Source organism: Schistocerca cancellata, unplaced genomic scaffold, assembly GCF_023864275.1.
Source record: "Schistocerca cancellata isolate TAMUIC-IGC-003103 unplaced genomic scaffold, iqSchCanc2.1 HiC_scaffold_708, whole genome shotgun sequence".
NCBI lineage: Eukaryota > Metazoa > Arthropoda > Insecta > Orthoptera > Acrididae > Schistocerca > Schistocerca cancellata.
This window is the reverse complement of record NW_026046719.1, coordinates 1-144,179: the sequence shown is the minus strand read 5'-3', so window position 1 is coordinate 144,179 and position 144,179 is coordinate 1. Positions and strand designations below refer to the sequence as shown.

Below are 144,179 nucleotides of genomic sequence, written 5' to 3'. Positions count from 1 at the left end.
TTTGACGATCAGTACTTCAGGTCAACAGCAATTTGAAGAAGGTTATCATGGTTCTTTCAAGACGACTTTGACCTTGAACCAATCACAATGCAGCATGTGCCCGAATTATTTATCATTGACCTTCTTCCCTGTGTTCGTCTTTTATTACTGGGACACCTCAGAGAGCGCCATAGGGAGAGGTTGCAGGCTTTATCAATTTTTTAATGACAGGGTACGTCACTCAAGGCCTATCTGTCAATAACAATTTAATATTCTGTCATTCGTATCACCAGCAAATATCCCACCCAGGCAGATACGTAAGAACTCTCATTTTCCATACTTTTTCACAATTTTATGCATTTTACCCAATTATGCAAGTTTTGTCTCGATGTCACATCAACATCATGTTGCATCACGTCACGACATCGCGCCGTGATGTGTTGATGTAGTGTTACAGCATGACGTTATATTGTGTCGACATCAAGATGCTCTCAGCCAAGCACATTGCGTCACAGTCCTGATTTATGTATCATTATTAAGCAAGCACTACATGTCTAGCTTGTGTGACGTTCCCGTAAAATTCTGAAGCTTTTAAACAAAGATACTATATGTGTAGCAGGGCACTACAAAAGACACCTGCAGAGAGGTGAGCAATATCTACAACTACCCCACCGAAAAGCATGTTGCCAGCAGGATAGCCCACCCCTCGGACTCCGTCGTGTAGGATACAGGCGCGAACACAGCCACCTAAACCATCAATGGTAGAGAAAGTTACGTTGTAATCCTCTCTGGCCTGACGGCTGACGCAAAAGGCACAGATGCCATATCATTTCTTGCCAAGTTCTCACGCCTGCAGTAATAATGACTAACGAATCCCAGCAGGTCGGTGGAAATAACAAGAGACTCCTACAAATACGAACCTAGATTACTAGGAACTGTCCAGTATTCAGAGATCAAATGAGCGAAGTGAAAAATTTCATAGTTATGAGTGTAATTATCTCCAGCCTGGTGGCTAGCGCAAAAGACACACAAAGATTAAGAGAGCAGGCATACCACCCAGGCGAACCAGTCGTAACTCGCAGACACGTACGCACTCACCAGAGGAAATCCGTGGACGCCTTTGCAGATAAACATTGCTACAAGTTTAAGCACAAAGCGCCCGGCCCCCGACCCCCTTTCTCTCTAGACCAATAAGAAACAAGATCCCCCTCTTCCCCCAACCATTATGTTTTAAAGCTTGCGTCAGTGACCCCATTTTCAACTGGGCAGCACTTCCAAGTAGAACGAAAACATGTAATTACAGCTACAATCTCTAAGCAAAATACACCCTGCAAAGTTATTAGTATTTGTGACTTTACTACAAGTCTCATATATTAACTAGAGGAAAATCCGAATATGGCCATCACTATTAACGTAATTTCATCCGATCCATGGACAAAAAGCACACTTCAGTATTTAAATAAATAGTGATATTTAAACTTATCTGTACATTAATAATGACAGATATCACATATACAGGGTGTATCATAATTAATGGCGTAAACGCATATAGTTGAAAGTACACGATACTAGTCCAGTAAACATGTGCTCTAAAATGCATTCCTTAAGAGCTATGAGCACTTGTTCATCTTCGTTACTTTGAAACACAACTCTTCTAATGATCAAGTACTCGTAACTTTTAAGGTATGCGTTTTAGACCACATGTTTGTAGGACATTTTTTTCTTATTTTGGTCCATACTACCACTCCCCAAAATATGGAAAGCAAAGAACTTTCAGTAGAAGAGATTTGTTTCTCAGTATCGAAGATGAAAAATTGCTTGTAGCTCTTAAGGTATGCATTTTAGACCCTATGTTAACTGAGACTTTTTTTGCTTCTCGTATCATGTACTTTCAACTGTACGCGTTTACGCCATTAATTGTGATACACCCTGTATTTATGTATGGTTTTAATAGTGGAAAACCAAGGCATTACTAATGGCATAGCACAACATGATATTTTTACAAATAAACCCTGAAATATAATTACTTCGTGGTGATGCTAAAAGACTCGTAAATACGATCCTGCAAGAAAGCTGATCGTGGATGACATTCGCCAGGGCCCCCAGACAGAACATAAAGACCTGTAATTCTCGTAATATTAGTGTACGGTGTCATTATAAGACTCCTAAATAAATATGGAAATAATTCGAAGTATATACTTCCTCAGCACATACAAATGAGACTGAGCAATGGCCATAGTGCAGCAAAAATCAACTCTTCCCACACACAAAGTCCGTGATTAACAGAGGTCACAGCATCTCACCCACTATATGAGTAAAAAAAAAAAAATGCGACCTTAGAGAAATATTGTGTTCACGCGTCATTGCTGGTAAACTAGTTCTCCAAAGACTCAGTTACAATTAACCTACAGCCATGTGGCCTCAAATTGCTACCAGAATACACACATAATGACTGCTGTATAAAAACAAGAGGCACATATCTGGTAACAGTTCAAACACCACCATATTTATGACGACATGCAGCACGTCACAGCTGGCACTACTGAGGCGGAAACTGCAGGGCCAGTGTCGACACTGAGCCTGCAACCACATCACATTGCTGCCTTCCACAACCTATATATACAAGGCTATTACAAATGATTGAAGCGATTTCATAAATTCACTGTAGCTCCATTCATTGACATATGGTCATGACACACTACAGATACATAGAAAAACTCATAAAGTTTTGTTCGGCTGAAGCCGCACTTCAGGTTTCTGCCGCCAGAGCGCTCGAGAGCGCAGTGAGACAAAATGGCGACAGGAGCCGAGAAAGCGTATGTCGTGCTTGAAATGCACTCACATCAGTCAGTCATAACAGTGCAACGACACTTCAGGACGAAGTTCAACAAAGATCCACCAACTGCTAACTCCATTCGACGATGGTATGCGCAGTTTAAAGCTTCTGGATGCCTCTGTAAGGGGAAATCAACGAGTCGGCCTGCAGTGAGCGAAGAAACGGTTGAACGCGTGCGGGCAACTTTCACGCGTAGCCTGCGGAAGCCGACGAATAAAGCAAGCAGGGAGCTAAACGTACCACAGCCGACGGTTTTGAAAATCTTACGGAAAAGGCTAAAGCAGAAGCCTTACCGTTTTGAACTCATTGATGGGGACATGCTGCGCCGACTATGGGAGGAACTTGATTATCGGCTTGATGTCTGCCGAATCACTAAAGGGGCACATATCGAACATTTGTGAATGCCTAAAAAAACTTTTTGAGTTTTTGTATGTGTGTGCAAAGCATTGTGAAAATATCTCAAATAATAAAGTTATTGTAGAGCTATGAAATCGCTTCAATCATTTGTAATAACCCTGTATATGCAGTCACCAGTCCCAGGGAAAAGCCATCTTATTGGCTTCAAGTTCAAATGTTCAAATGTGTGTGAATTCCTAAGGGACCAAACTGCGGAGGTCATCGGTCCCTAGACTTACACACTATTTAAACTAACTTATGCTAAGAACAACACACACACCCATGCACGAGGGAGGACTCGAACCTCCGACGGGATTGGCCGCGCAGTCCGTGACATGGCGCCTCAAACCACGCAGCCACTCTGCACGGCGTGGCTTCAAGTAACCGCAGGGAAAATGGTCTATGCAAACTGACAAATGGAGGGACTTCCCAAACTGTGTGTGTCACTAGCACTAGCAACCGAGGTTTCTCTCCTCTTGCCCATGATCGGACCGTCCAGAAGACAGGATCACCCCTGCAACCACTGAAACGAAACAGAAGCCACCACATGGCGAGCCACATATCTCTCAACGGAAGTAGCCTATTTTTGTTCAGTTTTGTCGTGTTTCACGTGTCGGAAGCACTCTTCAGCCAGTGGGAGCTGTATGAATAAGAATATAATAAAGCTATTTTTATTATGCGGCTGTGAGCTGCTGGATTTACCCATCTCATGCCGCATTGTGATTTTGTGAGAGCATCACGACGTCTGCGACATTGGGAACCATAGAATAGACCTTGCATAGTTGGATAAAATACGAGAAATGTAGAAAAACAGGTGTAATTGTGGAAATCCCGATAAAAATACGAAAATGGGTAAAAATGCGTAATATTTAGGAAAATATGAAAAATTTGTAAAATATTGATAGATATGTAAAATAGTGGAAGGATAAGAGTGCTTACATAGCTGCCAAGGTGTGGTCTCTACTGGTGTCCTGCATAGTATAATATTAAATTGTTGTTAACCAATAGGACTCCAGTTACATGACTTAACACAATTTATTATTAACAAATAGACATAGCCTTATCCTCTCCCTATGCTGTACAACTTCTCTGTCATCAACACTCGCTAAAGTGTCCCTGTTATAAAAGATGAAGAGGAGGAGGGGATGTGCTTAATCCTCGTTGGCTCAGGGGGAGCAGAGTGGTTTCCCACCATTTTATTGTGCTCGCATTCGCTGATACAGTTTCCCCACCAATTTTAATTTTATACCACGTGATCAGTATCGAGTGCACTAACATAAGGTGTGTGAGAAGGACCATGTGACCAGTATGGATCTACGTCATGATCTTGAATATAAGTTGCACAATTCTCTGGGGGTTCCTCTGGGTGCTACATGCCACAAAAAGTTCATCTTTGCTGTTATTTGTTGTGACACTTTCCTTCCACCATTGCTCCCTGGTGGCAGTATTTTAAAACATGAGTATTCAGTCGCAGTTATCATGGAGTAATTGCGGCTCAAATACATTCGATTTCAGTGTTTTTTAATTTTATTTCTGAAAACTTAACATATGTAACCAAAATAGAGCATGGTATAAACTTCGTGATTTGTGAGACCAAGCATTGTGTAAATTGTGGATTATGTGCAAGAAATAGCTCCCTAGAGTGATGCGGCATCTGTTAAACTAAAAATTACTTATTCGAAAAGCCTATACCAAGGAACACAACGACATTCTAAAATTATGGAAGAGTGACTGCAGGTGATGTTGACATGTCAGCTCTTGGTTATTGCCACTTTAGACATCATTTTCGTCTCCGAATATGATTTCCTTTATAAATATGTTTGGGGCCGCTAATTTATTCCTTTGTGAAATCTATTTTCAGATCCAACATTTGGGTTTCAACTTCCTTGTATATAACTCTCGTCAAGCTCTGATGCTGAAGCCTGCAGTGCAACACTAATACCCACCCACATGATTTCAACTGACGCCATACTGAAAGCTGCGGATCTACGTAGAATTTGTGGCGTCCTGTGTGAGCTGGAGTTCATGATGCCACTACAGAAAGCCACCAGCTGTGGTGCCACATTAGTTGCGTATGTGACCCCGGCTTAACAGTCTGTTTCTCACATCCTTTTGCTTTCCATGTACTTTTTTGTTATACTGCGACAACATACTACGAACAAAAGAGATAAACTTAGGAATTAACGTTACTACCGTGTCTGATTTATCGCCTCTTCTTCGCTCTCTCACTGATTGTCTCGTTTCGATGTGTCTCGTCGACTCACGCTTGTTTTTAGATGGAGCGATTATTGTAAAGTCGCTAAATCTGTAAACAGACGTGGGCTTCTTTGTATCGTGCCTTGATGCTGGAAGGAGGGACAAAAGATTCCCCGCCAGCGCCCAAACTCCCCTCCCCCCCCCCCCCCTGCCACTACCACTGAAACAGCCCGGGCAACCTGTAGAAAATTATTCTGATTAACAAAATGCATCTTTCTCACCTTGTATTTGGGCTGAAGAGTTCTTCATACTTTGGAGAACAAATGTGTGTGAGAGTTTTCATTATCGATTTAAATCTTGGTTTGAAGAGACTCGCCATGATATCGTTATAAGCGGCTGCCAGTTACACTCGAACATACAACCTTTTATTTGATCAAACATTACAAGAGACAAGAAATTAAAAAAAAACACACAGCTTTAGTTTCGGAACTTAATTAGTGGCTGAATGCTCCATACAGTCTCATGCCTTAAGGGCAAGACCACTTTAATTTATAAACGGCTGAAAGCCAATAACTTAAAGTTCAACCAAAACCAGAAATTTAAAAGGCAAAGCCTTATCTTGAAACAGTTCCTTAATTAGGCTGAAGGCCCAAAGAATCTGACACTTTAAGAGCTGAAGGCCCAACACTTAAGACTCAATAACATTAATTTTAAAGATGCCAAAAGCTTTAGGTAAACAGTTCTTAAAGTAGGCTGAAGGCCCAAACCATCTGACAGCTTAAGAGCAGAACAACTTTAATTCAAAATCGGCCAAAAGCCCAAAGAATCTGACACTTTAAGAGCAAAACAATTTAAATTCAAAATCGGCTGAAGGCCCAACACTTAAGACTTAAAAACATTAATTTTAAAAATGCCAAAATTTTTACATATAACAGTTCTTAAATTAGGCTGAAGGCCCAAATGCCACACGGGATTAGCCGAGCGGCCTCAGGCGCTGCAGTCATGGACTGTGAGGCTGGTCCCGGTGGAGGTTTGAGTCCTCCCTTGGGCATGGGTGTGTGTGTTTGTCCTTAGGATAATTTAGGTTAAGTAGTGTGCACGCTTAGGGACTGATGACCTTAGCAGTTAAGTCCCATGAGATTTCACACACATTTGAACTTTTTTTTTTTTTTTGAAGGCCCAAACCATCTGATGCCTTAATAGCAAAACAACCTTAATCTAAAAATCAGCTAGAAGCCATACCAGTACAAACAACAAGAACAAACAAGAAAAGGCAGTACACCTAAGGCACTCAGAAGTTCTGAGGGTCAGCCTGGAATTCAAACACTAACGCTCTCTTAAGTGAGACAGGCAGTCAGCCCAACCATTGTCGATCCAACGATAACCCAACTGACAGACAGTCAACGGACCCACCGACAAGATAACCTCCGCTTAACCCAACCAACACAAAACAGGGAGTTCAATGGAACAACGTAGAAGGTATTGGCGCCCACAACCAATTATACATTGAGCTGTCAAACTACACGCCATGCTGGACAGTGATAACACGATGAGGAAAATACACTACCTGAATTTGCGTCAATGGCCAGGGCAGGTAACCGGAACATTAACGGCAACAAGGCCGAAGATTCCGCTGATGCACTTCAGTTCAAATAACCAAGTACAGTTAAGCTCCACCGGAGTGAGGCTAAAATTTGCCAACTTGAAAACACATGTCGTTGTTCATGGGAATATCCCAACAGCCGACAACGAACTCCAAACGACACAGTGTGAACAGTCATGACTTACTGGTAGATTAAGCCAAAACTCAGCTTTCATGTCCAGGATCGGTGAGCCACAAACCTCGTAGCAATGGGAACAGCACCACACGCTCTGACACAGCATGGAGGCCGCCAGCGGGCCCGCCCAAACCATGCGCCCTGGAGATTTCCTCGCTGCTCCACGCCAACCAATCAACTGTCCGCAGACAGCCCAACCGGAAACTATAAGCGCCAGGCCAAAGATAGTCCAAGGTGTGGATATCGAATCACACCACTGCTGCCACACACAGAATGAGAAGATAACAGCATAATTGTGATAACTGCAGGAGACTAAACACAGAATAGCAACCAAGGTTCAATCTAACGCATAGCATGTGCCAGCCATGGCATAATGCAATTCAGACATTAAAATACAGGATATTTTATTTTTTAACTAGTTTTGACAATTCATGGTAGACATTATTCTATGTCGTACTGAGCTACAATGTAATATAAGATTAACAAAGGCTTGATTTGATCTAAAATAAGTTTAGAATCAGAGTATACTAAAACGGGTAAACAAGACGAAAATGGTACACAACAAGATACACAGAGGCAGTATCCTATAAAAATCTTACTGCTAACACAAAATGAAATGATAAACGCCGTTGGTACACATGTGTGATTCCCAAATCAGTTCACGTTAATGTACATCTAAATTAACAATAAAATCTTCTTTTTGTGCCCTATGAGAATTGTTTCAAAGGTTGCAGAAAAAGAATTGAATATTGTCTAGGTATACAAGTACCATCTGGGCACAACAGGAGAAAGGTTTACAAGAACCAGAGTGCATGACACCCACACATCTAGATACACCAGCATGCAGATACGTACACATAGAAGACACATGGTGACTTATATTTACAGTTTGAGCGGTCCATATTGTCACCCTCACAATAAATTTTTGAAAGTAACAAATTATTGGGTTGGTGCATAAGTTCGAAGCGTTTTGGTTTGCATGTTCTGTTTAGGTTGTTATCGGTTATCGATTCTCATTTTTTATTTTTAGTTCGCTGTTGCTATTTGAGTTTACATATTGTCATTTGGAGATAGTGGGTGCAGCTGTGGACGCTAGAAAATGGAGTGCCAAGTGGTGAAATCGGAACGTTTCCGACGTATTCGAGTTCAATAAAGGGGCTACAGAAGCAGGGTCACGCAGAAGCATTTGCGCAATGTATGCCGACAATCCCACTGAGGATAGCACGGCAAGAAAATGGTTTTCTCGTTTTAAGAAGGATCGTTTTGGCATTAGCTACTCTCCACGGTTCAGGAAGACCTTCGAGGTTTGATGACGATCGTTTACAAGCGTTAAGACACAGTGATCCACATCACTGTACTCGAGAACAGGCAAATCTTATGAACTGTGATCATTCTATTATCGTGCGATATTTGCCTGAAATGGGGAAGGTGGAAAAATCGGTTGTATGGGTATCTAATGCTCTAAGCCAAAATCACAAAAATTAGCGTATGACCATATGTGCATCTCTGCTTCCTCGCCATCAGTTGGTTTGTGAACGGCACCGACCATCCCTATTTGTATTGTTACTGGTGACGAGATATAGTGTCTTTATGCCAGTATAAAGAAAAGAAGGGAATTCTTGAGCCCAAACAAAGCAAACTGAGCGAGTCCCCAAAGAGAGACCTACACACGTCCACAGAAGACTATGTTATACATCTGGTGGAACAGTTACGTTATAGCGTACTACGAATTGCTTCCCCTAGATGTAACCATCACTGCTGACATTTATTGTCAACAACTGAGACGCCTAGCTCACGCTGTTCAAGAACAACGACCAGGAAGACTGCGTGAAGTAATGCTACTCCACGGTAACCCCCTACCGCTTTCTGCTAGACTGACAAAAAATACTATACAGGGGTTGTATTGGGAAGTCATTCCGCACCCACGTTATTCAGCTGATATAACGCCCTCGGATTGTCACCTTTTCCGCTCTCTATCAAAAACCTTCAATGAACTTCGTTTCCGGATAAAAATACGCTCCGAACGTAGCTCGACGAGTTCTTCGCCTTAGAACCATGTCTTATCTGCAGTTGCGGAATCGAAAAGTTACCCCAGCGTTCACAGACTGTTATAAACAGTGAAGGAGAATATATCATTGACGCTTAAAGTCTCTTTTATGTGTATCTGTCGTATTTATTAAACTTGTGGAAAATCGCTACGATCTTACACACCAGCTCAATAGGTCAATCGGCTAAATAGCGTCGGCTCTTGTTCCTTTCCAAAAACAGACAAGAAAGCTAAATGGTAACAAGTGTTCATTCAGAATAAAATTTTGCAATGGCAGAATGCTGAGGGACTGTACTTTTTTAAATGGGTTGCATGTTGTTGTTGTGGTCTTCAGTCCACAGACTGCTTTGATGCAGCTCTCCATGCTACTCTATCCTGTGCAAGCTTCTTCATCTCCCAGTACCTACTGCAACCTGCATCCTTTTGAATCTCCTTAGTGTATTCATCTCTTGGTCACCCTCTACGGTTTTCACCTTCCACTAAATTGGTGACCTCTTGACGCCTCAGAACATGTCCTACCAACCCATCCCTTCTCCTAGCCAAGTTGTGCCACAAATTTCTCTTCCCCCCTATTCTTTTCAATGCCTCCTCATTAGTTACGTGATCTACCCTTCTAATCTTCAACATTATTCTGTAGCACCACATTTCGAAAGCTTCTATTCTCTTATTGTCTAGACTATTTATCGTCCACGTTTCACTTCCTTACATGGCTACACTCATACAAATACTTTCAGAAACGACTTCCTGACACTTAAATCTATACTCGATGATAACAAATTTCTCTTCTTCAAAACTGCTTTCCTTGCTATTGCCAGTCTACCTTTTATATCCTCTCTACTTTGACCATCATCAGTTATTTTACTCCCCAAATAGCAAAACTCATTTACTACTTTAAGTGTCTCATTTCCTAATCTAATTCCCTCAGCATCACCCGATTTAATTCGACTACATTCCGTTATACTCGTTTTGCTTTTGTTGATGTTCATCTTATATCCTCCTTTCAAGATACAAATAGTAAATGTTATCGTTACCTTAAAAACATCTTCTGAATGAAAATACTTGCAATTGAGTGGGGTTATTACACACTTCCTTAGTTTAAAAAAGCTTATCTTCGACCTTATGCCGATTAGGGCATTTTAGAAAATAATTTACCTTTCTGTATTAAGAAATGTGGACTAAAATTGCTACATTCCTACAATATGGCTTGGTCTGCTGCGAGAGAGACCAAGGAAAAGTCACTGGTCTGCTGCTAGTTGTGGAGAGCCGGTCACGAATTTATTGTTATTGATTAAGGCAATGAAGAGTTAACTTCAAACACTATAAAGAACAAATTCCTGCCGGTTCACAACTCGCCCGTGGGGTTCCTTCGCAGATGTATTTTTCTCGCCGTTAGTTTGTCTCGCTAAGGATAAGAGTCTTGAAGATTTGATGTTTCAATTGTTCTGTCAAACTGCTTGTACTAATAATTTCAAGTGAAACACACGTAATCGAACGATTTCGGTACAGTATAGTGATAAGTTCGTAAGGATTCTTGCAAACAGGCAAGAATGTTACGTGAAATTACACTGAAGAGCCACAGAAACTGTTACACCAGCCTAATATCGTCTAGGGCTAAAGTCTGAGCTAGTGCTGGAGGGAACTGACACCATGAATCCTGCATGAATGTCCATAAATCCGTAAGAGTACGACAGGGTGGAGATCTCCTCTGAACAGCACTTTGTAAGGCACCCCAGATGTGCTCAATAATGTTCCTGTCTTGGGGGTTTGATGGCCAGCGGAAATGTTTAAACTCAGAAGAGTGTTCCTGGAGCCACACTGTAGAAATTCTGGACGTGTGGGGTGCCGCATTGTCCTGCTGGAATTGTCCAAGTCCATAGGAATGCACAATGGACGTGAATGGATGCAGGTGATCCGACAGGACGCTTAAGTGCTTGTCACCTGGAAGTGACGTGTCTAGAGGTATCAGGGGTCCCGTGTTACTCCAACTGCACACGCCCCACATCGTTACAGAGCCTCCACCAGCTCGAATAGTCCCCTGCTGACATGCAGCTTCCATGGATTCATGAAGTTGTCTCCATACCCGTACACGTCCATCCTCTCGATACAATCTGAAACGAGACTAGTCCGACCAGGCAATCATGTTTCCGGCCAATGTCGATGTTGACAGCCCCAGGGGAGGCATAAGGCTTTGTGTCGTGCAGTCATCAAAGGCACACGAGTGGGCCTTCGGCTCCAAAAGCCCATGTCGATTATGTTCCGTTGAATGGTTCACACGCTGACATTTGTTGATGGCCCGGCATTGAAATCTGCAGCATTTTCCCCAAGGCTTGCACTTCTGTCACCTTGAACGATTCTCCTCAGTCTTCGTTGGTTCCGTTCTTGCAGGATCTTTTTCCGGGCGGAGCTATGTCGGAGATTTGATATTTTACCGGATTCCTGATATTCACGGTGCGCTCGTGAAACGGTCGTACGGAAAAATCCCCACTTCATCGCTACCTCGGAGATGCTGTGTTCCCATCGCCTGTGCGCCGAGTTTAACATCACGTTCAAACTCACTTAAATCCTGACAACCTGCCATTGTAGCAGCAGTAACCACTCTAACAACGTGCGAGACACTTGTCTTATACAGGCTTTTCCCACCGCAGCGCCGTATTCTGCCTGTTTACATATCTCTGTACCTGAATACGCATGCCTATACCATTTTCTTTGGCGCTTCAGTGTAAATGAATGTGTGGCGTCTGTTCTTTGGGACATGTCCGAAAGAACAGGCACCACGCAGAATCCGCGGCTGTTATACATTATATACTACTGGCCATTAAAATTGCTACACCAAGAAGAAGTGCAGATGATAAACGGGTATTCATCGGACAAATATATAATAGTAGAACTGACATGCGATTACATTTTCACGCAGTTTGGGTGCATAGATCCTGAGAAATCAGTACCCAGAACAACCACCTCTGGCCGTGATAACGGCCTTGATACGTCTGGGCATTGAGTCGAAAAAAGATTGGATGGCGTGTACAGGTACGGCTGCCCATGCAGCTTCAACACGATACCACAATTCATCAAGAGTAGTGACTGGCGTATTGTGACGAGCCAGTTGCTCGGCCACCATTGACCAGACGTTTTCAATTGGTGAGAGATCTCGAGAATGTGCTGGCCAGGGCAGCAGTTGAACATTTTCTGTATCCAGAAAGGCTTGTACAGGGCCTGCAACATGCGGTAGTACATTATCCTGCTGAACTGTAGGGTTTCGCAGGGATCGAATGAAGGTAGAGCCACGGGTCGTAACACATCTGAAATGTAACGTCAACTGTTCAAAGTGCCGTCAATGCGAAAAGGAGGTGACCGAGACGTGTGACCAATGGCACCCCATACCATCATGCCGGGTGATATGCCAGTATGGCGATGACGAATACACGCTTCCAATGTGCGTTAACCGCTATGTCGCCAAACACGGATGCGACCATCATGATGCTGTAAACAGAACCTGGATTCATCCGAAAAAATGACGTTTTGCCATTCGTGCACCCAGGTTCGTCGTTGAGTACACCATCGCAGGCGCTCCTGTCTGTGATGCAACGTCAAGGGTAACCGCAGCCATGGTCTCCGAGTTGATAGTCCATGCTGCTACAAACGTCGTCGAACTGTTCGTGCAGATGGTTGTTGTCCTGCAAACGTCCCCATCTGTTGACTCAGGGATCGAGACGTGGCTGCACGATCCGTTACAGCCATGCGGATAAGATGCCTGTCATCTCGACTGCTAGTGATGCGAAGCCGTTGGGATCCAGCACGCTGTTCCGTATCACCCTCCTGAACCCACCGATTCCATATTCTGCTAACAGTCATTTGATCTCGACGAACGCGAGCAGCAATGTCGCGATACGATAATCCGCAATCGCGATAGGCTACAATCCGATCTTTATCGAAGTCGGAAACGTGATGGTACGCATTTCTCCTCCTTACACGAGGCATCACAACAACGTTTCACCAGGCAACGCCGGTCAACTGCTGTTTGTGTATGAGAAATCGGTTGGAAACTTTCCTCATATCATCACGTTGTAGGTGTCGCCACCGGCGCCAACCATGTGTGAATGCTCCGAAAATGCTAATCATTTCGGAGCATCTTCTTCCTGTCAGTTAAATTTCGGGTCTGTAGGACGTCACCTTCGTGGTGTAGCAATTTTAATGGCCAGTAGTGTTGTAAATTGAAGGTGGAGAGAGGAAGAAAGGAAAGGAAAGGAAGAGGATAACTGCTGCCAGCTGCTTTGGGACATCGCGCAGACTCAGTGGCGATGAGTGAAAATGTGTACTGGACCGGGATTCGAACCCATGATCTCCTGCTTACTGTACAGGTGCGGTAACCACTGCGCCATCCGGGACACTGTGTTATCGCAACTGCACGAACTATGCTGGCACGCGTCACGGCCGACCCCCACTCACACAGAGTGCCACCTATCCGCAGTCCCTGTCCATTTCCTCTATGTTGGCTGTTCTGAAATCCCCACAGGAGGCCGAACGTGTTTGTACATCTGGACGGAAGAAGGTGGATTCATTACCCAGCTAGGCCTATGAAATTATATATTCCGAAATAACAGACACCACACAGAATTTGCAGTTGCTATACATTGCAAGTAAATTGAAGAAGGAGAGGAGAAAGAAGGAAAGAAAAAGGGAGGGATCACTGCTGTAAGCTGGATGTGCTTACAACTTTTTCAAAATTTTGGAATTCGTTAAAACAGAGCACATCAGTCATGAACAAGGAAGGAGAGAGGGGCAACTGTTCCCCCAACCCCGCCCTCCAGCCCTCTAGATTCAAGCCTGATCACAGCCCATGCACTGAACGCTACTGGACTTAACGGTACAGAAAAAAACAGGTCATTACATTCCACTTTGTTAAGTTCGTCAATTTTACTCTCATTAAAGTGAAAGCTACGTTGAAAGCACCTAACAACAATGTTCTACAGTTACGTTATGTAGTAGCCGCGAATGATCGTTTCGGATGATGTGACCCCATTTTGGAGAACGCGTGTCCAGCTGCTTCAAACGAGGTACAGAAGATGCAAGTGCTGCAGAACATATCTTTGCGGCGGTCGTTACACGTCACGTACTTCATTAGAGTCGCTAATTTGCCATCGAAGCTGGCATCCCATCTTTCCTCCACAGACTATGTGTATCAATGGAGTGAAAATAGTCTACTGCGAATGTTCTCAACATCAAACCGGGCTACTCACGTGATTTTGGGACGAAGCTGCTATTTGCGGTAATAGGGAAACTTGAAATTACGTGTATTCGCCTTGATTTGTATACGTTTCTGCACGTTTGGCTTTAGTAACAGCAGTGATGTAATATTGTCGTTGCTACGAATGTAAAGAGAAGTATGTGAAAGGAGGACCAGTTACTTTTCATATGTATGTATAACAAATGTATAATTGTAAATGTCATATTGATATCATGTACTTTATATGTTGAAAAAAAACGAGACAGTTTTATAAAGTCTTCTATTGCGATAATTTCTGCGATTTTATGTCCATGTGTTTACGAGAAAAATGCTAGATAAGTTTGAAAATCTGTACGAATAAACTGCCAGTCAGTCTATACAGATTGGTGCTATGTTCATATGCAGATAAAAGTTATACATGACAATCTGATTAAATTCACCCAGTTTATGTAGGTTCTCAAACCCTAGTGAGTATCTAACTATTTCGGGATGAGACAGTTTCCTATACACTGTCATTGTAACATAATTAATTAGAATAGATTCGACTATGTGAATCAGTGCAATAGAAAACAAAAACAAATATTGTTGGCTTACACTTCTTTTATACTCGATAATTCGAGCATTGATCTTGTATTTTTTTAATTTTTATGAGTAATGTATGGGTTTACTTTTCCGATGAGATGGCGAAAAATTTTTGTAGATATTTAATTTGTCTATAAAAAACAAGAGAGTAAATAAAGAAAAACTGAAAATAATAATGGACAAGCAGGTACTGCAAATCGTTTACCATATGTGCTGTAACAACTTCATAGTTCGAAATGCTGTGTTTTTCGTGGCACTTCTGCGCCGTCTACAGTGTCACTGCAACGTAATCAATCAGAACACAGATTCGACAGTATGAATAAGTGCAATAGAAAACTCAAAAAAAATGTTGGTGGCTGTCACTTCTCATCCCGTTACCGAAAAGGCGAAATAAAGTGTCATCTGAGTTGTAATATTGAGGAGGAAAACCGCAATGCCATTGTTCTCGATGTCTTTAAGGCAACTAGCGTTCCTGGTATCAGATTGTTAAGATCTCTGTAAAACACGTATACATTGTTTCGCAGTACTTCTGAAGGTAATCTCTCAATAACAGCAAAGTAATAACACTCAAAATACGCCGCAGTGGGTAGCACATTGGTCTCGCATTCGGGAGGACGACGGTTCAAACCCGCGAATGGCCATTCAGACTTCGGTTTTCCGTGATGTCCCTAAATCGCTCCAGGCAAATGCCGAGGTGGTTCCTTTGAAAGGGCACGGACGATTTCATTCCTTATCTTTGACATAATCCGAGCTTGTGCTCCATCTCTAATGACCTCGATGACGACGGGACGTTAAACCCAATCTTCCTCCTTCCATTTCTCCTTTCAAAATATTCTAAGCACCATATGAGCTAAAACGCGCCTGTCTCAAAATCACGTGACTTAAGCCGCAGGAGACGTTACGGACAGAAATCTCGTTCTGCACATCCGAATGCTCTATGCTTTCCTCGAACGATACAAGATGCTGGCAACCAACTTGTGTCTTTCCTGTCTTGTCCTGAAACCAGTGCATCAGAAACATCGGGACCTGTTACAAGAACGAAGGCTGTAAACACGGGCAGCCACTGTGGCTGCTAGACGATTTCCAAGCCACTGCCATTTCACTCTATTACATCCAGCCCATCATTATCTCGATAACTATCAGTCACTAATCAGTTACCATATTTCCATATCGATTAGTGCCTGGACTGTTACGCCATTTGCATACATAAGGATGTGCGGACCTACTGATTTGGGAACTGGCTAGATAACTTTTTCGTTCCCTAGGAAGGCAACATTTCAGAGACAGAACTCTCGCCATGGCTATTCTACTTAACGGGACCACATACATAACCCAGTAGTTTCGTAAGTTAGTCGATATGCTGCTTCATTTCATTCTATTATAGCTCATAAGTAGTGCCCTGTGTCGGTTAACGTGTAATCTTTGTTTCCTTATGTAATAAAACGTGGTGAAAATGTTTATGTGAAGTTTGGGATATGCGTCGTAATTTAACACAAAAAAACAATGTTCAGTCACTATCTAATTATTTCATACCACGTTGTACAACACATTATCAGCATTCAGATAACCCTTCAACTGTTTGTTGATTGGATGTTTATCGATTTAACTGCAAAATATCAAAAATTAAACAAAGTTCAATTAGGCTGGTATAAGTTTTGCAAGTAATTATACGTATCTCTGTAATCTGGGGTGCTGCTTCTTGATGCTACCGTAGGTTCATTTTGATGTTACTGCATCGCCACATGGATATTATGAAATGGTCGAAATACGTTTTAGTAGACTATTTTCTTGTTTACAGAAGTTTTCATTTCGCATGCAAGATATTCAGCAATGAAAGTATTTTACATCATAGAATTAACATCCATCTTCTAGTTATGAAAAAGTTTACACTGTGCCAAAACAAAGTATGACTACATGCTATTGACACAAAATTTGGCCTACAAATCGCCTTTATTTATATGGTTTTAAATAATTACTATCATTGTTACATATTGATTTTTACATAAAAACAATTAAAGTCTTTACAAACGTTTTTCCAAATTACATGGAAATTTACATATAATAAAAGTAGATAATTTAACACAAAGATAGGAAAGAATCCATTTCTATTAAGTCTATAAATTACATTGTTTTATCATTGCAACAATATATTCTTTTAATTTGCATATAGTAATTAAATGACTCCAAGAAAAATCATACTATTATTTTCAAGTGTACAGAGTGATTAATTTTATCGAACAAAAGGCCTAGATGCAACTAATTAATCTTTTTTTACTAGTAAAATTTACATTTCTAAGTGGTCATAATTACAGTTCTAACACCAATTAAAACATGAGTATGATTGATTCTGACTGAAAAATCATTGTGTCATATTTTTATTTTTGGAATCAAACAATTTCTGGCTTCAAAACATAAAAGTGACTTGAAAATATCGAAACTTTAATCGTTAATTACACCATAATTACAATAGGGAAATCATTCTTACCATGTTCCTGAAGATTGTATTGTGTGTTAATTACAATGGTACATTAGTGTTTAATCCAACAGGTTTCCTTCATTCCATTTACTGATGAGACACTATGCACATAATATCAAAACAACAGTTTAAATTAGTGTAAGTTACTAATATTATATACATATATATATATATATATATATATATATATATATATATATATATATATATGAAATGGAAATGAAGTCCTATGCTTCTTTACAGTGCGTAGGGGAACGATGCAGGAGACCCGCACCGCCTTACTAGGCAACGTCCTAATGGAGATGGTTTGCCATTGCCTTCCTCTGACCGTAATGGGGATGAATGACGATGATGAAGACGACACAACAACAACACCCAGTTATCTCGAGGCAGGAAAAATCCTTGATCCCACCGGAAATCGAACCCGGCACCATGTGCTCAGGAAGCGAGAAAGCTACCGTGAGACCACGAGGGGCGGACATATATATATATATATATATATGCCCTCCTCGGGAGAGAGGAGATGAGAATGGAAGAGGATGTAGGGTCCCAAGGGGTTGTGGTATTACACTTATGAAATATGCATTGTTCACAAGTACTAAAATTCCGAATTTTCTGGGTATAGAAACGTAAATTTAATTTTTCAAAGATGATTTCATTTTCAAGATTTTACTTCCTTTTTTACATGTGTGTGTTTAGTTTTTCTTTACGGCACACTTATTCATTCTTTTAGCAAGAACGAACAATGCAGTACCTCCAGGAAAAACGCAACAGTGTTCATCTAGAATGTATTCATGCATGTTGAAAATAAATTGATGGTTCATTTGCATGTTATCATTGTCACATCACGTACTGATGTTAATTTGTACTGGTTTACCAAACACTTGTGTCACTGTGCTGGTATGTGTGTCGATAGGAGGTACTTGTTGAGTGGGGAGTCTTGTAGCTAACCTTTCTACCAGATATGGATATTGAAACGAAATATCGACATTTTGTCTCATTCGGGAACCTCAGCATGCTGCATGTCACACACTGCAGTAGGTCTATGGTGGTTATACGGTTTTTATACTTCACAAAGAACGAGATTTCTTAAGAAAAACATAGCAATTTTAAATTAATCATCAATCTTCTAATTTCAGTTCCAGCCTCCTATAAACTTTTTCTTTATTCTATTTCATTTTATAGCTCACTTTACATATGTTTTATATTATCTTTTTGTCATTTTATCGATATTTTCAGGTCATTCTAATGATACATTTCCATGTTTTTAATGTCATAAAAATCTGTGTCGTAAGATTACAGGTCCATTTCATATTCGTAAGCTAAATGAATTCTCTCTAGGTGAGGTGTTGCTGGAGAATTCCTGTCGGTAATCTCTCCTACGAGGTATGGATACTGAAACAACAGAAATTCCCTCACTTTCGAGGACCTTGGCATGTTGCATGTCATAGTCTGCATTAGCTCTACAATGATTATACAAGTTTTGGACTTCTTCAAAGAATGAGATTTCTTAAAGAAAAACATAGCAATTTTAAATTAATTATCGTTTTTGTAATTTCAGATCCAATCTCAAATAAAATTTTTCATTACTCAGTTTTATTCTGTAACTCAGTTCGTATATGATTTGTATTATTTTTTAGTCATTTTAATGGATGTTTTCAGGTCATTCGAGTGATAATTTTCCAGGTATTTCATGTCATAAAAATCTGAGTCATGCAGTTAGAGGTCCTTTTTCATACTCGTAAACTAAATGAATTCTCACTAGGGGCAAACGCCTCCACTCCCCCTCTACCACCACCACCACCACCACTGTTAAATCCAGCCTAGTCATCAATTACAGGGTGTCTAGGAAACATGCTTTCTCGGATCGCTAGACAACGTTCAAACAAATCCTATTAATGAGCTTTATTACAAAATGAAAAGAGACAATACTTAACCTGGCGATTACACAGATGTGACGCAAGGAAAGGGCGATTTATAAAACTAACACTCACAAGTCTATGTTACATAGACAGTATAAGCAAGTGATTATATTTGACACTTCTATCCGAGTGGCTAGTCTTGAAACTACTCTTCAACTGTGTCGTGACCAGTCTGGCGCCACTGGTCGTGGCGCTTATGCCATCACATAGCGCCCACTGTTGTCATCATGGAGAGGGGTCGATCAGCATGCAATTGGCTGACGTCTTCTCATAGCCCTCTCTGCTCTCCCGTTCCTGACTGGCGTGCCGGTGCTTGACTTGACGCCATAACAACGACAGCGGGTGCCCTCCTATAGCATAGAAATATCGTAGTAGTCTCTAGTTTTGTATCAACATCAGCAGATGTTTATCAACAGTTAGTTCAAATGCACAGAGAAGGACAATAGCAACGTGAGTGTTGTACAATAGTAATGTGTTGGAGGCGTGATTGCAGAGCAGAGTGGCACAAAGTTGAAGTCTGGTGTTATAGCGTGAGTCGACTGCGGAACTGAATGGTATCGTCCAAATAGAGTCCACAGGCAGAAGTCCACGAAACACTGACTCATATTAATGCCTGGCTGTTGAGTAGCAGTCAACAACTCCAGACATGAACTTTATCACATGCATGGTTTTCTCCACTTATTTGGAGCCAGGTCTCAATGTGCAACCCATTGACTAAAATACATTGCTCATGCTTCGGCGCACATAGTCAGTGCATACAAAAAATCATGGATGAATAACTGTACTCTTGCCAAAAAATCAAATTGTTCTCAACTTATTACCATATGGTACTGTAACATTTGTCCGCCAACATCATTGAAACTGATATTTTGTAAAATACATATTTATTGACACCAATTGACTTACATCAGAACCATGGAACACTTTATGGATACGTTAAGCTACCTTAGTAGAAGGGCTGTCTTTTGCCCACAAGTGTTTTGCCTTTGGAGACACGATTTTTGTGTGTAAACATATACTGTAGCCCGTTTAGCTTATGCAGCAGTAACGATTACGCTAGACTGACTACTTGTGCTGTTGTTGTTTGTTGGTGATGGTGATATTGGGAGAGTCTGAAATCGAATGCTGGTAAATGTGTTACCCTTTTCAAAATTGAATCAGAAGGGACCACTTACTGATATTAATTCAGCAGCCTGACAAAAATATCAGACGACATCTCTCTGTGACATACTACAGTGCTGGTTCAAATCAAACCAGTATATTGGTGCACAGCCATACAATTAGGAACTGTTGGCCACTGTGTCACCTCTATTTGCATGAAAAATATCGGCGACGAAGATTCTTATACAACTTCAAACAGACCATCCCTACTAGGATAGCGTGCACAACGGCCACAGGTCTGAAATTGAATTTATGGGGCATCAATAAATTACGTCAAATGAATTCCACGATTTTTGGAGCCCTCGCTTCTTCTCACAGGTGGTCACACCTGTGTGAATCCCCTACCCCTCCTCTGGTGTGACATAACATATTTTACAGTATTAAATTTGAAAATTATTGAATTAAAACGGCACTTCCAAAATTATTTGTATATTTCTATACAATTTTCTCCATAAAATCAAGAATAAATAAAACATAACGAAATTTATAAGACATAACAAATAAAATGAACAATACAAAATTTAATCATCTTGTGGCCAAGGACTTTGACCCTATTCTTTTATGATTGGCATAGCAATAGCTTCATTCTCGATTTGGATAATGTTAGGATCATTCGATGTGTCCACATCAGTTTCATCCAACCGTCATAATCGTTTGTCAAACAAAGAATGTAAGTGGCACGTCTAGAGCTGCAATACTCTGAGAATGAATCTTTGTGATGGGAAAAACATCTCGTTGGGTCTTACACGATTCCTTGTGTAGGTTAGTGGCTTTGTATAATGAAAAATATGCGCTATAGATGCCACACAATCGTTTAAATAATAGTGCCTCTACACTGGGGTAATCCATTGAGCGACATTTGCTTAAAATGTGCTGATGCTTGGAGATCCAACTATAGTTGAATTAACAGAGGAGTAAATTTACTTTCAGAGGCATCATTTCGAATAGTCTTTGTTACAGTTATTTTTTCACTTTCATTGTTGCAGATATTTCTTATACTTCGTTGTAGTTTCTTGTCAGTTTTTTGTGGTTGTCCATTGCAGGTTTCTGTATTGTGAGTGTTCAATGCTAATTTGTTTACTGAAGAGGCTTATAAGAAATCTGAGACCATCCAGTGAGTACTGTATTTTCGTGAGGAATTTGCCATTTGACACAGTTGCAGTGTGTTTTGTGAAAACGACTGTTTGGAACATCTTCTGACTGGGGCCACACGAGAGTGAAGTGTGCTGATTATTTGCATAACCATAGAAAGGGTGATACAAAAATAGACTTTGTTCAGATACTATCACTGTTGTTATTATGTCAAAACGTTTAGAACATAAAAAGTCATCACTGGAAACATGTTCACTCTGAGACAGAGTCTTCAAACGAGAACACTTATTACATTACATTTTTAGTGATCAAAATGACCAATAAAAACGTAATGTAATAAGTGTTCTCATTTGAAGACTCTGTTTCAGAGTGAAGATGTTTCCAGTGATGACTTTTTATATTCTAAATGTTCTGACATAATAAGAACAATGATAGTATCTGAGCAAGGTGATGCCTCCCATGGTGCGAATGATGCAGATTTTGCATCAATACCGGAAGAAGTAAATACCCTGAATCAGCCAACTACAGAGGTAGGTGTTAGTCCTGTTAAGAAACTGGTCAGTGAAGTTGAGTCATAAGCTCTGCGGATCAACAAAGCGCAGAGAAATTACTAAAGCTATGGATGAATACACAACAGCAAAACTGACCACACTCTTCTAAGTAGAAATTCCATCTTCAGAAGAAAATGAACCAAAGCACTCTTGCACCTCTTGCCAGGTATTTTTCACAAATATCAATTCAGTTGTTGAATATTGTGCATCCTACAGTGAAAAGGTGCAAGTTTTAACTATTATTGCAGAGACATTTTCAAAGAAAACAATTTTGAACCAGATTCCATCAGTATCGAAATACATGGTAGGCAAATAAAGAAATGTGAGGTTTGCAAAAGGAGTCTTTGGAAAACCAGATCCCTATTATGGTTAACCTGTAGAAGCTCAAGTTTAAATAGTGCAGTCATTTTATCTGAAAGATAAATGGGACTGTTCTCACCAGAGTCCCAACAAAAAAGACATTACAACCGTAACAGTTGAAGGTCAAAAAGTTGTGAAAGTGAAGAGGTACATGACTCGCAGTATTAAAGAAATTTTTGTAGTTTGTAGGAGCAACTATACAACTTCACATGTTGGAAGATCAAAATTTTATGCACTATGATTTGAGTGGGTGCTGCCACACCCACCTAGAGATGATTGTTTATGTGTGTACTGCGCGAATTTTCAACTTTGTGTGGTAACTTTGAAGAACGTGCTGGAGCATGTGACATGACACCTTGGTTGGGAGTGTGAAGTCATTAGTAGTCTGTGACGCAAAGCGAGAGACTTGTTTGTTTCAAGAATGTGGTGACCGCCCTGGAAAAGGGACCACTGTTTTACAGACACTTGGCCGGGAAGACGTAGCAGATAACTCTGCAGAAATTACATATGCAACATGGGAGGAAAATAAACTAATTAAGAAAACTGTTGCCTTTGACAATTTCATTGATGAACTCGGTAAATGGTCAGTGAAAACAGGAACACACCAGCATCTGAAGAAATAACAGCAACACATTGCAGCAGTGGAAGGGTGTGTACAGGCTGAAGAACTATGTTTGGTGCTTCACTGTGATTTTGCTCAGAACTGGTGCGTAGTTCTCCCACAAGAAGTACAAGGGTATCATTGGAGTAATGACCAGGTTTCAATTTTTATTGGAGTGACTCATTTTCAAAACAAGACCACAAGTGTTGCAGTTATAAGTGATGACACAGGACATGACTCATCACATACTTTGCTAGCAATGTGCAAAATTCTCCAACTACAAACAGGGGCAAAGAAAATCATCATTATTTCTGATGGTGCTCCTAGTCATTTTAAAAATCGTTACCAGCTCTTTAAATTGAGTAAGTCACTTGTGCCAGCTGACTGGGTATACAGTGCTACTAGTCACTGGAAGGGGACTTGTGATGGTGTAGGAGGCCTGCTGAAGCACCATGCTACGAAACATAATATTTACAGACCAAATACAGCTGCGATTCAGAATGCTGAGTATTTTACGAAAGTTGTGAAATCTTACACATCCACAGCCCTCATTCTTTTGCCCAAAGAGGAAATCGAAGGATTCCAGGAGCAGAAAAAAGAACAATGGTCCAAGCAAACTACTCGTGTGAAAGGAATTCAGGACACACACTTTTGGACTGAAAGTGATGGGTGAACATATATTGCACGCACTTTAAAGAGCAAGAAAGAAGAAATTTTGTTTGTTTGGCCAACAACTCAGAAATAATATTCAGATTCACAACCTGAGATGGGGGATGTTTGTGGCATGTGTGTATAACTGTGACTGGTGGATTGCAGAGATTATAGGCACCAGTTATGAGTTAAACGAAATTGTAGTAAACTTTATGATATCACATGGACCAGCTGTTGGATATAGGTTCCCAGCTGAAGGACAGCAACAACGCCATCAGTTCCTGTTCACAATGTTTTGAAGATTATATGTCCTCCAGTTCCTATTTGTTCAACAGTAAGGCATCACTCTATATCAAAGGAAGATACTGAAGGAGTGGAGCACATTTTTAGTTCAATGACTGGCTGATTTCAGTACAAAACAGAGTGCATGGAAGTTGTATAAATTGAAACCTTTAAGTCTTTGCACCTTTTACGTACATTTTGAAACCATTTAAAATGCTTGAAAAATGATTCTCTTCTCACCTTTCAAAATTAAAATTGTATTAAATTAGGCTAGGTTTTGATTTTTATGAGCGTGTTATGTGATAATGTGGTAATAAAACAGGTTTTATGTATGGCAAAAATTTCAGTTGTTTATAAAACCTGTTCAAATATAAATGTAGATAGATAAGTGTGCAGTACATCCATTCATAGTTAATTGTCAGACATGTACATATAGACAGAATCCTATACTGAGGCAGTTAGGTTACCTACATATTTCTAGTAATTCGACCAGAGTGCAGAATTTATGACTACAATTGGCCTTCTTTCCCTATGTGGAAGGATGTCACAGAGTACTGTCACATTCACAGAAAAAAAAATTGTAAATTGACAGATCTCCACGCAATGTCCTTGACCAACCCTCACTGTAATACTGTCACCATTATCGTTTGCAGCTGACCAGAAATAGGAGGGTACTATACTTGCTACACTCCATGTCTCATGAAGGAACTGAGCGAGTTGCTCTTCAGCGAAAACTGCTCTACACCAGTCTTAGTCACGGCACCCATCTTTCCAGATGTGTGCATGTGAGGAGACTGGCTCCACTTATCGATTTAGATATGAGAGCTTTGTGATGATACAACAGACAGTTAAAAAGAAACATGTGGTTTATGCATGTGGAGCTCCAAAAATGGTTCAAATAGCTCTGAGCACTATGGGACTTAACATCTGAGGTTATCAGTCCCCTAGAACTTAGAACTACTTAAACCTAACCAACCTAGGACATCATACACATCCATGCCCGGGACAGGATTCGAACCTGCGACCGTAGCGGTCGCGTCGTTCCAGACTGAAGCGCCTAGAACCGCTCGGCCACACCGGTCGGCGTGGAGCTCGAGATGGGCGGAGTTTGAAGCATTTTACGTAAATCAGCTGTGATATCAATTATGAAGTATTATTCTAGTGTCTGGGGTCAGTACAAAAAGGGTGCTGGCAAGAGAGAAATGATCGTAGAACATAAACAAACGCGCTCCTAAAGCTATACAGTCCTGCACTTAAACACACTATAATGTTAAAGCCATGTTGTTTCCGAAATATTAGTTACGCAGACTGCAACACTCATAATACTCTAATGTAGGACCTATATTTCCAACATCTGACGTACATCCAAACTACAAATTTTCTCTCCCACTCACTATAGTGACAAACTTTAAGAGGATAAAACTACTTCCTTCTGCACCAAAGGAGAACGTAGATGTGATACAGGTGCTACATACTTTCCAGAGGTCTACAGCACTCAGAGCTCACATCTGGTCACGGTTTAGAAATTATGCTATGCTCATATGTTCTATGAAAAGGAAGCCAGCAATGGAAAACGCATCTTATGAGGAAACAGACAAATGCATAGCAACAGTATCCGACATGCAAAATTACACACCGTGTGGCAGTAACTGTACACACAGGACAACTGTCAATCAAATGTATACACATAAGGTTTGCAGGGCTCACAACCAATGAGTTTCAAACATTTTCGATGAATCACTTGTGCCAACAGTTCTGAAGTATGTGGTGTCATAGCCAGACACCACACTTGCTGGGTGGTAGCCTTTAAATCGGCCGCGGTCCGTTAGTATACGTCGGACCCGCGTGTCGCCACTATCAGTGATTGCAGACCGAACGCCGCCACACGGCAGGACTAGAGAGACTTCCTAGCACTCGCCCCAGTTGTTCAACCGACTTTGCTAGCGATGGTTTACTGACAAAATACGCTCTCATTTGCCGAGACGATAGTTAGCATAGCCTTCAGCTACGTCATTTGCTACGACCTAGCAAGGCGCCATTACCAGTTACTACTGATGCTGTAAAACATGTACCGTCAAGACCGATGTTCACCATTTGTGGACCAAAGTTAAGTATTCCACAGCTACATCCTTTTTTGCTAGTCTAATTTCCTTGTCCTGTTCCAGACCTCACGACAGCCTGTGTGAGCTAAAACGCGTGCCTTTCGGCTTCCTCTCAAACCCGGGGCGGCTCTCTTGCCAGTCCACAACAAAGTATTGTTCCAGTATTTGGTGTCCATACCAAGAAGGTATTGGAAAGAGAGAAATGATAGTGGAACATAAACACATTGCAATCACTACTTACTTCTTCACTTAAACTCGATATAATGTTAGAGCTGTGTGACTTGTGATATACACTCCTGGAAATTGAAATAAGAACACCGTGAATTCATTGTCCCAGGAAGGGGAAACTTTATTGACACATTCCTGGGGTCAGATACATCACATGATCACACTGACAGAACCACAGGCACATAGACACAGGCAACAGAGCATGCACAATGTCGGCACTAGTACAGTGTATATCCACCTTTCGCAGCAATGCAGGCTGCTATTCTCCCATGGAGACGATCGTAGAGATGCTGGATGTAGTCCTGTGGAACGGCTTGCCATGCCATTTCCACCTGGCGCCTCAGTTGGACCAGCGTTCGTGCTGGACGTGCAGACCGCGTGAGATGACGCTTCATCCAGTCCCAAACATGCTCAATGGGGGACAGATCCGGAGATCTTGCTGGCCAGGGTAGTTGACTTACACCTTCTAGAGCACGTTGGGTGGCACGGGATACATGCGGACGTGCATTGTCCTGTTGGAACAGCAAGTTCCCTTGCCGGTCTAGGAATGGTAGAACGATGGGTTCGATGACGGTTTGGATGTACCGTGCACTATTCAGTGTCCCCTCGACGATCACCAGTGGTGTACGGCCAGTGTAGGAGATCGCTCCCCACACCATGATGCCGGGTGTTGGCCCTGTGTGCCTCGGTCGTATGCAGTCCTGATTGTGGCGCTCACCTGCACGGCGCCAAACACGCATACGACCATCATTGGCACCAAGGCAGAAGCGACTCTCATCGCTGAAGACGACACGTCTCCATTCGTCCCTCCATTCACGCCTGTCGCGACACCACTGGAGGCGGGCTGCACGATGTTGGGGCGTGAGCGGAAGACGGCCTAACGGTGTACGGGACCGTAGCCCAGCTTCATGGAGACGGTTGCGAATGGTCCTCGCCGATACCCCAGGAGCAACAAGGTCCCTAATTTGCTGGGAAGTGGCGGTGCGGTCCCCTACGGTACTGCGTAGGATCCTACGGTCTTGGCGTGCATCCGTACGTCGCTGCGGTCCGGTCCCAGGTCGACGGGCACGTGCACCTTCCGCCGACCACTGGCGACAACATCGATGTACTGTGGAGACCTCACACCCCACGTGTTGAGCAATTCGGCGGTACGTCCACCCGGCCTCCCGCATGCCCACTATATGCCCTCGCTCAACGTCCGTCAACTGCACATACGGTTCACGTCCACGGTGTCGCGGCATGCTACCAGTGTTAAAGACTGCGATGGAGCTCCGTATGCCACGGCAAACTGGCTGACACTGACGGCGGCGGTGCACAAATGCTGCGCAGCTAGCGCCATTCGACGGCCAACACCGCGGTTCCTGGTGTGTCCGCTGTGCCGTGCGTGTGATCATTGCTTGTACAGCCCTCTCGCAGTGTCCGGAGCAAGTATGGTGGGTCTGACACACCGGTGTCAATGTGTTCTTTTTTCCATTTCCAGGAGTGTATTAGTCATGTGGGATGCAATGCTGTTAATATTCCAATGTAGGAAATATATTTCCAGTGCATATGTTCTCCCTGTAAGTTTCTCTATAATGATTTATGCCGATAAACTGTTAGGTGATGGAACAACTATCTTGCACATTAATTAACATCGATTCTTTGTAACATGAACACTGTACAGGTTTCTGGATGTGTATGATGCCTGCTGTTTATGACTTTCATTCCCAGAATGCCTCTTTGTTCTACTATTGAGATGTGTATATGTAGCATCAGTCCACTCTCTTCCAGAACGCGCAATTATATTGTATTCGGTCACTTCTCATTAATGGTATTATTTCCTTAATTTTTCTAGTTTTTCGTGATTTTAAATATTTCACCATATTGCCCTTAATTTCACGTATTTCACATCAGTTTTTCGTGATTATAGCAGGCTTTCCTCGAATTTTACCGATTTAATGTCATTTTTCATATTTTTTGATTGTTTTCCATATGTATATGGTCATATTTCTGACATACCCATGTGTTGTTTGATTTTCCATGAGAGCATTTGTGCATCTTATATACAACCTACTAAAAAGCCCTAGGACTTTCCTTCTTCCCCATGAACCATATGCATGCATTATGCATAGGATGATCATGAAAAGTAATGCAACAGTCGCTCCAAACCTATGTGAGACTCAACGAGTGGTGCAGATGATGGATGTATTGGAAACTCGAAATATATATACAATTCCATGTAATGTTCCGACCCATCAAAGAGCATGTTTGTAGACTCATGTAATGCTGTACCTGATGACATCTCAAAGTCGGGAAACAGCTGTACATGTTCATTTGACCTCCACTCCATTGCGTAGGGATCTGCAACAGCGAGTTGACATGTTTACCGAGTTGATTTCTGTTGCTGCTCTGATTTTTTTCTATATGTATGTGCTCTAATTGGTTACCAGATGTTCTTGGTTATTTCTGTTTATACCTTCCAACTGATGCATACCCATGACCCTGTCAGGATGTCTACAAACCATAGTTTTTGAGAATTTATTTTCATTACCCCAGTGATAAGTTATTCATTAGTTGACAGTGTGTCAACTGCAGGTAGCATCTTGCACCATGATAGTTCCCCTTCTCTCTCTCCCTCTCTCTGTCTACAGAATGCGTCTCCCCAGCAGCGTCATTTATAGATAAACAGCTAGCAAGTTATGCATCTGAACCACAAGCATCCACCACTGACAGCTCTACACACACACATATAGATACTCTGTACACATATTACCAATCACGAAATCTTAATTTCAACTACTTGTACGTTACCAGTGGTTGAAAATACCGCTACAGTTGCAAAGTTCTTTTATTTTGAACACGACTGGTTTTGGGCTCTTGTACACCCATCTTCAGATGTCGTCACTTTGTGGTATGACTCCGAGTGCTGCGATGAATGAGTACAAGATGTAGTGTGCTACCAGCGAGCACAGAGCATGGAGTCAACTCGCTGGTAGCACATGTGCGGCACTCGGAATCAGAGCACGAAGTTACAACACCTGAAGATGGCTGTATAAGAGCACAAAACTGGTCTTGTTCAAAAAATAAAAGAACCTTACAACTGTATCGATATTTCCAACCTCTGGTATAACGCTCAGTTGTGGATGTTCCTCCGACAGGATCGTTCACTTGTACGTATTTTCAGCAGTGCTACAGCTCTGTAAATAGCGAAATATTCTTTGCAAAAGTGTTCTGCAGTAGATGTAAACACATTTAAATTCATCCTGCTGAAGAGTGTAACATCATCGATATAATTTATATTACTGATATTTGTAATAAGGTTGTCTAGATGCTCCGGTAATAACAACCAATCAAGGCATCCTGCTGCATCTACCACACCTCTTTTCATATTCTAAAGATCCATGATGATGGCACATGATCACTCCAGTCACACTGTTTTGTGTGCTAGATGTCCATTGGATGGAGGGAGACAGTCCTTCATGAGTATCATTCCCCTGTACAAGATAGAACAGCACCAGTTATTTTCAAGCACATATTCAACAGTTGCAGTGCACTTGCTCTATTTTCAGTATGTCTGCATTTGTGCGTGTGTTGCAGATGGCTCCCACTACCCAGTTCTTCTGCTGGTAGATCCACCTTTGGACACAGAACATGTCTCCAAATGTAAGACGTGATTGAACCATCTTTGAACCCTATCCAGGACATAACGTATTGTGTGTCCATCTCTAGACACTATTCTGGATATAAGGCATGGTGAATCCACCTTTGAACCCTGTCCTGGACGTAGAATATTGTTTATCTGCCTCCCAACGTCGCTCTGGATATAGTGTGTGGCGGATCCACCTTCAAACCCTACCATGAATGTAGCATATTGTGGATCCACCTCTGGCTATCACTACGGAAATAATGCATTGCGCATCCACATTTGAACACTAACTCGGGTCTACTATGGATCATGGGAATCATCCATGACACATGCACAGAACAGAGAGAAAACGTAGTGTAACTGTAGAATATGTGGTTGGATGTGACTGGATGCATTCGAGTGCAGTGTTATACTATAACGTATGACTAAAGTGCTGTTCTGTCTTGTACATAAGAAAGATACTCACAAAGGACTGTCTCCCTCCATCCAATGGACATCTAGCACACAAAATAGTTTGACTGGTGTGATCATGTATCGTCATCACAGTTCATTAGAGTATAAAAAGAGGTGTGATAGGTGCATCGGGCTGTCTTTGATGGTCGTTGTTACTGGAGAATCTAGACGTCTTGTTATAAATATCGGTTATATAAATTATATCGATGATGTTATGCTCTTTAGCAGGATGAATTTAAATGTGTTTACAGCCACTGCAGAACCGTTTTACAAGAGTATTCCGTTATTTATAGAGCTGTAGCACTGTTGAAAATAACGTGCAAGTGGCTGAAATCGAGACTTCACGATTCACAATATGTGTACTGAGTCTCTACACGTATTTGTCTAGAGCTGTCCGTGGTGGATGGTTGTGGTTCAGATGCATAACTTGCTAGCTGTTTATCTATAAATGACGCTGCTGGGGAGACGCATTCTGTAGGTAGAAGGGAAATTATCATGGTCCAAGATGCGACCTGCAGTCGACACACTGTCAACTAATGAATAACTTATTACTGGGGTAATAAAAATAAATACTCGAAAGCTATAGTTTGTAGATGTCCTTACAGGACTTTAGTGCATATCAGAGTTGGAAGATATAAACAGAAATAACGAAGCAATCTGGTAAGCAATAAGAACATATACTAATGGAAAAAACGTTTGAGCAAACAACAGAAATCAAATAGATAAACATGTCAACTCGCTGTTGCAGATCGCTACATAATGGAGTGGAGGTCAAACTGTTTCCAGACTTTGAGTAGCCATCAAGTGCAGCATTACATGAGTCTGCAAACATGCTCTCTGATGGGTCAGAACAATACATGGAATTGTATATATATTTCGAGTTTCTAATACATCCATCATCTGCACCACTCGTTGACTGTAATATAGATATGGAGCGACTGTTGCTATACTTTTCATTATCGTCCTATGCGTAATGCTTGCACGTGGGTCATGGGGAAGAAGGAAAGTCCTAGGGCTTTTTAGTAGGTTAGCGTATAAGACGCACAAATATTCTCATAGAAAATCAAACAGCACATGGGTGTGTCAGCAATACCACCATATACATATGGAAAATTGTCGAAAAATATAAAAAATGACAGTAAATCGGTAAAATTCGAGAAATGCCTGCTATAGTTACGAAAAACTGATGTGAAATACGTAAAAGTGAGGGAAATATGGTGAAATATTTAAAATTGCGAAAACCTAGGAAAATTAGGAAACTGGTTTATAATACATAAGATTAGAGAAAAATACTATAAATGAGTACTGAACGAATACAATAAAATTGAGTGTTCTGGAGGAGAGTGGACTGATGCTACATACATACATCTTAATTTGCATTCTGCAGACGTACCAATGTGAAACGGCCATATTATCCTGCACATGGGTAGTACAACCTAACATCGGACCATGACCTCTGAGGGTAACAGAAAGGTTAACATCGGCTGTGGTAAACTGTTATAAGACTGTTACATCCCCTCTAGCTACTGATTGTGGTGTTCATTTCCTCATAAGATGTTGCTATTTCTTGTTATGCATTTTCAGCTGCCAACAGTCATTTTATAGGACTGTTCTGAACATGTCGTAATTTCTGAACCGTAATTGGGCTTGAACGTCATAAACAACAGGCGTCATACACATCCAGAAACCTATATAGTGTTCATATTACAAAGAATCGATGTTTTCTTTGGTGTGCAAGGTTAATTGTTTTATCAGATTACAGTTTGTTGGCATAGTCTATCAGAGATAAACTTGCAGGGAGAACGTACGTCATGCACTGGAAATACATTTCCCACATTGGAATATTAACAGAATTGCATTCCCCATGACTAATATATTTGAAGCATCACAGCTCTAGGATTATAGCGTGTTTAAGTATATAACTGTGTAGACATTGGGATGTGCTTATGTTTCGCTATTATTTCTCTCTTTCCAATACCTTCTTGGTATGGTCACCAAATTCTGGAACAACAATTCAGAATTGTTGACACAAGTGATTCATGGAAAATGTTTGAAACTCCTATTCTAAGTCACTGGCAGATGTTTGTGAGTCCTGCAAACATTATGTGTGTACATTTGATTGACAGTTGTCCTGTGTGTGCAGTTAGTGCCACACAGTGCGTAATTTCGCATGTCGGACACTGCTACTATGCGTTTGTCTGTTTACTCATAAGGTGCATTTTCCATTGCTGGCTACCATTTCATTGGACTGATATGAGCATAGCATAATTACTAAACCATAAGCGTATGTAAGCACTGGGCGCTATACACCTCTGGAAAGTATATCACAAAGAATCTATGTTCTCCTTTGGTGCAGAAGAAAGCAGTTTCATCATCTCAAAGTTTTCACCGTAGTGAGTGGGAGAGAAAACTTGTAGGGTGGATGTACATCAGATGTTGAATGTATATGTCCTGCATCAGAGTATTATGAATGTTGCAGTCTGCATTACTAATACTTTGGAAACCACATGGCTTTAACATTATAACATGTTTAAGTGCAGAACTGTTTAGCCTTAGGAGTGCATATGTTTATGTTCTATGATCGTTTCTCTCTTGCCAGTACCTTCTTGATACTGACCCCAGACACTAGAATAATACTTCAGAATTGATATCACAGCTGATTTACGTAAAATGCTTCATATTCCGCCCATCTGGAGATCCATCAAGCATTAACCAAATGTTTCTTCCTAACTTTCTGGTATATCACCACAAAACTCTCATATCTACATCGATAAGTGGAGCCTGCCTTCACAACATGCATGCATGTAAAGAGATCTTGTGCACTTGGATGGGTGCCAGGACTAAGACCGGTGTAGAGGAGTCTTCGCTGAAGAGCAGCTCGCTCAATTCCTTCACGAAGATGTGGAATGTAGCAGGTATAGTAGCCTCCTATTTCTGGTCAGTTGCATCAGTTGCAAATGATAATGGTGACAGTGTTGCAGGAAGCGTTGGTCAAAGACATTGTGGGGAGATCTGTCAACCTCTAACTTTTTTCTGTGAATGCAACAATACTCTGTGGCATCCTTCCAAATAGGAAAAGATGGCCAATCGTAATCTTAAATTCTCTACTCTGGTCGAATTACTAGAAATATGTAGATAACCTATCTGCCTCGATATAGGATGCTGTCTTGTGTACCTTGGTACATGTATCTGAGAATTAACCATGAATGGACGTACTGTACAGTTAAGTATCTACATTTGCAGTCTTGTCTATAGTACTTGAAAAATAGTGGACGAGGCTGGGGGGAGGGGGGAGGCTGGTTTGGTGATGATGCAGAAATTGGGAAACATGTTGTCGTGTCACTGGCTGGCCTTGAAATTACGGAAAAATTGGTAAAATTGATAAAATTGATTTACTGTGGTGCTTATTACAGTACCTTGTCCCATGTCAACAGTGTCTTTTCCATCTCATCTGTCCGCTGGTACAATATTGATTACCATTGAGAGTGTCTTGGTGGAAGCAACACCTTCTGGGGATGGCCATCACCAAAACAGTGTCCGTGTACATGGCTGCAATATGAGGAATCAATGCTCTTAGTCTCTTCAAAATGAAATGCTGAGACATCTACCACCCTGTCAATGTGGAAGATGAGATTTAATGTAGAGATCAGCTGTTTGGAAATGCTCCGCAATGCCACAGACTCTTTCAGGTTCCATTTGTTGCGATTCACCCCACATTTTTGTCAATAATGAACCCTGCCCCTTCCCTTTTTTTTCAACCATCCTCAGTGTTGTGGGATCAACATGGTTTACACCATGTGATGTTCACCTGTTTGTCAGGGTCAATGGTTGGAAATGTGTTAACATTGGTTTAGCTTCTGCTACAGATCTCGAAGTCACGGTAGAAAAAAGGAGGAGGAGAGGAGGAGGAGGAGATTGGTGTTTAACGTCCCGTCGACAACGAGGTCATTAGAGACGGAGCGCAAGCTCGGGTGAGGGAAGGATGGGGAAGGAAATCGGCCGTGCCCTTTGAAAGGAACCATCCCGGCATTTGCCTGAAGCGATTTAGGGAAATCACGGAAAACCTAAATCAGGATGGCCGGAGACGGGATTGAACCGTCGTCCTCCCGAATGCGAGTCCAGTGTGCTAACCACTGCGCCACCTCGCTCGGTACGGTAGAAAAATGTATGGCTGTGTACACATCTGTAGTCATACACTGCTTTAATGTGTTGCAGCAAAAAGCAATGTATGGAACTGCTTATAAACAACAATACAGCAACCCTCTCCTGATAGTCGATATGGTCTTCTTCCAGTAAAGGCAAAAAAACTTTATACACTTTGCTGTCAGTGAAGTCTTGAACACTATTACACTGTTGCACTTCTCACATGGTAACTATAGGAACACGAAAATGAGATATGAACATTTACAGAGTGATATTTATAGACTGTCATTCGATACCGACGAACTGTACATGTTATGCTTCTGTATTTCTTTGTGCAGCCTGCATATACTCTGCATGGTTGTGTATTTCCTTCTATATGGTAGAATGACATTTTTCTCATTGTGATATGTCTCTACCTGTCAGCCTTCTAACTAATGTAATAGTGCTTCCAGAATGTCACAGGATTTCAAGAGGAGTAGCAGGGACCTGTAACTTGGCAGGGGACATCTCTTACTCGTCGAAATCAGGTGGATTCAAATGCTATATATTGAGGACTGGAAGATTCTTGAGAATACGGCAGGTAAGCGATACTCTGACGAAATAAGAGTTGAGACGTGAGCTCTATACCGTTTCTTTTAGTATTGGGAGCAATCATATTACAACCTTGCAAGTATGTCTTGTGAAGTGACTGCAATGAGTAAAGTATGGGCTAATACGAAGATTTCTATAGAAAGACAATCAGCATCAGAAGTTCCTCCTGTTGTTTTCTCGATAAATAATAGACAACATTCTTCTGTGAGTTTTGTGTGCCTATAAATGGAAGGACTGACTTCTTAATAGGCAGACTAAATTTACATTTACATCTACATACTTACTTCACAAGCCATCATACAGAGGGTGGCGGAGGATAGTTTTTCCCATTACTAGTTATTCCCTTTCCTGTTCTATTCACAAACTGAGTGAGAAAGAAAGTTACCTATATGTCTCCTTATGAGCGCAAATTTTTTCGTATATTATCATCGTGGTCCTTATGTGAAATGAATGTTGACAGCAGTAGAATCCTTCTGCAGTCAGATGCAGACGTCGGTTCTCAATAGTGTGCCTCGAAAAGAAATCGTCTTCCCTCCAGGGATTACTATTTGAGTTCTCGAAGCATCCACCCACTAATTTGGTGGGAGCCAATAGGAACGCTTCTTTAGGGCTGTGTTCTAAGGGAAACCTAGATCTGCAGACTCGTAGACGTTTGGGATGTGGCAGTCAGTAGATAGGTATTTTGTTATTGCTCACCGAATCAGCCTTTCTGGGATATTTCGAAAACACATCACAGGTAGTTTCAGTTTACAGGAGGGATGAGGGGAAAGCTATTGTTCAACATCCCGGTATTTACCACAGTGACATTAGAGTACCTAGTTCTACTGTGAAGGATAAGAAAAGTTTTGCGAGTCTGGTATTAAGAGTGTCCAGCCCAGCAAGCAGGGGTTTGTTGGGCAAGAGTGGTACAGTCCTGATGTGTCTGTGGAGGTTTGCAACCTGCTGGCGGTGGTGGCAGCTGTTCACATGAAGTCAAGTGGTGGAGGCGTCGTGGGAGTGGATAAGGGGGTGAAACATCCTGATTCCCCCATAGACTGACATGTCTCAGACCGATTAGTTTGGGAGGAGTATACCAGAATTTTAAGTGGCTTACTTCCACCAGCATGACAAGACAACTGAGAGACAGTACGCAATTAGCGTTGAATGTCTTCAGCCATTTGATGATGGTTACCACCCATTTTGGTGTCAGAGGAAGCGACTACTCAACCTGTGAGAAGACACGGAAGAGTCTGTAATGGTTACCTGGCGAGTGTAATCCGACTGCAGGAAAAAATTACTCGCCATGCAAAGGGATTCTTATGATTAATGTAATTAATTAGTTTATCAATTTCATATCAGTGACGTCCCGCCGGACGGGTGGAAGCGGGATTGAGAGTACCACAGATATGATTTGAGAGTGGGAGCGGTAATCAGAGCTTTTCCGTTGCAGTGAGATCTTTTAACGGATTTCAATCTCCCACCTACTCAGAGATAGAGATGGTCATCGTAGTGAAATTTTCTATATTACCGAATTTATAAAGTGATACAGAGTATAAACCTAATATTTACAACTTTTATGTGCAGTAACCTTGAGAGTTAAGGGGAGGGAGTTCGAATGTGAGGAGGCATTTTGTGACAAAGGTAGAGCATGCTCGTAGCACTCCACCACGAGACAAAAATGAGTTTCATATTCTGGTCCTGTGATGCAGGGTGCAGCAGATATTAAGCAGATAATAGAAGATAGTTTTCTATCTGATGAGATAATACTCAGAGGAAATATAACCTATGTCGTAGTGTTGTACATGAGTTTCACAACAAGTAACGATACTTTAGCGATGTGTGTATGGTCATGTCTTCTATGTTCGGAAATAGCTGCTAGCTGGAGTGGCCTTGCGGTTCTAAGTGCTTCAGTCTGGAATCGCGTGACCGCTATGGTCGCAGGTTCGAATCCTGCCTCGTGCATGGATGTGTGTGATGTCCTTAGGTTAGTTAGGTTTAAGTAGTTCTAAGTTCTAGGGGAATGATGACCACAGATGTTAAGTGCTCAGAGCCATTTGAACCATTTTTTGAAATAACTCATATAAAATGAGGGAATATACATTTCACATGAGAAATTCGAGTTGTATTGACAAAAAACGACATCCGCATTTCCGATTTTTTAAACTGATGAGTCCATGTCTGGGGTGGAGCTCCAGTTGGTCCAAGTTGTGCCACAATGTTTCACAGGGGGTCAGGCAAGCAGAGGTTGACACTTACAGCCATCACGGCACATGGCTCTCCCAGGTACACAATACACTTAGTAGATGGCCCTGGACTAGACTGGAGGTAACTGGTCCATTTTCTTTTTCGTCTTGAGACACGGTGTTCAGGTAATATAATGAGTACCACATTCGTAAAAAATATTGTAAGATATATTTCCCATGTTTGTGTTGGTTAGGATGCAAACTGTGACTCCTAATTACGTATAAGTATCTTTCATTTGCAAATGATGTTGCTGCAGGAGTCCTGTATATGGAAGCAGGGTCTTACAGGCGCAGTGGGAGAGTCAGTTGTTGTTCTAATATTATTATTACATATCCTTATGTTCCTCCCTGCACCTATTCACTTGTAGATCGGCAGGAGGCTACTCCCCTGTACTTCAGTGATAACTTTCTGCCCTATCAGTGTTACCCATCCTCACCATATAGGGCGATTGAATAGACTGACTGGACCAACTCTCTAGCGCTAGACTAATAGCGAAAATATGCACTCCACGTCCAGCAATTGTTCACGAAACTGGAGGGAGCTACTGTCTAGTGCTCAATCATTTCAAATTATCTAAATAAACAATATTCTGCACTGCATACAAAAAAAGACTTACCTCTGTCCTATCCAGCAGCCTAGCACAGACTAAGTCCTTTTCCGTCCAATTTCCAGATGTGGGAGGGCAGGGAGTTGGGAAGAGGGTTTGGGCAGTGGGGGAGGGCCAACAGCATCCTCTGGTGATGGTGTTCTGAACTAGATAAATTGGTCCGAATCTCAAGGTGAACATAAAAAAATTGATATTCCCGCCAATAAATTTGAATTTCCTACCATTTTTTGAATTTCCCGCCAAAATTTCGATTTCCTGCCATTTCCAGAGGTAGGGGGAGGGAGGGGAGTTCGATCCATGTACTGGCTGGGGTAAACCCATCACATCATTGAGGGTGGATAGTTGATTGCTTAATTAACTAACTTGTATAATTAATTTGATATAAATTTGATATCAAAAGTGCACGCATTCCCGTTTTTTCCCACTATTCGGGTGGAGAGCAAGGCTCTTTCCACTGAGTGTTAGTGGCTGACTGCTCGCTGAAGACCTGTGTTGGCTTGATCCTGCCTATTGTAAGAGTAACGTGTTTGCTGTTGATCTGAATATCCAGGATTCGATCTTCCCTCTTGACAGCACACTGCAGCCAAATGTATGGTACTTGTAGGGCTGGTTTGTCGCCATCAGTACCTAACATTATGTGTGTGTACATGCTGAGGTCTTTGTAGACAAACATGGCAACAGTTCTGTGTCTGGACGGCTGTGGAGGTCAGCGCTTCTTGATGTGATCTCTATGGCGACCAACAAAGGTGCATCGGTCTGTATCAGGCTGCAGAGACACATCTACAAATTCGCTAGGCAATCGTAGAGGCTCTCTGTACATCTGTACTGCAGAAGAACTGTCCAGATCGAGTTTGTATGCCTTCTGTAGACCAAGCAGAACCATTGACAGAGCTTATGTCCATCTGGCAGTATGGCACATTAGGGCTGCTTTTAACGTTTGGTGCCAACATTCTATCACTCCGATGCTTGCCAGGTGGTAGCTGCCTGTTTTCTGATGATTCATGTCACAGAATGCTCCCAGCTTGGCGAGCAATTCTGTTTCGAACTGCTTCCAACAGTCTGTTTTAACGTGCAGGACAGCTGAAATGTGATATTCAGTTTAGCATGAAGGCATGCGGTAAAGCTTCCACAGAGATGTTGTCCACAGGTGCTTCTTCTAACAGGTGAATGATCAGCCATTGTCAGCAGGTACTGCTGCATGGTTGAAGGTGGTAGTGATGCCACGACATCCTTGTGCATATAATGGTAGTGTTGGGAAAGCTGCCGATCAGCGCTTGTACATGCCAGCTGATCTTGCAATGCTGACATTGTACACAAGATCATGTCCACCCACTTGCAGCAGTCTTTCTTCATCCCTAGGCAAACAATACGATCTGTAATGAGGCGTATCACAGATGGTACACTGGGGTGACATAGATTGTGTAAAATTTCTAAAGCATTCTTCCAAAATCTTAGCTGGTAAAAATGGCCATGATTTTGATGTTGATACTTCATAGTATAACTTGATGTCAGTGCCAGGAATGTTGATTAATTGCAAGTCTAACGATGAAGTTGTTTCCTGCATCAGCTCTTGCAGTTCCCATTCAGTACACGTGCTTCCATGAGTTCTGAGTAGTCAAGAGTGGAGATGCTACTGACTCAGGAGAGATAGACTGCTACCACATTCTCGGTCCTGGATATTCTTGGTTGTCTATGCTGAACTGTGTGACAAACATAAGTTGGTTATGTTGCCGCAGTGAACAGTTGATGTTGTTCTGTCGAAATGCATATGTGAGTGGCTTGTAGTCAGTAAAGACTGTAAACTCACGGGCTTCTAGCTGAGGTTGGAAGTATATTGCTAACAGTTTATGGGCATAAGCGCTTCATTTCTGTTGAGATGTTTATAGTTTCCGTGAGAAAAAGGCTAGAAGCTGTCATGCATCATTTTCGTGTTGCTGCAACACAGCACGCACTGCCGCCTGACTCGCTTCTACCACCAATACTAACGACGCGCTTGGATCAGGGTGCGCCAACAGTGTAGCATCCGCTATCGCTTGTTTTACGTGTTTGAACACAGCAGCCATGCGACCTGTCCAAGTTATTGCTGTGTTCCTTTTGCATTTTGGACCTGCAAGCATAGCGATTAATGGTTCTTGAATTTCTCCTGCCCGTAGCAGATGCGGGCGAGAAAAATTTAACACCTCTAGAAATCGTCGCAGCTACTTAACTGTGTAAGGCCAGGATATCTTCAGAGTGACTTTCACTTTTTCAGGTAGTGGCGGCGACCAAGAAAATTCATTTGTGACTGACCAAAAATACACTTTACTGTGTTCAGTACAACGCCATATTCAAACTATGAGATCCTGGTGATGTTCTTCTGATGAGGCTGGGAATACAAATATGTCGTGAAGGTAAGCGAAACAGAATGGCAGGCCTCATAACACTGAATCGATAAATCTCTACCATGTGTGTGCGGCATTCTTGAAGCCAAATGTTATGAATCTGCTTTCAAACAGAGTGACCAGGGTAATTGTGGCCGTCTGTGATATATCTTCCTCAGCAGCAGGTATTTGAATGAATCCCTTGGTGCAGTCCAGCACTCTACACATAGTTGTAATTGTGGAGTAAAGGCACTGGATAACGACTTGACACCATATGGGTGTTAAATGCTCTATAGTCGCCACAAGGGCACCATAGAAATTTTTTCGGAAATTTGTGGTAAGTTCCTATGGGACCAAACTACTGAGGTCATCGGTCCCTAGGCTTACACACTACTTCGCAATCGTGAAGTACCGCTTGAACACACAGTGTAGGCCAAGATCCAACTCGAAACGTTGCTTGTCATACGTCGCTGTTGAAGAACTGTCTGTGACAGCTAGACAGAATAACGTACACAGTCTACACCAGTGTAGCACTGTTTATCGAAAGATGCACAGATTAGAGCTGGTGTCAATCACGTATTTCTGTCCTGTCTCAGGCCAATAATCGGATGCAACATCTACATCCGGCTGCAGCCAGGCCACAGTTGTTGCTTGGGTCACGGCGAGGTAATAACTGCCTGCTCTGCTGCGTCAGTACGTCCACCTTTGCCGCCAGAGCGCCGTAGTCGGCGGACGATACCGTGGCAAATGTGTTTGATGGGCGCCGATGATATGGCGTCTTACTCCTTGTCTGCTAGGTCTACCACTGCGTCTAAAGACATGTCAGATTACTACGCGATGATTGCTTTAAATGTCAAGTGGCAACCAACTACTCCATATGGATCTCAGCAGGCTCACCAGTTCCGTGACAGCGTCGATCCTGCATCGCAAATGCCACAAGTACTGGGATGGTTTGCGATCTCCGATGTCTTCCTGCGTCAGGAGTTGGCAGAGGCGTTCTTCTTGCGAAGCGGCTACGCAGTGGATTCTCTCTGCTTTGAGACAGTCTTACGAACCAGTCTCAGTCGGTGAAGTTATCACATCTTGTACTGCAGCTGCATATTGATGGTAAAGTTGTCTCACAACCAGTGCGAACTTGGTGGCGTCGGTAGTTATTCCAAGATAAAAAAACTGGCTTCAACTGAGCAAAACAAAGCGCCAGGTTATGAGGCCAGAAGGGCGGTAATCGTATGACGATCCTGGACACAGTAGGGTTGGCCGTTGCCGGATTTTTCGTCATCCTGCACTAGTACTTCCTTTAATTTGTGCATCACACAGGCGTAAACCACATTGGGGTCACCAGTTTACCCGTAGGGGTGAGTAATGGCCTCTCCGACCGGTTAGGTTGCTTAGTTTACGATAAATAACGGTATATTCTTTGCTGGTATGACAACGGCTTTATTAATTCGTAGGTCAAATAATATAGAACGTCTTTTAGATGCTGTGTACACAAAGACAAACTCGCGAGAGAACGAATAAGACTCTTGTTGACCCCTTACTAAGAGCTATGTACAATCACAGAACTAAACAGAGAGTAAACATGAACAAATTGTTGTTCACTAAGAGTAAACGACACGGGATTTATAGACAAAACACAGTGCTCCTTGCAGCCGGCACGGGACTATCTAGACAGCACGAAATCGAACACTTGCGGCACGAGACACACTTGAAACACTGGTGCATTACACTGTATTGAACTGCTGGGCTCGATCGCTACAAACCCACAATATATTCTACAATACAAGAACTAAAGCATTCAAAGTGGGCTGTGAAAACCTGTCTAGAGTTTGGGAGGGAATTTTATATTCCAGTGCAAAAGACATGAACAGGTTGCTGGTAGACTTGAGGCAGGGACTTGAAAATCCGGACTCAGAAAAAACTAAACTATAATTTATTGGCCACAAGTACAGGAATATACCGCGTTTCCAACACGTCGAAACCTGAAAAAAACGGCATCTTTAACTTGTCGCAATTGAGTTAGGCTACGATACTCTTACTCACCTTCCTGAAATCAACTTTCAGGACAGCGTAATTAGTTTCACATGTTCTGGGTATGCTGTCCTTAAATGCTTGTTTCGAAACTACAATAGAAAATTGTAGTTCCTTTTAGCTCTTTCCTGTTGCCACGAATCTTAATGTCCCTATTAGCGGCTCATGTGGAGAAAATTTCCCTCCCCATAACAAGCATTTTCCTTATTATACAAAGAGTTAAGAGCGTCGATAGGTAATTATACATTTCCAGATCAATCCGCAAATAATTACACTAGTCGTTGCGTTCATCCTGCAAATCGTGAAGTAAATTTATGTGTGAAAGCTGCCTTCGATTAAGTGGTCTTTCTGTGTTTTTTTTTTTTCTAATTCTGAGTAAATGATAAGCTTTAGGGTCACGAGAGCATAATCGCTTGCTACCCACTGAAATTTCCTTTCCACACCGCTAGATGGCCGGCGAGCAATATATTGGAAGTTGATTTGTGTGAGCATACCCCATTTGCAACCATCTGTTGCATGCACAGACATTTTTGCAAATACCGTGCAGACAGATCGTTGGACGGATCCAAAGGCTCAACTGCTCTTATGTTCTCTATTAAAGAATTATAGACAGCTGCCTTGATCGCCGTAATCCATGATGGAAAAAAGCGTTTCACGCGTCAGCTTTGCGTCGATCTCCTGTCTACCCGCTACTATTCGTCTCTGCGCCAATATGATTTGAATCCACAGATATGAACAGTTTTGCTGTAATCGTCAACTTCCTGTCTTATTTAATATATGCGCAAATCTGCTGTTCACATGCTACGATCTGTCTGCGCAGAAGTTATGTGAGTAGACAAATCATTGCGTGTGGACGGGTTTCAAAGCACATTGAGCCGCTAAACGCAAAATACTGAACTACAGAACCTGCTACTGAAACTCGCACCCTAAATCAGCATAAGTGTATAGAAAGCTCACTTTCTGATGAAAATGTAGAATGCTACAATTTCCATCGCGAAATAAGTATATGTATAAAAGCGGAGAGACGTGCTGAAGAACGAACAACTCATCGAATAACAGTTTTATTTTAGAAGAAGGCCGAGCTAAATTTATTTACCCTTGCTTCCTTGCAGTGAATCGTTTCGAGAGATGGGGCTATTACACACATCTGTCAGTAGAGTCTATTCACGTGAACCGGCAATGGCGTTTTAACATTCGACAGCGATTGCTACTTTGCCGCACAAGAGACAAAAACGGTTGTGTTAACAATCTGTGCACTGGCATCTTTGAAATCAAAGATGGCACCAAAAAAGTATTTTGATAAGTGAACCGAAATGGGAATGTGATTTATGTAAATAATCAGACAATATTATAAACTATGTGATGGTGGGAAAAACACATGGCGTGCAAGGAAGGAAATGTCCAACCTCAGCACTTTGTCGAAGAAATTGATTACAATGAAATAAAAAAGATACAGGTTTGTTTCTGTCTATTTTTGTTGTTGTGTCTCCAGGGTTTACTCGCTGTCATCAGTGATGTTTATACACATATGCGTTAAGCGGAAAAGTTATTGTTCGTCAGTTTTCTTAAGCTGTCATTGACACAAGTACCGCACAAACAATGGCATTTCCAGTGCTTCTCTTGTTTCAATCACGTCTGTTTTTTACATAAGCATTTTCATTTAAGTTAATCATTAGTGGCCAGAAACTGTTTAATGTTATGTTATTACTTCATTTCATAAAATTTTATGTGTCAGCAGCGATGTCGTGACAAATATGGATTTCAGTTGAAGGAAAGTACATAACCTTAAGCACATAACAGATGGCTTACTTGACCACTTGTTTGGAAATGCTATTGAAAGTTACATATTATGGAAATTTGTTATATATTTATGTCCTAAAAATGTCAATATTGACGTCATTTAAGTACATGATTTGTATACAAATATTCAGATCAAAGCTAGAGTCTAGAATGTTGTTAGAGGTTGAAACACAACTAATTAAAAGTTGACACATATTATTCTAAAATGGAGGAAGTATTACAAATAGATACGTTGTTGAAGTTCTGTCTTGTGGGCTAGTTTTTCAAGCAGAAGTGTAAGAGAGGCTGAATAGGGAATAGTGATATTGTGCATCTGGTGCTAGTAATACATTCACATGCACATTATTTCTCTCATCAGTCCACCTCCCTTTAAGAAGAGTGTTTTCATGATTGTTATATATGTTTGGCGAATTTAACTGTTTTGGGTTTGTCATGTTTAGTCTGCTCTGACCAAAGTCTGGAAAATAAAATGAATAATATTCTCCTCTGATCAAGTCTGACTTGTACAATTTTCACATATTTAATTTTTGTTAGTTTTTAATCAGTTTTTGAGAGTTCAAATTATGTGACATGAATTTGAAGAAGAAAAAACACATTACACAAAGACAGTGCTGTGGTTTACTTGACAGGAGGATTGCCCATTGCTAACTGTCGTATTAATTGGGGAACAGGATGACTATGAACTGTAGTAGCATAAGAAACTTGCAGATAGGTTCAAACAGTATGTAATCCTAGGTAGATATATTTTCATCCAGCCCAGAAAAGTTATTCTAATACTTTCTGACTACTGCTGTACTACATCATTTATTTAGTTACACTTCACAGTTACTACAGTCTGTCAGTTAGCACTTAGGTTTCAGTTCATTAATCATTATGCAGAAAATTGTGCGCTATTCAGCTGGTGGCATTTGCTGTAGGTTTCCAACAGAACTGCTAAAATTGAATGATTAACCCTAAGGTTTCAAATGTAAGTTGAAAGGCCCTTGTTGCACACATTTCCTATTCTGTTCAGGAGTTCCTCATACTAGTTGAGAACTTTTTTGTGAAATGTGTTATTTATCCATATTCTAGGACATTTTTCCTCTCTTAATAATTCTTTGATGGCATTTTGCATTGAACACTTCCCATACAGCTTCTATAGCTTTTGAAAACCAATGCTATTGAGTCAGTGAATTGCCAAGCACCTTGGTTTGTGCTTGAGAGTGTTGAGACCTCACAACTTTTATTTGTAAATAGTGATAGCTATCTTCTGTGTGGTTTAGGTAGTAATAGTCATCTGAAGTGACATGACCTATTCTTCTGTCCAGCCTGAAAAGCATACAACTTACAGTTTAATATGAAGTCAACACCAAGGTGTAGCAAAGCTTTTAGAAACACACAAAGAACTGAACATAAAATTAATTGCCAGAAAGGAGAAGCAAATTTTAAAACCAAGTGGAGATTACAAGCGAATAATTAGTTTTTGTAATATGATACTTAGCCTTCATTGATCCACCATTGTTGGTACTTAATATTGTTCTTAATGTCTTCCAAACTTCACTCTTATTTGGAATTTTGTAAATATTGTGGAAAATAATAGTGTGTGGTAGCTTAGTGGTGTTAAAGATGTTAGGTTTTTATTGGTGGTGAAAGGTAGTCATGGTCTAATTTGTGCTCATTCAAAGTTGTTTATTTCCTTGTAATTCAGTTAGTTGCATGTGTTTTGCTATTTTGAAATGTACAAAACAGAGAAATCTCAACAAGGAAAAAAAGCTATCTCTCTGTCTCTCCTGGTATATTCACACTTTGATTATTATAGCCACGTATTTCGATAATATGTTTCTGTACTGATCGACTTCTAAATATCGTTCTCATTGTAAACAGAATGAGCCCAAGTAAAAGTTTTAATTTGCTTCTGGGAATGGGGGTCTTTTATGTAGTTCACACTGTGGGTCTTTTATGTAGTTTGTACTGTGGGGTGTTGCATGTAACACTCATCCAAGCTGTTTTCGAGAACACAGAAGCATCCGATTCCATCCATCTGCTTTGACCCATGACGTCACCAATTTTCAATGTCTCCAATATGGCGCCTATGACGTCATTACGTAAACATGACAACAAACAAGAAAATACATATAAAACCAACAAACACATCTCCCTCCAAAATTATAGTCAAACTAATGGGACCATTGTGGAAAATTGGGGGTTTTCGGGTGGGGACAAACTAATTATAAACACGTACAGGCACACACCACGGTTCCAAACTACACAAAACGACGACATAAAAACACCACAAATTCCGCTACACTAACAATATCAACAGGAATCAGTCACTTCCCTTCAACTACATAGCTCAACCGCAATTGTCAATACCACAAAATAGAAACAAACTATTCCAAAAATTATAATCACACCGAAACTGACGATACCACAAAACCAACACCTAAAATAACAAAAATTGGAATCGGGCACTTCCCTTGATCTATATAGGTCAACAGCAGCTCACGATACCAAAGCACACATAGCTGCAACGACACATTGGAATCGATCACTTTCCCAGGACCTATATAGCTCAAATACAACTGACGATACCAAAACAATTTAAATTGAGCACTTCCTATATGATACATAAATCAACCACAAGTGCCGATACCAAAATATCAACCACTAACACATGCACTAAGTAACACTGACCCGATAACACATAAAAACCCCACCGAACATCATAACACGCGAACAATAGACCCAAAAAAACGACTACTTACCCCAAAAACTTCCGGCGCTACACACTAGCGCAGGCACCCCAATCACACACACGCACACTCACATGCACAAACAAAAAAAACAAACCCCCAAACTCGCATATTCTGCTTGCATATGCCGCATTTCACTATCTCTGCCACAAGCCCAAAAAGTTGCAGAAACTTAACAGACAACTTGTAATGACAGACAACATGTCATCCCCCATTTCAGCCCTCAGACATGCACTATTAAACTTAGAAGTCATATCCATACCTGACAAAAGAAGCCACAAATTGAATTAAACAACTTACCGCGCAACAAACAGCAAACCAATACCATCAAACGACACAGCAATAACATAAACACAACGGAAACTTAATTCTTAAGTCACATATACCGGAAAAACATTTGAACCAGTATTTTAACTTCACTGACATTATTTCTCCAGGATTATCATTACATCAGTAGAGTTCTTGTTTAGCTTAAGTAATATCTGTGTATGCACATTAATGCATTTCTCCATAATAAGATGCAGAATGTCTTGTTCGGGATGATTCAGTCGCAGTGAATTGTTAGCTGCATGGATCTTTTTTGTCATATGACCCTAACTACTGAAATGCACAAGAATTTATGGTTGTAAATTACCCTTAGAATTGAGTTTTCTGTTTCAACACTGATACCACTTGAGTCCATGATTTGACATGTATGTCTTGTTTTCATTTACATTCTGCTGTCTGGACAACTGGTGCATCATAACCCACATCAGGATCTTGATTAGATCAGTGCTTTCTTATTTTAAATGGGCCATTAAAGCTGTTAACATTTAGGATTCCTTGAACAATATTTACCGGTTTCCACCATAGTGGGAGGGACTTTCAAGACAATGTCTGCTGTTAGTCTTCAATGAGAATCTACAGTCTTGTGCCCACTTCATTGTATACTATCTCTTTCATTGTTCTGCTGATAGCCGTCAGTATATATTGGCAAATAAACGAGTAAGTTCCTGCAGGTTTGAGATTTGAGTGTAACATGTAACACTACTGTACACTAGAAAGCCTACATCTGATGTCCTTGCTTCTATTTTCATGTATAAAACCAAATGGCCTGATTATTTCTTACTACCACTTTGCACCGCAAAGACAAAGCAAGAGATGAGTGATTAAGGCACTAGACTCACATTTTAGACAAGTAGGATACAAACCCACATCATTGAAATGGTGGATTTTGGGATGGCTTCTTTGAAACTAGAAAATTGTTTTTCCACAGCATCCTGATCCAATATGAGATTATGTCGAATCTCTAATGCCATTACATTTGATGGTACATGAAACCCTGTTCTTACTTCTTACATTACACAAAAGCACCATTCTCGGCATATGTAGTTTCAATGGAATCAGAGTTGAATTTCCCTTCCATTGGTAGTGATAGTTATGGAAAATTTACTGTGGATCTAAGAATCAGGGAATGCCTCCCAAATACTGATATTGGGAGGACAATAAAGAAACTCCCGAGACCAATAGGCATTGCAGCACCTAATCCAGAGGTGGCACTTGCAAAAGGCATCTGTATCTCATGTTAATAGCAGCCTTCATAATCTTGGAAGACAACAAAATGCCACTGCAACTTATTTTACTTGCTTAACTCTGTCTCCATTTTATATACAAAATGTGGCTCCTTCACATCCGTAGGTAAAATAGTCCCGTGTTTAGATCTATGGGGGAGTAGGGCTTAGAATAGTCACAATAAGGGAAAGGGGATCAGTACCTGGAATGTGGAATATAACTCAAAGCAGGAAAACTATAAAACTTTAGAAGAAATGTGGCACAGAATAATATGAACTTGATTAGAGTTGCTAAGATAAGGTGGAGTGGACATGGAGAGTCGCTGACAGACAGATACGTAATGTACTACTGAGGAGGATAACTTTAAGGAAGGTATGGAGTAGCAGTATTTTGACGAAGGAAATGATTAAATGGAAAATGTAGATTATGTAAATGACAGGGTTATCAACACAAGGCAGGAAAGATTATAGAAATATATATTGATTATGAGTGTGATAGTGCAAGATGCAGTCAGGGTCTTCCAAGGAAGAGTGACAAAAAGGGAAAGACAGCTAGCATTGCAAAACACGTGGTTCAGAAATCACTGGTGAATGATCTACACTTTGAAGTCATTAGGCTATGATTATAGAAACTAAATTTGTTATATACTGATCAGGTGGAAGAAAGATAGGATAAGGTGTCCTAAAACTGATACAACAAAAATTTTCCAAAAAATGGTACACCCAGTCTATTCATAAGAAAACCGTACTTATCACAAATGTTCCTACTATTATTTGTGCTGCTGTTCTTTGGGAATGGCCAGTCATATTTTGTTTTTTCCATTATTAACTTAGCAGTGACATAAAAAATAATTTAGTCACCATTTTTCACATCAAAAATAAATGTGCACACAGTTCTACAACATTTGCCACTATCTTGGAAATATTGATTCTGTACCCACCAAATTTGGATTACATAGACAGAAAGATGTGCTCTGTCTGCTGGATTATTCATTACCTTCACATTTATTATATGGAGTTAATTAATAAACAGTCAGTATTATCCCTAAATATGATATGCTCCAGTCCCAAAAGATGTTTCCTAAAAGTGGTACACTCGTTTTTTTTTTTTTTTTTTTTTTTTTTTTTTTTTTTTTTTTTTTTTTTTTAAATCATGCTGGTCAGTTCACTGAAATGTGTGTTACTTGCTGCAATTGGCAATAATGCAACAGTTGTTGTGCTCTGTTTCTTACCATTGTTGTTAAGGCAATTATGCAGCAGAGGGTATAGACTGTGTTACAGTTTTGAGTTAGTGGTGTATTGCTATTCCTCTCAGGTCTCTTTTACAGGTAGGCCTAAGTATAGGTTTCATCTAAAATAGGTCCCAACTGTTCTTAAATATGTTTTATGCCAATATTGTATAATATTAAATTGGAATATTTTGGGTCATGACAGGAACAGTATGGCAACTTCATATAAGAAAAAAGGAAGGCCATATAGTAAAGAAGATATTTCTTCAACCATAAAAGTGGTGAAAGATGGAGCTTCACTCTGGCAGGTAGCATTGAAATATAAAATAGATAAAAATGTTCCTGCACAGAAGGGTACATGGTGCTCACTCAGGTGTGCAAGGTAGGAAAACAGACTTGACAGCAGATCAAGAAACAACTTTATCTCATCACTTGAATACACTTGCTAAATGGGGATTTCCAATGACAAGAGCTGAAGTGTTGCTGGTTGTTCAACACTTTGTGGAACAAAATGGTTTGACCAGTCGTTTTAAAGATGGAAAACCTGAAGAAGTTTTTTTAGTTGACACCAATGTTCATTTCATCTCATAAATATCCTTAAAAAATCTGTGAAAGAAAACTCCCAGTTATACATAAGTATCATTTTTCTATCGTCATTGTTGCTACTTAGGAATATATCATGTGTATCATATTTTGAACCAGTCATATCATATTTAAGATTTTCAGTCCAAAAAAATGATACAGTGTTTTATTTATTTTTGGTTTAGATTTGCAGCTCTAAAGAATTAAACACAGTGCCATTTTAAAGCAGCTAACATTGTCTTTCATATACATTTTTTCCTTTCAGGTACTCCTTTTTTTAAAAAAATGAAAACACATTTTGTGATTTTGTATCATATTTAGGACACCTTACCCTATAGAAATAAAATGAAGTGAAGAAGGTGCATACATTATCAATTAACAGTTAACAAATTACTTATGGCAGAAATGGAAATTTAAAAAAAAGGCATCTGAAGAAGGCTGTTGTGATGAAGTTGAGTGACCTAGAGAAGAAAGATGAGCATGAGTAATTAAAATATGTCAGAAATGTTCCCACTTCAGCTTATTAGCAATGGACCATCTGACAAATGCTTAAAGGAGGAATCAGGAAAGCAGGACAGAAATGTAAATAAACTGCAAAAGGGAAAAATGGTGAAAAAAGCTATGGATTGCCCAGAAAAAGGTTTCCAAGATGAATGAGAGAAGAGAACTCAAAAATAAGGACAGTGAAAAACGCAAGAAAGACATAGAAGACTGGGTAACAAACTGCTTAGCGAATTGATTTCCAAGATGAATGAGAGAAGAGAACTCAAAAATAAGGACAGTGAAAAATGCTAGAAAAACATATAGAAGACTGGGTAACAAACTGCTTAGAGAATTGAAGCAAATTAGGTAAAACGGCTAAAAGAAGGTTGTTATGCAATTGAGGAACTGGATACAAAGGGAAGGTGTGATATAGTGCAAAACAAAGGCCTTGAGGAGCTACTGTGGAAATTTTCTGCAAAGATGGAAATATTGTGCACAAAGATCGTGAGAGAGTCGCTCAGAGATGGGAGGACTATTTAAAAGAGCTATATGTGATATGAACAGACCACCAATCACTATAGAGGAAGTAAAGAGTTCAGTTGCTGCAATGAAAAATTAGAAAGCAATAAGTACAGCTAAGATACTAGGAAAAATAACTAAACATTTGAATGAAGAAAGAATAAGGAAAATATTGAGGTTGTGTAACAGAAAGTATAGAACAGTAGTCAATGGCCAGATAACTTTTTGACGGTGGTAATAATTCCAATACCAAAGGAACAGGGGATCAAGAAATTGGGAGAGCCCAAAACAATTAGCCTCATTTCATATGTAATCAGAGTTATGTTACCGATCACAACTAAAGAGTGGAAATGGGGGAGAATTTGGTTGTGGAGCAGTTTTTTTGAAGGAATACACAAAAAGTAAAGAGTATTCTTACAAATTTTGGGAGAGTGCCTTATTGTGAAGGGAAGAGATTTGTAATGTGTTTTATAGGCCTAGAAAGTAATTTGATGGTGTGTTATAAGCCTACATTTATAATGAGTATGTCGGAAAAGCAGGCAGATGATAAGCTCAGTATCCTTAAATCAAAAAGTGTTGGTGAAAGGAGAAATTATCAACTGAACTGAATCACAGAAATGAGTTAGAGAATACTGTTGTCTGTCACTATTTTTTCTGTACTGAAACATTATGATTGATTTCTCACCACTAGATGACAAGAGGGTAAAAAAAGGAGGAAGAAAAATATAATAATTGAGGTTTTCAGACAGCCAACTGGTATCTGTTGTGAACTGCTCAGTGAAGTGCCAGTTGATATCACATAGTGGCTCCGGGCACTGCCCCCTCTTGTCATCTGATGCCTTGGTCTGTAATAATTGTAATGGTTGTAATGAGTGAATGTTGTTACCAACATTATATACAAAATAAATTTGTAATCTCTACCACTGATTTTTATTTCGGTAGTAAGTATGATTACTGATTTCCTTCGTGTCAAAAATTTTTAATTAACAGTGGTTGTTGACCAACCGTATTTGCCAACCATCAGTCATTGGCTTTCAGAATACTTTCAGTATTTAAGAATCAAGTGTGCATGTTGCATTCTACAGTGCAACAAACCATCACACACAAGATTTGTGAGCTGTGCTGCTCAGAAATGTAGGATACCATGGTAGTGTCCTACACTTATGCTGCAGACACTGTAGGACAGATTGCATTAAGACTTATTTATCCTGTGCTGTTTACTCTGTATGCCACTCATTTCACAGAGAGCACTCCTCTTTCTCGTTTGCTTTCATTTTCCCATATTGTGTGACATTCTTCAAGGGGTAACAATGACATTTCCTGTCACACAAAACATGATGATGCTGGCCATATGTGGATGCCAAGTTGTTGCAGCCTTATTACTTACAGCATATACAGTGTTTTACATGCACTACAAGTTCAGATTAATTCAGGACATTCCTTCTGGGTGTTGGGATTTCCACAAATATTAACATATTTATTTTTCTAAAGCTAAGACTATTGTGTTGACAGTACAATTTCTTTTTTTGATGTGCCATTATTCTTACAGGTTGTAGGGAAAGGTTCATTTGGCGTTGTTTGGAAAGGAAAATGGCGGAACATTGATGTAGCTGTAAAACACATAGATTCTGAAGCAGAAAAGAAGGCATTTGCAGTTGAAGTGAGACAGCTGTCAAGGATAAATCATCCCAATATTGTAAAACTTTATGGTGCCTGCACTCAAAATCCAAATCCAGTATGTCTTGTGATGGAATATGCAGAGGGAGGTTCACTGTACAATGGTGAGTGTGCCTTGCACTGTTTCCATTCTTCATATTTGAAATGATGCTGTTCTGGAAAAAAAATTTAAAAACTGTAAGGAAATGTGTAAATGTTTAGCATTTTGCCATAGTTTCCGCTAAGAAGGTGTACTATAATTATAAAAGTGGCTTCTTCTGTGCCATAGTGAGAGGCAGTTATGATCCATTGAATGTGCAAATAGCTAACCAACCCACTGAGCCTTGTACACTTATTTTAAACATATGCTTTTGGATTATTTTTCAGAATGCTTCTTGACTCTTAATACTAACTACAGTCCCTCTGAATAATTTGAGAAATTCTGTTCCCTCAAATGAAACAGTGCATTGGATGTCATTGCCTTTATTTGCCTCATTGTAGGCATTTCTGTGTGCAACACAAATGTTTCTAAATTGTAATTCTGTGTGCGTCTTGTTGATTTAATTTCTACATTACTTGTAGTTACCCCTCACATCCATTGCATTGAGGTATTCCTTTTTTGAATAACCTGAAATACTTCATAGGTTATGCATTGCATTTTCATCTCTTTGTTATTACAGTACTGATCCTTCCCTTTGCTCCCGTTGGTGGTTAGGCTTGCGTGCCTCAGCGATACAGATAGCCGTACCGTAGGTGCAACCACAACGGAGGGGTATCTGTTGAGAGGCCAGACAAACGTGTGGTTCCTGAAGAGGGGCAGCAGCCTTTTCAGTAGTTGCAAGGGCAACAGTCTGGATGATTGACTGATCTGGCCTTGTAACACTAACCAAAACGGCCTTGATGTGCTGGTACTGCGAACGGCTGAAAGCAAGGGGAAACTACGGCCGTAATTTTTCCCGAGGGCATGCAGCTTTACTGTATGGTTAAATGATGATGGCGTCCTCTTGGGTAAAATATTCCGGAAGTAAAATAGTCCCCCATTTGGATCTCTAGGCGGGGACTACTCAAGAGGATGTCGTTATCAGCAGAAAGAAAACTGACATTCTACGGATCGGAGCATGGAATGGCAGATCACTTAATTGGGCAGGTAGGTTAGAAAATTTAAAAAGGGAAATGGATAGGTTAAAGTTAGATATAGTGGGAATTGGTGAAGTTCGGTGGAAGGAGGAACAAGACTTCTGGTCAGGTGACTACAGAGTTATAAACACAAAATCAAGTAGGGGTAATGCAGGAGTAGGTTTAATAATGAATAGGAAAATAGGAATGCGAGTAAGCTACTACAAACAGCATAGTGAACGCATTATTGTGACCAAGATAGATACGAAGCCCAAGCCTACTACAGTAGTACAAGTTTATATGCCAACTAGCTCTGCAGATGACGAAGAAATTGAAGAAATGCATGATGAAATAAAAGAAATTATTCATATTGTGAAGGGAGATGAAGATTTAATAGTCATGGGTGACTGGAATTCGGCAGTAGGAAAAGGGAGAGAAGGAAACGTAGTAGGTGACTATGGATTAGGGGTAAGAAATGAAAGAGGAAGCTGCCTGGTAGAATTTTGCACAGAACACAACTTAATCATAGCTAACACTTGGTTCAAGAATCATGAAAGAATGTTGTATACATGGAAGAAGCCTGGAGATACTGACAGGTTTCAGATAGATTATATAATGGTAAGACAGAGATTTAGAAACCAGGTTTTAAATGGTAAGACATTTCCAGGGGCAGATGTGGATTCTGACCACAATCTATTGGTTATGACCTGTAGATTAAAACTGAAGAAACTGCAAAAAGGTGGGAATTTAAGGAGATGGGACCTGGATAAACTGAAAGAACCAGAGGTTGTACAGAGTTTCAGGGAGAGCATAAGGGAACAATTGACAGGAATGGGGGAAAGAAATACAGTAGAAGAAGAATGGGTAGCTTTGAGGGATGAAGTAGTGAAGGCAGCAGAGGATCAAGTAGGTAGAAAGACGAGGGCTAGTAGAAATCCTTGGGTGACAGAAGAAATGCTGAATTTAATTGATGAAAGGAGAAAATATAAAAATGCAGTAAATGAAGCAGGCAGAAAGGAATACAAACATCTCAAAAATGAGATCAACAGGAAGTGCAAAATGGCTAAGCAGGCATGGCTAGAGGACAAATGTAAGGATGTAGAGGCTTGTCTCACTAGGGGTGAGATAGATACAACCTACAGGAAAATAAGAGACCTTCAGAGAAAAGAGAACCACTTGTATGAACATCAAGAGCTCAGATGGAAACCCAGTTCTAAGCAAAGAAGGGAAAGCAGAAAGGTGGAAGGAGTATATAGAGGGTCTATACAAGGGTGATGGACTTGAGGACAATATTATGGAAATGGAAGAGGATGTAGATGAAGATGAAATGGGAGATGTAATACTGCGTGAAGAATTTGACAGAGCACTGAAAGACCTGAGTCGAAACAAGGCCCCGGAAGTAGATAACATTCCATTAGAACTACTGACAGCCTTGGGAGAGCCAGTCCTGATGAAACTCTACCATCTGGTGAGCAAGATGTATGAAACAGGCGAAATACCCTCAGACTTCAAGAAGAATATAATAATTCCAATCCCAAAGAAAGCAGTTGTTGACAAATGTGAAAATTACCGAACTATCAGTTTAATAAGTCACGGCTGCAAAATACTAACGTGAATTCTTTAAAGACGAATAGAAAAACTAGTAGAAGCCGACCTCGGGGAAGATCAGTTTGGATTCCGTAGAAATGTTGGAACACGTGAGGCAATACTGACCCTACGACTTATCTTAGAAGCTAGATTAAGGAAAGGCAAACCTACGTTTCTAGCATTTGTAGACTTAGAGAAAGCTTTTGACAATGTTGACTGGAATATGTTCTTTCAAATTCTGAAGGTGGCAGGAGTAAAATACAGGAAGCGAAAGGCTATTTACAATTTGTACAGAAAGCAGATCGCAGTTATAAGAGTCGAGGGACATGAAAAGGAAGCAGTGGTTGGGAAGGGAGTGAGACAGGTTTGTAGTCTCTCCCCGATGTTATTCAATCTGTATATTGAGCAAGCAGTAAAGGAAACAAAAGAAAAATTCGGAGTAGGTATTAAAATCCATGGAGAAGAAATAAAAACTTTGAGGTTCGCCGATGACATTGTAATTGTCAGAGACAGCAAAGGACTTGGAAGAGCAGTTGAACGGAATGGACAGTGTCTTGAAAGGAGGATATAAGATGAACATCAACAAAAGCAAAATGAGGGTAATGGAATGTAGTCGAATTAAGTCGGGTGATGCTGAGGAGATTAGATTAGGAAATGAGACACTTAAAGTAGTAAAGGAATTTTGCTATTTGGGGAGCAAAATAACTGATGATGGTCAAAGTAGAGAGGATATAAAATGTAGACTGGCAATGGCAAGGAAAGCGTTTCTGAAGAAGAGAAATTTGTTAACATCGAGTATAGATTTAAGTGTCGGGAAGTCATTTCTGAAAGTATTTGTATGGAGTGTAGCCATGTATGGAAGTGAAACATGGACGATAAATAGTTTGGACAAGAAGAGAATAGAAGCTTTTGAAATGTGATGCTACAGAAGAATGCTGAAGATTAGATGGGTAGATCACATAACTAATGAGGAAGTATTGAATAGGATTGGGGAGAAGAGAAGTTTGTGGCACAACTTAACTAGAAGAAGGGATCAGTTGGTAGGACATGTTCTGAGGCATCAAGGGATCACCAGTTTAGTATTGGAGGGCAGCGTGGAGGGTAAAAATCGTAGAGGGAGACCAAGAGATGAATACACTAAACAGATTCAGAAGGATGTAGGTTGCAGTAGGTACTGGGAGATGAAGAAGCTTGCACAGGGTAGAGTAGCATGGAGAGCTGCATCAAACCAGTCTCAGGACTGAAGACCGCAACAACAACAAACTTCCCTTTGGTATTATTATTATTATTATTATTACTATTGTTATTATTATTATTACCACATCCTTTCGTCTTTCCCTCTCCTTCCCTCTTTCCTGACGATGCAACCGTTGGTTGCGAAAGCTAGAATTTTGTGTGTATGTTTGTGTTTGTTTGTGTGTCTATCGACGTGCCAGCGCTTTCGTTTGGTAAGTCACATCATGTTTGTTTTTATTATTATTATTATTATTATTATTATTATTATTATTACTACTACTACTGTTATTATTATGGTTCATTCCCCTTCTGTTGAAACACCATGCCTTAAGGCTTTTGCTTGATGGCAGTTTCTCAATTTATGCTACACTTAATTGACTAGAGCCTGTGTCCTGTTTTCATTCAACTAAATATGTCTACTGGCTTTTAGTGTCAGTCTCTGTGTCATATTTCTTCCAGGTTTTTTTAGTTTCCTCCATGTTATGACATTTTTATTATTTCACACGATAAATTTTTGAATTTTGGCCTCATTCACTCTCCTGGTAACTTCCTCTTTTGAAGTGTCCACCCAGACATCCAACTGGCTTATCTTTGGAAGGTTTTATGTAAATTAGATGGCCATTATTGGTTTCTGTAATACACTACACATACTGAGGATACATTTTTATGCCTTTAATGATGCCAGTTCACACTTGAAGACCAAACGAATGGTCTAACCACATATACACTTCATCTTTATCTTTTTAAAAGATTGAGTACGATTCTCTTAATCCAAAATGTTTGTTTTCCAAAGCATGTCATTTTTGTCCCAACCTTAGCATCATCTGTTACTGGAAGATTGTTTGTCATTGATAATCACATCACAGTGATACTGCCTCAAGTGCTGTACAAAAGGGCTGTATGGTGTGTGTTGTTTGGCTGGACAGTACGTACCTTCAGAAACTGAAGTTCCAGACATTACCAATAAAAACACTTAAAAATAGAAAAGGCTATTTCTAACTCTCACAACTTGTATGTTCCTACCACAGGTAGGCATGGGGGATTGTTTGAGAAATTTTGGAAAGGAGAGGCAGGTCCTCAGTCTTCAGATTGGAGGTCCCCACCTGTTGTGAGGATGAGGGTGGACAAAGATATTTCTACATCCTTGTTGTTATGCAGTTTTCTTAATTGAATTTTCTGTTTGATGCAGTTATTATTTAATTTATGTATCCAAAAAGTGTGCACATATTTTATAATCACACGACAGTAGTAAGAGGATGATTTCTGTTTGACATGTGTCGATTAGGTGAGTTAAACTTATTTCACAAGTGTCAGGGATAAAAAAAATTTAGCTAACTGTTTTTCTCTAAAATTATCTTAAAAATTCTTAAACAACTAACATCATTTACCAACTTCTTAGATGATCTGCATATTAACCTACTTCACCTGCTCAGTATGCAGATATATGTATCTGCAACCATAACTTATTCATTACAAAATGAATATTGTGAGTGAAGAAATTGTGAAGAAAACAGTAGTCTCATTGTTTTCAAGATTTGTTTCAAGACAAATCATAAATTACCTGCATAGTCAATTGTAAACGTTCCCTTCTGACAAAGGAAGTGTAGAAAACTTAAGAAAGTAAGTTTAAAACTCTTTATTCAAAAGGTTTTGAAAGAATTGGTACCAACCTTGATAGTGGGAGTCGTAAATGTTTATCATTGTTTAATATTAGATTTAAAAAACAGCTAGAATCCATGGGTTAAAGCTAAGCAACTGGACCCAGTTTTTCATTGAATATGTCATTGCATTGGCCTCTTTATTTATCATGGATAGTGTTTTGTCCTGACACAGGGTGGAGGGAAGATGGGGTTGAAGGTCAGTCTGCAATTTTCAAGCAGCGAGGAGCAAATGCAGAAAGACAAAGTCCCAGTGGAGGCAGGTTGATGACTGGGATCAATGCCAAATACTGTCACAGGATATCTATGAGAGATTTGGATTCTGGGACGTGACAGGATGCTTGAAGCATGAGACTCGTGGAATTCAGGAGTCAAACACTATTTATTCGTGATCAGACTAACACACTGAAGGTTAATTCTAAACATTAGAAAAAGCAAAGGCAGCAGTTGGTTGCACAACAAAAGTCAGTGTCTGGAGTCACGGGGGCAAAAGCTAACAGAAATAGCGAAGACTAGCGACATGTTAAGTACAAACTTGAGAGCGGCACTCCGAGTGAGAAAAGCAGACCTGTTGTAGCTTACTGAGGCTGGCCGCAAGTGACACAGAGTTGGTGCCGCAGCAGTCTGACTGAGAACCCCTTTGAATACAAACACCTGGGTTTTTAAAGAATTGAGGCGGCGCACCATTTCTCCCTTTCTGTCGTCAGCCTACCAAGTCGCTGGAACTTAACAAGCTTCGAGAAATCTGGTGAGTCATTCTGCATCTCCAGGGCGCCTCTGGCCAACCACAGTTAGGTTCCTCCCCTACTCCTACTCAATAGGTGGTGATGCTTCTGTATTTTACATTACAAACTCCAAGTTTGGTATCAACAGTGCTCAGTTGAAAGCTAAACATCACTGCCACTCCTATTATGGCAAGCAACAACAGTGTTATATGTCTCTGGTCCCGCCCTCTGTCCTCCTGTGGGTGGGGTTGCCGTAGTAGCACTCTAACTTGTGTAAAGCCACTGACATTGTAGTTTTCAGGAGCAAGTATCAAGCTTGCTACCTCTGCTAAGATGTGCCTTTTCGTGACCATCTTCTACAGTGATGCCTCACGACAGTATCTAGGTGGTGGATGGAGTTACCAGTTAATTCTCAGAAGTGAAACTTCTCCCCTGGGCAGCTGCCCATAGCGTCTGCAAATTGCACGACTCTAATGTTACTAGTTATCTCCAGTAACCTAAACACTACCACTTTTGCCTGCTCTCTGTATTGTGTCTCTGGTTTCCTACCGTGGAGTGCCCTTGATGGCTCCAAAAAGCCTTAAGTGTAACAATGTACAAGTCGTCATATTCTCAACATATTACAATAGCACAAGAAACAATGTATCCCTTGTGTAATTAGGAAGAGATCTCAAAGCACTGCTATTGTTGAGGATGCTAGTGGTCTTGGCCTGCTGCTAGGTTGACATATATTCCTGCAACACGTTTTGCAATCAACTTAAGTCTAATCACCTTGTATGTTGGAATCAGATTTCATTTTAAAAGCAACAGTTGTGTGATACACAACTCATTCTATGCAATCTGCAATGCTGCAGACAAAACTGATCAGTTGGATGCCATGTTTCTTGAATTTCAGTAGTTTTTTAAAATCTGTTCTATTAATTAATTGATGGGAAACACACTTGCAAAACTTCTGATCAGATATCAGGAAGCATTGAGGGTTTTTTTTCCTATGGTACTCAATCTGTTAAGACCGAATGGGCCCACGGGAAATATTACAAAGTTTCCATTACTCAAAATATACTGAAATGAGTTGGAGACCTGCTGATAATGTCAGTGGTACTGTTGGTATACAGAAATAATCTGTCATGAAGAACAGTGCACCTGGTGCAGCAACCAGCAGCTCTCTTTGATCGTAAGTGAAAAATATACTTGCAGGAACAGAAACATTGCTCTTCTTTGTTTCAGGAGTTTCTGGAGGATGTACAGTAATATATTTCTTGACATGTCTTGAAACATTTGCACTTTCTGATTACTAGTTATGTGGTCATCTCACCTCATTATTCTGTATGAGTGCCACCGGGTATTGGAATTTTGCAACTGATCCTGGGACTTATTGGCAGAGGCGTATTTAAACTATCTCTTTTCACTTATATTCCTAGTTGTATTACTTTCCTTGCATTACAATCAGTTGGCAGTCTCCGCAATAAGTTTTGATTATATCTAGGTCCTCAAAGTCAGGAGCATTGTATAATGTGTGGTGTATCTGTACACAGTGGCATCATGTATAAACAGCACCTGTAAGCTACAGCCTAGTCTTTTGTATGAGTCATGAAAGCCCTATAACACCTCTCTTTGTCTGCACACTGCTGCTTTTGCTTCAGACAATACCTCCCACTTAAGAAAATATGCTGTGTTCTTCTTGCCAAGGTCTCCAGTCAAATCGCATATCATGCCTGACATTCCTTAAGCTTAAATTTACCTACTAAATGACTGTGCAGGACACATTGGAAGCTTTGCAGAAATCTAGAAATACATAATCAGTTTTCACATTCTCTAGCCTTTTGACTACCATGAACAAGTCAGAGTACTGAATTCCACATAATTGGTAGATGTGCAATCCATATTGGTCCTTACAGTTGTTTAGTCTCCACAAATGTTGTTATATGCTAGCAAATCGCACATTTCTTATTCCTATAATTATTCCTATGCAGATATGTCCACATGGTGTCTCTTTCTCCTGGCACTAATGCAGACTCATGGGAACAAAAATTGGTGGGAACAATGTACAATACAAATGACGCTCTTATGTTTACACTTTGCCTTATTGTTCGAGCAGTCTGTTAAGCAGCCATTTCGTCCCTCAAAAATTTGTGTAGTGTTTATTGTGCTGAAAGGTATTAGAAAAAGAAAACTTGAAAACAACTATGGGTAAAACAGTATCTAAAAACAGTGGTACTGTGTGTGAGAAATATAAATTTTGTTTGCAAATTTCAGAAGGAGTTCAAAACAAGATTTTGGTTTTGTGCTTGTGAAATCAAGAACTCGTATCTCTACGCCAGATAGGTTTTCATAATGCAATTTCTGCAGCCATAAAGCTGACAGTAACATTTTGTTACACATTTTTGTGTTTCTTTTCTAACACATGGCTGTTAACCAAATGGCTCCCGGTATAAGGAGACCAACCTTACCAAGTGCCAATGGCCAGTAAGGGGCGGATGAGCGGGTAGGGAAGGGACACCCCCTTGTCCCAGGGATGAGAAATTGTCCCCAAAGGCAGAGGAACCATTAACATGGTCAACGGCAGGAGGATGCAGAAGGCAATGGGAAAGCACTGCATTAACAATCCCATACAGGATTCCCAAATACAAATGTGTCTACGTCCAATTCAAAATTTTCCGGAGTTTCAATTCCCCCATTTGGATCTCCATAGGGCGGGGGGGGATGTCTTGGGTTAGGCTGTAAGGAATAAAAGAACAGATGAGAATTGGAACATGGAATGTCAGAACACTATTAAAAGCTGGGAAACTAGAAGCGCTTAAGATGCTGATGTAAAAGTCACAGCTGGACATTTTAGGAATCTGAGAGACTAGATGGGGCGGCAAAGGTGATTTTATGTCGGGGGATTTCAGGATCATTCAAGGTGGCAGTGCTCGAACAGGAAGAAATGGCATCGCTATAATTTTGAGAGGAAAATGGAAGAACAACATGTTGAACACACACCACTGCAGTGATAGGATAATGATGATTGAAATTAAAGCACAACCCACGGATTTGTGTGTAATTGCAGTTTACTTACCAACAACAAATGGCAAGGATGAGGAAGTAGAAGTAGTATTTGAGCAAATTGATGATTTAATGAAACTGGTTAAAGAAAAGTACAATCTTATCATTATTGGTGATTTCAATGCATCGATTGGTGAAGATAACAAAGGATTATGGAATGGCAAGTTCGGGCTAGGAAAAATGAATGCTAGAGGAGAAAGGTTGCTAGATTTCTGTGAACAGTATGAGATGATAGTCACCAACACGTGTTTTGAAATGCCCAAGAGAAGAAGATATACATGGAAAAGTCCAGCAGATGGCAAAAGGTATCAGATAGATTATATCCTAGTCAAGAAGAAATTTATAAATCAAATAAAGTCTAGCCACTCATACCTGCATATGATATAGACAGTGACCATGTTCTAGTGATAGCAGACTATAGTAGCAGATTTAAGAAATATAAAAGAACTAACGAACACAGATGGTTTGTAGAAAAAATTAAGGAAAAACAAGTAACTGCGGACATGAAATAATTGACCGATAACCTGATAGGTAACAGATAAGGATGGGAAGGATTCAAAGAGACTGTAGAAGTAACTGCTAAAGAACTAGTGAGATTAAGGAAACTAGAACTGAGGAAACTGTGGATGACCAAGGAAATACTAGACCTCATTGAAGAACGAAACAGGCTGAGGTAAAAAAATTTTGGTAAGTACAAAAGAGTAAGAAATGCAATTACACAGAAATGTTGATTTGAAAAAGAAAGTGCAAGCATGACAAACATAAAGAAATTCTACAAGATCTAAGTGGAGATCGAATTGATAGAGCCTACTCTAAAATTAAATCAATGCAGATAAAGCCAAGAACAAAAACAAATATGGGCAAGAATAAAAACAGTGACCTACTTTTCGAATTAGAGGATGTATGCGAAAGATGGAAAGAATATATTGAGGAACTATATGAAAGAGAAGGTATTGCTAATGAGGGAGAAATTCTGGAAGAAGAGAGCAGTGTGGATATCGACATGATAGGGCCACCCATATCTAAAGAGGAATTCAACAGTGCCTTGAATGATCTAAGTAATGGCAAAGTGACAGGGACAGATAACATCCCAGCAGAAATACTGAAGGAAATTGGAGAATCAACAAGAGAGTACTTATATAAACTTATTAAAGAGTATTATGAAGATGGAAAAGAACCACCTACAGATTTGCTTAACAGCAAAACAGTAATAATCCCAAAAAAAAAGGAAATGCTCTGGACTGTGTGAACTATAGAACTATCTCCTTACTATCCCACATTTCCAAAATAATGTTAAACATAATAAAAAATCGAATAAAAAAGAAAATTGAGGCAAATCTAGGAGAAGACCAATTTGGTTTCAGATCCAGAAAAGGAACTAGAGAGGCAATACTAGCTCTGAGGATGATATTAGAAAGATGAATTGGAGTTAATAGGAATACCTACTTGACCTTTATAGATTTACAAAAAGCATTTGACATGATTAATTGGAAATTGTTATTCTGAACAATAAAGGAAATAAAGGGACCTATATAAAAGGCAGGAAGCAGAAATAGAAGTGAATGGTGTGAAGAAGAAAGCAAAAATAAGTAGGGGAGTAAGACAAGGATGCCCATTATCACCATACTTGTTCAACTTATTTATTGAAAAAACCATTGAAAAATGTAAAAGAATAGCCAAAGGAATTAAAATTAATGGGGAACGAATACACTGTATCCATTTTGCACACGATATAGTAGAACTTGCTGACTCAGTAAAGGAAATGGAGTTTATGTTGATAAAATTTGCGAAATCCTAAGAGAATTTAATCTAAAAATAAGTAAGAAGAAAACTAAAACTATGGTAGTAGGGAAGACAAAAGAAAATGGCAAAGTTAATATTAAACTAGAAGATGATATTCTAGAGCAGGTTGAGAACTTCTGTTGTTTGGGGAGCACAATCACTGACGACAATAAATGTATCACAGATATAAAGAGAAGAATAGCCTTGGCAAAGCAAGCTTTCCAAAATAAAAGGAATTTGCTAACGAACAATCATATAAGCCTAGAAAGTAGAAAAAGTTTGCCAAAACGTTTGTGTGGAGTGTCTTAACTTACGAATGTGAAGTTTCTAGTAGTTTGTTGAGGAGCTCCACCTGTCCAGTCTCTTGTTTAGATGTCAAGCTGTACAGATGTCATAACATGAATATTTGTTCTCAGTTTTTCACATGCACTATTCATAAACTTGTAGGCTGCTGCACTTCTGGTTTCCTACTTTGGGACGTATCTTATTCTTAGGGGAGAAATTGTGGGATCATCTTCTCAGTTAAATTTGTTTTGGAAGATAGAAATTAGCATGCCAGCCATCTTTGCCTTCTGCGTTTATTTGTTAGTGTGATCAGTAACTAACAGAAAAGCTGATTTTAATTTGTTAGCTCACTTTTCATAGAATAAAAATGTCAAAGCATTCTTTTTTTCCTTTTGTGACAATTCAGCAAATAAGATTTTGCTTTCGTATTGATTGAACTATTGTGTCTTGCAGTGAAATGCCACACTACAAGTAACCTTGTTTATGTGCAGTGGTTGACAGAGCAGTCAAGTTTTATATATTCCAATGCTATTGCACCCTGAAACATTGGTAGGGAATTTATTCTGAGCCTTAGCTTTGGCATAGCATAAAAAGTTAAATTGACACATCCAGTTTAAGGTAGTTTTAGTATATATGTATATATTTTATTTTTACAGTTCTTCACTGTCGACCGTTACCTAAATATACTGCAGGCCATGCTATGAGCTGGGCATTGCAGTGTGCTAATGGTGTAGCTTATCTGCACAACATGAAACCAAAAGCATTAATACACAGGTAATTAATTTATATAATCTAAACTAATGGATATTATTATTATTATTATTATTATTATTATTATTATTATTATTTAAGCAGTGGAAAGTTCAGGATGGACTAACAATGACATGGAAAGAATCAAACAGTGGAAAATCTAGGATGGACTGTAACAATATTCTGAGAAGAAAAGTTGTTACTGAGCATATAGCAGAGATGATGAGTCACAAATAGGCACAACAAAAAGATTTTCACACATAAAGCTTTTGGCCAGTGGCTTTTCTCAATGACATCCATCTGTTCAAATTTTGCCAATCCTTAGCCCTCACCAACATAGTCCTGCAAAACTATATCAACCAAGCCAAAACCTCCTTGCAGTACCTTCTCTCCATCCGCAAAATTCTCCTGCTATGCAATCCCAAATTCCTGGAACCCACAACACACATTGAAACTCTTGCCCTGCAGGAACTTGGGCAACATGCATGATGCCACCTCAAAAAGGTCTCCATCCTGCACACTTGCTACTCCCACCTTGGAATGCCACTGTCCACCACCTCTACAACTACCTCCATACTCCCAACCTCCCCCATGCTCCCTCATAACTGACAAACCCTGTCTCGCAGACCTACTACACTTACCTCACCCTCCAAAACTCCCTCCCACCACCACGCAGAATCCAGAACCTAAACAGACCCGCAACACAGTCATGAACCTTTCCTCCAGAAGCCTTAGCCCACAGAAATATCAGGCCTTTCCAAAGGCCTCACCTATTGCCCCACTCCCAAATTCATTTATGCAGGACTTGTTAAAGATCTTCTATCTTTCTTCCAGTCCCTATAGTGGAAACACTTTTTCACCACCAACCCTACCCATCGGACTCAACCAAAGACCAATACTGAACCTTGCCTAACTCAGTTTGCTCCTCCATCCAACTGTGATCCACCCCCACTGCCTCCAAACCACCCCCTGTTAACTTTCCAGAGTTTCTTAACCTCAAACCTTGCCTCATCATCATTGCCCAAATCCCTCAGCATGCAGACTAACCTTTCATCCGCAGAAAGAACTGCAGTCCACCATCTAAAAACTAATCCCAACATCATAATCCTATACGCGGACAAAGGCTCCACCACTGTTGTTCTGAACCGCAAGGATTACCTGGTGGAAGGACTCCGCCAGCTGTATTATATACCTCCTCCTCTCCCCCAACCAATCGCCATCCCCATCAGGCACTGCTGCTGCTTGCAGCAGTTGCCTGAGACAGTAGTCCTGTGTGTGAGCTGTGTGTGTGTGTGTGTGTGTGTGTGTGTGTGTGTGTGTGTGTGTGTGTGTGTGTGTGTTGACAAAGGCCACTGGCCAAAAGCATTAAGTGTGAAAATATTTTTGTTGTGCCTATCTGCGACTCAGCATGTCCACTACATGGTGAGTAGCAACTTTCCTTCTCAGAATATTGTTATAATGACATGGAAAGGATAGAGTGCTACTCACCACATAGAGAAGGTATTGAAACACAGACAAGCACTGTGAAAAATAATGCTACAAATATTTAAGCTTTTGCCAGGGTGTATACGCTCTGGGAAATCCGGGAAAAACCCAAGAATTTTTTCATCCAGCAGAAAACTGGGAAAAACATGGGAATATTTTAGAATTCTGAGAATTTTTCAGTGTTTTAGTTTTTGGTTAAATTTTTGGAATTTTGACTGCTAAGAACTGATAGTCTAACAAAGAATATTACTGCAGAATTATACTGCAGCAATACAACATAAATGAGAGGGAAAAAAAGTAAAACTTAAGTTGCAAAGGAAATGTTCCATTTACAACAAAACACACTGCACATGCAAGCGTCTGCCAACAGCAAAATGCGTTAATGGAATTAGGACGAAAGACTATGTAATACTTCATAACAACAAACTGCTTGTGATGAGTGTGACATCACAACCGTTTACAATAGCTTCGTTAGAGCAGTTACCAGCAGACTCACGCGCCTGCACAGTTGAGTCGCGTGTGAACAGTACATTCTCCCTCCGGCTTCTGGCTACTTGAAGTGTGGCTGTATCGTCTGTAGCAAGCAGCCAGATGCTACCTGAAAAATTTTTCTGGCACACAGTGTGTACATTCAGTGATTTTGTTGTTTCCTCTTTGTTTACAGCTCTCACATCAAATGAAAACAAAACGGATTTTTGTGGCTGAGAGCCACCAATTGATTTAAAATACATTCACATAATTATGGAAGTCAGAAATACGTTATTAGTTTTTTTTTTTTTTTTTTTTTTTTTTATCCTCCCTAGGCGAAAGTCAAGCATTAATCGCCTTTCAGAACGATGAAGTTACTTTCATTGGTTTGCTAAAGACATTTGGCTGTTATTAATCTTTTCCATTGAGGCAGTCCATTTATTTGAAATGAAGTGTTTCATTGCAGACTATTGGCTAGTTTCAACTGTTTGCTGGATTTCAAGCGCATGTTTTCATCTTCTGGCACATATTGCCTTATGCCATAAAAAACAACCACAAATGAGATAATGCAGTACTGGTACTCCAAGAAAATTTATATCCTGAAAACTACACTTATAAGCTAAATATCACGTTGGAGCCTTCTTCATTGTGAATCTGGACATACAACTGTGCATTTTAAGCGGTATTATGTATGTTAGTATGGTCATGAAATTTTGATGTTCTTGGAATACCATCTGAAGTCCTGTTTCTTTTATGACATAATGTAAGATCTCTTAATGCTTTAAACATACAAATATAACGGCTTCGTATGTCATCGTAGCTGCACACACACAGTAATGACTGTTTTATGGTGGTCAATGGCAACTGCTGAAACGAACCTGTTTCTAATAGCTTGCGGGAAAATATTGTGAATGGTGGTTTAAAAAACGTAAATTTCCTTTTACGCAAGATGAATTATGTTGCATATGAAAATGTGTGATGAATTTCATAAAACACAGTGTGTTTGACTCTCATTTAAAACTCAACATTTTGAGGACCGCCACTTAGAAGAATTTTTAGCCCAGAAGACCGGACATTTATGTCATTATTTAAAATTTTACTGGCACATTTGTGTGATGTATCTAAAAGTGTAACACACATAAAAAAGACCAATTTATACCTGAAAGCTTAGCTTTTCTGGTGACTTATCGATCTTTGAGATCAGTATTATATGTGAAAGCGTAGCTTTTGTTGTAGCCATGCTTGTACATTAATTTAAACCATTAACTTTTTCTACATGTGTGTTCACACTACTTAGCAATCATGTTGCTGTTGACTGACTACATCACATGTTCTATGCTCTGAATATCTGCTTTCATTGGCTGGCGAGATCACATGACATGAGCTATGATTGACTTACAAAAGGGCATTGCAATCTCGATTTCAACACTTCGGAAACTAATGTACTGTGTTTGGTGGAATTCGAATTTATACTTTTGTAATATGAAAATATGCAGCGTACTTGTTGCTGCACATCAAATATCTCTCTTTTTTTCGCTCGCGGTCATTTACTAATGTGCCGTGAAGTTCAAGCGTGTGCATAAAACCTTAACCCTTGATAAGGATTGATACGTTTTATAGTTCTGAGGGAAAGTATACTGTCGCTTATCACAGAAAAAGTGTATTTTCATCTGGGAGAAAGTGTATTTTTAACCGGGACATCCAGGAAAAATCCAGGAGTTTTTTCCTTGTCCGCGTATTCATCCTGTTTTGTACAAAGTCCAGCTTCAGAAGTAGAAAACACCATACACACTAGGCCCTGACTGCAACCGTGTCTGACATTTTCTAGCTGAAGTGGATAGTGGGGTAAGGATGAGTTGCATAGGAAATGCTAGTGCAGCCTATGGGAGTGTGCAGGGATGTGTTGGGGACAGGATAGGGCTGCTAGGTGCAGCATTGTGTAAAGCACCACAATTGCTGCAGCTTCGTTTGTAGATCGCATGCCTGTTCCTTCCCCCTCAAAGGCAGGGCCCCTGTGAGAGCAGCCACACAATCTACCAACTAAACTGCAGCCTCTGTGCCACTTTCTTCCACCAGTGTGACAACTAACGAGCTGTCTGTCAACATGTATGGCCACCATCAGACTGGCCAGCAGATGATACTGCTTGCCACTTTGTCCTGTTTGTGTCGATGCCCATAGAACTCTTCCTGTAGTGTTATGTACAATAGGCTGCTTGACAGTCTGACCAAGGCCAAAATCCAAGCATACCGCTCTGATCAGGGTGTCATTTTCATCCATCGGATGCCTCCTTAGTGCCCACATTCGCACTATTTTTCTCACCTTTGATAGAGTGGTGCTTCCATCCAAGATCAAGGTAGGCTATGAGGTTATGAACATCCGATTGTACATTCTGAACCTGATGCACTGCTAACAGTGTCATCAACCACACTCAAATGTCTTGTCAACACCCGGCCACATGTGTAACCTGTGGTAGGGATGCACAAAAGGGCGAGTGTCCATTTCCTTCTCCCCGCTGTATCAACTGCAATGGTGACCATGTCGCCTCGTCTCGAGATTGTCCTGTGTATCTTGATGAGTTGGCTGTCCAGGAGATCCGGGTGAAGGAAAAAGTTCCTTACCCTGTCACTTGCAAGTTATTGGCTAGTTGCAAACCCTACGTTCCACCATCTAGCACTTATGTTACTGTTCTTGCTGTAGTGTTGGCAGAAGAGCCACCACCGTGTTGCTAGAGGAGGCCGAAATGCACGCTATAAGCTCACGCAGACTGGCGTGAGGTCTGGAACAGTTAAAGGAGATGAGTCTACTAAATAAAGTACGAAGCTCTTGGAATACTTAACTTTAATCCATAATTGGAGAACATCGGTCTGACGGTACAGGCTTTATAACAATCTCAATATAAACTGGTAATGGCGCCTTGCTAGGTCGTAGCAAATGACGTAGCTGAAGGCTATGCTAACTATCGTCTCGGCAAATGAGAGCGTATTTGTCAGTGTAGCTTCGCTAGCAAAGTCGGCTGTACAACTGGGGCTAGTGCTAGGATGTCTCTCTAGACCTGCCGTGTGGCGGCGCTCGATCTGCAATCACTGACAGTGGCGACACGCGGGTCCGACGTATACTAACGGACCGCGGCCGATTTAAAGGCTACCACCTAGCAAGTGTGGTGTCTGGCGGTGACACCACACTTGCTACATCTTGCTCCATGAAGGACATGACCACACTGACATGTGACCTCAAATTCAGCTCTGAGATTGTGAAATCACCCAGTGTCATGGTGGCATCACCATCCCTCGTCCAGCTGTGCAACTAGCCATCCAACACTCACCTCACAGGGCTAAGTCACCAGCTCCACAACCGCCAGGCCAAAAAGGACAGAAGGGGTACTCGTGTGAAGACTTCCTATGTCCCTCCATCCAACCAACACCTGAGTCTTCCTCTGCTAACAGGAAAGGCTCAAAGAAGTCCAACAAAGGCAAATGGTCTTCTCCTTCGCTGACTCAAAGGTCCTCTTCGGCGATGTTGGCACATTATGCCTCCACCCAGCTGGCCTCAGTGTCGCCGGTACGCACCACCGACCGTTTCTCTGCGTTGGATTCCGCAGGCCGACAGCACAAGAAAGCCGACACTTCTGTGCACCTCATGGAGCAGGATCCTCCTGCCTCTGTCCCCTGTAGCAGCAAGTATTCACAAACTGGCTCTTGGCAGCTGCTGAGGTGACGCCTCTTCCCTCACGATGACTCTCCTCCAATGGAATGTTCGTGGCCTTCGATCGAACAAAGAGGATTTAAGGATGCTTTTAGAATCACAGTGTCCACTTTCACTCTGCCTTCAGGATACAAAACTGTGTCCTCATGACCGTGACCCCTCGAGGTTGGCATTCCATCTTGTGGAGGAGTTGTGGTGCTCATATGGGATGACGTTCACAGTCAACTCTTCCTCCCTGTCTACCCATCTTCAAGCTGTTGCAGTTCGCCTTTTCCTTCCTCACTTGACATTTTACCTTTGTATCGTTCATATCCCTCCACCATTCGATGTCACCAGGGCAGACTTCCTCCAGCTTACTGAGCAGCTACTGCAACCATTTCTGCTACTCGGTGACTTTAATGCACACCATCCCCTATCAGAGAGGTGCACTCGACCTTCTCAATCAACTTAACCTCTTCTGCCTTAACACAGGAGCACTCACGTTCCTTTTCAACTCGTTGCACCCCTATTCTCATTTGGACCTATGGGTCGATCCATATCAAGTGGTCCAGCACTGGTGGCTTGACCATCTCAGAAAAATTTTATATTTTGTGGGTAAATTCCCCAATGTTTAGTAGCCACAAAAATATTTTTTAAAAAAATTTATTGTTTATGATTTTGAAATGGCCTCTGTATTTGTTCCGGGCCGCATGCGTTTTTTCGTATTAGCGACTATCTACATTTTGTACAATTATTCAGTAGTGGATTGTCCTACGCCTTTCAGATAAAATGCATTTAGTTTAACGCACTTTGTACTACAAATTAACATCATTATCACTTAGCTGAATGTATTCTTTAATATATTTTTAATAGTACAAAGTTATCAGCCACAAATTAAAAAAAACTCAATTTTTGAACAGTAGTTTTCCAAAGAAACATTAATTTCTCAAGTTTAATATTTTTTCTGCTACTACACTGTATAGTATAGTTACAGAGTATCAGTGGTGAGCAGCGTACACTTTAAAAAATACATTATTTTAAAAACTGTATTTTTTTTTTTAATTTTTCCATTTTGTGGCCTGCAATATCTGTGTTGGGGGACCAGATAAAAATCTGAAAATTTCACAGTTAATAGACCTTTATGATATCAAACTTCAGTATAAATTCCAACTTTGAGATTCAATTGGAAGTTATGGAAAAAATATTACAAACACGAGTCAAAAATACGTTTTTTAACATCTGTGATATCTGGTAGGCTAATTAAATAAAGTATACTAATTGCATAATGTAACACACCACATTATACTAGGTAATGATTATTTGTCGAAACAATGCTGTGGTAATTGTTTCAGCAGGCTAACAATTGCATCTGCAAGCCTATACAAGTCTGATTGTTGTCTTCCCTCGTATACCAACAATTGTCTACTCACACTTGTTTAACTAGAAGTTCTTGAAGTGTGCAGTTGACAAATGGTGTCTCTGCGTTCTGTTGGTGTTATTATTAATGAAGCATGTCGTAAAAGTGTGTATGGAGTGTATCCTAAAGACATTACTGGAATCTAAGATATTACTGTATCCCCGTACTGCGGAATAATACTTCAACAATAAAAATTAAAGAGAGAGAAAAACAAAAATAACTTAAATTTCAAAGGAAATGCGCCATATACGACAACACACAGTGCTCATGCAAGCATCTGCCAACAGCAAAATGTGTCAAAGGCTCTAGAAAGACTATGCAATGCTTCATAACAACAAATTGCCTCCGATGAGCGTGAAGTCACAACTGTTTACATTAGATTTTGTTTTAGCAGTTATGAGTAGGCTCATGCGCATGCGCAGTTGAGTCACGTTTGAGCAGTAGTTTCTGCCGCTTCTGGCTACAGGAATGTGGCTATTGGCTGTGCAAGCAGTTGCAGCAAGCAGCTAGATGCTACCGGGGGAAAGGGGGCGCCAAGTTCATATTCTCGAGGGAAAAAAATAGTTGTTTCACAAAGCGCTTAGCATCCAGCACACGTTTGTCTAACGATTATTCATATGATTTTGAAACGCTTCCCTGTGGCTTTTTGAACATTTTTTAACACATTTTAAGTTGATGTCTGAATAAATCATAGTTGATTTTTGAAAGTGTGCGTAGTATACGTGATGTCTGTCAGGAGAACCCTCGTCGCATCTAGAAATAAACGTTCTGCAAACAAAAGGGGACAGGGCTACACGAGATGAAGGGAGTAAAGCTGAATGGATGAATGCCAATCGCTGTCTGATTATGTGGTTGATTGGGTTTGCGAATGATCAGCGTTGTTATAATTACTAGTGAAATCCATAGATTCAGACTACCATAATGGAAATAAACGACTGACAGGAATAACAGGTGAGAAATATTTCGTACTATCTTCTCAGTGTATGCAAGAAAATGAAATTTTGACAGAAAATGTTTGGCCAGATCGCCACACTAGTAAGGACCAGTTGTACAGTCCCAGGCTAGCAGCCACTTCAGTTCTATTCTGGAAGTAACGCGGAAAACGTGTTGTACGAATGTGTAATAGTGCCTAACTGGAAAACAAACGTGGGATACTAAACCTGTGATTCTGGCAGGGTTAGTGAAATTACTCGGCGAACAAATTTTGACAATGGCAGGAATAGCTGCAGAATTGGTGATGACAAGATTGTTTGTTAGAACGAGGAAGGAGAAGAAACGGGGACATCACACAAATTATGGAAGAATAAGAAGATTCCAAATTTATATAAAAATTTCTTTATACTACTTTTCGATCTCAGTTTGAGAATCTGGTGCGTATGAATGAAATGTGAAACTATTTTCTAATATAAAGCCTTTTGCTTGTAGTAGGCCTAATAGGCATTTGATATTGGCACTTCGTAAACTATATTTTGTCATATTATAAAAATGACCATTTGTGCCAAAATAGTCTCGTTTATTTGGTGTGTCTTACAAAATTGCTCCAATATTAGAAAGGCATATTTTGTTTTATCTAGCAGACAGTGACATAATAGACGTAGTCAGATCAAGAAACCACACCAGTCTTAGGTATTATTTGTGTTAACAGCTTTTTCCGTATTAGATAACGACATTTTGAATTTTCATGTAGCGAAACGTTTGACGAGCTTCGAGGTAATAGATTCTTTTGCAGAAAGGAAAGCATACCGTGTAAAGGTGTAGCAAGATTAGAGAGAGAGAAATGCTAGGAGCTAAGGATTGAAGAAATGTGTACTTTCTTGCTTGTCTCTTTTCTTTTTTTCTTTATTGGTTTTATGTATTACATATTTCAGTTTATGTCACACACAACAGCAAGTTATTAGCTAATAAAGAGTGCAAATTTTCTGAAGAGTTCCTGTTCTGCCGATTACAAATAATCCCATCTGCTATTTATTTCAAGATTTTTTTTTTTTTTTTAAAGAGGGGGGGGGGGGGGGGGAGGCAGGATGTCAAACCGGCCGACTGGGAGCAGGAGAGGCATGACAGGACATTTCAATTCGCACTGTCCTGAATATAGATTGATGGCATCCATTACAAAATATACACGTTTCAATTCCACATAGCGAAATACAGTGATATGCGTTAGAAGAATGCTTTGTGAAGAGGCGTGGCACTGCACTTTGACACCAAGTAACATGTCTTACATTTCCTTGAACATATATGTTTTATGTTTCAGACTTTTCAGAAAGATGTGCGCTACAAGATGAATGTATTTTTGAAAATTCGATTTTCTTAGAATTGACCCGTTTCACAAATATCGTAGATCCGAGGCTGTTGCGCAGAGCAGTCAGAGTTATAGTGGGTAGTCTCCACGTGATCCATGTTTACATTTAGTGATTTTGCTGTTTCCCCTTCATTTACTCTCACGTCAAATGAAAACAAAACAGACATCTGTGGCAGGGTGCTATCAAGTGAATTAAAATACATTCACATAATTACAGCAGGCTAAAATATGTCATTCGTTTTAGATTTTATTTTATTTGACTTTTCTGACTGTCAAGCATTAATCACCTTGCAGAACAATGAAGTTATTTTTGTCTGTTTGCTAAAGAAATTTGATTTTTATCAACCTTATCAAGTGAGGCAGTCAATGTATTTGAAACGAAACTTTTAATGCATTTCAAGTGCACATTTTCATCTTCTAGCACGTATGGCATTATGCCATAATAAAGAACCAAACATGATATAATACAGTACTGGTGCTCCAAGAAAATTTACATCCCGAAAACCACACTGAAAAGCTTAATATCAAGTTGAGGTCTACTTCATTGGGAATCTGGACATACGAATATGCACTTTAAGTATGCACTTTAAATGTACACATTTTAGTATGGTTCACGAAATTCTGATGCTCTTGGAGTATTCTCTGAGGTCTTGTTTCTTTTGTGGCATAATGTATGATCTTTTAATGTTTTTCACGTACATACATAAGGGCTTCCTGCGTCATGGTAGCTGCGCAAGCACGATGTTGCCTGTTTCTGCGCTCTCTGGCAACTGCTGAAACGAACCTATTTCTAATAGGTTGCGGGAAAATATCGTGAATGGTGGTTTGAAAAGCGTTACTTTCAAAGTAAATATACTTTTATGTTAGTTGAATTATGTGCGAGAATGTACCATGAATTTCTTAAATCACAGAGCGTTTGAATCTCATTTAAACATCAGCTCTTTGATGACGAGCCATTTAGAAGAATTTCGAACCCTGATCAGACGTTTATGTCATTATTAAAAATTTTGCTGGCACATTTGTGTGATATATCTTAAAGTGTAACACGCGCAAATAAGATCAACATTATATGCGAAATCTGAGCTTCTCTTGCAGCTGATTAACCTTAGAGACCAATATTATACATTAAAGCTTTGCTTTTCTTGTAGCAACACTATATATATTAGTTTAAACTATTAACGTTCCCTGTTTGTATGTTCATGCTATGTAACAGTGATGTTGCTGTTGACTGACTACATCACATGTCCTATGCTCTGAATATCCGCTGTCATCGGCTGCTGAGATCACATGACATGAGCATGACTGGCTTACGGAAATAAATTGGACTCTTGATTTCAATGATTCGGAAAGTAACATGTGGTATTTGGTGGAATTCCAGTGTATACTTTCGTAATACCAAAATAGGCAATGCACATGTTGGTGCACATAAGAGATATTTCCAAAAAGTGTCTTTTTCTCTGCGTTTCATTTTCTAAAGTGCTGGGAAATTCTACGCCCATGTATAAAGGATTAATAAGGGAAAATTTACTGTCACTTTACACGGAAAAAGTGTGTTTTCACCTTGGAGAAAGTGTATTTTTAACCGGGAAATAAGGGAATTTTTCTTCCTTGTCCGCCTATACACCCTGGTGTAATACGGTGTGGATGTTGGGACAGTTCGGTGGCAGTGCAGGTGCCCCATCGTGTGTATCGTTTCTGGGGCACCACTGCTCTTCCCATTTCCACCCACCCCTCTCCTGTTCTTTCCTCTTCCTGCTGCCCGTACGTTTTGCACGATTATCCCTTCCCCTTGACTGGCCTGTGCTGTTTGTGTTGTTCCTCCCATATTTCTGCCATCCTAGATCATGGACCGGTGACCTCACGGTTTGGTCCCTTCCCCGAAATCAACCATCTAATCATCTCTACAGTTTTCTAGCAATACAACATCTCTGTCCACAACACCATTATGGAACTTCCAACATTATCCTTTTGGCCATTTGCATATGTTGTGAGAAGGAATACACTGTAACACCCCCGTGGAGTATGCTCAAAGTTATTTCTATGTCTGAATATATCTTTTCATTGAAAATGACATGTTGTGTTCTAGTTGCTAGAAACTCTTCAGTCCAGTCACAAAGCTAGTCTGATATGCCAACATTAGATTGTGCTATAAATTTTTTTCAAATACTTTTGTAAAGTTTGGGAAGTGAACTGCTGATCGGGATGACCATTCTTGAATAACAGCCTTTAGAGCACCTACGAAACATATTTCTTCAAATGACTGATTAATTGTTATGGATTGGGGTCTTCATAGTATACTAGGAACTGTTTTAATTACTCTGGAGGTTATTTCATCCCATTCAGTTGAAGTTTTATTTTTTTAAAGATAATATTGCTTTTTCTACACATTTAACTGCAATTTTATGTTTAGTTAGAACTTCCGTGCTAACTGAAGATAGGGACATTACCTAGATAGTCACTTAAATCAACATCTGATTTTGATTCATTCATTCTAATGTTCTGTTGTTTCTGAAGGGTTTTCAATGAACTTGTCACCTGACTTAATTTTGGAGATCTGTGGATTGTCAGTTGTTTAGTTTGGATTGTATCATTTATTCTGTGCCTTTGAGTTATGATGTGTATTATTCAGAATGAACGTTTTGTGTACCATTTCTTTTGCTGTCTTTATCACCCATCTACTTATAGTTTTATTCTGTTTTACTTAGTTTACAATTCTACAGTTGTATTACTTTACAGTTCGTTGTGTAAAATTCTACTTCTAGTTCTAGACACTTTTATTCCAGCTGTTATCCATTTTAGTTTATTTATTCTTTATGGCAGACAATGGGGGGGGGGGGGGGGGATGTTTTGTTAAAAACATGCAATAAAGCTTTCAAGAAATCTGCTGGAGTTTTTAGGGCTTGTACTACAGTGTGCCAATGGCAAGTTTACTTCTGCTGTGCCAATGGCCAGTTTACTTCTGCTAATCATGATAGAACAAGATTATATATATATATATATATTTTTTTTTTTACTGAACTGTTGTGTGTTGTATATTTTCCATCTGGTGCCTTTATATTTCATAGGCCCAAACCGATACAAAATAATCAGAAATCCCTAAACCTACATCGAATTTTCTTGTATCATGAAATTTGTAATTTGTCAGAATAGCATTTATACAAGTTGTAGTTCACCTACTTTCTCTCTTGTGAATTCTGTGAAGTTTAGCTTGAAACCAAATACTTGAATCACGTTAATAAATTGTGCAGATTTACTGGATTCATTTATTATGCTTATATTAAAATCAGCAGCTATCTAATCCTTATCTTCTTCTCTATCGTCGGTGTCTGTAAGAGATTCCGGAGTTTAAATAGAAATATTTTTGTTATTTATTTACCTGGGTTCTATATGTCAAAATTATTTCAATATTTTTGCCCCTCTAATTCCAAACAGCAACTTTCAAAGAAAATATATTGTATGCTCACAATAGAGAAAATTAAAATCATCTGTCTCTAAATGTCAAAGAAATTTTAATAAGTATGCAGCAACCTCCATGAATTTTCTTAATCTTCAAAGGCTCTTACCTGCAATATAGTTCTCTAATTTATTAAGCATTTTGATGCAGGATTTCTTTAGGCTATGTTCTTTCAAGGAAAAACTGTAATATTTCTCCCTTCTGACAGATAAATTAATAGCTTAACACTCAATAGTTTTTACCTCTCTGCTATTTACATGTTTTATATGTAGGCCATAAATGTTTATGTTCATGAAAAAATATACATTCACTTATACTTTTAAGAACAGCTTTTCTTATAATATTTTTACTTGTTATTTCATCAGGCAACTTGTCACCCCCACTACTCACATTAAATTACCCTTACTATTTTTAATTTTTGCGGATGTCGATAAACATCTGGCTGAATTCTACAGACCTTAAATTGTTCAAACACAGACCACCCTGTGGTAAACAGTCTGTGGTTTTGAAATGATTTGGATCTACAAATATTGTTGCTAGTGTATTACTCTCTTATCTGATTCGACAGTTTATTTTGTGTGCATATTTATCGCTCAGTGTTCTATGGATAATGGTACTTATGGCTACTTGTAGTACCGCAAATATGTTTGTCACCATTTAGATCACACTTCTTGTTTCATTGATGATGATTTGTTCACTACAGCTTTGTGGTAAATGTGTTCCCATATGGGCAAAAACTGCTTTTTAGTCAGTGTTAGAATTAACACTTCCTCTTTGGCTTTGTTTTGCCTCCAGTATGTTTTTCAATTGCATATTTAGTTGATGAGTTTTTATTCCTCAGTGAACATTGATAGTGTATCTTGAAACTACAACATTTTAAATTGTGAAATCACTGATTATTATAAAATCATTTTAGACACTTTGTTTTGGAATGTGTGCACCATTTTTAATGCTCCGTACCACAGTCAGTAAAAACAGAACCCTTATGGGATCACTTTGTTGTCTGTCCAACTATTAAGTCACCTTTATCTCAGGAATAGGTAAGATCCTTTAGCAGTGTAAAAAGTAAAGCTTCTAAGTCAGCGCAATAAAAAAAGCCATTTGTGTCAAATATTTTGATACTTGCAAACTCACTAATCAAAACCTATAGGGTACTTCCTGTTGATCTAGAATCATGAAATGTGGCAAGAAGCAAGGTTTTATAGTACAAGTAAAGGGAAAAGTCCGAAAACAGTTATTTTGTAATTGTCTCATGAAAAAAATATTAATTTGTTATTCATTAACTGTCTGTGTGTCCATTTGTCGAGATAATTTTTCTCAGAAACGAATAGACATAAACTGTTGGAATGTATGTCACATACTCTGGTCAAAGGTCCCATGACAGTGTAAAAAAAATTAAGCTTCTGTGTGAGTGGGTTTGACTGCAGTCTCATCTGATTATGAGTGAAGATAAACCTGAAGGTGCTCCGGTCTTGTAAATACCTAATTACTCTCACCTTAAAGATATTACAAGGTGTCTACGACCCGGGACAACCGGGAGATCCGGGAAAAACCCGGGATTTTTTTCATCCGGGAGAAAACCGGGAAAAACCCGGGATATTTTTAGAATTCCGGGAATTTTTCATTGTTTTAGTTTTCAGTTACATTTTTGTAATTTTGACTAGTAAGAACCGACACACTAACAACGGATATTACTGTATCCCGCTACTGCAGAATAATACTTCAACAATAAAACATAAACGAGAGAAAAAAACGAAAATAACTTAAATTGCAAAGGAAATGCGCCATATACAACAATGACACAAGTGCTCATGCAAGCGTCTACCGACTGAAAATGTGTCAAAGACTTTAGGAAGACTATGCAGTGCTTCATAACAACAAATTCCCTCCAATGAGTGTGAAGTCGCAACTGTTCACATTCGATTTGTTTTAGCAGTTAACGCGCGGGCTCATGCGCATGTGCAGTAGAGTCACGTTTGAGTAGTAGATTCTCCCGCTTCTGTCAACAGGAATGTGGCTGTTGGCTGTGCAAGCAGTCGCAGCAAGCAGCTAGATACTTCCGGGAAAAGGGGACGCCTAATTCATATTCTTGAGGGGGGGAAAAAACTTGTTTCACAAAGCACCTAGCATCCAGCGCACATTTGCCTATCAATTAGTCATATGATTTTGAAACACTTCTCTGTTGGTATTTGAACACATTTTAAGTTGATTTCTGAATGAATCATAAGCTGACTTTTGAATGCATGCATAGTGTACATGATGTCTCTGTCAGGAGAATCCTCGTCGCATCTAGAAATAAACTTTCCACAGACAGAAGGGGACGGGGCTATACGAGCTGAGTGGAGTAAAGCCGAATGGATGAATGGCAATCGCTGTCTGATTATGTGGCTGATTGGGTGTGGGAATGATCATCGCTGTTATAATTACTAGCGAAATCCATAGATTCATACTATCAGAATGGAAATAAACGACTGACAGGAATAACAGGTGAGAAAGATTATGTATTATCTTCTCGGTGTGTCCAAGAAAATGAAGTTTTGACAGAAAATGTTAGGCCAGATCGCTACACTAGTAAGGACCAGTAGTACAGTCCCCGGCTACCAGCCGCTTAAGTTCTATTATGGAAGAAACGCGGAAAGCGTGTTGTACGAACACGTAAAAACGCCTAACCGGAGAATAATTGCGGGAGAACTAAACCAGTGATTCTGGCAGGGTTAGTGAAGTTAATCGGCGAACAAATTTTGACAGTGGCAGCAATAGCTACAGAATTGGTGATGACAGGATTGTTTGTTAGAACGAGGACGGAGAAGAAACGAGGACATCACACAAATTATGGAAGAATAAGACGATTCCAAATTTATATAAAAATTTCGTAATACTAGTTTTCTATGTCATGCTAGAGAAGCTGGTGCATATGAATGAAACGTGAAACTATTTCCTAACATAAAGCTTTTTGCTTGTAGTAGGCCTAATAGGCATTTGATATTGATACTTATTGGATTATATTCTGTCGTGTTATAAAAATGACCATTTGTGCCAAAACAGTCTCGTTTATTTGGTGTGTTATAAAATTGCTGCCGTATTAGAAAGGCCTATTTTGTTTTATCTAGCAGACAGTGACAAAATAGACGTAATCAGATCGAGAAACCACACCAGTCTTGGGTATTATTTGTATTAACAGTTTTTTCAGTATTAGATAACTACATTTCGATTTTTCATGTAGCAAAACGTTTGACAAACTTTGATGAGGTAAAAGATTCTTTCACAGAAAGGAAAACACGCCATGTAAAGCTGTAGCAAGATTAGAAAGAAAAAAATGCTAGGAGCTAAGGTTTGAAGAAATGTGTAATTTCTTGCTTATCTCTTGTCAGTACTGGTTTTATATATCCTATATTTATTTTTATGACACACAAAACAGCAAGTTATTAACTAATGAGCAATGAAGAGTTCAGATTTTCTGAAGAGTTCTTGTTCTCTCGATTACAAATAATCCCATCCGCTATTAATTGCGAGATTTTTTTTTAATAGAGGCAGGCTGCCAAACCGGCCGACTGGGAGCAGGAGAGGCACCACGGGACATTTCAGTTTCCACTCTCCTGAATATAGTTTGGACGTGCAGTAGAAAAATGCTTTATGAAGAGGCATGGAACTGCACTTGAGCATACTTAAGACCAAATAATATGTCTTACATTTCCTCGAATAAATACGTTTTATGTTTCAGACTTTTCAGAAGGATGTGCGCTAGAAGATGAACATATTTTGAAAATTCGATTTTTTTTAGTATTGACCCTGTTTGCCAATGTCGTAGATCCGGGGCTGATGCGCAGAGCAATCTGAGCTATAGTGGGTAGTCTCCACATGACCCGTGTTTGCGTTCAGTGATTTTGCTGTTTCCCCTTCGTTTACTCTCACGTCAAATGAAAACAAAACGGATATCCGTGGCCGGCAGCTATCAAGTGAATTAAAACACATTCACATAATTACTAAAGGCTGAAATATGTCATTAGTTTCAGATTTTATTTTATTTCCACCTTTCTGACAGTCAAGCATTAATCGCCTTGCGGAACAATGAAGTTATTTTTGTCTGTTTGCTAAAGAAATTTGACTTTTGCTAATCTTTTCCGCAGAGGCAGTCAATGTATCTGAAACGAAATGTTTAATTCCACAGTACTGGGTAGTTTCAACTGTTCGCTGCATTTCAAGTGCACGTTTTCATTTTCTAGCACGTATGGCATTATGCCATAATAAAGAACCAAACATGATATAATACAGTACTGGTGCTCCAAGAAAATTTACATCCTGAAAACCACACTTAAAAGCTTAATATCAGGTCGGGGTCTACGGTACTTCATTGGGAATCTGGACATACGAGTGTGCCTTTAAGTATGCACTTTAAATGTGCACATTTTAATATGGTTCATGAAATTCCGATGCTCTTGCAGTATCATCTTTCATTGATGATCTTTTACATGTACGTACATACGGGCTTGCTACGTCATGATACCTACCCAAGCGCGGTGTCGCCTGTTACCTGAGCTCTCTGGCAACTGCTGAAACGAATCTATTTGTAACAGGTCGCGGGAAAATATTACGATTGGTGGTTTGAAAAGCGTTACTTTCAAAGTAAATATCCTGTTACGTAAGTAGAACTACGTACAAGAATGGACCGTGAATTTATTAAATCACAAAGCTTTTGACTCTCATTTAAAAATCAGGTGTCTGATGACGAGCCATTTAGAAGCATTTCGAACCCTCGAACCCTGAAGATCAGACATTTATGTCATTATTAAAAATTTTATAGGCACATTTGTGTGTAACGCACGCAAAAAAGATCAACAGTATATGCGAAAGCTTAGCTTCTCTTGCAGCTTGAGACCGATATTTTATGTGAAAGCTTTGCTTTTCTTGTAACAACACTATGTATTAACTTTCCCTGTTTGGCGCGCTACTTAACACTGTTGTTGCTATTGGCTGACTACATCACGTGTCCTATGCTCTGAATATCCTGTCATCGGTTGGCGAGATCACGTGACATGAGTTACAAACGGCTTACAAAAGCGCATCGAAATCTCGGTTTCAATGGTTCGGAAAGTAACATGCGGTGTTTGGTGAATTTTCTAATGTATGTTTTCGTAATACGAAAATACGCAGCGTACATGTTGCTGCACATCAAAGATATTTCCAAAACGTGTCTTTTTCTCTGAGTTTCGTTTTCTAAAGCACCGGGAAATTGTACGCCCGTGTACAAAACCATAACCATTCAAAGGAGTGATAGGGGAAAATATACTGTCATCCGGGAGAAAGTGTGTTTTTAACCGGGAAATCCGGGAAAAATCCGGGAATTTTTTTTCCTTGTCAACGTAGACACCCTGTATTAGTGGGGGGGGGGGGGGGGGGGGGGCGGGATATCTATTAGTAAAATAGCTACTTTTAGTTTCAGTGGGAATTTAATCCTGTGGTTAAATTTCAAAATTCCTTGTGGTTTGCCAAGCATCAGTATCTATTACTCAGTTTCTATCATGATTAAATTACTTTTATTATTATAATTTAATAACTTAAATGACTGAGCACATAGGATCACAAAAAATTACGCTCACTGATCTTTGAACTTTGATTCCTCTAACTCAAAGACTACTCAGCAGCGGATTTTAAGAAAGTTTAAATAATTGTGGTGCTAATTAGTGTAGCATGTTAACATGACTCCAGAATTAATAAAGTAAATGCAAAAATTACAACACCAAATCTGAAATTAAACTAAAAGTTTAACTGTAAAACTTCAAAATTAAAATGTTCTTAAAAGTTCTGGAATTCCGAGGACCAATATCATGCCAGTATTATCATGTCACTATCGATATCAATAACAGGCAAAAATAATTGAGATTCTCGACTCCCGGGATAGATGCACTATCTACATACATAATTAAGTTAGAATGGAAACATCAGAGCGTGAGTTATACTCACACTCGGCCAATATTTATATACTTCGTGTTGATCCGTATATACGCATCTGGTGTTATTGTACATATTTTATTAATTGCTGTTTCACCAGGAAGACACTGGGTCTGCAAGATCCTTCATTATCTGACAGCATTGACCTCATAGCTATTCTTCCATAGAAATGAAAACATGGTAGCCAGAGCATGCCAAGTCAGGACTGTAGTGATGATGCAGAAGACTTTCCCCATCAAAATTCTTAATAGCAGTATTAGGACGCATATGAGGCTGCAATTTGTTCTTTTTGTCTACAATGCTCGATGGAGCTTCAGAGATGTTTAGATGTATTGGACAGCATTTATGATGTGGCCAGGTTCCAGAAAATCAACCAGAATGCAGCCATCTGCATCACAGAAGACTGTTCATATTTTCCCAGTAGATCAATCTCTTCCTGCTTTTTTCTTATGGCTAATCCAAATCGTGCCATTCGTTATTTTGATGTTTTGTTTACTACTCATTTTATAGAGGCATATTGAGTCGCAGACAATCACAGTGAAAAGATATTTTGATTGTGCCTGACTGCAACTCAGCACCTCTACTATGGGGTTGGATAGCAGTCTTTCCTCCTCATAATATTGGTATTCCATATTGGACATTCCAGTTTTGGGCTATGAGTCTGTGAACTTTGTAGCTTACAGTCATTAAATACTTCTTGATAACTCAGTTTACTAATCATTCCCTGCACAGCAGTATTTCTGTTGCAAATTTAGTTGAGATTTCATTGACAGGTGACGTGTCTTTTGTCCATGAGCTCTTCAAGTCATGTGTTGAGTATCATGGAAACTGTTTGAGGGATACTGCTGCAGAGCTCATCTTGCGTGCTTGTGTTGCCATCTTTAATGTACTTCATACACGTCATAACACTGCTGTCACCTGTGCGCAAAGACCATGTGCAGGCCGAAGTCTTAAGGTTCATTTTTTTCTCTTTGATAAGGATTTCAATGACAGCACACTGCCAAAGCAAAACAAAAGCCTGTGGTCACAAGATATAAGTTAACGACCATGCAGTGTGTCAACACATAGTACAAAGTATGTAGACTACATCTGCATGTGTGATGGTATGATGTCATTTTAATTATGTCTTGGAACTGCAGTTCCAGCAAGGGGTTGCTTGTGACCTTCATTTTGAGCCTTTTACTTTTCCAGAACTATTTTGTAACTACAGGATGAGTTATTCCATAACACGATATAAAAACTATTGTCATACTCATCTTCTCTTTTACTACTGATCAAGTGTTTTTCCCCACTTTTTTATTAGACTAAAAGACAGGAAGTAGGCATAATGTGAGCACTGTTGTATGTGAATGTATGAAATATTTGAAACTATTCTGCTTGTACAGTAGTGGTTACCCCTTTTTAAATAAATGATACTGTAATTTTGTTTATTTTGCTTATTTTTATTCAAGTATGTTTGTCGAGAGACAATAATTTTTAATCAGACTGTATTCACTGGTCTGTTAGAAGATAGCAATAGGATGTGTACATGACAGCATCAGAATCAGTATTGTGTTTGTGTTTTCAGAGGTTATTTGGTAGTCTATGCCTCTATAAGCAACACACTTGTCAAAGTAATAGTGATGAAGTTTTCTTATGATTTACTCTTAATATTTTCTTGTATTTGTAACATTATTCATGCTCAGTTATTTACTCAGCAACTGCTTTAGTACTAATCTTTATTTTAACAGTGAAATTGATAGACTCGTGTTTTCTTATTACAGGGATCTTAAACCACCAAACCTTCTTCTCATAATGGGTGGAAAAGTACTCAAAATATGTGACTTTGGAACAGCCTGTGATAAGAAAACCTATATGACAAACAATAAAGGGAGTGCTGCTTGGATGGCTCCTGAAGTGTTTGAAGGCAAGTTCCTCTTTTTTTCACTATTAGCTGTAGTGATAATTATTTATACTTTCTTAATAGACATTCATTTTTTGTTTTACATTGTTTCCTGCTAATAATGAAATTGTGTAATTCAGAAGCTAGTCTAAAGGAGGTAATTAACCATATCATTTCTGAGTAATCTAAGGATTGAACGTAACTACTCATCAAATTGTTGAGGCTCGAACACATCAACTGGCACACCTGCCTGGTCTCTCTCTCCACCACACATCCCCTCCACCCAGGCCCCGTGACCCTAACTTCACTGATCCTGCACTCACTCTCTCCACAGTCTCCTGTTTGCTCCATTATATTTCCTCCCCTTCCACTTCATTCCTCCAAGCCGTATGTGCTAAGCACAGCTCCACGTGCCTGTGGCCATAACGAGCTCACCAGTGCCATATTTTTATCCTGTGCAACTGTTGCCTCTCCCTCCCAGTTGTGAGCCATTTGTCCCAGACCATCTCTCTCTCTCTCACTGCCTCTTCCCTCTCTTAGCTCGTGCCGCTTGACATTCACCCCATTTTAGCTGCAATATCAGTGCATAGCTTTACATATGGATGTGTTCTGTATAGGTCTGGAGAAGGATTTGTCTGAAACCCAGAAATGTACTTAGTAAACTGTTGACAACTCAATGCGTCTACCATATGGTCAGTTGTTACCTTTATTCCTTAAAATATTCATGTTCGACTAAGAACTTTCCATACCTTGTTCATATCATTTCTGATGAATTCATGAACTTAAAAATATTTAAAAAATTCAGTAAGTCTTTGGGAAATACCATTTAAATTTTGTGGACACAGATACATTGTGTGACCAAAAGTATCCTGACACCTGGCTGAAAATGACTTACAAGTTCATGGTGCCCTCCATCGGTAATGCTGGAATTCAGTATGGTGTTGGCCCACCCTTAGCCTTCATGACAGCTTCCATTCTCACAGGCATACATTCAATCACATGCTGGAATGTTTCTTGGGGAGTGGCAGCCCATTCTTCACAGAGTGCTCCACCGAGGAGAGATATCGATGTCAATTGGTGAGGCCTGGCACAAAGTTGGCATTCCAAAACATCCCAAAGTTGTTTTGTAGGATTCAGGTGAGGACTCCGTGCAGGCCAGTCCATTACAGCGATGTTATTGTCATGTAACCACTCCACCACAGGCCGTGCATTATGAACAGGTTCTTGATCTTGTTGAAAGATGCAATCTCCATCCCCGAATTGCTCTTCAACACTGGGAAGCAAGAAGGTGCTTAAAACATCATGAGCAGCCGCTCGACCATGAAATCCGAGTTTTCTCACCTCCCGCTTAACTGTCATAATACTTGCAGTGGATCCTGATGAAGTTTGGAATTCCTGTGTGATGGTGTGGATAGATGTCTGCCTATTACACATTACTACCCTCTTCAACTGTTGGCGGTCTCTGTCAGTCAACAGACGAGGTCGGCCTGTAAGGTTTTGTGCTGTATGTATCCATTCACATTTCCACTTCACTATCACATAGGAATCAGTGGGCCGAGGGATGTTTAGGAGTGTGGAAATCTCACTTACAGATCTGTGACACAAGTGACACCCAATCACCTGACGACGTTCGTAGTCTGTGAGTTCCGCGGAGCACCCCATTGTGCTGTCTCACGATGTCTGACGACTACTGAGGTTGCTGATATGCAGTACGTGGCAGTAGACAGCAGTACAATCCACCTAATATGAAAAACATGTTTTTTTGGGGGGGGGGGGGGGGGGTCTGGATACTTTTGATCTCATAGTTTACCATTAGAAATAAAGCATGAGTATGTGTCAGCAAATGTCAATAAAACTGAAATCTGTCGTGTCATTTCGCTCTTATGTTTCTACTGTAACTCATTGTTTTGCTCCAATTGCTGTGATCTTCTTCAGGAGGCTGAACACTGTCAAACAGTAGTTTTGTGTTCCCATATAAAAGGGAGGTTCATCCCATTTGTATGAGCAGGCTGGGCATTATTAAGTGGTATTCATAGTACCCTCAGTGACAGGCCATTGTTTCTGTTTAAGTACTTGCAGTCAGGTTGACAAACAAGTATTAGTAGTTGTTGCTCTTATTTATTTCAATAAGTGACATGCTTTTGTGACTTAACTGTGTCAAGAGAGGTGGAGAGGAAAGTGCGAAAGGTGTAAAAGAAGTCTGTCTGTTTTATAATATAAAAACTGCCTGAAATGTAGACATATTTAGCTGTGTCACTTCTGTTTAAAAATCATATTTAATAAAATCATATTCAACATGCATTATTATTTTGTGACTTAACAAAATATTGAATACATAATTTAAACAGCTCTTGTCTTGATTTTGGCAAATGTGATAGTACTTACAGTTAACTTACTTCCCATAGGTTCCGGTATTATTATTATTATTACTTTTACTTTGCAGACTTATTATAATTGCTTATTTGCTATCACCAGACTTGCATTGTGCACTGTACAAATTAAGACGTGCTCCCTCCCCCTCCCCCCCCTCCTCCCCCTCTCCCCCCCTCATGCATGCATTCCCCACCCCCTCATACTCCCCCTCCCAATGCATTATCTCCTTCAATAAACTTAGGAGAGTAGCCATAAAATTCTAATTATCACCACAAAGAAAAGATGGTGATGGTATTAGTCTTTCTTACGTAATCACCATAACCCAGAACCTTTGCCTTTCGTACTCAAGTGCTCTAACACCTAAGCTACCCTAGCATTACTCTGGACCCGTCCTCACAGCTTTGCTTGTGCCAGTACCTCATCTCCTACCTGCCAAACTTCGCAGAAGTTCTCCTGTGAAACTCCTGGAAGAAAGGATATTGAGGAGACATGCCTGTCTGTCAGCCACAGCCTGGGAGATGTTTCCAGAATGAATTTTTCACTCTACAGCAGAGTGTGCGCTGACATGAAACTTCAGGTAGTGGTGGAAGTAAGGGAGTGAGGACAGGTCATGAGTTGTGCTTGGGTAGCACAGTTGGTAGAGCACATGCCCATAAAGGCAAAGGTCTTGGGTTCGAGTCTCAGTCCATGCATTTGTAGAAGGTGACAGTACAACCAGGTAGATGATAACTGAAGCACAGTATTCAGTCAGTGAACGAAAATTTGTGCACATTAGATCCCCCGCCAGTTGATTTCAAAGTACAAATGAAACAGAATGGGCCTATATATGCAACACCAAATTATTACAGTGAAAGAGATTATATTTCTTAACACACCATTCCCAATCTGAATCAAAGCAATTATCCATGGAATAGAAGCATTGTTCCTCTTCAACAAAGAAAAGTAGTGAGGGTGACAGAGGAGGAGGAGGAGGAGGAGGAGGAGGAGGAGAAGAAGAAGAAGAAGAAGAAGAAGAAGTTGAAGGTGATTGCATCAACATACAATATTATGAATACAATGTTTTGGAGCTTGAATACACCGTCACGTTAAGACTGTAAATGCCACTCCTACAGTACTACTCTGGGAACCATGACAGGCCATAGCCTAACGACTTGGACTGTTGACAGCAGGCATGATTATTCTGGATGGCATTTCCCACCCTCATACAGATAGGAAAATGTAGGGATTATTGCAAAAAAGATCCTTGCTATTTATGGGAAATAAATTCTTGTATCAACTCACAACTGATGTTGGTATCTTCAGTTCTAACAATACCTCACTTTACATCTCAGAATTCACATATATTCTCCATCATACATTGCTGGATTTACACTTGTGGAAGAAAAGATGTTGTTACAGCTACCTGGGGGCTGTTCACTAGCAAAGTGTCGTGCCAGAAGAAGGAATGTTGGGGAGGGCTATTCTGCCAGACAGTGTCAGGATGATGGACAGAATCAGCTGTATATTGTGAAAACTCAGTGTGAAGACTACATACAAATCTAACTCTGGTGTTCTGATAGTGTCTCAGATCAACAAAGGACAATACAGTCTCACTCAAAATGTCAGGAGTATACTTGTGGAAGAGTCTGTGTTAGAATGACTATACAGTGAATCAGTAGCAGATCATTGAACATAAACTTTTTTACAGATTGGGACAGGTGCAACATGATGTGCTGTGAGATATCAACCATGTAATAAAATTCATCATCGTGTAAGTTCTCAGTGTGAAGAAGAGCTACCACACCCATTTGTTCAGAATAGCCATCGAAATTCATAAACATGACAGTAATTTTAACAAGAAAGAAGAAATCGTCAAGACAAATGTATCCTGAATTTCCGTGCTGCGTTGAATCACCCTTGCAAATAACAATGGAGGAGCTACAGTGATAATGACTAGGGAAACACCCCCATGGACATCAGTGTGGAGAGTATGTTTAACCTCCACAGTAGGCTCGACTCCAGTCTGCTACCAGTAATAGAGGTGATTCTTTGAGAATTCTAGTCACAATGCCAGCAAAACACTAAAAAAACATCAGCTGAGGCTCCGGAGACAAAAGCCAAAAGGCTGTATGCCACCTTTTTTCCTGGTCTTCTTTCTTACAGGAGAACTAGTTCAGCAAGCTATGCTGGAAGACTTCTGTGAAACTTGAAAAGAAGCTGTAATGCAAAATTGAAGCTCTGAAGGTTGGTTGTGAACCCTGTCTTGATGACTTAGAGTAGCCTCTAAAAGCATTGACCACAAATTGCAAGGGTCTAAGCTTGAATTCCTATCAGGCACTAGATTGTAATCTGTCATAAAATTTCAGAATAATGTGCACTCTGTTACAGAGGAAGAGATTCATCCAAGAAACAAGTAATTTATTGTAATCTTAGAGAATGAAAATTTTAGTTTTTAAGCAATAAAGAAAAATGTCTGAAGGCAATCGTTCATCTGCTGCAGCCCTCGTCCGCCCCTCCAAACCCCCTTCCCCACTCCTCTCTCTCTCTCTCTCTCTCTCTCTCTCTCTCTCTCTCTCTCTCTCTCTCTCACACACACACACACACACACACACACACACACACACACACACACACACACAGAGTTGATATTGTTTGCGAGCTGTTGTATAGATAGGCTAATTTGTGCAGTGGCAAGGAGGGGGGGGGGGGGGGGGGGGGGAATGTGTGGGACAAGGAGGGCCAACATCACAGTTCACACTCAGCAACAAAATGACATTTAAATAATAACCAAAGTGAGAGAATGTGCCATGAGAGAGAGAGGGAGGAACGGAATGTTGTGGAGTAAAATGCATTACAGTATTGGGACAGTGGTTGAGCAATGAGACGAGAAAGATGAGGACAAAGAAGTGGGCTGCCAAGGATAACGGCATGTCACACACTTTAGCAGTTACACTGCAATTCTCACCAAAGAGCTATTTCAGTTTGGCATCTAGCACTCACACATAATACTCAGTGGGAGGCAGTTAATGATATGCAGTCCAGTGACCAGTGCCCGATTTGATTACCTACCAGATAGGAGACTGAGCAGTCACCAAAAGGGAGACATGAAAGTGGCTAGCTCAGCTGTGAGTGATAGGATTCTTTGGCTGGTCTATTATTCAGCTGCGAGATACTTTCATTTGGTCACATAGATAAGGTCACATGTGGTCTAGGGGTAGCGTCTTTGATTCATAGTCAAAACGCTTTTGGTGGCGAGTTCGAATCCTGCCACTGCTTAAATTTTGATTAATAATCAGCATTGGTGGTTGAAGACTTACGGTATAAGAAGTCACCTTCATTCTGCGTTGTCAAAGAGGGCAGAGGATTGGAGAGAGGTTCAGGGCACTCTCTTGTCCTAGGGGTGGGAAACTGGCCCTAAAGGTGGAACAATCAGCAATGATCTACGGCATGAGGATGCAGAAGGCAATGCAAACCACTGCATTAAAAGCACATAACGTTTATCCACAAGACATGTGGCCTGTAATTTAAAAAGTGTCATGGTGATCTCTCCATTAGCAAAAGATTCCGGAATAGTCCCCCATTCGAATCTCCGGGAGGGATCTGCCAAGGGGGAGGTTACCATAAGAAGAAGATTGAGTAATCAAAGGAAGGATAATATTCTACGAGCCAGGGCGTGGAATGTCAGAAGCTTGAACATGGTAGGGAAGCTAGAAAATCTGAAAAGGGAAATGCAAAAGCTTAAGCTAGATATTGTAGGAGTCAGTGACGCGAAATGGAAAGAAGACAAGGGTTACTGGTCAGATAAGTATAGGGTGATATCAACAGCAGCAGAAAGAGGTATAATGGGAGTAAGATTAGTTGTGAATGGGAAGATAGGGCAGAGAGTGTGTTATTGTGAACAGTTCAGAGACAGGGTTGTTCTTATCATAATCGACAGCAAACCAACACCGACAACGATAGTTCAGGTATACATGCTGATGTCGCAAGCTGAAGATGAAGAGAGAGAGAGAAAGTGTATGAGGGTATTGGAAGGGTAATAGAGTGTATAAAGGGGGACAAAAATCCAATAGTCATGGGGGACTGGAATGCAGTTGCAGGGGAAGGAGCAGAAGAAAAGGTTACAGAAGAATATGGGCTTGGGACAAGGAATGAGAGACGAGAAAGACTAATTGAGTCTGTAACAAGTTTCAGCTAGTAATAACAAATACACTGTTCAAGAATCACAAGAGGAGGAGGTATACTTGGAAAAGGCCGGGTGATATGGGAAGATTTCAGTTAGATTACATCATGGTCAGACAGATTCCAAAATTAGATACTGGATTGTAAGGCGTACCCAGGAGCAGAAATAGACTCGGATCATGATATAGTAGTGATGAAGAGTAGGCCGAAGTTTGACGTTAATCAGGAAGAATCAATACGCAAGGAAGTGGGATACATACAGAAGTACTAAGGAATGACAAGATATGGTTGAAGTTCTCTAAGGCTATAGATACAGCAATAAGAAATAGCTCAGTAGCTCAGTTGAAAAGGAATGGACATCTCTAAAAAGGGCCATCACAGAAGTTGGAAAGGAAACCATAGGTACAAAGAAGGTAACTGCGAAGAAACCATGAGTAACAGAAGAAATACTTCAGCTGATCAATGAAAGGAGGAAGTACAAGAATGTTCCTGGAAAGTCAGGAATACAGAAATACAAGTCGCTGAGGAATGAAATAAATAGGAAGTGCAGGGAAGCTAAGATGAAATGGTTGCATGAAAAATGTGAAGACATCGAAAAAGAAATGATTGTCGGAAGGACAGACTTAGCATACAGGAAAGACAAAACAACCTTCGGTGACATTAAAAGCCAGGGTGATAACATTAAGAGTGCAATGGGAAGTCCACTGCTAAATGCAGAGGAGAGAGAGCAGATATGTGGAAAGAATACATTGAAAGCCTCTATGAGGGGGAAGATTTGTCTGATGTGATAGAAGAAGAAACAGGAGTCAATTTAGAAGAGATAGGGGATCCAGTATTAGAATCAGAATTTAAAAGAGCTTTGGAGGACTTACGGTCAAATAAGGCAGAAGGGATAGATAACATTCCATCAGAATTTCTAAAATCATTGGGGGAAGTGGCAACAAAATGACTATTCACATTGATGTGTAGAATTTATGAGTCTGACGACATACCATCTGACTTACAGAGAAGCATCAGCCACACAATTCCGAAGACGGCAAGAGCTGAAGCTGACAAGTGTGAGAATTATCACACAATCAGCTTAACTGTTCATGCTTCCTAGTTTCTTACAAGAATAATATACAGAAGAATATAAAAGAAAATTGAGGATGTGCTAGATGGCGATCAGTTTGGCTTTAGGGAAGGTAAAGGCACAACAGAGGCAATTCTGACGTTGCGGTTAATAATGAAAGCAAGGCTAAAGAAAACTCGAGACACGTTCATAGGATGCATGTAAAATGTTGGATGCATGTAAAATGTTGCAAGATGTTCGAAATTCTGAAAAAAGTAGGGGTAAGCTATAGGGAGAGACGGGCCATATGCAATATGCTCAACAGCCAAGAGGGAATAATAAGAGTGGACAACCAAGAACGAAGTGCTCGTATTAAAAAGGGTGTCAGACAAGCATATAACCTTTCACCCCTACTGTTCAATCTGCACATTGAGGAAGCAGTGATCGAAATATAAGAAAGGTTCCGGAGTGGAATTGAAATTCAAGATGAAAAGATATCAATGGTACGATTCGCTGATGACATTGCTATCCTGAGTGAAAGTGAAGAAGAATTACGTAATCTGCTGAATGGAATGAACAGTCTAATGAATATAGAGTGTGGATTGAGAGTAAATTGAAGAAAGATGAAGGTATTGAGAAGGAGTAGAAATGGGAACAGCGAGAAACTTATCAGGATTGACGGTCACGAAGTAGATGAAGTTAAAAGAATTCTGCTACCTAGGCAGTAAAATAACCAATGGCGGATGGAGCAAGGAGGACATCAAAAGCAGATTAGCAAAGGTAAAAAGGGTGTTCCTGGCCAAGAGAAGTCTACTAATATCAAATATCAGCCTTACTTCGAGGAAGAAATTTCTGAGAATGTACGTCTGGAGTACAGCATTGTATGGTAGTGAAACATGGACTGTGAGAAAACCGGAACATAAGAGAATCGAAGCATTTGAGATGTGGTACGACAGACGAATGTTGAAAATTAAGTGGACTGATATGGTAAGGAATGAGCAGATGCTGCGCAGAATCGGAGAGGAAAGGAACCTGCGGAAAACACTGACAAGGAAAAGGGACAGGAGATAGGACATCTGTTAAGACATCAGGGAATGACTTCCGTGGTACTAGAGGGAGCTGTAGAGGGCAAAAAGTGTAGAGGAATACAGTGATTGGAATACATCCAGCTAATAATTGAAGGCATAGGTTGCAAGTGCTACTCTGAGGTGAAGAGGTCAGCCCAAGAGAGGAATTTGTGGCAGGTCGCATCAAACCACTCAAAAAAAAAAAAGAAAGAGAGAGAGAGAGAGAGAAGAAGAAGAAGAAGAAGAAGAAAAGGTGCATTCCTTCACACTAAACTACAAATAGGCTGTAACCCAATGATGCACAGCTTCCTGCTCCAGTGAGATGACTGTCCAATTAGCAGTGTTTGTGATGTATTGTTTTTGATAAGCTACATTTTAACTGATAGTTTTTCTTATTGAGACGAGAGGCCATTGTGCTAATAGATGTGACCTGTATTTTAGCATATCAAGAGATGAACATTGTACAAATTTTAAGATTTTGTGAAATGTTTAATATACTGTACAGTATTTCCTAAATTATTAGAAACAACGTTTCAATGTGTTGTTGCAGTGGATGGCTCATAAATGTGGGTCTCATCTTCCTAAGTCATTATTTTAGTCTTTATTGTGTTGTTCTATACAGCTTTTAGGATAGGGATAGGGTTTACAGCTTTACATTATAAGTATTACAGTATGGGTAGTTGTTTGGATGAGAGTGAGTCCACTTTGAAATGAATTTCTGTTTTAAACTTTCCACATTTTACACATTTTAAGAACATTCATCTAGGGCTATTTTAACAAGGCCACTAACAACTGTGCACAGTCTTAATACAAGGGTCGTCCACAAAGTAAGTCCCGTTTCTATTTCTATCCATGGCAGCACTATGATCGCAGTTCTGGGCATGCGTGGCAGTTACTCTGACTCCAGGAGAAGACGTGTACACTATTTTCAGATCACTGCTGTCAACGTGTGCTTTGTAGTGCTTCTTTGTAATGTCAGCTGTAATTGAAAATGCCGCCGCGTGTGAAATCAGATCTGTGATTTGTTTTCTAAATGCAAAGAAAGTTAAACCAAAGGAAATTCATCAACTAATCTGCTAGGTTTACGGACAAAATGCTATGAGTGATTCCATGGTTAGAAGATGGGTCAGACTGTTCAATGAAGGACGTGAAGTACCTCACACAATGAATGTGACGAAACAATTCTTACAGGAATTTCACTGGGATGCGTTTGATCATCCTCCGTACAGCCCGGACCTCGCTACTAGTGACTTTCATCTCTTCTTACACCTAAAATTTGTCCTTTGTGGTCAACACTTCAACGATGATGACGAGCTGAAAGAACATACACAGGCGGCAGCCTTCTATGGAGAAGGCATACAAAAACTTGTGGCATGCTATGACAAGTGGCTACAAAATTTCGGAAGCTATGTAGAAAAGTAGTTTAACGGTTGTAGATTTTGGTACAATAAATATTTTTTCTGTATCTGTACACGTTTGTTTTATATAACCAAATGGAACTTACTTTGTGGATTTGCCTTATATACACTCTCCATTCTTGTTTTCACTACTACCAAATTGGTCTCTCTCCACAAGGCTGTTGTGATTACCACTATCAGACTGTAATATATGACTTCACTTTCCCTCTGAAAGTGAAGCAGAAGTGATCATGATCATTCCTCTGTTTGTACTTGATCCAATCTTGATATTGTGTTGACTCCACAATAAATGGGTCTGCTCTTGCACAGTAGTGATTGGTACATACACTGCTGGGCTTATGGCGCACAAACTGTCTGCTCTGAGCCTTCAGTACAAAATTAGTCAACAGAATGCAACTAAACAGTCAACTGTAAGTCCTGCAGGCAATAGTCGTGAAGCAGTTGGGATTTCATCGTGGTAATAAGGCCAGACATCAGTTCAGTCGTGGAGTGATTACTTTTAATTGGCCTAGTTCTAACCTGTGTGTCTCACAACTATGCCATACCCATTAAAATGACAGTTTGTGACATATTCACTGCTGCTGAGGCTATGAATTGTGTCTGACCTGCATCAGCATGTCTGAGAGTTCTACCCTGTGAAACACGAGCCTAATAGTATTTTTCTGGTATTATAATGTAACCTTACCAAGAGGCTACAGTCCGCTCACAAAAAAAATGTGTATGTGATTGAGACTGTGAGGTCTTACCAAAAGTATTCTTTAAATTTGAATCAAGTGTAAGTTCGTAGCAAGTATACCTCCTTCTCAGTTTGGGTGGTGCAATTCTGCTTTGTGGGATAGTCTCAATTGTCATTTTCAGTGATTACTCAACTTTTCCCTATTGTCTTCATTTCCTCAATTATTCCAAATGATAAAAGAATGATAGAAGGAAAAATGTGAGCAAATAAGAAGTCAGTACAATGATTAAAATGATGTGACAAAAGATTAGAAATAAAAAATTACATTTAAACCATTTAATTGAATAAAAATAATGATCAAAGTCATTTTGATAAAGATTTAAAAATCAAAAAATTTTAAAGCAATTGACAGGATTCAAATCTACAACCTTCTGCATGTCAGGAATGTATTTTGACGACTATGCTAAGCTGCTCTCTCTCTCTCTCTCTCTCTCTCTCTCTCTGTCTCTCTATCTATCTATCTCTATAAATCTATCTATCTACTTAAGTAATGGAACTTCTTTAGATTATTGTTACAACATTGTATAAAATCATTTAATTTGTTTATTGACAATGTAAGAAAATCAAAATATCCACGGGTGTGCTGCCGGTCTATAGTGTCCAGCGGGCACAATATTTCGGCGATCATACATGTCGCCATCATCAGGTGAACTGACGGACTGAGCTCCTGTGAACGTGCCGGCACGGAGATCTGTACACTATGGCTGCTTAGAGGGAACCCGTGGATATTTTGATTATCAAATACGCCGGGAGAAACTCAAGAATCACAATGTAAGAAAAGATAGATTACTTCCTACTGTGAAGAAGATACATTAAGTTGCAGACAGGCACAATTAAAGGACACTTATGCAAAGCTTGTGGCCACAGCCATCATCAACAAAAGAGAAACAGAGAAATGCACACCATTTATACACACAAGCAAGCACACCTCATGCACACATGACTGCCAATTCCAGCATCTGAGGCCAGACTGGAGCTGTCACATGGGATGGCAGTAGCAATCTGGAGGGAACATGGAAGGGGAAGGGTTAGCAATGTACAGGTGGGGAGACAGAGGAAAGCTGTCTGGCGAGCGTGTGCAGGGACTAGAATGCCAACGGGTGTAGCATCAAGAGGTTGTGAGGCAGGGAGGTGGGGAAAGGAGTGAAAAAGTAGAAGAGTGGGGAAAGATGGGTGGGTGCGTTGGCGGAGGGCAACAAACAAAGAGGCTAGGAGACAAGGATGCGAGGAGATGTAGGACAGATGGGGTGGAAACTGTTGGGTGGAAGGTGTGGGACAGTATGTTACCATAGGCTGAGGCCTTGATAACTTCTGGAGTAGAGAATGTGTTGTAAGTATAACTCCCATCTGCACAGTTCAGAAAAGCTGGTGGTGGAAAGGAGGGTCCCAATGGCATGGGTAGTGAAGCAGCCATTGAAATCAAGCATGCTGTGGTCAGCTGCATTTAGTGCTATAGCATGGCCTACTTTGATCTTGGCTACAGTTTGGCGGTGGCCATTGACCCTAGTGCACAGCTACTTGTAGTCATATTGCTATAAAGAGCTGTGCATTGGTTTAAAGCACAGCAGAGCTGGTAAATGACATGGCTGCTTTCACAGGTGACCCACCCCCTGATGAGGTAGGATAAACCTGTGACAGGACTGGAATAGGAAGTGCTGGGCTGGTGGATTGAGCAAGTCTTCCAGGAGGATACAATTGTTGTATCCTACTTTAGTAGGGTGGGAAGAATCTCTGGTAGGATGCCCCTCATTTCAGTGCATGATGATAGGTAATCAAAGCCCTGGTGAAGAATGTGGTTGAGTTGTTACAGTCCAGGGTGATACTGGGTTGATGAAGGGAGCACTCCATTGTGACCAGTTCTTGGGAGGAGGGGGGGGGGGGGCGGTAATCAGGGGAAATGGCACAGGAGATCTTTCTGAGGACTAGGTGTGGGGCATAGTGCCTGTCTGTGAAGGCCTTGGTGAGACTCTCATCATACTGAGCAAGGGAGTTCTTGTCACTGCAGAAGATGCGCTGTTCCCTGTGTGGCCAGGCTGCATGGGAGGGATTTTTTTGGCATGAAAGCATTGATACCTGTCGAAGTGCAAGTACTGTTGGTGGGTTTAGTGTGGACAGTGGTGTGGATGCAGCTGTCAGAGAGGAGAAGGTCAGTGTCACTAGGTTGAGGAGGACCAGGTGAAGCAGAGGGATAGAAGCTGTTGAGGTTGTGGAGGAACGAAGATAGGTTGTTTTGGCCCTAAGTCCAGATCATGAAGATATCATCAATGAACCTAAACCAGACTAAGGGTTTGGGATTTAGGAAGGCTTGAAAGGTCTCTTCCAGGAGGCCCATAGGAGGTTGGCATAAGAGGGTGCATGCAGCTGCCCACAGCTGTGCTAGGGAATACAGTTAGTAAAGTGTATGAGGAATGAGAAGGAATGTCTGGAGGACACTGGCAAAGGTAGTATTCAATAGCGGTAAGACCATAGGCATATGAGGGATGTTGATGTATAGGGACATGACGTCAGCAGTGACAAGTAGGGATCCAGGAGATTAAGAGAATGGGGATGGTGGAGAGTCTGTGAAGGATGGGGTTGATATCTTTGATTGGGAGACTAGATTATGGGCAAGTGATTGAAGGTGTTGGTCATTGTGGACCAACATTCTTTTGGAGGGGACACAATAACCAGCCACAATCAGGTGTCCAGGATTGTTGGGTTTGCGATTTTGGGGAGCATGTAGAAGGTGTTTGGGGGCGGGGGGTCATAGTGGTGAGGAGGGAAACGGATTCAGGGGGGAGGTTCTGGGAAGGCCCTTGGGCTAGGGATTGGAGGTGGACTTCTGGGATGGGATCACTCTGGCAGAGTTTATAGGCGAAGGAATCAGATAATTGGTGCAGGCCTTCTGCCAGGTAGTCACTGCGGTTCATAACCACAGTGATGGAACCTGTGACTGCAGGTAGGATGATTAGGTCAAGATTTCTTTTGAAGTTGTGTATGGCTATTCCTTCTTCTGCTGAAAGGGTGGTGTTCGGAGGAAGGGACTAGGGGAAGAGTGGTGAGGCTAAGTTGGAAGTAAGGAATTCCTGGAAGGTGACCAGTGAGTGGTTGGGTGGGAGTGGGGAGGATCATGATTGGATGGTGGTATGGACTGTGAGAGGCAGGGTTCAGTGTTGTAATTGGGTTGGTTTTGGTTAGAGGAACTGGTGGCAAAGAAGTGCTTCCATTGCAGAGATCGGGAGGAGGAGAGTAGGTCTTTGACAAGCCCAGCATGCTTAAATTTGGGTGTAAGGCTAAAGGTGAGACCTTTGGATTGGAATGAAACTTGTGTGAGCTGAGGGTTTTGGTGGAAATGTTAACAACTGTGTCTGGGGAATGTTTCGGCTCTGGATTCGATGGAGAGTTGGTAGGGAGCTTTAGGGGATGCGACAAGTTGAAAAGGTCAGCTAGGCAGGGTTTAGGTGCTGTGAGAGGTAAACGAAGAGGGACATTGTAGGTAGGATAGTGGTTGGATAGTGGTGCCCTGAAGCAGCTGTAGGATGTTGGCAGGGTAGATAACTTTTGGAGGTGGTGTCTAGAATGCTGCTCCAGGTGCTGGAGAGCAATTGTGCTTATCTGCAACTTAATGTGTCTTCTTTACAGTAAGTAACAGTCAATCTTTTCCTACATTGTTGATGTTCCTAAGTGGAGTTTCCATTGTTTAATTTGTTTATTGACGATTTGTATTCTCAGATTAGTTTTTATTCCAAATATTTCACGTGGTTTTTTCCCTATAGTAGTGCTATGGTTTCCTTTCAGGTTCAAGCTATACCGAAAAATGTGATGTCTTTAGTTGGGGAATTATTCTGTGGGAAGTTTTGAGCAGGCGGAAGCCTTTTGATGACATTGGTGGCTCAGCTTACAGAATTATGTGGGCTGTGCATACTGGTGAACGACCACCCCTGATAGAAGGATGCCCACGACCAATTGAATCTCTTATGACCAGGTATTTTCTTCAAATTTTTGCAAATTACTTTGGTTTGTTTTTGTTGTTAATACAGTCTAATAATATTGTACTTTCAGCTCATTCCATACCAAGTGGTCTAGGGAAAAAAAAATGTTGGTTGCTCAACTGTCTCAGAAAAAATTGATATTTGCTGGGTGAATTCCCAAATGTTTAGTAGGCTCAAAAACTTTTTTTTTTATTTATTGTTTATCATCTAGGAACAGTAGTCATTTTTGTTTCAGGCTGTGAGCAGTTTTTTGCATTTATGAGCATCTGCTGTTTTTAGAATTATTCAGTAAGGATTGCCCCAGACCTTTCAGACAAGAATTTTAGTTCAGCACACAACGGACTATAAATTAAAACCATGATCACCTAGCTGAATGTATTCGCTAATATATTTTTAATGGCTCCAAGTTGTTGTTGTTGTGGTCTTCAGTCCTGAGACTGGTTTAATGCAGCTCTCCATGCTACTCTATCCTGTGCAAGCCACTTCATCTCCCAGTACCCACTGCAGCCTACATCCTTCTCAATCTGCTTAGTGTATTCACTGCTTCCCTTTCATGTCCCTCGACTGGTTCAAAGTTATTGGTCACAAATTAAAAAACTCAAATTTTTAAACAGTATTTTTCCAAAGGAGAAGTAATTTCTCAGCCTTAATATTTTTGTGGTATTACACTACACAATGTAGTTGCTTATAGAGTATCAATGGTGAGAAGCTGACACGTCAGTATACTATTTTTTAAAACGAATTTTTTAAAATTTTTTCATTCTTTGGCTTCAATATCTTTGTTGGGAGACCAGATAAAAATCTGAAAATTATACACTTAATACACCTTAATGATATCAAACTTCAGTATAAATTTCAGCTTTGTCAAGTCTTGGAAAAAAATTACAAATATGAGCAAAAAATACATATCTTAATGTAATAAAGTAATGTCTGGTGCAATGTAATAAAGTATATCAATGATTAATTTAAACACAAAAAAACACATGAAATTAAGGTGACGTATGATTATTTGTGGAAACAGTTCTCTGCAGAAAGTTTCAGCAGGCTAGCAGACCGCATCTGCAAGTCCATACAGGCTCACAGACAAGTCTATACATGTCTGTGTGTTGTCTTGCCCATTTCACCACCACCTGTTCACTCACTCTCAGTTAACAACGATGTCTTGAAGTGTGCTGTTTAACAATGGAGTCTCAGTGTTATTTTGGTGTTCTTATTAATGAAGCTTGGCATAAAAATGAAAAATTGAGAAGATGGCAACTACTATCAAAAATAATTTTTGAAGTTTGATTTCAAAAGAAAAGTTGCACTAAACTAGGTGGAGGTTCTAAAAAAATGCTCCGACTGATTATGCTGATATGCTCTACCCATTAGTCCAAAAATTGCATGTAATAAGAAACATGTCCTCCGAAAACTACCCAGTTTCGTCTGCTCATACAATTACAGTTTTTGGAAACACTTCCAATTTTGGTAAAGTCTTTCACTTGAAAACTATGAATGGGGGTAATTTGTATTCAACTGCTATGCAAGCATGCATGACGTCTTTCTTTCCTTTGGCATCAACCGTATAATTTGAAGGCATGTCAAAATGTATGGGATTTTGGTCAGCATTTCCTATCTGACCAGGAAGGTATTGTTTTTCTGTGCGCAACCTAATTATGAAGCGCTGAAATTCCACAAGTTTTTCTTCATAATTTTTCGGCAGCTTCTGTGCAAGTGAAGTTCGCCTCCGAAGTGAAATCCCCCAGCGCTTCATAAACAGATCAATTCAGCTGCGGCTAACCTTAAAATTTTCAATTTTTTGCTCTCTAGCAATTTCATGTGTCTTAATTCTTAAAATTTCGGTGTTCACAGGCAGGAATTTCTGATGCGGTTCCAAGCACTTCTAGTGCATGATATCGGTCACACTTTGGCCCACTAAATGCTTTCCTGCTACTTGAACATTCAAATAATTTGTCTCTTTGCAGTCGCCATCACCTGATGTTGCTCTCATCAATCCTGTATCGCAGACCTGCAGCACGATTAGAGCTTTGTTCCTCAAAAGAAACAACTCCTCTCTTGAATTTGGCACTATAATGAAAGCGCTTCATTATGGTTCACTAACACCAACAAGCACTTCACAAAATTCCACGAAGCAATAGATGCCACTATGTGAAATCTTAATGGGCCGCAGTGTATCAACTCGTGCAACTCCTAAAGCCTTGTGCATTGTTGGTATTTCTGTGTAAAGAAATTTATTTTTGTTGCTACGAATATTTGAAAGGCTGCTACATTCGAAGATGAACAATACGGAATTTCTGTTTACTTCATTGGATAATGTATGAAAGTGCAGTGGTCGAAACTCAGGGCAGAGGAGAAAAGCTCGTCTTCTACCTTTCTTTTTAGTTATTTACTGACGCAGAGGTTTTGGCACCAGTATTTATCTTTGTGTCTGCAAAGCATGCTTGTGTAGCCCTGCATATATTCGACGGCAGAAATTAGTTGTGGTGGCACCTACCAACATTTTTCAGAACTTCCGCTTACTTTGCACTCAATTCTAAGCCACAGGCGGTTTTTTGGGTTACAAAAACCGGAAAAAAGTGCGGCTTAAATTCAAGTAAATGCGGTACTTCAGCCAGTGTGTTTAGAAGGCAGATTGCCCTGTACATTTTGGAGGCAGTTGATGAATCCCCTGATTTCCTAATAATGACTACATTGGCTGTTTTCCAGGACACTTCCTTGTTGTAAGGTGTCATCTAGCATGTCTGTTAGAATGGAGTTGATTTGTGTGATAGTATTTTTAAGAGTTTCCGAAAGTATTCCAACTGGGAATTGCTTCGTACTAGTTTTAAATCTAGCTATTGCTAGCACTACCTCTGCCTGGGCGAAAGGATGGTAATGCACCATTTTTGTAAATATTGCTCATTTGGTCATGTAAGTCCATATGGTGTTGTTGTCATGTGTTTCTTCGTCATCACGGAGGTGCTTGCTTAGCAGAAACTCGGCTGAACATCTCCAGCCCTTTGTCATGATACTGTCTTCCTGTTGTAATGTTGACAAAACTGTTGCGATCTTAATTATTTTGTCTCCCCCATACGTTGTTCTGTAGTTGTGTTTTAACAAATTTGCCCCAGTGGTTTTGTCCTGTTTTGTTTAGTTCTTTTTTGTACTTTTTTTTCACATCATGGTATAGCTCAAGTCCAAGTTCTTGTTCTTGTGCATCTTGGCTCTTTGATAGTATAGTATAGTATAGTATATAGACCATGGTAGTTTATGTTTCCATCTGGCTTTCCCTCATGGAATGGCTGCTGACTACGCTGTTTGGAGTAAGTCTCTTAGAATATGCATTTTGTAGTCTGTGCTACCTTGGATAATGTGTTGTTGAAAATTTTCTACTGTGTGTGTAATAATCAGCCAATTTGCCTTTCCTAGAAGTAATCGGCAATGTTTCAAGGTCGTTTTGCGCGCGCGAGTGTGTGTGTGTGTGTGTGTGTGTGTGTGTGTGTGTGTGTGTGTGTGTGTACTTCACATTTTGCTATACGTGGTAGAAAGTTCTTGTTGGCTAGTGATATGTCTATATTACTGATTCCTCCAGTGCTACCACAGTATGTTGGTGCTTGTCTTACCTCGTTTAATACAAAAAGATTGTACTCATTTATGATGTCCTCTAGTGTCTGTTCTATTGATATATCAGAGCGTAAAGTGGGCGTTAATGATTGTGAGTATAAATAGTCTTCTACCTCTGGAAAATTGTGCAACTTCTCTGATTAGGTCTGCAAAAAGTTAAATGCCATACGAATACTGTGCGTACAATGAAATGATTATCCATGTATCTGTCTTTGGCCTCTCTCCTGATAGGCGTGCTTGATACACCTACTATCAATCTTCTCGTAACATCCTTGCTGTTCGGTGTGCTGGAAAAGCTACGCAAGCACATTCCCCTCCCCACCCACCCACAAAAATACTGCACCATTTTTGTGTAGGGAGGATGTGCATGACAGTGGGGAGGCAGGCAGGACACTGGACATTGAGATGAGCCGAGAGCCATGACTGTGGAGGATGACGTACTCACGACCGTCCCTGCCATCTGGCTTGTGAGGCAACAGGAACATCCTCCAGAAAACTGCTGCCAGGACATATGTCCAGGCCTGAGGGAGTGTCCTAGGGCAATGACGGCGATGGCGGGGGTGAGAGCGCGTCGTTCCTCCACTCCTCCTGGGGTGCCTTAGTGCCACCATCAGGTGGCTGTGAAGGTCGCGCTGTTCTGTGAGGCTGTGAATGTGCAGGAAGAAAAGCAGCAGAATCACATGGCAAATGACATGCAATCAAGCACATAAAAGAGCCAATGTGTTCCTGAATCATGCCTTTTTCCATTTCCTACGGTTGCCATAAACCCTGAAAAGAACGAGATTCCTCGGTCCAAAGCAAAACTTGCGAACTATTGGCAGTGCGAGATGCTGCAGTGGATGTAGCAAGTGTAGCAGCATCTGACGGTGGTGGTCCCACAGAAGCTCAGCTGGTGATGGTCCGTCTCGTAGATGGGAGCAATAGGAGGCAAAAAAGAGCTGCAGTGCCTGTTCCCGTGTGTGGGTGGTGTGAAGCTTGGCTACATGTTGTTTGAAAGTGCGTACGAAGCATTCTGCTTCTCCGTTGGACTGGTAGTGAAACAGAGCACTTGTTGCATTTTGTTCACAAAACTGTTCACTTTCAGACATCAGTTTGTTATAGATGACTGCATTGACTGAGAAAAGTCTGAGGTTACTATTAATTTTGGACACGAGGTCATTAATATACAACATGAATCGCAAGAGTCCTGATGCATTTCTCTGGGACACTCTCCACGTTTACATCTGTCGATGACTCCCACCCAAGATAACATATTGTGTCCTCTGTACCAAGAAATCCACAATCCAATCACAAATTTCATTTGATACCCCATACGATCGCACTTTTCATAATAAGTATAGATGTGGTGACTAAGTCAAATGCTTTTCAGAAATCAAGAAATGGTGCATTTATTTGACTACCTGACACATTACTTTCAGTATGTCATGTGAGAAAAGTGCAAGGCTTCCATATGATTGATGTTTTCGGCATCGATTCTGATTGTCTTGGAGCAGCAATGTTTTCGAAATTCATTCTGGTAGGCTTTCCTTATCTGTACAAACAGTTTAGGAGACAATCTGAGCAGCAGATGTTGCTGTCATTTATCAGCTAGTTATGTCATCAGAAGATCAAAACAAATTGCAAAACAATTTCGAAAAGATACCTGTTTGGTTCAAAAATTTTCAGTTGATGCTAAATAATGAAAAGTGTGAGGTCATACACTTGAGAGCTAAAAGGAATCCGTTAAATGTTGGTTACACAATAAATCAGTCGAAGCTAAAAGCCGTAAATTCAACCAAATACCTAGGAATTACAATTACAGACAATTTAAATTGGAAGGAACACACAAAAAATGTGTGGGGAAGGCTAAACAAAGACTTCGTTTTATTGGCAGGAGACTTAGAAAATGTAACAGATCTATGAAAGGGATTGCTTACACTATGCTTGTCCATCCTCTCTTAGAATACTGTTGCATGGTGTGGGATCCTTACAAGACAGGATTGACGGAGTACAGTGAAAAAGAAGGGCAGCATGTTTTATATCATCGCGAAATAGGGAAGAGAGTATCACTGAAATGATACGGCATTTGGGGTGGATATCATTAAAACAAAGGCATTTTTCATCAGAGGATCTTTCCACAAAATTTAAGTCACCAACTTTCTCCTCCGAATGTGAAAATATTTTGTTTATGCCGACCTACATAGGGAGAAACGATCATCATAATAAAATAAGGGAAATCAGAGTTCGTGTGGAAAGATATAGGTGTTCGTTTTTTCTGCAAGCTGCACGCGATTGGAATAGTAGAGAATTATTGTGAAGGTGTTTCAATGAACTATCTGCCAGGCACTTAAATGTGATTTGCAGAGTATCCATTTAGATGTAGATCTCAAAGATACTGGATGGTAGTTTGTGGATCACTTCTGCTATCCTTCTTGGAGACAGGTGTGATCTGTACTGTCTTCTGTGGTGGTAGTAATGGGAATAGGTTGAGGTTCACAAGACTGGTGAAACTAAGACTGTATAGTTTCTAGAGGAAACTTTATAATTTATCGTCATTAAAGACTAATCTCTCATGCAGGCAGATGGCAGTTATCTCGGGTAAAGTTCGTCAGTTAAACTTGACATCACCTGTGATAAGCTGCACAGCTAAACTGAAGACGTGCAGGCTGCTTAAGTGTTTAAAAACCACCATCCTACTAATCAGATTGCTTCTTGAAATGACAAGTGAAAATGTTCCCATAAGTAGAAATGTTTTATGAGAGGCCAAAGAAACTTTCTCGGAACCTCAATAGTGAAGATTTCATCATATCAAACATTGGCAAGAAGATGTAAACTGCGTTAACATTTAATTGGAAAACATTTAAGTGGAAAAAGGCAGTGCACTTGTAAATTATTGAAGATTGGAAGACGAATATTTTGCCATCGCTGATAACATGTATGAACCCAGATACAGAACTGGGGTCTGCTATAATTTACTTCCATCAAAAAGCCTAAGTATATTCTGTTCAGAGGGGAAAATATCACAGAGGCAAAAAAGCAAAGGAAGAATGATGACCCTATTGTGTGTTAGTAGTAATTCCAGTGAAAAAGTGTTGCCATTAATGATTGGAAAATTTTAAATTTTCACTTGGCTTCAAAACAGAAAAACATCTCTGTGCTTGTATCATTTTATTTTCAATGCCTGAATGACTGCTGAAATTTGTACAAAGAGTTTCAGAAGTTTAAATGTTGAGATGATTGCAGCAGCATCATTCTTTTTAACGTCATCTCTCGGGAACATCTGATTTTGTGTTTCTTCCTGCTAAATGTGCAAGTTACCTGCAGCTTCTAGACATGGGCATTATTCATCTTGTGAAAGCTAAATGTAGAGTGGCTGTTCTGCAGAGGCAAATTTCATTTTTCAAAAGAAAGTCAGCCAGCCAGTAGTAGCCGACCGAGACAGACGCAGCAACAGGGATGTAAGCGTTTTTGTGTCATTTATGAGTTCCTAACCAGGAGCAAATTTTATTGTATCATCTGTGTGCTTTAATAGTTTAGTTTCTTGAGTTTCTGCGCTAAATTTAACATCCAATAGCCACAGTTCTCACATTTTTGTTTGCGTCAGAAAATAAACTGATTCTGTGACATATAAAAAGTTCCTAATCAGGGGCAAATTATTTAGTTTCACTTGAGTGCTTCGGTAGTTAGGTTTTTGAATATCTGCGTATTACTAGATACAGTTCGTGAATTTTCATCAGGGTGTATAGTAGAGTTGCGCAGCACGTGCTGATAGTCCGTTTATCTGAATGTATAGATTTCCATGGTCTTCAGTATGGACAGGGACTGTAATTGTTGTGTGTGGATGCGAGTCAAGTTGGTGACACTTTGCTCTCAGCTTCAGGCTGTGATGGCTTCAGTTACACAGCTTGAGGCTGCAGTGGATGGGCACCACTGTTGTGAGCCAGTCGTGGAGATCCAATGGATGTCCAGCACGCCAGAGTCCTCCGATCGGTCCTCACCGGTGGCAAACCCAGTTACTGCCCGCACTGAGGCTGACCCCTCACCTGTGGTCGAGTGGGAGGTCGCCCCAGGGCGAAGCAGGCGGCAAAAGACTTCCCAGGCGGCCGCATGTAAGGCCTCCCCGGTTAGTCTGACAAACAGGTTCCATATGCTGTCTGTGGCTGACACTGTCAATGAGCCGGATGCTGTCAGCTGTCCTGTTTCAGAGGAAACCACTCAGCCTGCAAGATCCAGGCAATCACAGAGGGTGGGATTATTGGTAGTTGGGAACTCCAATGTTAGGCGCGTTATGGGCCCCCTTAGGGACTTGGCTGACAAGGAGGGTAAGAAAACCAATGTGCATTCTGAGTGGAGTCATTCAAGATGTGGAAAGGGTCCTTCCAGATACCACAAAGAGCACAGGGTGCAGCCAACTGCAGATGGTTGTTCACGTTGGTACCAATGATGTGTGTCACTTTGGATCAGAAGAGATTCTCTCTGGTTTCGAGCGGCTAACAGAAGTGGTAAAGGCTGCCAGTCTTGCTTGCAAGATGAAAGCAGAACTGACCATTTGCAGTATAGTCGACAGGACCAATTGCGAACCTGTGGTACAGAGCAGAGTGGAGGGTCTGAATCAGAGGCTCAGACAGTTCTGCGACCGTGTAGGCTGCAGATTCCTCGACTTATGCCAAAGGGTGGTTGGGTTTCGGGCTCCGCTGAATAGGTCAGGTTATCACCATACGCAGGAGGCAGCTACACGAGTAGCAGGGGCTGTGTGGCGTAGACTGGGCAGTTTTTTTAGGTTAGAGGGTCTCGGGAAAACACAAGTAGGGCTTCAGTCACAAAGGGTGCAGGCTGAACACAGGAAGAACGTAGATAGAGGAACCATTGGTATAACTGTTGTAAATTGTCGTAGCTGTGTTGGGAAAGTATCAGAGCTCCAAGCACTAATAGAAAGCACTGATGCGCAAATCATTATAGGCACTGAAAGCTGGCTAAAGCCGGATATAAGCTCGGTTGAAATTTTTGCCCTAACGGTGTTCTGAAAAGATAGGCTAAATACGGTTGGCGGTGGTGTGTTTGTTGCTGTCAGAAGTAGTTCAGCTTGTTGTTAGTTAGTATGGGCAGAGGACATTGTTGGCAACTGGAATAAAATAATAATTGGATCCTTTTACCGACCTCCCAGTTCAGATGATACAGTTGCTGAAAGGTTCAAAGAAAACTTGAGTTTGATTTCAAACACGTACCTGACTTACACAATAATAGTTCATGGTGACTTTAATTTACCCTTGATATGCTGGCGAAAATACATGTTTAATTCCGGAGGTACTCATAAAATATCATCCAAAATTGTGCTAAACGCATTCTCTGAAAATTATTTCGAGCAGTTAGTTCATGAGCCCACGCGAATAGTAAACGGTTGTGAAAACACACTTGACCTCTTAGCAACAAATAATCCTGAGTTAATAACCAGCATAAAAACCGATATAGGGATTAGTGAACACAGGGTTGTCGTAGCTAGATTGAATATTGTTATCCCCAAATTCTCAAAAAAATAAGTGAAAAATATGCCTATTCAATAAAGCAGATAAAAATTCACTTGCCTTTCTGAGAGACAATCTCCACTCATTCCAAATTAATAGTATAAGTGTAGACCAGATGTGGCTTAAATTCGAGGAAATAGTATCGGCAGCTATTGAGAGATTTATACCAAATAAACTGACAAACAACGGAGCTGATCCTCCTTGGTACACAAAACGGGTTAAAACACTGTTGCAGAAACAACGAAACAAACGTGCCAAATTTAAACAGGTGCAAAATCCCCAAGATTGGCAATCCTTTACAGAAGCTCAAAATATAGTGCGGAGTTCAATGCGAGATGCCTATAACAGTTTTCACAACGAAACTTTGTCTCGAAACCTGGCAGAAAATCCAGGGAGAGTCTGGTCGTATGTGGCAACAAACATTCAGTGCCTTCTCTGCGTGATAACAATGGAGATACTATCAAAGACAGTGCTGCCAAAGCAGAGTTACTAAACACAGCCTTCCGAAATACCTTCATGAAAGAAAACGAAGTAAATATTCCAAAATTCGAATCGAAAACAGCTGCCAATATGAGTAACATAGAAGTAAATATCCTCAGAGTAGTGAAGCAGCTCAAATCACTTAATAAAAGCAAGTCTTCTGGTCCAGACTGTATACCAGTTAGGTTCCTTTCGGAGTATGCTGATGCATTAGCTCCATACTTAACAATGATATACAACCGTTCGCTTGATGAAAGATCCGTACCCAAAGACTGGAAAGTTGCACAGGTCACACCAATATTCAAGAAAGGTAGTAGGAGTAATCTACTAAATTACAGGCCCATATCGTTAACGTCGATATGCAGCAGGATTTTAGAACATATATCGTGTTCGAACATTATAAATTACCTCAAAGAAAACGGTCTTCTGACACACAGTCAACATGGGTTTAGAAAACATCGTTCTGCTGAAACACAACTAGCTCCTATTTCACATGAAGTGCTGAGTGCTATTGACAAGGGATTTCAGATCAGTTCTGTATTCTTGGATTTCCGGAAGGCTTTTGACACTGTACCACCCAAGTGGCTCATAGTGAAATTGCGTGCTTATGGAATATCGTCTCAGTTATGTGACTGGATTTGTGATTTCCTGTCAGAGAGGTCACAGTTCATAGTAATTCATGGAAAGTCATCAAGTAAAACAGAAGTGATTTCAGGCATTCCGCAAGGTAGTGTTATAGACCCTTTGCTGTTCCTTATCTATATAAACGATTTGGGAGACAATCTGAGTAGCCGTCTTCGGTTGTTTGCAGATGACGCTATCATTTATTGACTAATAAAGTCATCAGAAGATTAAAACAAACTGCAGAATGATTTAGAAAAAATATCTGAATGGTGCGAAAAGTGGCAGTTTGACCCTAAATAACGAAAAGTGTGAGGTCATCCATATGAGTGCTAAAAGGAACTCGTTAAACTTCGGTTACACGATAAATCAGTCTAATCTAAAAATCATAAATTCAACTAAATACCTAGGTATTACAATTGCAAAGAACTTAAATTGGAAAGAACGCATAGAAAATGTTGTGGGGGAGGCTAACCCAAGGCTGAGTTTTATTGGCAGGACACTTGGAAAATGTAACAGACCTACTGAGGAGACTGCTACACTACACTTGTCTGTCCTCTTTTAGAATACTGCTGCGCGGTGTGGGATCCTTACCAGATAGGACTGACGGAATACATTGAAAAAGTTCAAAGAAAGGCAGCATGTTTTGTATTATCGCGAAATATGGGAGAGAGTGTCACAGAAATGATACAGGATTTGGGCTGTAAATCATTAAAAGAGAAGCGTTTTTCATTGCGACGGAATCTTCTCACGAAATTCCAATCACCAACTTTCTCCTCCAAATGCGAAAATATTTTGTTGACACCGACCTACATAGGGTGGAACGATCACCACGATAAAATAAGGGAAATCAGAGCTCGTACAGAAATATAGGTGTTCATTCTTTCTGTGTGCTATACGAGATTGGAATAATGAAGAATTGTGAAGGTGGTTCGATGAACCCTCTGCCAGGCACTTAAATGTGATTTGCAGAGTATCCATGTAGATGTAGATGTAATGAGAATAATTGTTTTACAGGCTATGCATATGTTTATTGCTGCTTCGAATATGTTTATTTACTTGAATGCTGTCACAGATATTCCAACTAGTGTGATATATCAGGACTTTGTTGTGATTATGAAATAATGGTTTGCATATCAGGTATAAGTGATTGTGTGTGCACTTTTAAAGAACTAAATGTGGGCTGGATGAAGATAGGGGATAGCGGAGATCAGGATTATGGCGATGATGATGATGATCACAATTATTATTATTATTATTATTATTATTATTATTATTATTATTATCCAGCTGCATGAAATTTTGCTGTAACTAGTTTTCCTCATTCATTGTTGTTAAGTTGGTTGTAGTCAGTAACAACCAGCTAGAGTGATAACTCTGTCAGTTTGTAAGCATGTTCTGCTGGCAAGAAAAAGCAATAAATAAAGAATAATATTTAAATATTTTTTTCCTTTTCATGTAATCGTATTTATCTAAGACACTAGTTGAATATAAACAGATTCTTCTTCATTCTGGATGCTGCCTTTAAATCAAGACATCAGTTGATGATATCCACACATGATGAAATAAATGCCTACTGAGTTAATAAAAATTGTGTGGCACTAATATTTGTACTAGGATTTTCTAGGCCAACTCATGTTTGTCTGTGATTGTGTACCTCAAAATTCTGATTAGGGCCACTTTGTTAGTATTCTGGAGCTAAACTGAATATAAGGACAAAAACATTTTGGTCCCCAGAGATTCATTAAAAAGAAGTTCTTCTATGAGTGTGTATGTGTTTGTGTGTGTGTGTGTGTGTGTATGTAGATTAGTGCCACTCATGATCTGTTCTTAGGATACTTTACAAAATAGCCTGCAGTGACTGCCTGTTAATGTATAACTTGAGTCATTCCATCTCTCTGAAGTGTCTCCTTCATGATGGGATTTTCAGAACTCAATGTATGAATGAATGAAATTGTAGTAATTTGGTCCCAAAAGATTGACAATGAATAATTTTTCTTCTGTGGTGACCTGATTTGTTGCAGTGAGTAGGCTCAATAGAGGCATATTGAGGTAGGAAACAACAGATATTGTTTATCATTCATGCCAACGATCTTTCATTCTTTTCTGTGTGTGCATTTGGTTTTTCTTCAATACTTTCCAGTACACATCTATCTTGGCCACATGTGATTATTTGATTATCTCTTGTGCCTGGACTGAAAATTAAGTACAGGGTGAACACGTTGTGGACTGTGTGCGTTTAAAATTACATAGAATATAAATAAGGTCGCAGTGCTAGAAACTGAGCTCAATGAATAAGAAAATCTTACAGTACTACTGGGGACAGGAAATATGTCTGCATGAGAAGAAAATTTTAAAAATTTTCTAGAGGCAGGAGACGATTTTTTAGTGCTGCTTTAAAGTGTTTGTCTGTAAAGATGTGAAAATGAACTTTGGATTCTTTTGAGGTGCAGAGTGCACTTAATTCATCATAATTCCAACAGCAACAAATAGATTTGAAGAACCCTAGCACCTTAAAAATCAATGTAAAAGTGATATCTGAAGACATATTTCTAAATGGAACATTTTATTTTTCTTTATTTTATTCTCCTTCCTCCACCTCCTCTTTCTCATCCTCAACATTAATCTTTTTGCATCTTGTTTTTGTTAATCTACAGTCACTCTCCTTGCATGACCTGAATCACAACAGTTTTAGTTTGTTGTAAATTTTCTTGGCCCTCTCAGAACAAAGTTTACTTTCACCGTTGTTAATGTTGTTTGAGAGACATAATTTTTTCAGTTGCTATATCCTTTGTCTCTACTGTTAAACTGGTGTAGGTCTTCCCTTATTTTTGCGTTGCTGAAAAATGACATGTCAAACAGAGAATGTTTCTGTTTCTTTGAAGATGACTGACTTGCCCAGAAAGTAATTGTAAATTATCTCTAACAGTTCTTGTTTTTAACCTTGTAGGTGTTGGGACAAAAATCCAGCAAACAGACCATCAATGGATGAAGTTGTTCATATAATGAATGCACTTTTTCCGTTCTTTACTGGGTATGATGAACCTGTACAATATTCTTCTGGAGATGAAGAGTCTTCTCAAGGTATGTGGTGGCAAATGCTCAGTCAAATACTTGAATGTGTGATTGTTCTGCCATATAGAAATATACTATTGCTGGAACAACCTCAAGAGTTTGTGTGGGATAAAACTATGGGTCACTTGCAATTGAACCAAGTTATAGTTCACATCCAATTATCAGAAAATCTGCAAGACAGTTCTTGTTTTTGAAGTTAACCTCATTGTTAAATATTGTCTTTATTTAAATACAAAGCATATTTAAAAAGCAAGAGTTGTTTGTTTATATATGATTGTTGACAGCTCAGAGCAAGTTTACAGTAAGCAGTGCTATCTATTGATTGTTTATGAAACTGCAGAAGTAATATGACTGTTAAAAAAGGCTTTGAAAATCATTGCTCCTGTCAGTTGCGAAGTGTGTGCTGTAATTCAAAATTTGTGTGCTGAAAGATGTACAGCTGCTGAAATTCATCAGGAGTTATTGTACACCTACTATATCACTATGAGATGATCCTTGGATGAAATAAATTAGGGTAGGTAAGATTCAAAATTTCTGTTGGGAATTTTTCATCCACCTTAATACAATCCCAACCCTATGCGCAGTGACACTTGGACACTTCAAACAGTGGCTTGGAGGACAACAGTTAGAAGGTAATGAGGATGAATGCAGAAGGGTTTAAAAAAACTAGTACAGTGTTTCAAAAAATGCTTAGAAGGGAATAATGATTATGTAAAAAAGTAAGATAGGTGTTCAAATAAACTAAATCTATCATAAAAAGATCTTCTAATGAAAGTAATTTTTATTTATTGGTTCTTACTTTTCAAATAATCTAGATTTTATCACTAGAAGCTGTATTATGTGCAATATATACAAGAATTTTTAATACTTTCATGTTCAAAAGAGAGGTACTACTGAACACACGAAACACTGTCATATTTTATTGAGGGTTTTGCAGGTGAGCTTTATGTTTTACGTAACTAACTCTAGTAAATTATTCAATGGAACTTGGGAGTTTTTATACTACACTCATCTATGATAACAGTTAAGTTCCTGACGAGTGACTGCTGTGTGACTCTAACAAAATACCACTAGAAATCAATAAGTCTTTGCAGACATTATCTGTATCAAGTGGTTAAATGTCCACAAGCCCAATGAGCATGGAACTATTCCAGTATTACCAGTCAAGGTTTTGGGAGTTTTTATACTACACTCATCTATGATAACAGTTAAGTTCCTGACGAGTGACTGCTGTGTGACTCTAACAAAATACCACTAGAAATCAATAAGTCTTTGCAGACATTATCTGTATCAAGTGGTTAAATGTCCACAAGCCCAATGAGCATGGAACTATTCCAGTATTACCAGTCAAGGTTTCACTGAGATGATGGTGCTAATGTACCAGAAGCAAGTTACTTTTTTATATCTCTTCCACAAATTATTCAGATCTCCATAGCACAATACAAAGAACAAACAGGTGCAGCACTTGCAATGTAGTATGGCTGATAGACAGCAATGATATTATCACAGCAATTAAAATCCTTTATTTAATTGTCTCATTTTGAGACCACGCATATATGTCCTTGTGAATAATCTTCAGTGATGAATAGGAGTTTACATCAGATAAATTAATAGTTTGACTTTTATTACTATTATCAGTATTTGTGTTTGTGGATATTACAAGATTTAGTGTTGTATGGATGACGTGTAAAATGAAACTGATGTAGAGTACAAGGATTACTGCCTCACATTACAGAAACCATTTGGTGCTGTAATTTGAGCGCACATTTTTTAAGTATCTCATCCACATCAACTTTTGGAATAAATTGACTGGAAATAAATGCTAAATAGTTGTATATCAAATTTATCACTCATACTGATACATTCACTTTTATTTTTTAGGTAGTGCTCTGCCAGAAGAATATGACTCAGATGATGAAGACACACAAGCTGAAATGGGAACAACTTTGACAGATCGTTCAAGTGAGTTTTGTTACCTTATTCCAGGAAGTTATGTCTTTTGTTGAAGTATGTAAGGTTCGTTTTTAAAATAGCATTGAGGGGTAACTGATGATATATTAGCTTTTCAGTGTTGAAAGATGTAGATAACTTTTTTCCTGCTTATGCCTCTTTCGTTCAATTCATTCACTCCTGGTGGTCAGTAAAAACTCAGACTATATTCCTTATTTTTCAGAGACCCAAGTCTCTTCAACATCAACAATGAATGGTTCTATTATGACACAAGGAAAAACAGAGCTGGTGGCAGAGAGTCTGAAGAAACCTCTACAAATTGAAGTTGATCCTGTAAGTACAATTTTGTTGAGAATATACCAGCTGCTGAAGCAAGAACAACTGCGTGCGCGTGCGCCCACACACACACACACACACAGAAATTCATCAGAATGAAGATGAGCAGCAATGTTTAAAAAAAAGCAATAAAGGGCATAGGGGCTCAAGGGAAGGCATTTATTGGATAAGGAGAAGTAGTAGATAACATTAGGAAGTAATAATGTACTAAGAACTGAGATTCATTTAAAATAGTCTATTTTGAGGCATCAGTCTTCATAACCATACTACTGACGTTGTAAGGTAACGGGATAATATGGAACTCTTTCAAGTAGTTTAAAATTTAAAGCACGGCAGCAGAGATAATATGCTGGGCAAAAATAGACCGGAAAATATTTGTTTGTGTTTTGATGGACATTGTAGTTCCGTTGGATACTGTTTTGGTTTTCTTTTAATTGCAACGAATTATATAAGTGTGGTGATAATTTGTAAAATTATTTAATGTATTTAGATTTAAGTATTTAAATATTATAAAATACTGTAAACGAATTGTGGCCATGTTTAGCAATTATTTTGACTACTGTGGTGTCATGTGACCCGACTCAGGACTGTGGATGTGAGCGGGAAAATCGAGGTCTTTGGTCGTTGGCCGTTGTGGTGGCGGGTTGGGAGCGGCAAAGTGCCGCGAGTGCAAGCATGGACACCAGGGTATGCGAAGGAACAAAGTGAAAGTGTGTGGGTGTGAGACAAACAGTGTACGAATTGCACAGATTATTATCTGTGAACTTAAAAATGCATGGCCACAACGTTAAAGTGTTTCTTTTGAATAAATAAGTTTCAATCTGAACGTGTATAGTTCAATTCACTGCTCTTCAATAGCCAGCCAATATCAGACTCAATAATAGGGGCGCAAATGCAACCGTTTACTACTAACCCCCTTTACAGATGAGCCACGCGAAAAATAGGTAGTAAACGAGCCCGAGTTCAGTTGCAACGTATCATCCAGCTTCAATCAGTGCACCACCAATGTGTCAGCTTATGACAGTTACTACATCTACATCTACAGAGACACTCCACAAACCACCATACAATATGTAGTGGAGGTTACCATGTACCACTACTGGTCATACCCGCCCCTGTTCCACTCGCAAAACAGCGCAAGATAAAAACTACTCTCTATGTGCCGCCGTATGAGCCCTAATTTCTCATATCTTATCTTCTTGGTCGTTAAGTGCAATGTATGTTGGCACAATAGAATTGTCCAGCAGTCAGCTTCAAATGCTGGTTCTCAAAATTTTCTCAGTTTTCTTCCTCGAAGAGAATGTCGCCTTCCCTCCAGGGATTCCCATTCGAGTTCCCAAAGCATCTCTGTAATGCTTACATGTTGTTCAGACCTACTGGTAACAAATCTAACAGCCCATCTCTGAATTGCTTCGATGTCTTCCTTCAATCCAATGTGGTACGGATTCCAAACTCCCAAGCAGTACTCAAGAATAGGTCATTCCAGCATCCTATATGCGGTCTCCTTTATATGTGAACCACACTTACCAAAAATTCTCCTTATAGACCAAAGTTGACCATTTGCCATCACTACTGCAGTTCTCACATGCTTGTTCCATTTCATATCACTTTGCAGCATTGTGCCCTGATATGTAGAAGACTTGATTGTGTCAGGCAGGACATTGCTTATAATGTATGTGAACACTACAGGTTTGGTCTTCATATGCATCCGCATTAACTTACATTTTTCCACGTTTAGAGTTAGCTGCCATTTATCACACCAATTAGAAATTTTACGTAAGTCATCTTGTATCTTCCTACAGTCAGTCAACTTTGGCACCGTACCATACGCAACAGCATCATCAGTAAGCAACTGCAGATTGCTGCCCATCCTGTCAACCAAGTCATTTATGTATATAGAGAACAACAACAGTCCTGTCACACTTCTCTGGGGCACTCCTGATGATACCCTTGTCTCTGACAAACACTCGCAGTTGGGGATAACATACTGGATTCTATTACTTAAGAAGTCTTTGAACCACTCACATATCTGTGAACTTATTCCATATGCTCATACATTCATTAATACTCTGCAATGGGGCACCGTGTCAAATACTTTCCGGAAATCTAGAACTATGGAATCAGACTACCGCTGTTCATCCTTAGCTTGCTGTGTATCATGTGAGAAAAGGGCAAGCTGAGTTTCAAACGAGTAATGTTTTTGAAAACCGTGTTGATTCTCCCCCTGTGGGTCTGGGGGGTAAGAATAAGCCCGAGGTATTCTTGCCTGATGTAAGAGGCAACTAAAAGGAGTTTCAGAGTGTCGATTCCTCCGTCGATGATGGACTTCTTTGTACCTGATATCCAGCATGGTAGCCAGTCTGTTGTGGTGGGGCCGCCATGTACCCTGTTGGTTGTAGCCCCCTGACCACACAGGGATCACTGTGCTGATGCCTGCGACGTTAACTCCCCACGTATGCCAAGGGGTAGATGCCCATCCTGGGGCACAGGGACTCCTGGCAATGGCCATCCTGTCAGGTGTCATTTGCTGCGGCTGGGTGGTGCCCGTGGGGAGGCCCCCTGGTTGGAATGGGTGGTATCAGGGCGGATGACACGCCATTAAGCATAGTACGTCATCTCTTGCTGGTGGTGCGCCACCAGCTGTCTCTAAGCGGGCAGTCTAACTACAATGCTAAGAAATATGACCCCAAGTCATTCCCCTCCCTGGCCACACCATGGGAGGAACGCCAGGCTAAGGATGGCAGTGAAGCTTATTTGCCCTAGTACCTCGTATGTACGAGAGTTGATGGGAATCTTTCATGTCCATGAAGCCTCAGTTTTTTTGTGGAGCATTTGGAGGAAAAGTTTGGGGAGGTGGAGGGCTTGTCAGAAATACGCTTTGGGTCAGTTTTGATAAAAACAGCATCCTCTGCCAAGTCACGGGCATTACTCACTTGTGGCAAGTTGGGGGATGTTTCTGTTACCACTATGCCCCATAAGAGCTTAAATATGGGCCAGGGTATCATATTTCACAGGAACCTTCTTTTGCAGTCTGACAATGAGTTGACCCCCAATTTAGAGCAGCGAGGTGTACATTTCATCCAACGTGTCCACCGAGGTCCGAGGGATAATCAGGTTGCCACCGGTGCCTTCATCTTGGCCTTCGAGGGTAATACATTGCTCGAGAAGGTCAAGGTGATGGTCTACCGTTGTGATATAAAGCCTTATATCCCTCCCCTGATGCGGTGCTTTAAGTGCTGGAAGTTAGGCTGTACTTCTAGCGTCACATGTCGAGATTGCGGATGCCCATCACATGCCTATACGCCATGTGCCCCGCCTCCCATCTGTGTCAACTGCAGAGAGCACCATTCGCCTTGCTCGCCAGACTGCAGGATTCTCCAGTAAAAAAGGAAAATCATGGAGTACAAGACCCTGGACTGACTGACCTACACTGAGACTAAGAGAAAATTTGAACGCCTGCATCCTGTACGTACGACATCATCTTACGACGCTGCTACAACAGTTCTGGCTCCATCAGTTCTGCCAACCCCAGTCACCTCTCAGAGCCAGAAAGACTATACCTGCCCCTTGATGGTGGGGGGGGGGGGGATTTCCCTCCCAGTTGCTCCCGCATCACCTTCGTTGGGAGTAACACGCCCCAAACCATCAGGGACGTCTGTCCACACTTCTAAGCCGGAGAAGCATAAGTCTTTTTGGCTTCTCTTGCTAGGAAGGGGTCCTTTGGGTCACTCCCTTCCCAGGTTTCTGTTAGTGGGAAAAATGACGCCCGCCAGTGGCTGAAGAGCTCAAAAGCAGCTGGTCATAGGACTTCATGTTCATCCTCAGTCCCGGAGACTGAGCCAGTGAAGTCCTCCCAGTCGGGGAAACCCAAGGAGCAGCGAGAGAATTCCAAAAAGAAGACCCATAAGACCAAGGAAATTGTGGTGGCACCCACACCACCGCTACCTACGAGCTCTGTGTCTGAGGATGGGGTGGAGATTCTGGTGTCCGCTGAGGACCTAGATCTCGCCAGACCCTCAGACACAATGGATATAGACTGCTCAGGCAATAAGTCTGTGGCAGCAGGTGACTCTGAGGCGTAAACTGCCTCATTGAATATTCCATGCCTTCCCAGCCTCACGATGACATCATCCTCCAGTACAATTGCGGCAGTTTTTTCCACCGCCTGGCTGAGCGACGGCAACTGTTAAGCTTTACACCTGCTATCTGCATTGCCCTCCTGGAAACCTGGTTCCCGGCAATGCGGACCCCTGCCCTCCGTATCTATAGGGGATATTACAAGAACCGTAGCGACTGTTATAGAGTGTCTGGTGGAGTTTGTGTTTATGTCCTAAACTCAATCTGGAGTGACATTGTGCCCCTTCAAACCCCTCCTGAAGCTGTGACTGTCAGAATAAGAACAACGCAGGAAATAACTTTCTGCTATGTATATCTTCCCCCAGATGATGCAGTAGCCCTGAATGTATTAGCTGCACTGATTGATCAACTCCCTAAACCTTTCCTACTTCTGGGAGATTTTAATGCCCATAACCCCTTGTGGGGTGGCACCGTGCTTACTGGCCAAGGTAGAGATGTCGAAACTTTACTGTCTCTGTTCAAACTCTCCCTCTTAAATACTGGGGCCGCCACACATTTCACTGTGACTCATGGTAGTTACTCGGCCATTGGTTTATCAATTTGCAGCCCCGGCCTCTCCCATCTATCCACTGGAGAGCGTATTCCCCATCTTCCTGTTGCTGCCCCGGTGTCAGGCCCTCGGACGCCTGCCCAGTTGGGCTTTAAACAAGGCGGACTGGGAAACTTTCACCTCTGCTGTCACCGTTGAATCTCCCCCACGCGGTGATGACATTGATGTGATGGTTGAGCACATGACTACAACAATTGTTTCTGCGGCAGAAACCGCAATCCCTTGCTCTTTAGGGTGCCCCTGGTCGCCAGAAGTCGCTGACGCAATTAAGGAGCGTCAGCGAGCTGTACAGCAGCATAAGTGGCACCCTTCCCTGGAGCACCTCATAGCCTTTAAACGGCTCCGTGCCCACGTTTGCCAACTTATCAAACAACAGAAACAGGAGTGTTGGGAGAGATACATCTCGACTGTTGGGTGCCATACGTCACCTTCGCAAGTCTGTGCAAAGATCAAACGTCTTTTCGGGTACCAGACTCCAGCAGGTGTTCCCAGTGTTACCATAAATGGCATGTTATCTACCAACACAAACGCGATTGCCAAGCACTTAGCTAAGCACTTTGCTCAGGCCTCTGTGTCGGAGAATTAACCCCCAGCCTTTCGCACTCTCAAATGGTGGCTGGAAGGAAAAGTCCTCTGATTCACTACACGCCACAGTGAATCCTATAACGCCCCATTTACAGAGTGGGAGCTTCTCGGTGCCTTTGCACATTTCCCCAACACAGTTCCTGGGCCTGATCAGATCCACAGCCAGATGATTGAACATCTCTCATCTGACTAGAAGCCACATATCCTAATGATCTTCAGCTGGATTTAGTGTGATGGCGACTTTTCGTCACAATGGCAGGAGTGCACCATCATTCCGGTGCTCAAACCCGGTAAAAACCCGCTTGATGTGGATAGCTATTGGCCCATCAGCCTCACCAACATTGTTCGTAAACTGCCGGAACCTATAGTGTGTTGGCGGTTGGGTTGGGTCCTGGAGTCAAGTGACCTACTGGCTCCATGTCAGGGCGGCTTCCGCCAGGGCCGCTCTACCACTGATAATCTTGTGTCCATTGAGTCTGCCATCCGAACAGCCTTTTCCAGATGCCAACACCTGGGGTTGCCGTCTTTCTTGACTTATGTAAAGCATACAGCACGACCTGGCGACATCATATCCTTGCCACATTGTATGAATGGGGTCTCCGGGTCCCGCTCCCGATTTTGTCCAGAACTTCCTGTCGCTCTGTACTTTCCATGTCCAAGTTGGTGCCTCCCATAGCTCCATCCATATCCAGGAGAATGGAGTCCTGCAGGGCTATGTATTGAATGTCTCTCTGTTTTTAGTGGCAATTAACATTGTAGCAGCAGCTGTCAGGCCCTCCGTCTCACCTTCTCGGTATGCAGACGACTTCCGCATTTCGTACTGGTGCTCCAGTACTGGTGTTACTGAATGTCGCCTACAGGGAGCCATCCACAAGGCACAGTCATGGGAGACGTGTTTCATTCATTTCTGTCGGCGTCACACCGTTCATCTGGAACCAGCTCTTTATCGTAATGATGATCCATTCACTGTAGTGGAGACACATTGATTCTTAGGTCTGGTTTTCGATGCTCATTTCACTTGGGTTCCTCATCTTTGTCAGCTTAAATGGAAGTGTTGGCAGCACCTCAATACCCTCCGCTGCCTGAGCAACACCAACTGGGGTGCAGATTGCTCCACACTGCTGCAGCTCTACAGAGCCCTTGTTAAATCCTGCCTTGACTACGGGAGTGTGATTTATGGTTGGGTAGCACCCTCAGCATTGCGTTTGCTTGACCCATTGCACCATTGCGGAGTTCGACTAGCGACAGGAACGTTTAGGACGAGTCCAGTGACAAGCGTATTGGTAGAGGCTGGAGTCCCTCCATTGAAGATCAGACATTCACAACTGCTCGCCAGTTACATTGCACACATTCATAGCTCTCCTGAACGTCCTGATTACTGCTTTCTTTTCCCAACCACGGCAGTTCACCTCCCGCCCAGGCGGCCCAGGTCAGGGCTAACGATAGCTGTTCGCGTGTGATTTCTTCTGTCTGAACTGAAGTCCTTCCCTTCACCACCTCTCCTCGAGGTCCATTCACATACACCTCTGTGGTGTAGCTGTAGGCTGAAGCTTCGCCTGGAGCTTTCGCGTGGCCCTAAGGACTCCATTAACTCTGCGGCTCTCCACTGTCACTTCCTCTTGATTCTTGAAGTGTTCTGGGGCTCTGAAGTGGTTTACACCGACGGCTCGATGGCTGATGGTAATGTTGGCTTCACCTTTGTCCACAGAGGCCATATTGAACAGCATTCCTTGCCCGACGGCTGGAGTGTATTCACTGCAGAGCTGGTGGCCCTATCTCGTGCACTTCGGTATATCCGTTCATGCCCCGAGGAATCATTTCTTCTGTGTACTGACTCCTTGAGCAGCCTACAAGCTATCGACCAGTGCTACCCTCGCCATGCTTTGGTGGCGTCCATACCGGAGTCCATCTATGCTCTGGACCAGTCCCGTCGTTCAGTGGTGTTTATGTGGACCACAGGACACGTCGGCATCCCAGGCAATGAACTTGCCGACGGGCAGGCCAAACAGACTACACAGAAACTGCTTCTGGAGATGGGCACATCTGAACCTGACCTGTGTTCTGACTTACGCTGCAGGGTTTTTCGGCTTTGGGAGATGGAACGGCATGACAATATGCACAGCGAACTTCGTGTCACTAAGGAGACTTCGAATGTGTGGAAGTCTTCCATGCAGGCCTTTCGCAGGGAATCAGTTGTCCTCTGCCAGATCCGCACTTGCCATGCATGGGCAACCCACAGTTACCTCTTGCACCATGAAGACCTGCCTCAGTGTCGGTGCAGCGCCCGGTTGACAGTGTCCCATATTCTGGTGCACGTCCCACTTTGACTGCCCAGCAACGAAATCTTGGGTTACCGGACTCGTTGCTGCTCATTTTATCTGACAACGCCTCATTGGGTGATTTAGTTTTACATTTTATTCATGAGGGTAGGTTTTATCATTTGATCTAAGTTTTAGCACATGTCCTTTATCCCTCTGTGTCACAGAGTGGCTGGCTTTTTCTTTTTATTCTCGTTGTAGTGGTTAATAAAAAAAGAAGAGAGAGAAGAAAAGAAAAAGAAAAAAAGGTTGAAAATGTGGGAAGAAATCGTAAGTGAAAATGTTTTTTTTTTTTAATCGTTAATGACCGTGAAACAAGGGAAAGAAAGAAAGAAATGCAGATCGGACTTCATATTACAGAAAAGCTATAATGAATTCTACTGTAATTGATGAAAGTATGTGAATGCAGCTTGGCACTAACTTGGTGTAATGTTTTGTCTGTACAGAGGTGTATCTGTCGCCTTTATTAGCCCTTCACTCTCACACATAAATCGGTACAATACAGTTAGGGCCTCCTGTTTTATCTTTTGGGCTTATCCGTGATAAGACAGGCAAACAATTATGCTAATTGAGGATTCTGAGTATTTTCTCGAGTTTCATTCGCTCTCTCTCTCTCTCTCTCTCTCTCTCTCTCTCTCTGTCGTTTATCTGTGTATAGTTTTAAATCTATTATTTTATTTACGTGGAATCAGCCGAATAGAATCTCTGGTGGAGCCCTTCGTCTTAATATTCAGCGGCTGGTTTGCTGGAAAAGATCTTTACATTTGTTATTATTGTTAAGCGCTGCATTCAGTTGGGAAAAATCGATCGTTTGAACAATTCGTTCATTTTACGACAGATTTAGAATTTCAGATGTGGACGAAGCCTTTTTGGACGATTTTATCAAAACTCGGAGACTGCAGGCTCTCTTCGTCACAGCTGAAACTTCCCCACTAATTACAGGGCCAAGACAATCATCAATGATTCAGACAGAGAACTCATTCGTCATTCACTCTAGAATAAAAGGGTCACAAACCTTATTTCTGAGGAAAATAGTATATTCAATCCATCTCAATTACATGTTCCGTTTTCTGTTGATTCCAAGTCTTACGTAATTTTCGTTTACTGTTTTTCTCTATCCACCAATAACACGCTAGTGGCACAAACTTTACTAGCTCGTTTTAGCGAGAAGAAGAGCAAATATCTCTTTTAGCAACCCGACAATCTTCCGACCGATACTTCCGAAGCTGTACTCCTTCTCCCTCTCTGTCTATAATAACCATGGAGAATACATCTATGTATCTCTGTTATTCCAAAGAATAATCTTACTAGCAAAATACCTTGGCGCCGACGGGCTGTCAGCGCATATATTACTAGAAATCCGATCAGATACTTTCTAAAAGTGAATAAATGTGGATGATTTGATTGACCATTATTAATTATTGCGTGGTAGAGGGTAAATTTCCGTGGGGAGATTACAAAGCTATAGTTGGGGTGGTCCTTGTGGCGTTTTTGAGCAAAAGTTAAACCAATTTCCACTACAAAAATTATTGAAAAGAAACAGAGAATAACAAAGTGTAACTGACAGGGGGAAGTGGCGTAGATAAGAGTTCATCCTTTACCAGGTTAACTTGTCTTCTTTCGTGCGGCATCCAGGTCTTCAAAAATCTCCTTCATTTCGTCGTGAAAAGTCTGCTCCGAAATCTTGCAATCGTCCAGGAATCACTAATTTATACCAGTTAAAATCATCTTGATACTGTATGCTATTTAATTTACTTTGCTACTTCCATCCTCCGAATTTCTTAACAACTTCCACAATATGTCTACACATTAAAATCAGATCAAGACTAGCTAATAAGTTTTTGTAACGTCTTCCTCAGATCATGTCTGCCTTAAGCTTCGGCTATCAAGGGACAAACAAAAAACGGATAGAAAAACAAAAAAGAGTTACAATTTTAGTATTTTCTCTGCCGTCGAGTGCTCATACCGCTGCAACGGCACAATTCATGTCTGAGGGAACGAGTGCAGCGCGGCGAAATTCAAAGTCCCGCTACATCGTGGTCGGCCAGCCACTGTAATCTGCTTTCTTGTTTTACTTTCTTCTGTTTCTAGCGTCTCTCTGTTGTTTTCTTGTCTTCTTGTGTTCCTTTTAGTGTTTCTTGCCTTTCCTTCGTTCTTGTGGTTTTTCCTTTTTGTGTTATATGTCTCGTCTGGTTTATTCTCACACTTGTGGCATTGTTTTATCACGAACAAGAGACCGATGACCTCGTAGTTTAGGAGTCACTAATCCAACCAGGTGGGCCATTACTTGCAGAATAATACTATAGTTACTGTCCTTTGTAGAATTGCAGACTAAAATAAACAAGTGTTGAGTTCATGAACTGTTTCTTCTGCGGTCCTAATACAATTGTGCAAGCTATCTTGAGAGGCTCTCCCCTTCATTTAAATTTCATTGGCCAAGACCAGTTCTACAGTTAACAATTAAATCACTGTAAGTTAAATTTATGTTGCACCCTAATAACTGTGGTATTGGCATTTAATTTGATTTTCCTTAAGGGAGCCAACTGATTCATTGTGTACTCCCAAATTTGTTAAGCTTAGTTGTGGGATTTGTGGCTTTTAACTGGAAGTAAACACACATTCCTTTCATTTCAATGTTAATTGTGACTTGGCCATTGCAACAATACTTGCTGCAACTTATAACTACAATGTACGTCGCACCCGGTCTTAAGTTGTCATGCCATTGCTGTGTCACTGGATGATCAGAATGTTGGTAAACAAATCTGCAAAGCAATTTTGTGGGGTAACCATTAAGAATTTGTCTGTATGTCATTCTGAATAACTTGTTCTCAGTCTAAACCAGGGTATTTCTAGTTCTTCCTCAACTGTCGTTTCAAAATACCTATGTTGGCAGAACTATGTCCATCTTGCTTTGCCAGTATTATTTATTTATTTATTTGCAACATCATACTGATAAGTGGGCTCATAATGCCAAGATATATGTAAATTTGAGTCACTTTGTAATCACTTAAATAAAATGTCACTTGCCCTCTCAACCCGTGAAATTTAATTTCGCTTTGATGCTTCCCCTTTTTTTTTTTTTATTAGACAGTGTAGGTACCAAAATGGTAAATGCAGAGTTCTCCATGGTAGCAGTGGCAGCAAATGTAGGCTTGTATTTTATTTTGAAGAGTATATCCTCCAGAACAGTACCATTTCTTGTGTGTGTAAACTGTCTGTGATTGAATAAACATTTTCACTGAAGCTCTTTCATGACTTAATTTTCCATCCGCTGGTGAATATGCAGTGAATATGCATGGATCACCTGAAATGTGGCAAGCCAGTTGGACCTGGGAGAACTGAAGATTTCAGATGTCCTGTGAAATAGTTGCAAATTTCAGTATATGACTTAATTTTTTAAGCAATAGATTGCAGATAGATAGAAGGTACAAACAAAAGCAATATGAGCCGTAAAACTGTTGTAAATATAGGTTGATGTAGGTTGATTGATTTGGTGAGGAATATTTAAAGTCTATAGACTTATTAAATACTTTTCCTAGATGCTTAAAATTTTGTGCACACATGACATTGTTGTCTAAAAAGTAGACTCCAATCAAATGATTTCAGTCAATAGTTTTTCCACTATAAATACATAAATTAGACAATCAAAATCAAGATATTTTTTTATAATTAATAAAGGTATGTTTTTCCTCGTGGCGATAGTAAGCTGGTGGCTGTAGTCTACTTTTCTCCAAATGGTAGCCGGAAATATCACAAATTTCAGACCTGCAGCTCAAATAGTTTTTCACAATTGCATAAAATAAACATGTCAGAAAATTTGATTCATGGGAAATTCAGTTTGAAGGTACATTTCAACTGTTACTCACCTCTGTTGTTCTTAAAACCTTCCAGTTGCATAATATTCTCGATCTGTGTGTTCTTCATCTTCTATCTTCCTTTTCTTGCTCCTCGGTGCTATTCTGGCCTCTTTAGTTTTCTCAAGAACCCATTTTTCATGCGGAATTTTTTGTTTCATGGCTTCCCGACTTAGCATGCGACTTTGCATGCGACTCCGCTGCGCTCCGCTTGCTAGCTGCCCGCTCGCTAGCCGTGACAGTGAGAGAATCACATAAATTAGACACATCGTGAGCGCATAAATTACCCTAACTCCTCGCTGCCTTCACTTACAAGCTTCAAACTTTGACACCGCCAAGCGACCACCGACTTTAGTACGTGATGTCAGTTTCAACTTAATACACGGTTTCTTCCCCAGGGAAAAACGCTCTCATAGACGGAAATATGAACCAAAAAACCGATTAAAGGAACCCAGAGAAAAGCTGTTTTTTGTCTTATGTAATTACAAACTAAACACTGTTACTTTCCTTCTGTTGTACTGTGAAACCTTGTTTCTTTCTGCATCTCACGCTTCTAGGTCAATGCAAATAATAATGACACCATTTGACATCCAACCGCAGCGGCACACTGGCATATGTTTAAATTTGTTTTTAAAGATGTTTGCAATGTCCAAATTGATTCATTTTACTACCATTTTGTTCACAAAACTCTAAATATTGATTTAAGATGAAAAAAAAAAATCAAATTTTTGAATCACCCTCCACCATTGGCATAGATCATGACAGGGCATGTATGCTGTTCGGCTGATTTGTTGATGTATAAACACAAACTGTTCATTGTGGCTACAAGGAAAGGTGTTCCACTCAGAGCCATGATACACAGTTTAAGAACAGTGATGGGAAAAACATCCTAATCAACAGGGACAGGAGATGAGTGTCATGCCTTGTCAATGACAATCAGTTTCAAATCTTGCAGGAACTGCTACTGTCAATGAATGCAGGTCCATATCAGCCAGTTTCTGAGTGAACATTGGGAAGGAAACTATATAATGGACATTTTGAGTCAGGTACCTCACAAAAGGCGACTGCCCACAGTATCGGAGAATGTTGTACATCATCAGAAGGTCAAAAAACACAGAAACTGGACAGTAGCTGGCGTTTAGTGTGGTCCAATGAGTCATGATTTTGCTTCTTTTCAAACAGTACAGTGCATCGAGAGCACTTCGACGTAGTGAGGCATTGAACTGGCATTGTGTCAAGGGTGTAGTTCAAGTTGGTGGAGGTTCCATGTTTTGTGTGTGTTTATTGTGCCGTAACTTGGACCCATTCATTCAGGTTAGTGTGAACGTGCAGTAGGACATTCATTTTAACGTTCTTGGTAACCACTTGTTGCCCTTCCTTCTACATCTCCATGATAAATATTATGTGGATACACTCATTTTCCAAGATGACAAAAACCGTGTTCACACAGTTGCTTACGTACATACATCCCCATTTTGACAAAGAGTCGGACACCCAATCATACCTCAATTTGCCTGCTAAATCACCTGATCTTAATCCTGTATAACATGCCTAGAACTTTGCTGTCCCTCTCTGCATAGGTTGAACACGCTTCATGGTAACACTCACTGTTGGTAACATTGAGACGGGTAGAACAAAATGGGCATTTCCGGAGGTAAATGACAGTGGAATTCACAAAGTGAATGGATAACCAGAAGTCCAAAGTGTAGCAAAGCCATCTTAAGCATATACAACACTCCAGGGAGTAGTCCAAATCACAAATGTAAATCGAGCAATGTCAAAACTCTACTATTCAATGGTGCATAACTAAAAGCTTCAGAAACTAGTGAGAGACTAGCTAACAATAGTCGGGCTGCAGTATTAAGTGGCAAACATTCATCAGAGGGTTGTGCTACCTCATGTGTTTCCTGTGGCTGCTGCATTTTGCGCACACACAAGGCACAGCTATCGTCTGTAGCTCAAGTATCTCACACGTAGTCTCCCTGCCAATACTTGGGCTAGGTGAGGAATCCAAATCACTGTCGGATACTAAAGCCCTCCCTCTTTAATTGCCACTTAGAGCTGAAAAATGACCTAGCATGTGCTGACTTCACTGAGGAATGGGAGAGAGAGAAATACAGGAATTTTGGCTAAAGCTCCTGCAGTACATCATCAATGTGATTGGCTGGGGTTAGGAAGTGGCACCTTTGTGGGAGTCCTGGCTACTCTACAGGGTCCTGGGCGCAGCTTGAGCTAGCCTGTAGGGGAATATATGGCAGAAGTGGTGAAGATGGGACCAAAGGTTCAGCCACCATGGGCGTCACTGGCCAAAAATGCTCAACCTCCATTGATGGTGAGAGCAGGGGACCACAGGTTGTGGGGGTGAGTTCCAAAAATGACATAGTGGAAGTAGTAGTTCCACTTCCATCAGCTCAATCACCAGTCATTGTCAACTTCTGGTTGATGCCTAACACAATGGTGGAGCTTGTAGTGGGAAGAGCAGGCTGCTGGTCTGGCTTTTCCCTGGATGGGTTGCAGAGGTCATGCACAGCCAGCTTTCGAGGGGGGATGTGGAGGTGTGTCTGTCAAGTTCTGGATGGAGCTGATTCTGGTTCTGGACCAGCTGCTCCTGTCTGGCTGCAAGCAAACATCTGCCATCCCCTATTGCCAGTGATGGTCGCCAGGATCCATCCACTATTCCAGCTGAAAGTATGGTCCCAGACATGGGAGCCTACATGCTAATATGGCTGTGCATGGGGGCAGTGGGCAGACTGAGTAGGGCGCAGAAGGTCAAACAGTACGCGAAGCTGTACCCGTGTAAAATTTCAGCCGACCTATGTCCATTTATGAGTGTGGACCAGTAAGTGGCAAGGAAGCTGGTAAGTGCTACCACAGAGTTGGCTGTTATTATGTTACACAGCTGCTTCTAGTGTGTTCTGACAATCAACTCAGCTTCCAAATTCGACGTTGGATGGGAAGGGCAATGGTCATTGTGAATGGGTTGACAAAAATCCTGAAACACAAATTAAAAGAGGGTCATCGTCAAAAAACAATGTGGAAGGTGCCCTCCTAGGGCAAATATTACATACAGAGCACAGATGGTAGCTGCCGTAGTAGTTGTAGCTATCCAAGCAACATGGTATATGGAAAGTTACAAAGTTTGTTAGCAACTAGCATTGACATTGTTACCCAAAATGGTACAGCAAAGTCAACATGCACTCTTTTACAGGGTTGCTCAGACTGTTGGGTCGATTTCTTGTGGGCGTAGGCATGTCAGTTCCAGATGGTGCGTTCAGTGGCATTGTCAACATCAGGCCAGTACATGACACCACGCGATTGCCTTCATTCTGCACATTCCCCAGTATGCAGTAGCTTCAGTATGTGGGGGCAGAGTGTGGGAGGAAGTAACACCCAGCACTCAGCATCATTCATAGCTAGCAAAATGACCCTCCTTAGTACCTTAAGCATGTGCCATAAGAAAAAATTGGTGCACTATACCGGGGCTATGTCCTTCGGCAATTGTTCCGGACAATCCCGCCATACAACAAACGCCCTGCAGAGGAGAGGATCATGGCTCATTTCAGCTGCTACTTCACATCTTGTAATCAAAAATTTATCAGTTGTGTGTCACTGATATGCGTCAAAGGTAGAATGCAGTGCCTTCTTGCTTATCAAATTCAGCATCTGATCCATGCAGCAAGTAGGAAATTGCTTCAGCATTGCAGTTCGTGCGTGGAGAGCCAATAATGGATCTCATAGATATAGTTACTAAGTAACATTACCCACCATTGCAGGCACTGTGGGAAACGTCAAATGGGGGCCAAACACTGAAATACAGGATTTGTGATTGGTCATTAAGTGAAACTTCATTCCATGCAAATACACATGGAACTTCTGGGAACCATATGTGATAGATAAACTGTGCTTCTTTTTTAATTTGGAAATAATTTTCCTGCATGACATTTAATGTTTTGGATACAAATGTTAGTGGCTGTTCTGTGCTGTCAGTGTATTTGTGGAACAGCAAGGAACCAATGCCACAAACCAATTAGTGGCTGTTCTGTGCTGTCAGTGTACTTGTGGAACAGCAAGGAACCAATGCCACAAACCTATGCATAAGTGATAAGTTTGAAATGCATGCCAGGATGGAACGGTGTTAAACAAGACCCAATCTAAGGCACTTTTTAAGTTGCATAAAATCTTTCTTGCATGCCTTTGACCAAACAAATTTAACACATTTTTATGCAATTGATTGAGTGGATGGGAACTGTGCCTCGCATCAGGAATCAACTTGGCATAATAATTTGCTTTGCTGAGGAACAACTGTAGTTCTCCAAGGTTCTTAGCAACCAGTAAGTTAGTGGTTGTGTCCACATGATCCCATGTGGGTTTGAGCCCATCTTTAGTTAATATATATCCCAGGTATCTGAAAATCGGCTCAAAGAAAATTCTTTTGTTGAAACGACAATGCAGACCATGAGCTTGGAGGCACTTGAAAATCATCTGTTGATTGTGCAGGTGCTGCACTTGCATATCGTCAGTAACTAATAAGTCATCTAAGTAATTAACACTGTTGGGGATACCTTGGATGACTTCCTCAAGATATCTCTGAAATATTGCTGATGCTTGTACCTCTAAATGGCAGATTGCTGTAATGATACATGTTGCATACTGTATTAATCACTAAATACTATTTCATCTAATTATCTACAGGCAATCCAAAATAGGCTTCAGTCTCTCTCTGTCAAGTGGCGGCACTCCACCATGTGTGTGTCGTTTTAGTTGATTCCATTTAGGTGACTTGCGTGTTGATGATGGTGAAATGAGGATGAGGACAACTTCAATGCCCCATCCCGGAGTGGAGAAAATCCCCAGCCTGGCCATGAATTGAACATGGGACTCTTCAGTTGGCATCCAGCCATGATGACCCACAACTGCCGATGTGGACAGTAGATGTCAGTCGGATTTATTTCTGAAAAATAATGGCCCTCATCCAGTTTAACCAACATTTCCTCCAGCCGAGGAAGTGGATACAAATTGACATTTGCTTGAGTATTAATGGTAGACTTAAAATCACCACAAATGTTAAATGATCCAGATGAGTGTAGCTCACTGGCTAGATGATGCTGGATTTTAACACCACACTTTGCAACCTATCTAATTCAGCTTTAACTTTCTCATGCATGGTGAAAGGCACTGGTTGAGCTCGACAAATCTTAAGCACTGCTGATTGCGTTAAGGATGTGTGGGGCCTGGACCCCTGTTGTACAACCTAATGTTGGTTCAGACAGCTGCTTAGATTGCTTGCACAACATATTGAGTTCTTTGAGTGGAATCACAGTTGAAACGAGATTTACTTGGTACAGAATTTGAAAACCAAACAGTGCAGTTTTATCTAAACTAAAAATATTAGTTGTCATCCAAGTGGTGACTACCAGCAAGGATAGTGCTGAGTTACATTCTTATACTTAGCCTGGATTATGGTGTGCCCTCACAATGGATCAACTGGCCATTGTGCATCATCACTTTTTACTGAGAAGACTGCAGCTGCAAGGAACCAAAGCTCCGGCATGTGTTCACACTAACCAGACACACTGCCACGTTTGTGTCTAACTGGAAATCCACCATTGTGCCATTAATGTCCAGGTGCAATGTGAGAGGCTGCATCTTGTGTACTGCTGTTAGGGGCACGGGTGCAAGATAGCATGTAGTGTGCTGACGGCTGATGTACTTACTGCACACAGGCCAAAGCAGACACTTGCAAGATGCTTTGGTTTGTGACATGCAAAACATCGTGTCACAGAAATGGCAGTTACATCATTGATGGTGTGGGCTGCAATTTGGACATGCTTTGATGACACCAACTTTTTGGGTGTCCTTTGACAGTGATGGGAAGGAAAATGTTGCATTAGCCCCCACTCACTTTGGGACACACTGATGGTGAATAAAGTGCTTCCATTGGTGCTCATCTACCGAAGATGGGTGCAGGGGATCCACTAACTACTGAATCTCGTGTCAGCACACTCCAGTATGAATGGGTGTTTGGTAAATCAGATGATGGCATTGCTTGGAAGTCACCAGTTGATTGTAGAGCACAACGGTGACTAACACTACTGACAATGTAAGCTTTGGCAATTTTTAACATGTCACTCAAGGTGGAATCAGATGCCTCTAAAGTCTTAGATTAAGGTATTTGCATACAAAGTATCACACTGTTACAGGAAAAATCAGACTTGCGTGCCAAGCCTGGTAAGTCATCAGCCAATGTTGAGTTAACACATTAATTATACTTGAACCTAGTTACAATGAAGTGAATTTAGTGACTGTAGTAATCACTCAGCAAACCACAAACATAAGAAAAAGTCAAACTACTAGAATCTGAGAGAGGGCATAATTTTTGCACCACTTCATACAGTTTACTACTAGAAGATGGTAATAGCACACACAGATGTCCAGGGTCAGTTATTTGACTTGCCTTGCAAAGAAGCAGCTCATCAAAACAAGCAAGTGTCATAGGTGGAGGCAAGCAAACTGCTGCCACCCACTGTTGTTGGTTTTGCAGCAGCTGTAACAGTAGTATTGCTGGTGGAATTCCTAATGTTTTCCTCGCTGTTTCTGTAGTTGATGTTGCCGCTGGAAATCCCAGTGTTTTTCCTGCTGTTGCAACTCCTGCTGCCACCGGTTTAGAAATTCAGGATTCATACTTCACTGGAATAGTTGCATTGTGAGAAAACTATCATTGCCACTTTTCTTTCCTACTCTGCATAAGTAGAACACAGTTCATGATAACTTGCTTTTCTGCTAACGTAGAGACTGGCAGAACAAAACAGGTGGCTCCGGGAGTAAAGGACAGTGGAGGTAACAAAGTGAACAGACATTCAAAACAATTCCAGAGCATAGCAACGTTGTCTTAAGTGTATACGATAGTCCAGGGAGCACTCCAAATCACAAATGTAAATCGGGCAAGATCAAAACTCTGTTATTCAATGGGACATAACTAAAGGCTTCAGAGACTAGTGAGAGACTGCCTAGCAGTAGGTGGCCTGTGGTATTTAGTGTTAAAACACTTGTCAGAGGGTAGCACCACATTGTTTGCTTGCCGTTGCTGCTGCAGATCAGGGAGGTGCTAGCAAGGTTATCATCTGTAGTCCATGTATGTCTGACACATTTTCCATAGCAATACTTAGACTAGACAGGGAGTTGGGATCAATATTGGATTTTAAAGGAACTGCAGGTGAAATGTAACCGTCAACATCCCCACAATTTGAAGAAATTTGTGGATTTGAGATGATTATCAGAGTACAGGCAGTGTTTTATATGGTGTTAGTGTCATGTCTTCTTAAGGTGACAGTTTTTTTCCTCTGGTGTGCTTAATTCACTTAAGTGTTTCTGGACTGCATTGAATAGGCTCTGTGAATGCAGAGATAGGTGCAGCAAGTCTGAATTAACTTTTTCCCCTACCGTAACAAACCAGATTGAAGCTACTATGTGTGCATATCTCCAAGCTCTAGTCACAATGCCCAGACTGTACAGTTTACTAAAGTACACACAGTCTGAAATATGTTCCATTTTGCTCTGTAGCTTTGAGAGATACAGAACATTACTAAAGTTAGAGGTTAAACATACTAAAAATGAATTTTTTACACAATGTGGGTGTCCACATTTTACCACATCTTTGATAAACATGCTGTTCAGTCGTCTTATCTATTCTGCCAAAAAGGTAATGCCACCATTAGTTTCCTCTACTTTCCACAGATCATGTAGAAGCATAAAATTTTTAATGTTTACCTTTTCAGTATCCTTGGACACTGGAACCGAAGGATCAAGATAGAGGCAGAAGGTCCACTGAAGGAATAAGGTTCAGGGAACCCAACCCGTATATAGGTTGGCAATCAGATGATGATATGAGGAAGACAACACCTGGCACTATAGAAATAATGAAGACAACTGGGCTTGACAAGTCAGTGCCTGTACAAAATGCACCAACAAGTGGTAAGTTATTTAGTGGCAGATCATACATTAACACTTAAAATATCTGCACATGTCGTGCAGATATTACCATAATTTGCATGTAATTTACCAGTGATGGTGGTGATTCACTTCATTGCAAGGGTTTCCTCTTTACCCTAACTCATGATCCCAAACATATTTGTCATGAGTCACAGTAACATCTTCCCACTAGTCATTGTGCTTCTGCCAGATTATTGTGCTTTAAATCTAGTAACATATGCATTTTGTTTACATAGACACTGTCCTTAAGTAAAATTAGACACTGTCCTTAAGTAAAATCCGCAGAAGAGAATGTGCCTAATAAGGTTAGGGGACATTGGGAGCTCGTGTATGTGGTCAGGTAAGAAGTGTTCTATAAATCCAGTGACTGTTTGGGTCTGTGACACATTTTATTTATGTGACAATATTAAGTTATTTTTATGGTCCAGTGATGCATAAATCAAGAAGTAGCACATGGCACACATGTTGTTTTTGTGTATTAAGTGATGGTCTTTGTTCACATATCCAGAAAGAAGTAACGAGACTTCACTGAACCATTTACGTTAATAAATCCAGACAGCGATAATAAAAGATATTTTAGCTATGTAGATGACATCATTTTTGCCCAAGGTGAAGTACAGTGCTCAACATTAAAATTGCAGCACCATGAAGGCTGTGTGTGACAGATGTCAAATTGGTATGAAGTGCACTTCATACTTGCATATGCAAATTATCACCAGTTTAGCCAACTGCACAATATAGGTAGAAGAGTAACACTATCTGTATTCTGTATATAAGAAAAGATTACTCGTGTGGTCTCTGTTTCATAAATCACAGTTGTGAATGTTGGCTGTTTGTGAGTAGATAGTGTTATACCTCACATTGGATGGAGCAGTTTCTAACAGCACATTTCATCATTTGAAAGCGTAGTTCAGAGTGAGTCAAAAAGACTTCACAACTTCGGAATGATACAGAAATTTATTGAAGAAACTTACAGAATTGGTAGATGAGTCATTTTGTTACAAACAACTTCAATTTTTATTCACATAGTGCTCACTATCCCATCTCATTCCACCAGCAGAAGTGTCAGCGTAGTGCACAGTTAAAATGGCTACTTACACTGGTGCGGAGTGTGCACGCTGCATGTTTTGGTTTCATGAAACAAACTCTGGAACAACTGTTCGACATAAATTTCACACCAAATGTGCTAAAGAACTTTCAAGCAGGCTTACAATTTACTTTTGACACAAGAACTTTGTTGAGAGGAGTTATTCGCTGTGAAATGATAAACCACCAGGTCACCTGCATGTTGGAGATTGTTGAACAGTCTAGGAAGAGCTTTGCCCACAGTCCACAAAAATCAGCTGTACGTGTCCAGTGTTGATCCAGTGACATTGTCAATTATAATTGCAATGGGCACAGGACCATTGGGATTCAACCGTCAATCAATGGAAACGTATCGGCTCTTCATGTGAATCACATTTTTGCTACACTAGGTTGATGGTTGTCTCCACAAAATCCATCATTGAGGTGAATGGTAGCTCGAAACATGGTGAATGGTAGCTCGAACCATGCAGTGCACTGCAGACGCAGGCTGTTGGGAGCGGTATTAAGCTGTGGGAGATATTCTCCTCTGCTTGCATAGGACCTGTGGTAGCAATCGAAGACATGCTGACAGCTGCGAACCACCTGCATCCCTCGTATTTGATGTCTTTCCCGATGACAATGTCATCTTTCATCAGTATCATTGTCCAGGTCTCAGAGCCAAAACCATGGTACAATGGTTTGAGAAGCATGTTAGTGAACTCACATTGATGTCCCAGTGGCCAAATTCACAATTCAAATCCTATGGAATCCATCTGAGTCACTATCGGGTGCCATCACCACATACGCAATTCAGCAGCCTCGTTATTTATCCAAATTACATAACCTGTGCATAGACGTCTAATGCCACATAGCTCCATGAACCTACCAAGAAGCTGTCGGATCTCTGATATGCAGAATCAGTGATGTATTTCATTCCAAAAATGGACAAACAAGCTATGAAGCAGGTGGTCACAATGTTTTGGCTCATTCAGTGGATTACACTGCATTGTGACCAACCCACTTAGCAACAGCATAGGCATCCTCTTCTTACTGGGCTACCTTTCAAATTCATAAAAGGCTCCATGTGACTGGGTGGTGCTTCCATCTTCTGTCCCCATATACAATACTGCCCCCCCCCCCCCCCCCCACACACACACACACACACACATATTGATTCGGATCATTATCAGATGTTTCAACATCTCAATGTTACTTAAAGACTCCATCTACTCATGGTCTACAATCATATTTGGCTACAAGGTGGTTTCCCTTCTCAGTGGTGAGGCAGTATCATCATCCCAGTCCCTAAGCCAGGCAAAAGCTGAATGTCCATTGACAGGTACTGATGGATTAGCGCCACCGGTGTGCTAAGGAAACTGCTTGAAGTCATGGAGGTGCACAAATTACAGTGGGCTATCAAATCACAGGTCTTTTTATCACTCTGTCATTGTGGTTTATGGGAGGGACAAACCACAGCTGACCATCTGGTTAAGTTGGAAACAGCAGTCCAACAGGCTTTTCGTAAATGCCAGCTCCTCATTGCAGCCTTTCTTGACTAACATAAAGCATACAAAACTGCTTCATGATGTCACATTTTATTTACGCTCCTTCACTGGGGCTTCCTTGGCACCCTGCCAACTTTTATTCATCGGTTTTTATCTCGTTGGTTGTTTCACGTTAGATTTGGTACATTGCTCAGTGGCCCACGGGTCCAAGAGAACTGTCTCCCACAGGGCTCTGTGTCAAGTGTTACGCTTTCCTTCACCACTATCGATGAAGTAGTTACCTCCAGCAGACCACTGATCAACCCCATGCTATAAGTCAATGACTTCTGCATTTGGTATAGCTCTCAATCAGTAGCCTTGGCTGCCAGCTCCAAGGTGCCATCCAAAGAGTCTCCACTTGGATCCTTGGCCTTGGCTTGCAGTTCTATCCTATGAAAATGCGAGTCATGCATTTCTGTCGTCATACCACAGCCTGTCCTGTCCCAGAACTTGGATGTCCAGTGGTTGGACATTGTTGTCCCAATTTTTGGGACTTTGGTTTCATAAAAAGCTGCCATGGTTGCCCCATAATTGTCACCTAAAGACTAGTGGCAAGTCTCTGTGTCCTTGACCACATCGCTTGGGGTAGTGACTGCACTGTTCCTCTCCATATTTACAGAGTCCTGCTCTCATCGTGATTGGAGGTTTATGGCTCAAGAGAACCTTCAGCTTTTTTTCTAAAGAAGGGATCTGACCTGCTCAGTTCCCATAGTACCAACCCTTGCTCACTAATGTAATCACTATCCAACAATTTCCTAATCACCCAACTTATCAGATTCTTTTTGCATACAATGGGCATTGACCTCCTGATACCCTCCTTGCCACCTCAGTTGGGGTTACCAATTGGAATGCACCTTCAGGTACTCTGACAGGCCTCCATCTATGACAGGCCTCCATTTAAGCACCTCAGCATGTTCTCCCCAAATTTTCCTGCATCCCCCAATATTCTTGTTTAGTACCCAAACCACAAATTAGGTCCTTGAAGTAGACTGGTCTTTGACGTGTCAGTGTCTTTTCATCTCTTAGCTACCATCATTTACACTGACTGCTCTAAAATTGTGGGTGTGATGGGATATGCTTTTGTTGTCATACTGCCTGCTCAGTTCTGTTTCTCTGGTGTCCCAGGTCTTGTGGATATCTCAGGTAATGAACAGGCCAACTGTTTGTCTAGAAAATGATTACTCACCCAAAGTTCACTTTGTCAGTCCCAGGTACAGATTTGTGGGTGCAAATAAGTCCTCTTCTCATGCAAAACAATATCTGATGGGCTGTTGCTCTATCTAGGAGGAGGTGCTGAAAAATAATGCCTCTGAATTTTTTATTCTGTTCTCGATATTAGTTGAGTTTCTACACGTCATGCATATTACTTTGTTGACTTTCCCACTTCGCTGAACCAAGTTGCAACCCTCTGCGATTGTTGGGATTCATTTTGTGACATGTAATATGGCAATGTGTAATGTAACAGTCGGTGCATGAGAAAAAGCACGCTGCAGTCAGGTTTCTGAAAGCACAAATTTGAAGAGTTCATCCACACATGGAGCGTCCTCTTCATCAGTATGAGAATGCCAGCCCACACACAAATGCTGCAACATCTGCAACAATCCACTGTCATGGGTTCACCATCACCAAACATCCTCCATACAGCCCCGACTTGGTCCTATCCGATTTGCATATGTTTCCAACCCTCTTGCTGGTTTGGGGGTAAGAATAGGCCCGCAGTATTCCTGCCTGTCATAAGAGGCGACTAAAGGGAGTCTCAAATGTTTTGGCCTTATGTGATGGTCCCCTGTTGGGTTTGACCTCCATATCTCAAAATTTTTCCGAAGAGCGAGCCGATTGGGGAGGGGCGCCTTACTTGGCGCATTGTGTCCATCTTGCATTGAGATCTTTCGCCAACTTATTCATTGTTGCATTGCAGTCCTGCCTGCTCTCCATCTCTTGGGCATGGATACGTTCCTGCGTGCAGTTTCTGCCATGCAATGTGTAGTGCCACTTTCTGCACTGACGGCGACCATGGACTATATGTCACCTAAAATCCAGCATGGTAGCCAGTCTGTTGTGCTGGGGCCGCCATGTACCCTGTTGGTTGTAGCCCGCTGACAACACAGGGATCGCTCTGCTGATGCCTGCGCCGTTTACTCCCCATGTATGCCAAGGAGTAGATGCCCATCTCCCTGGGGCATCAGGACTCCCAGCAATGGCCATCCTGCCAGATTGCCCTTGCTGTGGCTGGGTGGTGCCCATGGGAAGGGCCCTTGGTATCTCGTCTGTACCAGAGCTGATGGGGAATCCTTTGTATCCGTGAGCCTCAGTTCTTCGTAAAGCATTTAGAGGACAAGTTTGGGGAGGTGGAGGGCTTGTCCAAAATGTGGTCCGGTTCAGTCTTGATAAAAACAGCATCCCCTGCACAGTCACGGGCCTTGCTCACTTGTAAGAAGCTGGGGGATGTTTCAGTTACTATCACACCCAATAAAAGCTTAAATATTGTCCAGGGCATTATTTTCCACAGCGATCTCCTTTTACAGTCCGATGACGAGCTGCGCGCCAACTTAGAACGATGAGGTATCCATTTCGTCCGGCGTGTCCACCAGGCTCCGAGGGATCATCAAGTTGCCACCGGTGCCTTCATCTTGGCCTTTGAGGGTGGTGCATTACCTGAGAAGGTCAAGGTGATGGTCTACCGTTGTGATGTAAAGCCATATATCCCTCCCACCCCCCCACCCCGATGTGGTGCTTCAAGTGTTGGAAGTTCAGCCATATGTCTTCATGCTGTGCTTCCAGCCTCGTATGTCGCGATTGTGGTCGACCATCCCATCCTGATATGCCATGTGCCCCACCTCCCATCTGTGTCAACTGTGGAGAGCACCATCCCCCTTGCTCGCCGGACTGTCTGATTCTGCTGATTCTGCAGAAGGAAAGGAAAATAATGGAAATTGAAGACCCTGGACCGACTGACCTACACGGAGGCTAAACGGAAATTTGACCGGCTTCATCCCGGGCGCATGATGTCTTCTTATGCTGCCACTGTCACTCCTGCTACAGTTACATCAGCTGCAACACATGCAGTCAGCTCTCAGAGTCGAAGGACCACACCTGCCCCCTTGATGGTGGGGGGCACTTCACTCCCTGTTGCTCCTGCTCCATCTACTTCAGGAGCAACCCCCCCCCCCCCCCCCCAACCATCGGGGACATCAGTTCCCCCTTCCCAGCCGGAGAAGCGTAAGACTTCTTCGACTCCTCTCTCCAGGAAGGGGTCCCTTGGGGACCTCCCTTCGCACGTTCCAACCAGCGGAAACGCGGACACCCGCAAGTGGCTGAAACAACCACTGGTCGCTGGTTGTAGGGCATCACAGTCGTCGTCTGTCCCTGACAGTGACCCAGTGAAGCCCTCCCAGCCTGAACCCCCCCAAGGCACAACGTGCGAAGCAACAAAAAAAGAAAATGGTTCCCAAGAATCCCGACATTGCGGTGGCAGCCATCCCACTGCTTCCTACAAGCTCTGCGTCTGAAGATGAGGTGGAGATTCTGGCGTCCGCTGAGGACCTGGATCTCGCCAGTCCCTCAGACGCAATAGATAGCACTTCCACAGGTGCTCAATCAGAGGTAGCAGGTGACCCAGTGGCGTAATTTGCCTCCCCAGTCCCTTCATGCCTTTTTCAGCTGTGGACAATATCATCCTCCATTGGCACTGCAGCGGCTTCTTCCACCATCTAGCTGAGCTCCGACAACTTATCAGCCTTCACCCTTTCTTCTGCATTGCTCTTCAGGAAACTTGGTTTCCAGCGATGTGAACCCCTGCCCTCCGTGGCTATCGGGGTTATTAGAGGAACCGGGCAGCTTATGAAAGGGTGTCTGGTGGCGTCTGCATCTATGCCCTTCACTCTCTTCACAGCGAGTCTGTCCCTCTACAAACACCTTTAGAGGCTGTCGCTGTTTGGTTGTGGACACCACAGGCTGTTACTGTCTGCAGTCTGTATCTTCCACCGGATGGTGATGTCCCACAGCATGTCCTGGCTGTGCTGATAGCCCAATTGCCGCCACCTTTCTTGTTACTGGGTGACTTCAATGCCCATAACCCTCTGTGGGGTGGGTCGGTGGCAACAGGCCGAGGCGCCACCATTGAGAATGTATTTGCACAGCTCGACCTCTCCCTTTTAAACAATGGTGCCTTCACACATTTCAGTGTGGCACATGGCACATACTCCGCAATCGACCTTTCGATCTGCAGCCCTAGCCTCTTACCGTCTGTCCAATGGAGTGTGCATGACGACCTGTGTGGCAGTGACCACTTTCCAATCTTTCTGTCACTGCCACAACATCACTCTTCTGGGCGGCCTAGCAGATGGGCTATGAATAAGGCTGACTGGGACTTGTTCTCCTCCATTGCCACTATTGAGCCTCTCTCTAATGACGCCATCGATGCGGTGGTTCATTCGGTCACCACCGGCATCGTTACTGCCGCAGAATCTGCCATTCCCCGTTCTTCTGGGTCCCCTCAGCGGAGGACTGTGCCTTGGTGGTCGCCTGCGGGTGCTCCAGCGTCACAAGCGGCATCCATCTTTAGAAACCCTCATCGCCTTTAAACGGCTCCGTGCGCGGGCCCGCCGCATCATTCGCCAACACAAGCAGGAGAGCTGGGAGCGGTATGTGTCCACCATTGGCCTCCATGTCTCTCCATCGCAGGTCTGGGCCAAGATTCGACGCCTCTATGGCTATCGGACCCCTGTCAGCGTCCCTGCGCTCCCGCTGAATGGAGCAGTTTGTACTGACTCCAACGTAATTGCCAACTGCTTGGCAGAGCATTTTGCTCTGAGTTCCGCTTCTGCAAATTACCCACTGGCCTTCCGCTCCATTAAAGAGCAGATGGAATGTCGGAACCTTTCATTTCGCACCCACCATCCTGAATCTTACAATGTTCCATTCAGTGAGTGGGAATTTCACAGTGCCCTAGCCGCTTGCCCCGATACCGCTCCTGGGCCAGATAGCATCCACTGTCAGATGCTGAAACACCTTTCAGTGGACTGCCAGCGACGCCTCCTCTGTCTTTACAAACATCTCTGCGTTGAGGGTGAGTTTCGGTCGCAATGGCAGGAAATCATTGTCATCCCCGTTTTAAAACCTGGCAAGAGCCCTTTGGAGGTGGACAGCTACCACCCCATTAGCCTCACCAACATTCTTTGCAAGTTGCTCGAACGGATGGTGAGCCGGCGATTGAGTTGGGTACTTGAGTCTCGGGGCCTCCTGGCTCCGTCTCAGGGTGGGTTCCGTAAAGGCCGCTCTGCCGCCGAAAATCTGGTGAGCCTGGAGTCCGCCATCTGTACGGCCTTTGCTGCTGTCAGCATCTCATCACTGCCTTTTTTGACATGCGGAAGGCGTACGATACGGCATGGCGCCATCACATCCTCTCTACACTTCATGATTGGGGTCCGCTGCCGATTTTCATACACAATTTTCTGTCGCATCGTACCTTCCGCGTGCAAGTTGCGGCCTCCCACAGTTCCTCCCAAGTTCAGGAGAACGGGGTACCACAGGGATCACTCTTAAGTGTCTGCCTGTTTTTACTTGCAATTAACAGGCTCGCTGCGGCTGTGGGAACGTCTGTCTCCGCTTCGCTGTATGCTGACGACTTCTGCCTCTACTATAGCTCCATTGCCATTGCCGCTGCTGAACGTCAGCTGCAGGGCGCTATCCGCAAAGTGCAGTCTTGGGCTGTAGCGCATGGCTTCCAGTTTTCGGCTGCCAAGACCTGCATTATGCATTTCTGCCGGTGACGCACTGTTCACCCGGAGCCGCGGCTTTATCTTGACAGCGAACTTCTTGCTGTGGTGGAGTCACATAGGTTTTTGGATGTGGTTTTTGATGCCCGGTTGCCTCATATTCGGCAGCTTAAACAGATGTGTTGGCGGCATCTCAGTGTTCTGCGATGCTTGAG

General features: G+C 41.1%; 1 protein-coding gene across 1 annotated transcript; it reads left to right on the top strand.

Moving 5' to 3' along the window:
• Positions 1-43,731: 43,731 nt before the first annotated feature.
• Positions 43,732-135,620, top strand: LOC126140954 (mitogen-activated protein kinase kinase kinase 7-like; the record flags this gene model as incomplete). Its single annotated transcript, XM_049915241.1, has 9 exons — positions 43,732-43,950; positions 52,939-53,170; positions 65,136-65,253; positions 85,747-85,889; positions 100,446-100,632; positions 113,795-113,928; positions 115,801-115,881; positions 116,093-116,202; positions 135,425-135,620. Coding segments are annotated over exons 1-9 (1,279 nt in total), but the record flags the coding sequence as incomplete, so codon positions are not given.
• Positions 135,621-144,179: the final 8,559 nt, after the last annotated feature.